This window comes from Dipteris shenzhenensis, chromosome 24 (assembly GCF_047967505.1).
Source record: "Dipteris shenzhenensis isolate YYH24624 ecotype China chromosome 24, Dip_SZ_1.0, whole genome shotgun sequence".
NCBI classification, from domain to species: domain Eukaryota; kingdom Viridiplantae; phylum Streptophyta; class Polypodiopsida; order Gleicheniales; family Dipteridaceae; genus Dipteris; species Dipteris shenzhenensis.
The window spans coordinates 22277715-22421893 of NC_141619.1; the positions used below are offsets into that span (position 1 = coordinate 22277715).

The window sequence follows — 144179 nt, forward strand, 5'->3', positions numbered from 1 at the left end:
TATCTTGTTGGTGGTGGACTCCGCTTGTCCATTTCCTTGGACAATGCATATTATCTTGTCGGTGGACTCCGCTTTTCCATTGCCTTGGGGATATCAAGGTGTGCTTTTTCTGTGGATTGCCATAAATCTAGGCAAAAAATATTGGATCACCTCATTGATGAAATGTGTTCCTCTATCTGCTTGACACAATTTCAATGGGGCATCCAAATCATGTAATGACATTTTCATACAAGAAATTTATTGTGCTTCTAGCATCTACTTTTCTTATAGCTTTAGCTTCAGCCCACTTTGTGAAGTAGTTTGTGGCCACAGTGACATAGCATGCTTGTGTTCTCTTTGCAGCTGGTTGTATGGGTCCCATGAAGTCAATCCCCCATTTTTCAAATGGTTTTTGAGTAGTAACTATTGTTAGGGAGTTGAAATACTTGTGTTGGGGTTTGATTATTCTTTGACACACATCACATCTTTTGACATAGTCCTAAGCATCTGCCCAAAAGGTTGGCCACCAATATCTTGCTAAGAGGAAATTTCTTGATGTTGCTTCCCATGCAAAGTGTCCTCCTGCAATGCCTTAATGTGCTTCATGGACGATGAGTGGGATTTCATGTGGCATGACGCATCTATCCACAGGATGTGATCTTTTTCCATTTCATAGAGTTGGCTGGCTATGAGTTGATATGGTGCATGATTGATTATGAATTTTTTGGCTTCAACTAGTTGCAATTCTAGTGGAGGTCTGCATGTCATTAAGTATCCAATGATATCTACACAAAAATCTAGAATATCATCTATTTAAAATAGTATGACATCTAGCAAGTCATCTTCTACTCCAGTGGATTCTTCTCCCGACTTGACATGAGACACCTTTGCGGACCACTATTTTGAAATTGAATTCTTGAAGCAAGAGGAGCCATCTCATTATTCTTCCTATTGTACATGGATGGTTCACAAGATAAAGGAATGCTTGATGGGGTCAATGTAGAAGACAAAATCAGTTTTCAATAAATAGTGTCAAAATTTCTTAACACTATACATTATTGCTAAGGCTTCTCTTTCTATGGTGGTATAGCTGATTTTTCATCATTGAGTTGTCAACTGGCAAAGTAGAATGGGTAGTCTTTATTATGTTCATCAAGTTGGCAAAGCACACTCCCAATTTTGCATACTTGGAACCATCAGTATGAACACAAAAATAAATATCCCAATTGGGAGATATAAGGATGGGTGTTGTGATTAGGCGCCAATTTAAAAGCTCAAAGGCTTGTTCACACTCTTCAGTCCATAAGAATTCCACCAACAATTTGTAAAGTGGTCTCGCTATCATGGCATACCGCAAGATAAATTCTTCTATAGTAGTCGGCATGTCCCATAAAGACTTGTACACATTTGGAATTTGTAGGAGGAGCAATTCCATGACGATTTTGATTTTGTCCATGTCAATTGCAATCCCATGTTGAGAAACTATGTGTCCCAAAACAACTCTAGGGGTGACCATGAATTGCCATTTTGTTAGATTTAGGGAGATGCCATACTGCCTGTATTTAATAGAACTACTTTAAGACAATTTAACTGGTCCTTCTTGTTCGAGTGGATACAAAAGTCATCCAAGAACACCTGTAGGAACTTATTCAAAAGTGACTTGAAGGCGGTGAACATGACTCTCTGGAATGTGGCCGAAGCATTACATAGGAAAAAGGGCATGATTCTATAGGCAAAGATGCCCCATTCTATAGCAAATATTATTTTGGATTGGTCGTCTAAAGAAATTTGCACTTGGTTATAGCCACTAAAGCCATCCAAAAAGCTGTAGATCTCTAATCATACCACCTTTTCCAACACTATTTCTGTTAGCGGTAGGGGATAGTGATCCCTGATTGTGGCAGCTTTCATATTCTTTAAGTTAACACATATCCTTATCTTCTTGTTGCATTTAGGCACAATGAAAATGGGTGAAACCCAATCAGTGTGCTCTATCTCATAGATGAATCTTGTATCTAAGAGTTTTTCCAGTTCTTCATAGACCCTGGTGCCATATTTTAGATTTGTTCTATACGATCCACATACTTAGGGTGGGCACCTTCCCTAATAGATATCTCATGTACTGCCACTTCTGGTGAAATTTGCTTCATTTCCTTGTATGACCATGCTAAGCAATCTCGGTATTCCATCAAGAGTGCTTTTAGCTTTTTCTCATCTTCTTGTGTGAGTTTCTTCCCAATGAATACCAATTTCTCTTCCTCGCCTTCGAGGGTGAGGTTTATTATTCTAGTTTTGGTTGGTCCCTCATAGATTGGAGTCTCGCCAATGTTATCAGTTTCTCGCACTTTAGATTCTCATATTGGTCTTGGCATTGCTCTGGGGTCACTACCACTAGTATAGTTCTTGAAGTACTCTTGTACTTCACAAATATCAACCTCTGATGGTGTTGAAATAGTCGTACATGGGCTATGGTCACTGAGTGGCGTAGTATCATTAATTAATTTTTGAGGATCTTGTGGAATTTAGTTTCCTCGAGTCTCATCATCAAGGTTCATCTACACATCTGGCTTAATCTTTCGAAACTTTTTACGTTGGGAACTGTGGGGTAACTTTTCCATTGGCAAACTATTCCCAAGTAATTGTTCATCCATTGTGCATACTCCTTCAAGTGCATCTGGGTACCATTCAAGAGGAGGTGGCTTAGATTTCGGGCTTGGTAAGATACAACACTCCGATTCTAGTTTGGACTCGTTCAAACTCATTGAAGTGTTCGGCCTTGGCTGTGGCGATGCCTACCTTTGGTCTTCTTTCAATATCTTCTACTATTGTTCAGCTTTGGAGTTTTGACTTTGGGAAGTTTGATAGCCATTAAGGCATGGAGATTGGCTAATTCATTGTCAAAGACATGGTATTGTAATTGAGCATGGTCTTCTAATTGAAAGACATGGTCTTCTAATTAAGCATTTTCAGCCTCTGTTTCAAGGTCCCAAGGAAAATTTGAGTCCTTATTGTCATTGATAGCTTCTTTAGGATCACTATTCCATTCAAGCTCAACCATAAAGAATGGCACTTCTAGATCTATTGGCTCTTCATGTATGAGTGGAGGTTTTACTTGCATGACCTTAGCATCAATTTGTGAGAAGATTGGATTTAGTGTATGGTAGCTGTCAATGGTCGCCAATGCTTGGATCTAATTGTTGATATTTCTTTGTGTATCTCCAGCTAAGGCATGTTTTTGTGGGAGGGTTTCTTTGCTTGAGGTTGTCGTTGAAGAGGTTTCATCCAAAAGTCTAGGCACACAATGGGTTTTATTGCTCCTGTCCTGGTGTTGACTCTTACTGATGTGTCGTGATTTTGTATTATCAATCTATCAGTTCCCTAATCATGGAGGATGGATGCTTCACACAATCAAGGACGTCCGAGAAAGATTTAATAAGATTTCTTGGGGAGATCCAAGATTGTGAATTGAAGAGTAAAGCAAACTCTTGGTACTATTGTGGATACTCCATCCACTACACCCAAGGGCTTTGCACATGAATCATCTGCAAGGCATATGTTTAAATGAGACTTTTACATTGGTGAGAGACCCCATTCATCAAAGAGATCCTTGGATAGGACATTCACACCTGCTCCACCATCCACAATGGCTTGGATCTCATCATATGCTTTATGGATCAAAGGCATAGTGATGTTGTGTATGTCATCCACATGCTCTCCCAGATATTGGGACAATTTCGTAAGAGCATTCCAATGGAAATGGACACATAGCAACTTAGAATGCTAGAGAGTGCAGCACCTTCAAGTTGGCATGGCGGAATATTATGTTGTGGATCTTGTTGCTAGAACAAAGGCTTGATTATTACAGTGTCCATACTTGGTGGGTCCAAGTCAGGGATTGGATCTGGTGCTTTTTTCTCAGCCTATGGATCGTCTTTTATTTTAGGATTTAGACTTGATGTTGATGTACTTGGATTATCATTGCTTGGCATATAAATAGGCACTTGTTCTTTCTTTTAGAGAGGTCTTCTTGATCGAATTGGAATCGTAGGCTACTTGGTTGCCTCTTTTTTGTTGATGTGTAATGACATTCATAGGTTGCGATAAAATGCTTGCGAGCCCTAGACTTTGATGGTACACCTAACTCCACCCCAGTAATGTTGATTGGGACATCAGGCTTAGCCTCATTTTGTTGTGGGACCTTGGTTTTCATGGGACAATCCATACAAGCGTGGCCAATGCCACAATCTCTATGGACTGGTTGGAAAGTAGCGGGGCTACCACAATGAGGGCATTCTACGATTTGATGATTTTCTCCACATCTGTAGCACCTAATTAGTGCTCGGTATGTGTTTGGCCAAATTTGATTCACATAGACAAGGATCAAACCTTCTCCTCCTTCCACATAGTACAGTAGGTACTTAGCTTTACAATCAAATTATAGATCCACTTCCTCGGCTTGAAGTTGTTGTATCAAAGCTGTCGGATGAGTTGGGATTTGGTGCTCTTGGATATTGTTGTAGATTTGGATTTTTGAATAATTGCGAGGCTTGGGTCCGGATTGGTGGAACAAGATTCAGCCTCAGAGCTGGTGGTGCTTGTGCAATTGTTGGTTGCATGTACATTGGGATGGTGGCATCGTTGAAATCGGGGCAAATTGTTGCGCATGTTGAAGATGCAACTATTTTCATAATGCCCACTGACAGAGCAGATGTGGCACCACAACCTTGGTAGTAGATTGGCTTGTGCATTGATCGTGGCTCTTAGGACGGGACATTCATTTGCCGTATGACTATCCATGCAATGTAGACACTATACATTTTCTTGCCTTGGATAAGTCAGAGATGGTGGCTGAGACATGTGAAGCTTTTCTTCCATGGCATGCATCATTTCTTCTCTTAGCTTCATGGTCATGGACTCTATGAGATCTTCATTATATGTTTCTATAGTGGACTCAGCTTTGCACTTTCTAGAGTGCTTATCTTATGCATTGGCTCTTCTATCATCACTGCTGGTGTCATAATCTATCATTCCATCCTCTATGTCCATTGCTGTTGCATGAGTAGCATTAAATGTTTCATAGCTGCTTATCTTTTTCATGTCCTTCCAGATCTTCTTCCTTAGTCCTAGAATGAACCAGGCTATTAGGTACTTATCATCGGGCCTTGGATCACAATTTGTAATTAGGCTCTTTATTTTTCCGAGGTACATGCTTACATCCTCCCTTCAACCTTGTTCGAGCTTGCTTAGTTGGAGAGCGGGATCATTTTGAAGTCTTTTTGTTTGGAACCACCTCTTGAATTCGGTTTGTCAGTAGGTCCCATGTGGCTCGTTCTTCCACTAAGAGATCAAGGTACCATTTAGAGTCTTCGTTAGCTAAGTCCATGGGGAAACCATGTGACCTTGGCTTCATTTGATTGACATGCAACCTTGGTTTCATTTGATTGATCTCCTCCAGCTCGACATGCAGCATCAAAATGTTGGAGGAATATTTTTGGATTGCTCGGGCCATTATATGTTGGAAGTTCTAGTTTACCTAGGGGTCACTTACCTTGATTATTATTGTGTCGGCCATAATTGTTGTGATGGTTAAAGAAATTATCCCCATCTGCTCCTAGGTCAATGTCACCATCATTGCTAGCGGCGATCATCTGCCATGTTGTGACTTGGAGGAGTCAAATGGATTGGATTAATTTCAAGGGAAGAATTCACGATGGAGGGTGGTCAGAGACGTTGACCAGATCATAGTTGCATGCTAAATTGTCAAGAGGTCAATTGGGTAAGCCCTACTCAAGTCTAGTTACTGATGTATGTGTGTTATAGGTTAGAGATGTGTTAGTGTATAACAAACCATTGTGTTATAATTTTTCCTAGGATTGTCCCCCTTGAGTGCGGGAATGTGCTAGTGCAAATGAATTGTCAATCAAAGGTCACGGGTGAAAGTTATGCTCCAGGGGGTCACTCACAAATATGTAAGCATAGCACGTGGGTTCAACAGAAAGGGCTTTTATTCTCTCTTTTTTGCACATTTTTCAAAGACATAAGGTACCATTTAAAGGGCTATTCACAGATTAAATAGAAAAAGGGTGTGTTTTATTCATGAAAATTCAAAGAGATAAGGGACTTTTAAATTAGGCCTTGAATGCACGTGATACAATCAAGTGATGTGGTGGCAAAATCGGGTGACACGATGGAAAAATTGGTGGAATGGGGTGGGAGTGGGCTGAGCTACCACAAATGGTGGCAAGGCACTACCATAACACTATCATGGGTGGCTCTATGTAGCCACCACTGCGAGTGGCCATGGTCCTTAGTGCTTGTGGGGGGGGGGGAGAGAGAGAGAGAGAGAGAGGGGGGGGGGTGGAGAGCAAGAGGGGGAGGGGGGGCAGGTGGGGGGTTTTGGTGGAGGAGGGGGGGGATTGGTGGCAGTGGGTGGGGGGGGGGGGGACGAAGGTTGGTGCGATGGAAAACTTGACAAAAATTCAAAGGGAGGAGGAGATGATCACCTACAATGCTCTCCCAATTCTTTGTCTATGTAACAAGATTGTTGAGGGCGAATGGACAGTGGGTGGATGGCTAGGTTATTGCTACAAGAAGGGCTCAAAGCAAATAAACAATGAGGATGGGAGTAGAGTGGTGCTCGACGGAGAGGGAGGAGGGGTCTTGCATGTAGAATATGAATATTGGATTCCTCAGAGAGATTATTCCTAGCCTTATGCAAGTACAAGTGAAGCTTTGCCACTACTCTACACACACATTCTGTGCTACTTCAGTCCATGTTAACACAGAATCAACAATAGGACAATGGAGGAGTGGGAGAAAAGCATGCATATATGAAAGCAAGTCGCACCTCCTTAAAAATAACTTTGGATCCATAACTCAAATTTAGGAGATCCTTTTTTGGCTAGAAATTAGAGATTTTTCTCTACAACCTTTTAGAAAAAATTGGGGGCCAAATCTATGTGATAACAAGTTGAAAATATAGACTATGAAGCACGACCTAGTTTTGTGTTGAAAGTAGGTCAAACTTCCCTAAAAATAACTTTGGATCCATAAGTCAGATTTAGGAGATCCTTTCTTGGTTAGAAATTAGAGATTTTTCTCTACAACCTTTTAGAAAAAATTAGGGGCCAAATCTATGCGATAATAAGTTGAAAACATAGACTATGAAGCATGACCTAGTTTTGTGTTGAAATGATGCTCTTAGTTTGCAGCTAAGATTTCAGTGGGTCACAATACTAATTATTGGATATGTGGGGAGAAGCATTAGGGAAAAAGGGAGCTCATTTTGGGGCCTTAAGAGAAATTCAAAATTTCTAAATTTTTTGCGTCTGAAATATGGGAAAATAATAAAATACTCAATAAAATATTCACAAAAACTATGAACATGTCATAGGATGAAAGAATAAATATATTTTTCTATATTCAATACCATATCTCACAAGCGTTTGCATTTACCACTCCTACAAGCCACGCTTTTCTCTCAATCATTTTCTAGCCACCTCCATGATCCATTTAGCTTCTCTGTTAGGAGACCATAACTAATCTTTCCATAGCCTTGTTTTCCAAAGTTTACCGCTATCAAACTCTTTGCTTTATGAAATCATAATAAAATTGTGAAGCGATGGAAAACCATTGCTTTGAAAATGGCAGCACCAAACTACAACTCTATAGAACAAGCCAACAAGAGACGACAACACTATCTTCATATTGATTTAGCAAAAGAATATGCGCCTCTTCCAAAACGATAATACATAGGTGCCATGCAAAGAGAAAATGTGAGGAGAGAAGGTTTAAAACATATCGACTTATGGTGTGATGGATTGAGCCAAGCTTGTGTGCCAAATAAGTCTATCTCAAGATTTACATACTATCCAAAATGTTTACTCTGAAACTCTACTCTACCATTCCCAAATTTGACAACATTGCTAAAGTTTATGGGTGACAGAACAAAAGGTATGCATGGATACATCATAGCTCAGTCTCAAGTTGCAGACATGTATAAGTCTTTATATGAGCAAGAGATAAACAAAAAATTGTAGTAGATAACCGAAAGCTCTAGATTGAAAGAGAAACTACAGAATGAAATTGAAGAACATACAAAGATGACGGAGAAGTTACATATAGCAAGATTGAAAGCAACCCCATTGGGAGATAGGCTTATAAAAAGAAAACTTTGCAACCTTGTAGAATTGAAAGTGGGAAGTGGAGGGTGCAAGGGATGAGTTCAAGAAGCACGGTAAGGATTTTTAAAGCATTTGCTATTTGGAATGTGGGTATGATAAATCTTCCTATGCGAACTCTTATTTACGCATCCTGTTTGTAGAAAAATTTGGATCCCTAAAGGGAAAATGTTGATCCGAATGCTCTTCCCATAAAACAAATGAAAGGTCTATTTTCAACTACTATTGTGAAAGGGATGATTGAGGAAAAGACATTTAAAACCATCAAATGCAATGTTGTGTAAGGGTTCATGGAATATAATAAAGTTAATGTAAACTTAATTCAAGAGGGTCTTGATGAGAGTGGACTTAGTAGGAAAGATTATTCTTCTATTTTCAAAGCAGTATTATCAACTTTTAAAGATCAAAGGATCAAACGTATGCTTCTTCCAAATCATACAGAAGTCTAGAATTTAAGAGCTTTACTCAATCAACAAGTATATGATTTTATTGGGCAGTGATTGCATATTGAGTATGTATTTAAAGGTAGTAAGCGGAGCACTCTGGATAATCCTTGGAATAATATTTTTTATGATCTTGGAACAATTACAAAAAAGAATGGCTAAATTCTATGAAATCACGTTTGGACAATGTCAGGGATGACTTATATTTGTCATAAAGTTGGATGAAGGTGAAATTGTTAAGGAGAAAAAGATTCAGAGAGTGACCATCACACTTATGAATAGGAAAATTGATACATCAATAATAAAAGAAAACTCAAAGCATTTTAGTGTATAATCAAAGAAGCACATTTGGTGGTTGGGTGCATTTGACGTAAGCACGAACTTTCACTTAAATTCATTTTTGATTTTAAAATGTATTACTGTTTGATTTCATTTATTATATGTTGATGCTTGAATAGAGTTTCATTTCCCACTGGGCAACAAGATAGAGGATCACCAAACTCTATTTTGGGTGTTTCACCATACAAAAATACCAGCAGTTATCAACGCCAAGTTCAAGGAGGGCAACTTCATGTTGAAGGCAAGGGCGATTTCCAAGTTTATTGCCATATGGCAAGGGACCTCAACCCCCAAGGAGGAAAAAATTTAGGGGCACTTTTTATCCCAAGGGCTAATTTAAAGGCTTCCCCAAGTTGGTTGGGCTAATATTTAGAGTTTTGAATTTGATAAATTAGCCCAAAATAAAGTTGGGCTAATTTTTAGAGCTCAAATTTGATAAATTCACTCGAAAAGTGGTAGCAGGGCTAATATATTTAACTCTATATGGGGAAAGATTCGCCCATTGACCTACAGTGTCATAATCTTGTTCCCTCCTTATCTTTTACCCTGCCCCCAAGTGCATGTTCAACATAAGCAAAGTAGGCAATTCAAAGTCTCAATGCCTTTACTACAAGGAGCTAGCCCATGTCATGGATCCTAATTGGTGCAATGTACATATATGCACATTGCATGCTTTATGTAGAATCATTGAAAGGTTGGTTTTTTTATATATTGGATTTTCTTGGAAGCTTTGACAAGAAAAGCATTAGAAAAAGTATTATTGGACATGGGTCTCCATGGGGGAGATGTTAATATCATAACAAACATCAAGAAGTCCACAAATGGAAAGGATGTTCCTATTAAGTCGTCAATTGGTGGAGTCAAAGCAAGAAGGTATTTATTAGAACCACAAAGAGAAGGAAAGCTTAGTAGACAATCAAGATATGTTACAAGGGTGAGCCTTATGGCCTTTGGAAGCATGTGCATAATGTAATTAAATATTATATGGCAAATGGTGTTACTAGAAATGTTAAAGTAGATGTATGTAAATACTTAGACAAGCTTTTCACGCTTTGTGACAAAAAGACATGGACTAGGAGTGATCACCGTGTGTTAAAAGAGGAGCTTAAAACTTTTGGAAAATCAATGAAACAAGCTTGGACAAGCTACAACCTAACACAGTACATGGTAAGTCCAAGTAATTGGTTTTGTATGCATAATTTATACTTTCAAGCATAGTCTACAAAATAGTGCATTAAAGGAGGAGCTTAAAACTTTTGGAAAATCAATGAAACAAGCTCGAAAAAGCTACAACATAACATACTACACGGTACGTTTAAGTAATTGGTTTTATATGCATAGTTTATACTTTCAATCATAGTCTACAAAATAGTGGCTTAATCTTTTTTGTGATTGCAACATATCCTATATAACCGCCTTCTATATTTTGTTAAAAAGTATGGATGCCCAGCAATATGGTCCACACAAGGAATGGAAAAGTCCCATTAAACTACAAGAAATGTTTTTTAAAATACAGAGCATTTTGGAGGAGCCTAGAAGGCAAATAGTCTCAAAGAAGTATTTCATTGGTTCTTTAGAAGTATACTTCAAAGGTTGCAAATCAAGAAAAACGTTTCATTTTCACAAGTTAAACTTTCCTACAATATGGAACAAAGAAAAGAAGAAGGCAAATCCTAGACAATTCAACAAGTGCACAGAAACATGCAAAGTGGAGGCAGTCAAAGGTCTTTGTGAATTACAAGTGGATTGATAGAGTTTGAATCCAAGGAATTTAGTACAAAGTTTGAGTTGACTATCTTTTGTTGTAGGACTTTGTGTCCTTTGCAACATTTGATAATACAATATAATTGGGTTTACTCTTTTACTTCTTTTACATTGAGCTGCTCTCCTTCAATTTGTTTAGCCTTAAAGTCTAGTAGAAGTAGCTCTCTAAACCTAATCAAATGCTGCTTTCCATAACCATCTAAAGGGGATGACCATTTTTCGAGCAAAATCTTTTGAGCGTCCGAGTGAAGGAAAAAAAAAGCTTCCAACTATGTAAAAATTTGGCAAAAATAGATTGGAACAAGACATAGTTTCACTTAGAAATATGCAAAGTATTATAGCAATGCCTATTTTATACACAAATCTTTACAAGAATCTTTGGGAATGGTGAATAACATAATGGGATGGCTTTTGAAGAAACCCACATGTAGAGTAGAGTTCTCTATGAAAATTCCCTTATGATCCTTCTAATAACTTTTACTTAATAGGGGGTGACATTGAAAACCCTCTCTCAACCTAGTCTAATGAAAGGGTTTATCCAAAGAAACCTCATTGAATTAAGCCATTAAGGTAGTTTTGCCAGTGAAACCCCTTTGAAGTAGGTCTTCCAAGGTAGTTTCGCTGGCGAAACTACCATGGACAACACTTTTAAAAGTGGCATAACTTTCACATCCAATGTTCAAATACAGTCATTCAGCCACTCAAATTAATTGGAAAACCTCATTTGAGCACATCTATGGGGTTGAATTTTGGAAAATATTGCATATCTAGTATTAAATATAACATGTATTTTATGAGAGTGATATATAAGCCCAAGTTAATACTTATTTATAGTAATTTAAACTTCTTTAGAAACATATCCATAAATATCTTGTTATTTATGTTATTAAAACACTAGAAAGCTCATCATATTCATATAAAATGTGTTTAATAAGTAATTATATATGTATAATATTATTATATTGAGAGTGGTTATGAGGGATGTTTCTTAAAGGGATTGTTTTTCAACACTTTTTCAAGGTAATAACAGGGGTACAAAGGATGTCTGTGAAGAAGAAAATTTATGTTATGTAAAATTAAATGAGTGAAAATTCTGTATATTTTTATGATAAAGGGATCTAGATCTAGTGAAAATAAAAGTGTTAAAACCATGTTTACTAAATAAATACAATTTTTAAATCTCTTGAATAACACACTCGAATAAACCTACTCATAGGTTTTTGCTCGTAAAATTGATGCATCCCCATCTAAACATCTAGGATTTTCAATTCCAAGTGCTAAAGCATAAGCAATGTATGTCAAAGAGTACCTTGCCCTTGAGCGTTGTTCACCTGGGCAATACCCAAAAATGTCCAAAGAAAATAACTCCTCAATTAATATAACCTTGTCCTTCCGCCAATTTACCTGGTATCCACCAAGAAACTTTGACAAACATTTGAAAACCTAGATAGTCGCCTCTCTATCATTACTTTTAACTATATATGGTAAATCAAAATCTTGGCAGAGGACATCTTGCTCATATATTGTGCAAGGAAAGACAACTGTCCAAGTCCCCTTTCTCTGCTCCCAATGGACCTTCTTAGAAAACTGACATCTTCAATATAGAGCTACAATATTAAAAAAGCAGTAATGAGAAATATGTACACAGGTCATGATAAAAAGATCTAGCAAAGAAAATAGTGATAGTATACCTTCGTATTCTCATTGTCCTCCAACATTTTATCTATTCAAAGATCAGTGCTTCTTTCTAGGCTATTTTGTGTTTTCCTCTACTCCTCCACCTTTGGCATTTTGACCTTATTGAAGGTCTCATCATCCATGCCCTTCTCATTTCTAGCTTTTTGAAAGCACATTAAGAGTGCCTCCTTGGGGTCAAATGTATCTTCTAGGATCTTTAATCCATCATTTTCAATTCCAACATCCTTGTCTGCACTTATAGAATTGAGCAATTAAGGCCAAGGCATAATCTTCTTTGAGGTCAAAGATGACGAGTAGATCTGATAGTAGATAATACTCTTGACCTTGAATAGTGAAGGAGGGAAGAATAGGTATAGATGGAGTACAGGTCTCAAAATTCAATCTTTTAGTAGAGATAGCTTTGTTTATTGTTTCTGACTTCAAGGCTACAAGATCCAAGGATGCAACCTCCTTTCTCTCTTCCTCAAGATTAATATCCTCCTCTTCTAGTTCCTGAGCCTCTTCTATATAAATCTATATTTGTCTTCAATACCAGTTTCTTCCCTAGGATCTTTCATATCCTCCTCTAGCATGTCTTCATGACCTTCATAACAAAGATTTAAAAACACAACAAAACAAAGGCTCTCCTCCAAGAGCCTACATGCCCTAGGATGAATATTGCAAGCCACTTTGTATATTTATGGAAAGGTGACAAACCTCCTATTGATGGGAATCCTGAGCTTTTGGTCCATAATAATCAGATCCTTGGCAGGAACATATGACTTGAGTTGCTCACTCAGGCTTGCAACACAGTGTTCTGTGGGGAGCAATCCCTCAAGAGTTGCGAGTTTGGAATCCAAAGTCATTCAGTTGTCTACGGAGTCAGCAAGCATGGATGCAACAATTGGAAGACTGGGTTGTGGTCTTGGAAGCACACTTGGAGGCCACTCAGCAGTTACATTCATAGTATGTTTCCAGAATTCAAGAGGAATTGTTACGCCAACGTACTACCAATGGACTGGCTGAGTATTTGCGGCCTTTTCTTGGTATAGTCAGTGTCAATATGGAGTAGATGGGTTCATTTCTTGATGCTCTCCAAGGGGATGTCTATGCAGAATGGGACATGCAATTTGCATGTTGCCCCATGCACTTTTACTTTCAAGGTAATGCCATTTGGTCCCACTAATGTTCATGTAGATAGAGTTTGCTCCTTATTTGGGAATCTTTTTTGAGGTATTACTAGATGATTTTTTCATATTCTCCACGCAAAATGAGCATGCCATGAAGGTCTATATGGCCTTTCAAGGGATTGATGAAGCAAATGGTAGCCTCAACCCTAAGAAATGCACTATTGGAGCCACTCAAGGTAGGTTGCTTGGGCATATTGTCCTAGCAGATGGGTTCGGCCCGATCAAAAAAAGGTAGATGCAATTCTTAGGCTTCCCCCACCAACTACAAAGCATCAGGTGCATTCCTTTGTGAATATGGTAGGATATTATGCATTTCATTGATCAGTGTGCCACTTTGACATGACCCATGACTATGTTGTTGAAAGATGTTGTTGATTTCTCTTAGAATGAGGACTGTGATCAACAATTTATGCAAATCAAGGGTGCTCTTGCTTTTTAACCCATCCTATGCAATCTTGATTGGTCCAACATCAGCCCAGGGTTTGGGGAGCACACTTTGGTAGGAACTCTTCTCCAATAAGGGGAGGACCACTTTATGTATCCCATTTGGTTTGCCGCACGATAGATGCTTGAAACAGAGTAGTTCTATTCAAAGGCCGACAAGCATGCTCTTTCTTTAGTGTTTTGCATTGAAAAGTTTCAGCACTATGTGACAAGTAGACCCTTTATCATCATTTTAAGCAATGGCCTTGCAAAGCAGGTTTTGCAGTCACCAAATCCCTTACACTAGTTAGCTAAGAGGTTGGCAATGCTTCAAGAATATGATTTTTCTTTCAAGATCGTAAAAGGGTGTTGTTCAAGTTTGAATAATTCCTTGATTGATTTGGAAGAATGTCTTGATATGTGAACCTTATAGCAGCCATAGAAGTAAATGATCCATGATCCATGGTATGGAGGCATTTATAGGTCTTTGGCTACTTTTTCTTTTCCACCTGATAGCACCAATTAGGAGCGGAATAAGATCCACAAAGATAGTAAGCGCTATACCCTCTTTGATGGGGTGTTATACTACCAAGGCATGGATGCAGTATTGAGGAGGGATATTGATTTAGATGAAATGCCTAATGCATTGAAGCAGTACTATGATGGGTTTTGTGGTGGATATTATGCACCAGACTATACTACCAAAAAGATCTTACATGCAGGATATTACTTGGGCCAACTATGTTTAAAGATGTTGCCATGTATTGTGAGCCCTACCAATTATTTGGTAGGAAGAATTTGCAACCTAGGCAACACTACCCTGCGATGTCCATCTATCCATTTCAAAAGTGGGGGATAGATTTTGTGGGGCATCTACCAATGACAGCCTGCAAGAAGAAGTATCTTTTGGTGGCCATGCAATATGTCACCAAGTGGGCCAAAGCCATAGCTCTCTCAATAGCAGCAAATGCTAAGATAGTCTCTAATTTCATCTTTGAGCGCATATGCATTCAGTTTTGAACACCTATGGAGATATGTCAGATCATGGGAGCCCGTTGAAGCTGTGCAATTGTTTATGGATCATATGGGTATCAATAACCACACTTCTAACATCTATCATCCAACATCCATGGGTCAAGTGGAGTGAACCAATGGCCTCTTGTGCAACTTCATATGGGTAAGATGGCAGCTGGACATCGGAGACAGTGCGACACTGAAGTAGTTTGAGCATACAACATCACTCACAAGATGTCCACTAAACATACTCCTTTTGAATTATGTATGGTACCGAAGCAGTTCTACCACTGGAGATAGAGATCCCTACCTTTAGGTTAGCACGGAAGCAAAAAATGACCAAAGATGAATAGGTAGAAGCAATGTTGATACAACTTGAAAAATTAGAATTTAGATGAAACTCGACAGCCTTGAGCCCCATCAAGGGAATGAATGCAACACACACAGAGGATGATATAGCATACTCAATGGATAGAGAACAGCCATCAAACATGCTTGAGATGGGTGACCATTTTGTAGTGCTCATTTCCCCTACAAATGATGAGGAGGAGGATGATTACATGGTGCTATGCAGGCAACCCAAAATACTAATGTCAGAGTAACGAAAGGATGGTGGAGGTAATCTGTTCAACATTGGAGATGAAGTGGGGTTATGGAGTCTTCTATGCAAAATTTCATAGTGGAAGAAACAATCCTTTCCTATGTAATGAGGCACCACCTGCTATAGTGCATGTTGATGCAGTGTTGACAAAATTAAGTTCTAAATGTTGCCAGTAAAGCACAAGGTTAAATGCCATAGAACATTGTAGAAATCTTGGTAAATATTTTATTGTGAGGTCTACATGATGTAGTGTTGATATTGTTTTAGTATGGATTTATTACTGCTAAAGTATCTATTTATTGTGTTGATATTGTTTTAGTATGGATTTAGTACTACTTTATTGTGCTGATATTGTTTTAGGATGGATTTAGTACTGATTTATTTATGTTGACATAGTATTTTTTTAGTATGAATTTAGTACTAATGTAGTACTTATATAGTACTGGATTTTGTTTTGATTTAGTATAAATATATTAGTGCTCATATGGTATTAGTTTAGTATGGATTTAGTACTAATTTTCTAACAATGTTGATCTCTAGTACTTCTTTTGTGTTCTTATAATACAAATTTAGTACTGCTTTAATAGTGTTTTGCATAGCTAGTCATCGGTTAAGTATGAATACAAGCATTAAGTAGTACCACAACACTTTCATTTCAAAAAGAGGGCTATTTATTACTAAATCAAAATAACATCATCATATGAAAGGAGCAAAACGAAACTTGATGAGCCAGTATAGCCATATGAGTAGTAACCAGAGCAATGTTCGAGGTGTTGGTAACATGAGAGAATCTCAAGAACATAACACTTTAGAGGCAAGTGTAACCAAGGTAAGTATATCAAATCCCAAAGAAATTTTATTCTTTCTTTGCTCCATCTTGAGAGGGGTGCACAATAGCATGAGAGGGGACACAATAGCATGCACGTCTAGCAATAGATTCCAATTTTCTTTTTATAAAGTCCAAATGTTCAAATGCAAGGGCAATGTCCATCTTGAGGTTATCTCTGATCTTATGAATAAGTGCATCTACTACTTTGATATAATACTTTTGGGCTTGTATGCATCAACCAATGAAGAGTTAGCTTAGTTACATTAAAAAATATACCTTTAAAGAGGAATGGTATTCTTTGAAACCAAATAAATAACAATAATTGGACCCTGAGGACCATAAGCATGCAAGGCCACAAAATTATCCTATTCTAAGCCAAGAAATTAGTAGAGAGGTGAACATAGTGCTTTAACTATGGAAAGAGAACAAGTAGAAACTCTACCTAGACATGCATTGATAGCAACATAGAGAATACTACCTGCTGGTAGATGAGCCCCATATCTTCCATTAGCTTGAGTAGCTGTTCCTTTGTAGGAATGCACCTCTATGGCTTTGGACATAAATCACATTGCTAAGCCTGCACGTATGGCCCCCGCTTTGCTCTTCTATGCATGCAGGCAGTGATAGAGGGATCTGTTGATGATGACAAGTTTGCTTGTATAAATTTCACTTCTTTGATATAGAGGCAGGTCTTACCTGGAGTCCATCTGTTTGGAGTCCACCTGTGATGTGTGTAGCTTCCCAATATTTGCCTAGGTGCCATCTGAGTTTTGGAGGGCTAGGAAAGAGTTTCCACCCAAAGCTTCATTAAAATCCTGAGAAGTCCTACTCTTTTACAACGTCTTCTGAGAAGTCCTGCTCTCCAACAAGAAGGCAAAGCTCACATGGGAGGTCTGTTCACAATCCACTCTGAGAACTGAAGATTTCATGCTAGTATGGCACCCTTTATTTTGTGTCACATGTCAATGGTACTAGCAAAAATTCCAAGCCTGTGAAGTTAGAACCTATCACTCCACCACTCACATCACCTTTCTCCATCAAGTCGTTACACATCGAGTGCCTTTGCCAACGAGAATGAGGAGCCATCCTTTTCATGATCTGGTATAGTTCTCATTTATTACTCACATGTTTCATGTCTTACATCATTGCATCTTGCAGTGAATCCATCCTAAGAAGCTATCACCTCACCAGTCACATCACCATTCTCCATCAAGAATCCACCTCAACTTCCTTTCCTTCTTTTGTAATGAGGAGCCATCCTTTTTATGATCCAATATATAATTTTGTACTATAATTTTCCACTAATATAGTATTGATTTAGTATGGAATTATTATTGAGATAGTACTAATATATTAGTGTTGATATAGTATTGATTTATATGAATTTAGTAGTGATATAGTACTAGTTTAGTACTAATACGTTGGTGCTGACATAGTATTGTTTTAGTATGAATTTACTATTGATTTAGTACTAATTTAGGTTTGATTTAGAAATAATATATTAATTCTAATATAGCATTATTTTAGTATGGAATTAGTATTGATTGAGTAATTACTCCTAATAAGTAGTTAGTGTTTCTTAGACTTTTAGTACTTCTTTAGTGTTCATTTGTACTAGTCTAGGAATCATGTAGTAGTAGTTTCTTTGTAGACTTTTTTTGTGTTCATTTAGTATAGATTTATTACTACCTTAATAGTGTTTTGCATAGCTACTCACCAATTAAATATGTGAATTGTGCTCTTTTCTAGAGATAAATATTTATTAATGTGTCTTTCAAAATAACCCTTGAGGGGTCCCTTTTAGGGACATATTGACAAATACATTGATAATCAATTGTCTGTATAAAAGAGCATAGTTTATTCTATGTTTTTTGTGCAAATGATTTTGTGGCAGTAAAAAAATGGTTTTTGCCTCAACATAAAGCCCATCGCATGCACATAACAAACACAACACACAATCTTCACAACCCTTTTCCAAATCTCTCAACAAAATCCAAACATAATACTTGAATTGCATTTCATAAAAGGTATTGAATTGCAAGAAGATATCCCATTTCAAAAAACACATATAATTGAAAAGGTAACAAAGTTTGATTTAAGTTGCATGATAGAAAAACACTCTCTATAAAAAGATTGCATAAAGAGAGAGAGAGAGAGAGAGAGAGAGAGAGAGAGAGAGAGGACAATAAACAACATTACTTAAGGAAATTGATTCTTTACATATAATTGGCAACTTAGGGTCATTACAAATGCCAGCAACTTAACTTGCTTCCCACCCCTGTTAATTCTTTTTCTCTTACATCTTTACTAGTTATGCCAATACTTTAATTGATTCATCATCATCATAGTTAATGTGCTTATGTTCCCAAACATACTACCACGGGTGTGGGCTACAATCCCACTCATGTAGCCATGGCTGCAACACCTTCATGAGGGAATGCATGTAACTACCATCATTGGGGTAAAATGGTGGAGGAGTGAAGGTACAACATCTATCATTCCTAGCCAGTCCCTGTACATTACATGATCAACAATGAGCATGTTTGTGTCATTAAATAAGGGGTGTGATTGCCAAGCCACTTGAACGTTCTGAAACTACACTGATTGATCAAGGTGCAATGAGCTATTGAACTCCGCAATCTCAGAATCGCTCTATGAATAGACAGCCACATAATCTATCCATCACCACCTTCCTTGGAAATCAGTAATGGATGGTCCTCTGTATCTTTTGCAATTGAGTTCCACTCCACTGGCAATACAACCATAAACTTTTGTAGGCACCATTCTAGGATAGTTAATGCATCTGACCTAACCACATGCATGACATCTTTAGACTCATTGACAACTTTTACCCTATGGCATTTTTTGACGATAGAACTAATGTTAAAATCGCTATAGGTACACAGAAGAAGCTCTATCATGTCAAGTACGAGGCATTTGGTGGGATGATTTGGGTTTCACCTTGTGTTTGGATCCACCAGCAATGGTTCAGGGGATGACAATGAAGACTCTTTGTGGAGTGATGAGGGGATGTTGTAGCCTGATGATGAGGGCTCTTGGTAGGGTTATGATGGCAAGGGGATGTTGAAGTCTAATGATGAGGGGATGCTATGCCACAAAACAATATGCATACATCTTCCCTACATCCACATGCTCTACATCCAATTGCCTTGCATCCACATGCTATATATCTCTGCATACACCTTCCCTACTTCCAGATGCTCTACATACAATTGCCCTACATTCACCTTGTTTGCATCCTCCTGCCCTTCATCCACCTACCTTAAACCCTTCCCTACATCCACCTGCTCTGCTTCCACTTGCCTTACATCCCTTTGCTCTGAATCCACCTTTCTTACATAAGAAAGCCATGCATCCACATCCCCTAAGTCCACGTGCCTTGCATCCACCTGAGCTCAGTCCACTGCCTCTGCATTTAACCAAAAAAGTAACCATTTTAATACAATTACAAGGACAATGGCACTTGCATAACATATCCATGTACAACCTATCTTCAAGTCCCAAGGAATGGAGGATAGTGATTAGCAAATGGGCTTTGTGCAAGCATTTCTTTCTAAGACATTAAGTGGTAGAGATGTAATTCTTTGTTGCACATCATGCCCATTTGTAGGTGTTGGATCTGACACCAAATGTCCAATAATGTTTTTTGCATCAGCCAATTTTCGTTTGAAGTTTCTTTACCATATTCAATCGAATTTTTAGCATTATAACCATTAGCAAATCTATTTTCTAACACTTCCTAGGCATTGACAAGTGTTTATTTATCTTGCAATGATAGGCATCATCACATCCTTGGCATTGAAGTTAGTTAGATTGAGCACAAGTCCCACTCTTATAAAAAACTTAAGCTTCCTTGACATCAAAGTTAGTCAAATTTAGTGCAAATCCTACTCTTTTTGATAACTTTACCTTCTTTACCTAGTCATTGACGAGTATAGTTTTTTTTGTGTTTTTGGATAAATTTTTAAATTGATACATGTATTCAATAGTGAATTTTCGTTTATCATAAATGTTGTGATTGAATATGCTATATGTATCTATAACAATGATATCATTACAATCTTTTGCCATTTTGTTGAGCATAGATTGAACAGTGAACTCTCAATTTTGAAGTTTTGAAAATATATATTTAGCATGATAATGATGTTTGTGAAGATGGCTCTAAGAATGAATCAATATGGACCAAGATATTTTAAAATTTTTTGAAACAATGCCTTAAAACTCGATGCAATTGTTAAGTTTGTCATTATTTCAAGAAGGTACAAATCCACCTTGAATGAAATGATGCTATTGTGGCATGAAGGACTAAACACTCTAAGATCAAAAAGTTGGTGCAAGTTGGAGGGATCTTAATCTCTTGCTATAGTGAAACTTTCAAACTAGGTACTTATGTGAATAGAATAAGCTCATTAGGATTATTGTGATTGAATTAGTCTCTAGGTAATCTCTAACTTCTTTTTTTATTTTTTATTTAGAAAAGTCTTATCATTGGGTACTCATGGTTAATCTCTAACTTATAATTGGGTACTCATGGTTTATATCGAACTTATCATTGGATACTCATAATTTAGTTCAAGTGGATTGATTAGGCTTAGTTGGAGTAACTTGGCTTGGATCAATTATGTTAAATTGAATAAACGGGTAATCTCTAACTTATCATTGGGTACTCATAATTTAGTTCAAGTGGATTGATTAGGCTTAGTTGGAGTAACTTGGCTTGGATCAATTATGTTAAATTGAATAAACTTAGGATAGGTTTATCCTGACCAAGCATTAAAGCATTAATTGCCTTAACTTGAGTAAAATTGGTCGATGGCTAACTATGACAAAGGTTTAGATTGGTTGGCCTAGATTAGTTTAAACAAGGTTAAATAAACTAGACCTAGTTTGATGACATGACAAGGGACTACTACTATAACAAGCATTAGTTAAATAAACTTGACCTAGTTTGACATAACAAGCATTAGTTTGATGACATGACAAGGGACTACTACCATAACAATCAATGTGTTAGCGAACATGGCTTGTTGCATCACTAATTATTGCTATGTGGGATTGTGGTGAGGAGAAATGACCCTCAAGTGAGGGAGTATTGAAAGCAAAGGGGGAAGTGCAAGGGTTGATGGTAGATTGCAAGAGTTGTAGCAGTAGAGCATGCTATCACATGTTGGTAGTGTTAGGAAGTGTGGGCTTCATTACATTATTAAGTATTTATACATGAGCTTGACTCTCTCTCTCTCTCTCTCTCTCTCTCTCTCTCTCTCTCTCTCTCTCTCTCTCTCTCTCTCTCTCTCTCTCTCTCTCTCTCTCTCTCTCTCTCTACCTACCAAGGATATCTCTCTCATGGTTCTTATAAGGATGGCACCTAGTAATACATACTTTGTGTCTGGCTTTTGATTTCACCTAGTCTCTTTGGAAAAGATCAGAGCTCCCGAGACCCCATTCCCCCTTTTCTTTACACCCTTACAATTGAGGTGCCAATTTAAGGGTCTAATGACATGGGAGAAAAACATAGGAATTGTAAAGCACTCTTTTCAATGCCTATTTCCCATGCTTGATGTTGTTGTGTTTCAAAGAGCAAGCATATGAATTTGATGTGTTGGTTAAATATGCCTTTTTTGTTTTTTAGGTTTCTTCATGCATCTCATTACCATAGTTTTACCTTGCAATCCAAAAAGCATCTTAAACCCATTCCCCATATGTAAGGTCCATGGTTGGTTCATATTGAATTCCAGGTTGATTGCAATTAGCCTTTTTTAGAAGGTGAATCTATTGTCAAGTTCCCCCCCCTTTTTGATGCTGCCATTGTTTCACCCTGGGCCCTAAGTAAAAATTGTTTAGAGTGAGCACCCCTCCATGGGATGGAATGAACAATGGTCAAATAAATTAGTTATCTCTTGGTCCATTCCCATATACATAAAGTGCCTGGGCTGATGGAGAGTTAATCTCTGCCATCCAATCATGACATTTGCAGAAAGAGAATATGTCATCCCAATTTTGTCCAACTAGATTCTGCCAACCGGTTGTTTCGCTAACCCCAAACCAGAATTACATCTAACTCAACCAAAAGCTAGCTAAAAGAAACCCTAACTCACTAATTTCACGTAACCTAAATGACTAACCAGTGACCACAACCAAAAAAATGTAAATGAAATTAATTTAAAAACTCTAAATGAAATTAATTTAAAAACTCTAAATGAAATAAACTTAAAAATTAACTACAAATTCAAACTAAAACCTACAAAAAATAAACTAACATAAACACCAAAAATGAAAATAAAAACAAATAGTTATCTAAAATTTATAATTACCAAAAAAAATAAAGAACATCCAAAAAATTAAAAAAAATCAAAACGACACTTGAACACAACACTTGAACAAAAAAAAACTTTTATTAAAATTTGGAATAACAAGTAGTTCTAAAAATATATACAACATCCATTACGACTCCCAAATTCTTTATAAAATATTTACATCATCCATGATTATTAAAGTCACATGGATATACCAAAAAACCAAAATACTTCCAGTTTTCCAACACGGTAATCTCCAATAGACATCACATCTTCTTTCCAGCCCCATAGACAAAATTTATAACGCAATTTTTAAAATATTGGTTGCTCCAACAAACAAGATCCCATCACCACGTTGCAAGTCTCCATCAACAAAGCTCTTGCACCTTCAGGCCAACTCTCCTCTATGAACCTGAGATCAAAAGATTCTGAACTATGAAACAGCTCAAACACTTTTGCCAGGTCTTCATCGCTACAAATAGAAACATCAAGGTACCAAACCCCAACTCCTACACCAGGTTCCACACCGATTGAACCATCCACAATACTAACACCTGCAAATTTCTCTTGGAACACTAGAATTATTCCCAACACAAGCAACAATTGTATTTTCTGTAATAGTAGAATCCTCATGAGCAAAAGATCCCCCGCAATCCTCCACACCAACAAGTTTACCAGCACTAGAACCATCTGAGAGATGTCAACAACAAAAGCAGAATGGAAGAAGGTGAGAGAGAGAGGGAGAGCCAGAAGAGAGAGTCACACAAGTTTGGGTGGGTGCAGAACCCTAATCTTCTATGTCATCCATATATATATGTGTTTGAGTATTATACCGGGGTAAACCTTCCGGCTGTACCATATAAATTTCCTCATGCAATTCCCATGCGATTCCCCATGCAATTTCCTCATGCAATTCCCCATGCAAGAAGGTTGTGTTGACATCCATCTGCATAAGCTCCATATCGTCTATTGCCATAAGTCCAAGAACACATCTAAGTGTGGTCATCTTCACAATTGGAGAGAATATCTCCTCAAAGTCCACACCCTTCTCTTGCTTGAACCCTTGAGCAACCAAACGGGCCTTGTACTTAGGCACATCATCACCTATGACCTTCACGAATGTTGTTGGATTGAACTAGCTTATTGGATATTTTAGCTTGTCCAGATTGAATGGACTCTCTAATTTGATTATACGAATTAAAAACCTAAAATGGATTCAATTTGTTACTTATCCTACTAAATCCTTAGGTACTATGTATGTTTGAATTTGTGCTAGCCCCTCCTTACACCTCTATTTGATCTAGCACTTCCCGGAGCATGATGGTTTTAGCCACCCCTTGAGTTGTTGCTAGATTCAAATACTATGGGCTATTGTGGGTACTATTGAACTATTGATCCTCGTTGGATTGTTTTGCTATGAGTTCTAATCCTTCTGCTACTACTGGCATATGATTTTCCTGATCCTCGAGTTCTTTTGTCCAGTCCCTCTGAGTTGAAGTGGGTCATACTGTGGTTCATGGTTGGTTTGCCACCACTTAGCCAATGCTGTAGTTATAGTTACAAAGAATAGATCATGATGCAACCATTCCTCTATCAGAGCCATACCAACATCATCCTGAGATGCCGTTGGAATGTTTTCGTCCACCCCTGAGGGTTCTTTAGCATTTACTGCTACTAGTTCGACATTACAAAAAATTTGGACTAAAAAACGGCCCTGTAAGGGAGCCCTTAGGTTGGTGACATGGAAGAATAAGGTAAATAAACCAATAGAATATTGGCTGGTGGAGGGCAATACAATATTGGAAGTGACCTAACTTCTACCACTGATCTTGAATATAGCATTTCTAACATCTTCTTGTAAGCACCCTTTTATTGTAATTGGGAGGATGAACTATCAAAGCAACAAAGAAGTCATGTCAATAATATAACATAATTATAATTACACTAACGCATCACGATTATCGGTACACTAATCTTATAGCTTAGAATATCTATAACACCTTGTGCCAATCATGGGATTTGAGCCCATTAAGCTTATTGTCCTTTGAAAATACTCCTTTCAAGCAACGCATGTACCCTGTGGGTGTTTGAAAAGAGGCAATGTCTGCCTTGACCGCTGCCTCCTCTCTCGTGGAGAAGATCCATGTTGCTTTTGGGAGGATAACTTTCCCCGAAGCATGCACTTGGGGCCACAAACGAGACATCCTAATCATAGCACACAAGTCTTCTCGCACTCCTCTCAAGTCTTTGGAACCAACAAAGTGTGCCAAAATAGTAGCCCCCACATTTTTGAAGATATGCATGGGATCCAAGAGATGATTGATTTGTAACTGACCCCAATAAGGAAGCTCGTAAAAGATCGATAGCCTCTTCATATCACAAGGAGGTTCCTCTCCATTCACCCTTCAAGCCTAAATCTAGTCACTTGCCTTCAAATATGGTGGTGGTGGATCAAGCTGACCTCCATGCACGAGATGCTCTAGCGGAAGGTATTTGTTAGATATCAATGCTCCACTCTCATGTAACTACGTGGGAACCAGCTAACTCTACTTGTAAGCCAACCATATGAGGAGAAGGCATTTGAGTAGCTTGGTTATTCGATAGGTCCTGATTTGGACACCAGATGGGGGCCATGTGTGGCCTGACGGCTGGATAGCTTCAGATAGAGTTGGCACACTGTCAACTAGGCTACATGCAAGTGCAAGAAGGCATCCCTTGACTGACCGCACTGAGGGTAGACAGAGCATTTCTCAGGGCAGCCCACTCTCGGGTTGCAGGGCCTGTTTGGAGCCTCAGATGATCCCAGATGGCTGTGGGCCGAACGGACACCGTAGGTTAGTTGCTCTATTTTGTGCACCGGTTCTATCATATGGTCAGTCGCCTATTTTAAGATCGACTCCCAATCGACCATTTTGGGCGAACTAGGTCGGCCACCCAATTGAGCCTGACTGGTGGCTATATAAGAGCAAGCCCATGAAGCCCATTTCATCACTGGCTACAGCAACCTTGATTACTTTGCATTCAGCCTCCATCTTCTACTGTTTCCAGCATGCCATCGAAGCTTCTTTCACAGGAGCGCACGGCTGGGAGGCAGCGCCATCTATTGTATCAGTTCTACAGTAATCAAATTTTTGATTCTCCATACTATCTTGTTTTCTCCCTTGCGTACGAGATCCTGTTATCTGTTGAGCACAGAAGTTGTATTATATTTTCTTACATGGTATCAGAGCCTGGACTCTAGTAAGAAGATTTGGTAGTGTGTTTCTGTTTGCGAGCAGATTGTGAGAGATGGCCTAGCCCGCAAGACTGTGAATCCCACCGTTCAGCAAAAGAGAAAAGTTGGATGGCTCTAACTATCCTCTCTGGAAGTTCAAGATGAAAACCATCCTAAGTGCATATGAGCTTTGGGACATTGCTACTGGGGTGGACGTGAGGCCGGTTCCGAGACCGGATCCAGCCAATGCAGGACAACAGATAGTACCAACTACGGATGAGATTCTTGCGTGGACAAGAAGAAATGCAGATGCATTGTGTTCTATTGTCTACAGTGTTAGTGATTCCGTCATGGTGTTAAGTCAACATGTCACCATAGCGAAGGAGGCATGGACGGTCTTGAAAAATCAGTACGAGACCACGAATCATACGCGGATTCAGAATCTGGAGACTCAACTCGTGAATGAGAAATTGTCTGAGTCTGAAGTGGCAGAGAAGTTCATCACTAGGGTGAAGAATCTGTGCAATCAGATGACTGCAATTGGCATCAACATCACCAGCGAGAATCTAGCACGAAGGTGCATACCGATTCTCCCACTAAAGTACGATGGTCTTGTTACGGCACTGAATACGCAGAACAAAAATCTGCCCCTCAACTTTGAGGATTTCAGCGTGATGCTTCTGGAGGAGGAGATGCGTCAAAAGACGAGGACTGGAGAAGATTCAGCTTTCTGGACTGGATCAAAGAAAGGTAAGGGTAAGGACTCTAGAACCCATCTTCTTCTGATGATAAAAAGAGAGAGAAGAAGATCAAGTGCTTCTATTGCAACAAGGCAGGGCACAAGCAGAATGAGTGCCGCAAGAAGATTGCAGATGAGAAGAACGGAGTGAAGAAAGAGTCCAGCAATAGCACGCAGATAGTACCAATAGAGCTGTTCATCACAATTGAGGAGATTTGCATGGAGGCAGTTCATGTACCTACGGATGAACCTTGGATCATTGACAGTGGTGCATCGTGCCACATGACTAGCCAGAAGGATTGGTACACCTCTCTACAGTCGGTAGGAAATGACATCATGGTAGCAGTTGGCAATGATGCAAAATGTCCAGCAAAAGGAAAAGGTATGATTGCTCTCAAGTTAGATGGAGTTATAAAACAATTGTCTGATGTTCTTTATGTGCCAGATATCAAAAGGAACTTGTCCGTTTCTACGATCATGGATCAGGACCTCAAAGTTCAATTCGATAAGAATGGTGCATAGATCCTGGATCTTCAAGGGAAGGTCGTTGGTAAAGGTACATGGCGCAACAACATTTATGAACTCTCAGCTTTTAGTGCTCGAGCAGATGTGAAGAACACTAAGCTGTGGCATGAGAGGTTTGGTCATCTAAACCTTAGTTCTTTGAAGGAGATGCATAAAAGTGGAATGATTGTAGACCTACCAGAAATTTCAGATCTGCCCAATGTATGTGAAGCTTGCATGATGGGCAAGCAGCATCGGCAGCCCTTTCCTAAAGAGGCCAGCAGGGCAAAGGCTCCTCTAGAGCTCGTTCACACGGACCTCTACGAAAAGATGGAGATGGAAGCTTTGGGTGGTTCCTTCTACCTAATGACGCTGATCGATGACTATAGTAGAAGGATATGGATATACTTCCTGAAGACGAAAGACGAGGCTTTCAGTAGGTTCAAGGAATGGCATGTAATGGTCGAGAAAGAATCGGGGAGGAAGGTGAAGAAGCTGAGATCAGACAGAGGTGGAGAGTTCACATTGACTGAATTCAAAAGTTACTGCAAAAGTCATGGAATCAAGAGGCAGAAACCCCCGCCACATACATCATAGCAAAATGGAGTAGCAGAACGCAAGATGCGCATCATCTATGAAATGGGCCAGAGTATGATGAAATGGAAAGATTTGCCAAAGACTTTCTGGGCTGAAGCATGTAACACTGCAGTTTACATCCTCAATCGTAGCTACACGAAGGCTATGAAAGGGATGACTCCACTACAAGCTTTCTCTGGTAAGAAACCTTCAACTGCACATTTCAGAGTTTTTGGATGTGATTGTTTTGTGCATGTCCCTGATGCTACCAAGACCAAATGGGAACCGAAGAGCCGGAAGTGTATTTTCTTAGGCTACAGTGAAGAGGCGAAGGGTTATCGTCTCTATAACCCTGTTACCAAGAAGATAATTGTAAGTCACGATGTGGTCTTCTCAGAACAACCGCTTCAATTGGAGGAGGATGCTTCCTTCCCACACAACCAAGACTAGGATATCCATCTAGTACTACCACCAACAGCAGACCGAACTCCGCCAACGGTGCTTGGGAGGATTCAAGACAAAGAAGATGAAGAAGAGCCTGCAGAACCACAACGGCAACGGCCATTCTCGAAGTGGGTAAAGTAGGGCGGTCTAGACACTCTAGATGTTCTTTTCAAGGGCATTTCAGCTTGCTATCCCACTTGCATATCAGCCACATTTGGCTCATCATTGCCACCAATAGATGATCTATCATCTGCCCTTGATTGTGTACCTGTGGGAGTACCTGGTGGCACAATTTCTTGCACATTCGGTGCATGGACAGCTTGCTGTCTATCAACATATGCAAGTGGATTCACATCCTAGAAAGTGATTCTCCTCATTTTCACATCCCTCATGGGTGTCTTATGCATCTTCTTCTCATTGAAGACCACATCATGGCTTCGTCTGATTTTCTTTGCTTCTGGATCCCAGAGATGATAGCCCATCTCTCCACTTTCACCATAACCCAGAAAGATGTATTTCCTAGACTTAGGATCTAGCTTCTTCTGAAGCTCTTTTGGCACATGTGCATATGCCTCACACCCAAATATACGTAAATGAGAGTAAGAGGCGTTCTTGCCACTCCATGCCTCTTCAGGAATACCACCATCCAAACTCTTGCTAGGTGATCAATTGATCACATGCACTGCAGTCTTCATTGCCTCAGTCCAAAAACCACCATAAAGACTTGCATTGGAAAGCATACATTGCAACCTTTCCTGAATGGCGCGGTTCATCTGTTCTCTGCAACTGGATTCTGCTCTAGAGTACGAGGGGACGTGTATCACAGAGATGCTGAAGGTTATGAGAGATATACTCTCCACCATTATCAGTCTATAGGCATTTCAGCGTTCTACCTAACTGATTTTCAACCAAAGCCAACCATTTTTGAAATACCTGGAACAGGTCACTTTTTCGAGCTATAGCATAAGCCCAAACTTGCCTAGTTGCATCATCAATGAATGTCACATAGTATTCAGCCCCACCTAATGACCCTATAGGCATGGGACCACATACGTCTGAATGCACTAGATCAAGCTTTTCAAGCTCTTTCTTTCCCCTTCTTTTATGGGCTGATTTAGTCTGCTTTCCATAGAGACAGTGCTCACAAAATTTAAAATTAGAAAAACTCAAATGCGATACATAACCCAAATGGCATAAGAGTTTCATTTCATTCTGGCTCATGTGCCCCAACCGGCAATGCCATAAAGAAGTACTTGGCTGCTCAGTTATTGCAACAACATGATCAGATGAGGATATAAGACACCCCTGATACATGTAAGGGGTACAATGTCCCACACTTGGCAATCCTGGCCAAACCATAGAGCCCTTCTAAATTTTCCAACTCTGAAAGCCAAACATGGTATGTAAACCAGCATCATCTAGTTGACTCGCTGAAATAAGACTCTTGGTCAGCTTAGGCACATGTATCACATTTTTCAAAACAAATGCAGATCCATTTGCAAAAGAAAATTTTATGTCACCTGCTCCCACTATGTCACATGCATAGTTATTTCCAAGATGCACACAACTTGTCTTTCTACTATCATAAGTGGAGAACCATTCCCTATGGGGAGTAACGTGGAATGAAGCACCAAAATCCAAAATCCAATCCTGGATATATGCATCATCTGAAGTGATAAGCAAGTCTGCAGGTAGACTAGACATGAAGAGAATGTCATTGTCACTATCATCAGTGTGACTGCATTAATTTCCTCGATCTTCATCTTTCCTTTGTCCTCCCTTGGACTCTCTTCCTTCTTATTGCACCCCAATTTGCATTCTTTTTCTTATCCTTTTGCTCTCGTTTCAGCTTGTAGCAATCCTTTTTCATGTGGCCCTTCTTGCCACAGTGGTAACACTCAATGTTCCGTGCCCTGGATTTGCTACAAGACTTCCCTCTTTCTTGGGACTTCCCCTTGAACTGTGATCTACCCCTTTGCACATTTAAGGCTGCATCCTACTTGTTGCCATCCATAGACTTCCGTCTAATCTCCTCGGCCAACAAGCTACCCACTCCATCATAAAACTTCAGTACTCCACCAGGTGTAGAGTTATTGACAGCTATACGGAAGGTATCCCATGAGGATGGCAATGAACATAAAAGGAATATTGCCTTAGTCTCTGCATCAAAATTCATTTTCTGAGCCTAAAGCTGGCTGAAAATAATATTTAATTCATTCATGTGAGAACCAATGGAGACCCCTTCCTTCATCTGCAGCTCAAACAACCTCTTCATGAGATAAACTTTATTAGAGGCAGTTTCCTTCTCATAAGTGGCACATGATTTCTTCTGCAAATCTTCCGTAGTCTGCTCATTTACTACTGTGAAATAAACTGACTAAATAAACTGACTCTGCAAGATGAAGTTTAATAGTAGACTTTGCTAATGCATCCAACTCATTCTAATCATCCTTAGACATATCTACAGGCTTAGCTTCAATCATTGCCAAGGGTTTAATCTGCTTCTTTTGAATAAGCACATCCCTTATCTACTCTTTCCACAAAGAAAAGTTTGTCCCATCAGAACTTTTAATGCTGAAAAACTCCTTTTCAAATATGGAAGAGGATGCCATGATGTAAATGAAACAAAATCCCAAATGCTAGTACCTGCAAGAGAGAAATCACACCAAATACTAGGTGCACCCGATATGTCTGCCTTAATGAAGGATAGTGTCACCAAATCTCAAGGCTCAAAGAATCAAAAAATGCATCTGACTCATGTGCATATACTATGCATCCATATGAGAAAATTTGGCCCAAAAGAAAATGTCAACCCATAATGACAAATCAATGGCAAATATAATGCCAATAAGAGCCAAATGCCTCAAGCATAAACACCGTCCATGGGCATAAGCATCAATAATGTCTCAACCAAGAGATCATAGAACAATCTATGCATCCACTGCAATATGTCAAAGCTGTCCCTCAATATAAAATAGCATCTGTGTGCTAAACGTCCATCAATAAAGCATCCCACAAGGCAATCTGGGCCTATCAGTGCATCCAACAAGGATCGCAATGCATCCAAATGGCCTGTAAAGCATCCACTGCAACCCAATGGAAACCACAAATGAGCGCACACGGCTGAGACTGCAACTAGAGTGATCTGCATAAGGTAAATCCAAAAAATCACAGCCCCACAGCAATGACCGCTAGTGAAAATAGAACCTAGGATGTCTCAAAACTACATAATCAAACTCAATAAGACAATCTGCAAATATCTCTCTTCTGCCACAACTCCAAAATCTCATCCAAGAATGGAGTAAGAGCAAGTCAACCCTTGCATTTACTTGCAAAAATGAACCTTAGAAAACTTAACCTTAGCCAAAATGCCACATGGCAATCAATGAGAAGGTCTTGGAAACTTTGAGAAATTTCCTTTAAAGAGACGACGGAAAAACACAGAGAATTACAACTCCCTCGATTCTTCACGGAATAGCAACAAGTAGCTTTGTAGGCATATGTTTCAGGCAGTCCCGGATCCAACAGGACAGACAACTCTACAAATGGAGGCCTAGATGTTGAGTTTCCACTCACACAGGAAATGATGGAATGAAGATGTTGGAGTAGACAGAACTTCACTATAGCTTTAGAACTTCACGGAATTGGAAGTAGCTTCGTAGGTAGAAGTTTTGGATTGCTCTGAATCCACTGGGAGTGTCTAAACTGCAAATGGTGGCCTGGATATGGAGATCCAACACGAAATCTGTGCAAGAAATTGAATTTCGTCACTTTTTGTAGGAGCTGTAACTTTTCACTGAAAACTCGGATGATAAAGATGTTAAAGCAAAAAATGAAGTACTCAAAGTCTTCTACAACTTTGCTTTAGATCTCAGGGTGAGATTCAGCTTCTAGAGAAAGATATCTTCATCACAAGACTCTCAGGTCCTTTTTTTTTTTTTTTAAAGACTCTCAGGTCTAAAATAGACTATCTTTTTGCCTCCAAAACCACCTTCTGACTTGCAAAAAAACCACTCAGAGAACTTTCCAAAGGCTTCTACAAGGTATCTGCACATTAGGATGCAGGTAAAGACACCCAATGAAGCTTCTCCTTTCTCCCACAGAGCTGTAGTAGCAAACTTCGGGCTCTAGGCTCACACCCGGGCTCAGCTAGAACACATGCGCTCTGATACCAGTTGAGAGATCTCAACAATGGAAGCAGAATAGAGGAAGGTGAGAGAGAGGGGGATAGCCAGAAGAGAGAGCCGCAGAAGTTTTGGTGGGTGCACAACACCCTAATCTTCTATGTCATCCATATATATCTGTGTTTGAGCATTGTACATAACTGGGGTTAAGGTACAGTGGCCTTTAACCCCCACACCATCCCCAACACAAACACCCCTAGAATCCTCTGGACACAGTAACCCCTTTGGCAGCACCACAAGCACTTGCGATAGCAAATTGAGACCTCTTTTCCACAACAACACCCTTTCCATCACCAAAATTACTACCAGATTCAAACTTCTAAACAGAAGGAGTATTATTAGGATGAACACTCAAAGCACCAAGATTAAGACTGCCAAATGCAGACAAAACAGGAACATGCAAAGCTCCATCAATCCCTGCTACAACGCCACATGCATCTCCTTTATGCTCCACCAAAGCACACTGAAGCAATCCGTGAAGCAAAAAAAACAATTAATCAAACAAAAAGCATCACAAAAAGAAAATGAAATCTACTCATAGTTTCTCCAAAATCCCCTCCCTCGCTAGAAATAGGACGAGCACCATCCACTCTGCTAGCGTATTTCCCAATCTTCTTCTCACTATATTCTCTTAACTTTCCAAAACTATTATAAGGATTCAACAATACATCAAAGACAGCTTGAACTTGGCAATCAACACTTCGATCATAACCTAAATGCACCAACCGTCTTATGCCCAGTTAACAACATTGCTACATCGATAGGCACATTACAAATTAGCATCATCCTACTCACTGCCGTGCTCCCCAAGGGGTCCCAAGCTACAATTCGACACATTGGAAACCTCCAAACCACAAGTCCTCAACATATCACACACAATCAACCCCAAGGTCTTCCTCCCCACACATTGAACGACCCCTACTACAACCTTGCCTCACTAATCGATTCATTGCAGCTATCAAAGACCTCTGGTTTGACCAAAAATAGAGTTCACACAAATATTGAAAGGCACCTCAACCACACCAGACAGAGACCAATATGGACCACCTGCTCCTTACTAAGGATTCTTGCAAAGCATCGATACATCTTCATCAGACTCTCTTCCAGATAAAGCTTACCATTCAACTTCACCACCTGAAGGAAAACAAATCCAACTTTTCAATTGGTGTCGAGCAATCCATACCTCAACTCTTCCTCCACTCATCAAACCTCGTGCGAGCCTATTCATACTCCGATTCTCACCACCCCTAGTGCGGGTCTTTCGTTTCGAGCATATGTACAAACATCCAAACCTGAAGCCATGATTGAAATACGACAAGACAAGAAGGACTGTACGGAGAAGTATAGAGACAACAAGCAAGATGCAGGACTGTACGGAGAAGTATAGAAGCAAAACACAGGACTGCACGGAAAAGATGCAGGACTGTACGGAGAAGTACACAGAAGGACTGTACGGAGCTGCATACGGTCTTCCTGAAATCTGTACGGAGATGCAGATGGTCTTCCTGAAATCTGTACGGAGAAGTACACAACAGACGGGACTGTATGGAGATGCAGACGGGGCTGTACGGACGTACGGAACGTGTTCCTGAAAAACTGTACGGCGATGCACACGGGTACGGAACTGCGTTCAGAGCTGCGCGGAGGTACGTCAGACCTAGCCTATCTGTTTGTATAGGCGTACGAACACTCTACGGCAGCCGTACAGGTGTACGGACAGAAAGGGAGGCTGTACGGAGACCTTGACACACACACACACACACACACACACACACACACACACACACACACACACACATTCTTTGAAAACACAATACTTGAGCATCAATGTATACAAAGGCCTCCGTACCGAGCTTTTAGCAGCACTTTGGAGGTGAAGGGCAGACTGAGCCGTGACGAAGGCTAGCACTAAAGGAGAAGACTCATCAAAAAGTAGCCCTACATTCTCTTCATTCAAGCTATGACTGCTTGTGAAGGTTATAGTATTTCATTTTTGGTCTCTCCTAATCAAGCATTCCTAAGCAAAAGATGCTTAGAAGAAAGCAAGAGATAGAGCCAATGTCCTTTTCCTTTTTTGCATGGGATGAGCGAGTTTTCAATGAGCCCAAAATGGATGGCCAGCTTCTCATCAGGAGCCCCCCTTTCTTGTGATGTATTGCAAGCAACAAACTCATGCACTGCATTATTAACCTTCATACGAGTGCGAGCTTGCACCTTTTCCACAATGTTGCACAATCATAGGTTAAAATGGGTAGATTAAAGGTTGTGCCAGCATGACTGTTAGTGCAAACATAAAGGTTGTAGGTGATACGGTTTAGTGTCCTTTTTCTTTTTTGCATGGGGCAAAATGAGCCCAAAGTGGATGGCCAGCTTCTCATTCTGGAGCCACATTTTCTACTCAATCTCTGCAACTCGGTAGGTATGTATGTGATGTGTTGCTAGCAACGAATTCCTGCACGGCATTATTGACCTCCATATAACTGCAAGCTGGTAGCTTTTTCACTAAATTGCCGTGCTCAGTTTCACTACATCGTCCACCTTACCTATGTTAGCATGGATGTTTGCTAGCAATATATATGGAGAAGCATTCCTTGGATCTGACTCAAAAAGAAAATTGGCTGCACGCAGAGCCCGGTCCACATCACTGTGAATTCTGCATGATGAAAGTAAACTCAACCATGCTGAGCTGACATGCTCAAATGGCATGGTGATGATCAAGTCCTCTGCCTCTTCCAAAAGTCCCCAGCGCCCAAGAAGATCAATCATGCACACGTAATGCTCCACCGAGGGTGTTATGCCATGGTCTCTATCCATAGAGGCAAAGTATCTCCTCCCATCTTCAACCAAACCTGTATGGCTGCATGCACTGAGAATGCAAATGAAGGTGATCTTGTTTGGCTTCATGTCTTCAGCCTGCATCTGATCAAACAGTTGTTGGGCTTCCTTGCCAAGCCCATTATGGCCACATGCTGCGATCATGGCATTCCAGGAGACCACATCCCGCAGTGCCATCTCTGCAAACACAGCCCTCGAATCATCAAGGCTCCCACAGTTTCCATACATGTTGACAAGGGCATTTCCCATAATAACATCATATTCCCATTTGTTGCCAATTATACCAGCATGAATCTCACGACCCTGTTCTAGGTCTACTACACTTGCACATGCATCCAAAATGCAGACGAAGGTGATCTGGTCTGGCTTCATAGCTTCAGCCTGCATTTGACCAGACAGTTGTAGGGCTTCCTTGCCATGCCCATTCTGAGCATATGCTGAAATCATGGCATTCCAGGAGACCGCATTTTGGAGTGGCATCTCTGCAAACACAGCCCTCGAATCATCTAAGCTTCTGCACTTGCCATAGAAATTGAGGAGGGCTGTCCCCACAAGGATATCTGATTCCCATCTGTTGCCAACAATACTAGCATGGATCTCTCGACTCTCTTCTAGGGCTGCCAAACTGGCACATGCATCCAAAACAGAGATGAAGGTGATTTTATTTGGCCTCATGGCTGTGGCCTGCATTTGACCAAACAGTTCTAGGGCCTCCATGGTAGGCCCATTTTGGGCACACACTGTGATCATGGAATTCCAGGAGACCACATCTCGAAGTGGCATCTCCGTAAACACAACCCTTGAATCATCAAGGCTTCCACACTTGCCATACATATTGACAAGAGCATTCCCCACAACAACATCTGACTCCCATCCACTGCCAACAATAGTTGCATGGATGTCCAGACCCTCTTCAAGGGCTAATACACTGGCGCACACGTCCAAAACACAAGTTAAGGTAATCTTGTCTGGCTTGATGCCTTCAGCCTGCATTTGACCGAACAGTTGAAAAGCATCCTTACCAGGCATGTTCTCGGCACATGCTGCTATCATGGCACTCCAGGAGACCACATTCTGCAGAGGCATGTCTGCAAACACAGCCCTGGAATCATCTAGGCTCCTGCACTTGCCATACATATTGACGAGGGCTGTCCCCACAACCACATCTGACTCCCATCCCTTCTCAATAACAATAGAATGGATCTCTCGACCCTCTTCCAGAGCTACCCCACTGGCACACGCATCCAAAAGGGTGAAGAACGTGATCTTGTCTGGCTTGAGGCCTTCGGCCTGCATTTGACCGAACACTTGTAGGGCATCCTTGCATTGCCCGTTCTGTGCACAAGCAGCGATCATGGCACTCACGGAGACCACATCGTGCAGTGGTAACTCTCCGAACACAGACCGTGAATCATCAAGTCTCCCACAGTTGCCATACATACTAAGTAGGGCTGTCCCCGCTACAATATCCGACTCCCATCCATTTTCAACAATGGAAAAATGTATCTCTCGACCCTCTTCTAGGACTGCCACGCTGGCACATGCACCCAAAACGCTGATGAAGGTGACCTTAGTTGGTTGGATGCCTTCCGCCAGCAATTGACCAAAGAGGTGTAGAGCGTCCGTGTTATGCCCGTTATACACACACGCAGCGATCATAATATTCCAAGAGTATATATTACGATCGACGATGCAGTCAAAAACAAGACGTGCATGCTCCAGGCTTCCGCAATTCCCATACATTTGGACGAGAAGGTTACTGAGAAATCTATTGCCAGCATATCCACCCCTTGTCATGTATTTATGCACAAGTTCACCCTCAGCGAGGGCCTTGGCTCTGATGCAGCGTCTCAAGAGCGAGGCATAGGTAGAAGCATCTGTCTCTGGACCGAGCTGAAGGAGGATCTCCCGATTCAAGCTTTGAGGACAGCAGTCTTCATTTCTGGCAAGGTTAATATGTGAATGACGAGCCTTATTGGGTTCTAGATCTGTTAGTGTCTCTTCTGCGAGCTTGGCCAGTTGGGCACCGTGTAGCTTCGTGGCGAACCACCTGAGATAGGGGATGGGCGACGATCCCAGGATGTTGCCCTTGTGCTTACCAAAATCTAATGCTGTAACTGTAGCCAGCGAACTATGACGAAAATTCGAACATACTAGCCTGTGTGCTTGCCTTCCGTCCACGGATTTCGACACAATTGCGAGATGAGGCATGCTCCATTCTGATGATGCAGGAGGAGGAGAAACCCAACACAAGAATTGCGCCATAGAATGGCAGTGATGAGAGCCAACTTCAAGTAGTGCGGGGAGGGGATTCCGGGCTGGAAAGTGCGGCCGCGAGCTGGATTCCGGGCTGGAAAGGGCGGCCGTCAAGGCTCGCCGGAAGGTGCCACTTAGATTTCGCGGCGCCAGGATTGTGTTTTGTGGTCGCCGGAATATGATGGTCATTTTTTGACTTTTAAAGTAACTAGATATGACGGTGGAGATTGCTCTCCACCGGTCCACGACCTTGACGAGAGCCAAGTGGGCTGGAAAGGGCGACCTCGAGCTGGATTCCGGGCCCAGAATCCCCCACCTCGGTTCATTCCGTCGCTTGGAGGGTCGACGCGAGGGGCTCCTTTACGCGACATGTGGTGGCGGCTAACCTAGAGTTATTGTTTGATTTATCTGGGTGTGTGTGGGTCCACGTGTCTGGGTATTTTGCATGATTGCATGCGGGTATTTGCACAGTTTGGAGGTCGTGGGGGTGGTGTTGTTTGAGAGGCTCTGAGAAGGTATAGCATTGCGATGGCTCTACATCATGTTCTTTCGAAGGTAGCTGGTCCGATGGCTCTGCTGCTCACGTCTCTGCTTACTATTGCGATGTTCTTGCGTCGTGTTGGCGTGCCGTGTCATAATCGTTGAGATGACTTGCTTTGATCTTGGCGTCCATGGAGGTGTTGTTGATGAAACAATTTCTGTCACGGAAGATTTTGGAGGTTCTGGTGCTTGCATGGATGTTGATAGCGTTGGTGTTCGTGGTTCTCATGTCTGTGTTGATCTGGGTGAAGCTACTACTAAATCTATTCCTTTTCTGGAGCTTGATCCCGATGTTGTGGATGTGGTTGATAAGGGAGGTGAAAATAGGAGTCTATTGAAGGTTGAGTGGGCGAGGCGTAAATTTGAGAGTGGAGGAGGTCGAGGGGGATGGATTGCACGGTTCCTAATGAGAAGATTGATCTTCAAGAGCTGAACGACTTGCTTTAGGTGTTCTTTTTACAAGTGATCAAGTTGAACGGGAAGATGTATCCTTCAGAGTCGTTGATGAATATGTATAGGTACTTTGGTCGGATCATCCGCAAGGAGCAAGAGGTGCGTGTAGCAGCTTTGGGTGTGACTGAGGTTCCCTTCAACATTTCTGTCAATCCTATATTTCGTGGAAGCCAAAAAGTGCTTGTAGCTGCGATGGCCCAGTCTGTGAAGCTTGCTAGATGTTCACGTTCGAAATCCAATGTTATTGAATTGGAGCAGGAACGATGTATCATGCAGGATGTGGACTTCAGTGTTATATCTCCTCGGGGACTTCAGAGGCGCTTTGCGTCGTTTTTGCATCTGTGGAAGTTCGGAACTATACAGGCTTCAACGGCGTGATTTTTTGCTTTGGTCGTGATTCTGTGGGAGAGTATGTTGTAGTAAGTTTCCTGCTTTGCATGTATTGGATTTTGTGGATTTTTGGTTTTTCTATGTGTTTCTGCTTGATGTCTTTGTTTGCAGGTATAATGAGCGTCTTTCGAAGAATTACTAGGTCGATTTGTTGCATTACAAGGATGAAGATTTCCTGAAGGTTCGTGAAGGTGATGTTGTGATGACATATTGCCAGCTGGAGAAGCAGATGCCTTCGATTTCTAAAGAGTCTCAGCGTTGTGGATTCTAATGTTTTAGATGGAAGTGTTGGCCAAGCTCCTGCTGGAGAGCATATTTCGTCGGTGAATGCTGTTATGAATGAAGGTGTTCTGAAACGTGCTGTTGTGGAGGATTCTTGTGCACAGGTTGATTCTAATGCTGGTACAGGTGTTGGTGTGCGCTCCCTGCTGCGACATCAGAGGGACTGGCAAAGGTTATGGAGGTTTTTGAGAGTTCGGAGGGAAGTGATTTGAAATTCATTGCAAATAATTGGCCTCAGGGTGCTCAGGCTCTATTGTTGGAGAATTGTGGACTTTATAAGGCTAGCTGTTTGGTTCAGAATACTATTTTCCACAACTGTGTGGTGAATTTTGTTGGCTATGGAGGATTTTCACAGAAGAAGGAATGACTTGGGATTTTAGATAGAGTTGATGTTTTTGTTTTGATATTGTTGGAAACATTATATGCTATGGACTTGACAAGCATTACATGCTATGGATATGGTTTGGATTTCAGAAGCATTAGATGTTGGATCGATGTTTATGTTCATTGTTGCATATATTTTTTAGGGAAATGAAATGTGGATTTTGAATGCAATATGGATTCTGGAATTTTATGTATAATGTTTTAAGATTTTTTATGTTTAACGTGTATTTGAATGTATTTATTAATTTGAATTTTACAATTTTTGTTGTTTGGGTTAGTTTTTTTACGTTGGGTTAGTATGGTGTAGTTAGTGATTACAAAGGGTAGTTTCCCTCTAAAAATTCGTCTGCATTGGATCTCCACCGATTGTGGACCTTTATGTATAGAGGAATGGACATAGGTAGCAAGAGTCTTCTCGCAAGATTCGGCCCTTCTTGTTCAAAAAATGCTGGCCAATGGCTCACGACCATTTTCCTCACCGAAAAGGCCTCCCTCGGCTCATTTGCCCACATGGAGAGCCTTAGGGAGGAGGACTGGAAGTAACTGCAAACAATTAAGTGTGAGTAGGAGGCAAAGTGGGATGCATGGCGGGAGGGGATTGCAGTGGATTTTTATGCATGCATGTGATTTCATTTCTCCATTTGGTGTGTGGTGTTCATTCTTTCATTGCTTGTTGCTCGACTACTGTCTGTAAGGATGCTATCTGGCTTGCACTATGTTGCTTCTGTTGCGGTTTTCTTGCACGGTCGATGGTGGTAGGGGATGCTAGATAACAGTGGTGCCATCTTTTGGTGGTTCTAGCTCTTCTGGGGTTCTTGTTTGAGCGTTTTCATTGCTATTGCGATGCTTGAGATGCCTTCTTTTGCCTGCTTGGTGTCCTCAGGATGAGTCTTTTTTGGTGTTGGTTCTGTTAGGGAAGTTAGGGAAATGGAGGTTGATGGGATTGGAGGTTTTGATGCCACGTCTTTCGCTTGTCAAAGGTACGTTTGATCTTGGGGGAGTGCCTTTTTTGGATGTGGATCTTGAGATGATGTCGGAAGATACTAAGCACCGCCCTTCAGAGCCTGCATCACAAGATGATGAACTTACTATGGAAGCTCAGTACGTGTTTGACACCCTTAAGGATGACTTTCAGTAGTCACGACAAGAATGGGGCAAACCAGTTCCAGAGGTCACGTACAAATTGAAATTGCGGTCCCTCGTGAATCCTCTCAGAAAGTTATATCAAACCGCGGTTATAATTTTCTTTCCAGGAAGAATCCCAGCGGCCAGTGATGTCGCACAATGGATTAAGTCCATCCTTGGAGGATGCTTTGTAGAGGGAGTGTATTTTGCATCCAGAGGCTTTTATGAGGTGCATTTGTCAGATGCTTCATACAAGCAGAGGCTACTTGAGTTCTCTCCCCTGTTTTATGAGAAGCAGATGGTACATGCTATGCCCTGGTCCCCAAACAAGGATTATCAAAGTCTTATACGCCATCATTGTCCTGTATGGGTTGAGGTTGTTAACTTCCCCGACTATATGCGTGAAGAGTTGCCTGGCCTGGCTGCTTCTTTGGGACAGGTCATTTGTCGTCCATGCCCTATGGGAAACCGTAACAGGTTCTACATTCTTTGGGACACTGATACACCTACCCCTCCTTCTATTGCAGTGGAAGTTGAGGGAGTGCAATTAGAAAAAAAGTATTTTGAATTGAAATGGGACATGTTTGCAGCAGCTTGTTTTACCTGCCACAAGTTTGGGCATCTAGCCTCTGAATGCCCAATGGTTCTGCATCAGCCCCCTCCCAATGCCTTGCCGCCCCAGACACGGGAAAAGAATGAGAATTTGCAAGCTAAGACAGCAAATAGAAATGGAGCAAAGAATGCCAAACCAATCAATCAGGTGCTGTCACTTGCTGGAAAAGGAAAAGATAAAGAAAAAGAGAAGATGAAGGAATCTGCGGGAACTGATCAGGATGGTTTTCAACAACCTAAGAAGGTGGTTATATTGAAGCAACGCCCCTTTCAATCTTGTCAATGGGATGCTTCTTCTCCCTCACTAGGACAGGCTTCTACTTCAGCTCCTGTCCTTCAAAATTGGGTGGGGGTTTTGAAGAAAGGCATCCCCATATGTGATTCTGAAGAAGGGGCGAATGCTATGTCTTTCATGGATCATGAAGGAATGCAGCCCATGCAAGCAGAGGCTTTGCCTCTCTGATGTCTTGTTTAATCAAAAGCCTTTTTCCAGGGCCTGCATGCTACTCGAAAGAAAAACTCATGTCTAAGGGTAAGGAAGCTAGATGGCTCTTGGACGCACTCTTTCTTTGATCTCCAAGATGAATGCCAAAATTATTTCCAGAAATTGTTCTCCGCTCCTGGTTCCCCATCAAATCAAATGACTGATGCGAGGACTGAATTTCTCTAATATGTTTCTAAAATAGTGGAAATGGATGATGCTCTTACCTTGGAGAGACCTTTTACTGGCACAGAACTTGATAATGCATTGTTCCACCTCAGCAAATACAAGTCCCTTGGCTAGGATGGCCTTACGGTGGAATTTTATATTTCTTTTTGGGATGATTTGAAAGATGTCCTCTTGCAAATGATCAATGTTGCCTGGCAAGAAAATCAGTTGCCGCACTCTTGGAAGCATGGCATAGTCAAACTTGTGCCCAAAAAAATCTGTGTGACCATATGTCAGATTGGAGGCCTATTACTTTGATGCCTGTAGTTTACAAACTCCTTACCAAAATGATTGTGCATAGGCTTCACAGGATACTGGATGCGGGACTTCATCCTCATCAGTATGGATTTGTACCACGAAGACAAATCCATGACAATATTTCCAATGCCTTGACTGCAATTGAATATGCTAAGTATTCGCATCAAGATGTCCTTGTATTGCAGGTGGATATTGCTAAGGCATTTGATACTGTTCAATGGGATTTTATCTCTCAAATCATGACAAAGTTGGGCTTTGGTCCCAAGATAGCAAATGCAGTTTACTGGCTTTATTCTGTCTCTACTTCTCAGTGCATTCTTGGGAGTCATCTGTCTTGGTCATGGACATTAGGTCGATCAGTTAGACAGGGCTGCCCTCTTAGTGCTCTCTTCTATGCCAATGCAACCCATCCCCTTTTGATGTATCTTGATCATCTTACAAACACAAGACAGATGACTGGTCTCTGGGGCTGCATCTTTTTTGGCACAAGCATATGTTGATGATTCCTTCTTTATGCCACAGAATTCTCCGCGGGAAGTTCACATGCTTATGACCACTCTTTCATTGTATGCTTTCATTGTATGGTTTGGCAGCGGGATTGAATGTCAATTTTGACAAATCTAAATTACTTCCCCTAAAAGAATGTGATTGGCATTCTATTCTTTGGCTAGGTCAGGTGGTGCATTCCAAAGATGTAGTCAGGCATTTGGGATATCCCATAGGATGGCATATCACCAGGAAGCAGCAGCTTAAATGGATCTTCCAAAGACTTCAACATAAACTGGAATACTGAAAGATTTCTACTTGGCCTCTTCATGTCAGGCTCAGAATAGTGAGTCCATTGTAATGTCCTATGTCCAGTTCTATTTGCCTTTGCTGCATTGGTCCTCTAGGGATATTTCAGCCTTTATGTCTCAAGCTATGGAGATGTTATGGAGCACAAAAACTGCTGTGAAAGCATTGAGACTGATGAAGATGGAAATGGTGTGCTCTCCTAGGATGCATGGTGGACTTAATGTCCTCAATATAAGATATCATGTGCTTGCAAGGAAGGCGACTATGCTGCATACTTTTTTCCGCCAACAATAGCCATGGACTTGTATGCTAGCATCCATGTGTGTCAACATGAGGACTTGTGCTTATGGTCATTGGACTACTGATCATTGGGAGGTTCTCATTGGCAGATTTGTAGGGAATCCCTATACCTAGCTGTCCTTTCTCTACTGCTCTGATACTTGACTGGAAACAAGTACTTTCTAAGGTCAAATGGGCTCCTGATAATTACTCGGAAACAAACTCAATGAGGAAAGAAAGTATTCATTGGAGTGCCATCTTTGACATTCTGCTCGCTCTACAGAAACCTGTTCGGGCATACAACCTCATGAAATTGGGAATTAGATACATACATGATGTGGTAGATGATCAGGGATATGTCTTATCTTTTCCTCAGGCCACTGCTTCCTATGCATTGGGAATGCATCATAGGTCTATATGGAAGAAAATTGCTGATTTATTACATCCTTTTCTACCTGTTCCTCCTATGGCTGACACAAACAGGCTTACGGATTGGCAATTGCAACCCTTTGCTACGTGCACTCATCCTGTTCTTCTTCCTACCTTAACCTCCATCAAAGCCTATAGGCTTCTTCAGCCTGCTCCATGGATTCAGCAATATGCTAATTCTCTGTGGCATATAAGGAAGTCCCTCTCATGGTGGCGGAAGAATCTCAGGATGTTATGGAAGTGTAAAATGCCATTGAAACAAAGACTTTTTCTTTGGAGATGTATGACAGGTACATTGTCAGTGGGGGTCACACTTGCTAAACGTCGCATTGCACCATCCACATGTTTAAGATGTCAGGCTCCCTCAAAGACTGTTATTCATTTGCTTTGGCACTGCCCGTGTACTAAGATCCTCCTCAGGAGAATTTCATATTATCTTCAGATCCGTTTCCCGAGTCACAGATTTGGAAAACATTTCTAGCTCTTTGGCAGATTTATGAAGTCTTTGTCTCAATACTCACTATTTCTCTCTTGGGTGCGATATTGGGCTCTTTGGACAATCTGGAGTGAGCATAATTTGGCATACTTGGGTCAGCAGATTCACAAGTCATATGAATCTTTCCGAGCCTCATTACGGCAATCCTTATATGATGCCTGCCATGAGGGTGATATGGATGCTTCTTGCATAGAGCTTTTCTTTTTATGTTTCTGATCTTTGGGATACTCTCCATTTCGGAGACCTCCCATCATGTAAATTTATGATCATATAAATATATGCACTGGATATTACTAAAAAAAAGTGTGTGTCTGTTTGTCCATATGAACACACAGACTTTTTTGATATCATCAACAACTTTTGCATTTGCACTTAGAATCATTCTGGTACCAAAATTTACTTTCAGCCATATGTTTTGGCCCAAGGAGGCCAATTAACCTATGATTGTGTAACATTGTGAAAAAGGTGTCAGCTTGCACTCGTATCAAGGTTAATAATGTGGTGCATGTAATAATGTGGTGCATGAATTTGTTGCTAGTGACATATCACATCCTAAATAGGACATACCTATTGAGTTGCATAGGTTGAGTAGAAAATGTGGCTCCATAGTGACAAGTCGGCCATCTATTTTGGTCTCATTTTAAGGTTGTTATGCCCCATGGAAAAAAGAAACAAGACACTTATTTGTATCACCCACGACCTTTATATTTACATTAATAGTCGTTGTAGCACCAAATTAAATCTACCCAATTGTTTTGGCTTTGAGTGGCCACTTGACCTCTGCTTGTGCATAGGTTAATATGCTCTATATGTGTTTGGAAGTGGGGATTGTGAGTTAAAAACTTTCATTAAGCAGTACGACCAAGGCGGTCAATCCAGCAACAATCGATGGAATTTCCACGGAAGAGGAAATCATCGTGGTGGACATTCTAGTCACGGTCATTATGCAAATGAACATGGGAATATGTTTCTTGCAAATGAGGAAATGCAAAAGACTGATACAGTGTATCTAAACACTGATTGCAATTCAAAAGAGGATTTAAGCTATCAAGTCGACCAAGCAAATCAAGATTCTTGGTGCATCATCTCATATAACAAAGCATCAAGAATGGTTCACAGGGATTAAACCATTAGAAGGTCAAAAGAATGTCATCTACACAGCAGATAATACACCAAATCCAGTTCAAGGGACAAGCATTATCCTTATGAACAATTTCACTGGTACGAAAGAATTAGTGAAAGATGTACTCTATGTTCCGAAGCTCAACAAGAACCTCTTGTCAATAGGTCAAATGACGAAACACAACGACCGAGCCACCTTCGACGGAGATGAATGCACTATCAAAGACAAATCCAGAGGATTTTAGCTAGTAGGAAAAAGATTCAAGGAAGGACGCTTGTTCAGAATGCTAGCTACATTACTAGATTTGCATGCCATGTCAGCTCAACCGCAACAAATGCTACTATCCGCAAAATGGCACAAAAGATATGGACATGTCAATTTCAAGAGCTTGATAGATCTCATGAATCAGAATATGGAAATTGGGATTCCTAAGCTATAATTTCTTGGAAAAGTTTGCAAAGCATGCTGCTTTGGCAAACAAAAGCAAACCAACATCGGCAAAAGTACCTCTCGAGCACGAGGTATTCTTGATTTAATACATATAGATGTATGGGGTTATGCCCAGACCCGCAGCATCAATGGTTCACTTTACTACTTGACTTTCATTGACGACTACAGTAGATGTTGTTGGGTTTACTTTCTGAAAGAGAAATCTGCAGTCTTTTTCAGATTTCAAGAATTCAAAGCCATGGTAGAAAATCAGACAGGCAGAAAGATCAAAGTCATGAGATCAGATAGAGGCGGTGAATACATGTCTTCAACATTCATGAACTTTTGCATAAGTCATGGCATTCGAAGACAATTCAGTTGTGCAGATACTCCTCAGCAGAATGCAAGAGCTAAAAGAAAGAATGGTACTGTAGCAGACAGTGCTAGAGCAATGCTTAGTGAGAAGCATCTTCCAAATCAATTTTGGGCAGAAGCAATAGCCATTGCAAACTACTTGCTTAATCAACTTCCTACTAAACCGAGACAGGGTATGGCACCTTATGAAACATTCACTGGACACAAGCCATGCATTGGGCATCTTCGCATATTTGGTTACATAGCATATGCCCACATGACGATCATTGCGGGAAATTGGATGTGAAGTCACACAAATACATCATGGTTGGCTACAATGAAGAAATCAAAGCATACAGGTTGTATGATCCCATCAACCACAAGGTCATTATCTCTAAAGATGTAATCTTTGATGGAAAACCTCAAATACACAGGAGATAGACGCACCGATTACTCAATCATCTACAAAAAAGGTTGATGAAGAAGAGAAAGAATTGCTAGAAACACCCCGAGAAGAACCACAGCAACTTAAACAATTTACTGGGGAAAGCAGACCACCTGGTAGATTGACATATGCTTAGAAAGGTAAAGCAATTCAGGTTAAAACCACCAACTATTCTCGTATGATTACCATCATGGCTATAGAAGAGCCAGTGTACTTTGAAGATGCAGTTGACAAGCCAGAATGGCAAATTGCTATGAATGAAGAAATGGTTGTTTTGTAAAAGAATAATGCTTGGGAATTATACGACCTTCCACTAGCCATAGCAAACAAATTAGTATACAAAGTCAAGTACAATCCAGATGGAAGCATTCAAAGATACAAATCCAGACTAGATGCAAAAGGATTTGCACATCAATATGGTCAGGACTATGATGAGACTTATGCTCTAGTAGCAAAGATGGATTCCATACGGTTCTTGATATCACTAGCGACACTCAGCAGATATAATGTGTATCAGCTCGATGTCAAGAATGCATTTCTCAATGGTTACCTAGACGAGGAAGTCTACATGCTTAAAGCAAGCACCCAGAAGTTGGTACAGCAAAATCGACATGTATTTTGATGATCTAGGATACATGAAGTCCAATGTAGATCATACTCTCTACTACAAAGTTCAAGGGGAAGACATCACTGTTGCAGTTTTGTACGTAGATGATATGATTATGACCGGAAGCAAGGATAGCTTCATCAAGAAATTGAAACAAGACTTATCTGCATAGTTTGACATGAAAGATCTTGGACTTATGCACTATTGTCTTAGAATTGAGTTCTAGAGCGATTGACATAGCACCTTCATGAGACAGCTCAAATATGTTGATAGTCTCCTGAAGAAGTTTCATATGCAAGATTGCAACCACTCCCATGGAACAAAGTTTGAAACTTATTAAAGATTCAGAAAAGCCTATAGTCAATGACAAATACTACAGGTAGCTCATCGGATCTCTTATATATCAGCCAAGGAGCGTCGAGTACAGGGGGTCCCACTCCCTCACCTCCTACCCACACCCTGGGGCGCCAACTCAATATGTAATATGCTACTACCCTTGTCCAAAATCCAGGGTATGGGGGGACAAGGTCCATAAATAATATGCATGGATTTCCTTTAAAAAATTCAAACATGCAAGGGAAAAATATGAAAATTTCATGTCCCCCCTCCCACAAAATATAAGGTATATACCTTGAAAAATAGGCAAGATTTTAAAATTTGTACATATTTTTCATAATATGTGAGGCCCAAGGGGGGGGGTCTTTTGGATGGGGGGGGTAAAATAAAAAATACACTAAAATATGAAAACCTATCTCCTTTCAAATGAATGTAACTTTCAAAGCAAAGAGAATGTTGCAGACATCTTTACCAAACCACTCGGTAAAACCAACCAATAAATTGGTTGATAGATCAAATGCCAATCAGTTTGTTTCAAATTGGATCAACTAGTTTGTGGGCCATTTCATAGTCCAACCCATTGTAAAATAATCCATGAAATGTGCATGCCAGGACACTAGAGAGAACAATGAAGAGTAATAATAAGGGAAGAGAATCCCAGAAGTTAAAATGCATCTCTATACTAGGAAAGGTAGAGATAGGTTTCAACAAGTGCTAAGGCATTTACACACAAGCGGATGATTAAAGGCAATAGTAGGATGTAAGATGTAGCAGAAGAAGTAACCACCATGGTAGTTAGTATAGCCCATAAGGATGTAAGGAGTAGTAGAGAAGTAACCACCATGGTAGTTAGTATAGTCCATCATAGGCTATAAAATAGTCCCTCAAAAGTGCATGCTCAGACACTATATAGGGTAGTGAAAAGTAGCAACAAAGGCAAAGAATCTAAGAATCTAGTCTATTCTAGTCTCAAAAGTTCATTCGTGCACTAGAGAAGGTCTAGATATAGGTTCTAGTGAGCTCAAGATTAGAGCTCAAGATTAGCTAGAAAATCTAGCATCTAGTTGTGCATCCAATCACAAGAAAAGGAGGATCAAAGGCAACAAGAAGGTGCAAGTAAGGAACTAGTAGAAGAAGAAACCCTTAGCCATGAGCAAATCATATAAGGTAGAAAGGGTATTCACAAAGAGGATTTTGAAGACCTCCAATTGAGAAGCCAATAGAAAAAGGATCAAGTAGTAGATTGGACTGTGGCCTCAGTTCCAACACTAGTAAAGAACACCTTGTTGTCCACATAGTGTAATCCATATTTTGTATCTATTTTGGGTCTATCTTTGGACATTCTTAGTTAGATATTGGTTGTACCATATCTTGTTGTTTATCCCTATCTAAGGGTGGTTTACATTCACATGCATGTGTACACATTTGAAGTAGGATTATGAGTTCTCATGGATGGTTCATTTTCCATTTTGTATTCCAACATGGTACTAGAAGCTAGGACTTGAGCTAGATGTGCATGATTAGATTTTCCAAGAGGGGTAGAACCAAAGTCTGCCAATTGCTAGGATGAATATGTATCTAGCTAACAAGCTACATAATAATGATATTCAAAGATCAAAGGGGATCTTCGTTCCTTCAAGAGCTCAGATTCCCTTGGTTACAAGAGATTAAAAGAAGTATGATATCATAACTCTAGAGTGCACTTTAGTTGCCCAAGCCCTAGGGTTGGTTAAGGATTGGTAGCTAATGAACATGAAACTCTTGACTACACAAGACTCTTGACTGGTAGCTAATGAACATGAAACTCTAGGGTTGGTTAAGGATTGGTAGCTAATGAACATGAAACTCTAGGGTTGGTTAAGGATTGGTTAAGGATTGGTAGCTAATGAACATGAAACTCTTGACTACACAAGACTTGGAAAACTATAAATGGAATGAATAGATAGGACCGTATCTCATTTAATGTATGGTCTAATAACCAACAAGCAAGGGATATTAATCAACTTGAATGACAAGTAAAAAATGTGCAACTTGGTGGGCTTCTAGATAAAACATGTGTCTTGATATTGAGAGGGCACTAGCATCCCCAAGTGCAACATAATTCTTTGGATGCTCACATGCCCAAGTTCATGGTAGAAACCTAGCTTGTTTGTGTTACACCCCCTTGATTTTGCAAAGTGGTCAAAGCCCTTTAGATGTTCACATCCTCAAGTTCATGGCAAAAACCTAGCTTGTTTGTACTACACTCCTCTACTTTTGCGAAGTGGTCAAAACTCCTCAACTATTGTGAATCTCTTAGTTCTAGCTAGTCATTTTAGAGGGCAAGAGTTGTGTTTAGGTTGTGGAGCTCGTAGCACAACATTTAGGGCTCAACTGATCACCCTCACCCCAAAATGTGTGGGTTTGGGGCACCTTGTAGTACAAATAATCCCACCTTACGTGATTGCATCTCCTCATCTTACCAAAAATGCCATAAACAATTGCAGCCAATTTGGGCTATGTGATGAGACCAAATGCCAGGCAAGGTATTGGCCAAAAGGGGGCGATGTGATGATAGTCTTGGCCAAGAAAGGCTACTATTATGTGAAATGCTTGATCCTAAAGCTAAGCAATTGAATGATTGCCATATGTTTCATGAATGCAATAGGCCATGTCATCTTGAACTTATACATCTTCCAAGGTAACACCAAAGCTTGTAACTACCTCAAGGGATGTAAATCCGTAAGTTTTAGAGTTTTAAATATATCTAATGGACTATCTAAGGAAATATCAATTGTGCACAACAATGTTACAGAGGTAGTAAATGCAATATTGATGCTTACCAAACCAATGCATGGAGGCACTAAAAATGTGCTTATAAGTGGTGATAGATGGTAGATTGGGAATGCAATAAAAGATAATATCATGGATGTACCTTCAATGGTACCCGTTTTATTATAGAGCTCAGTTATAAGGATGTAAGAGAAACAATTGACTACTTTTATAGGGGAGGGGCCCCATTACATCCTACACATGGTTAGGGATGACATAGAGAAAATGTTGGATGAGAATCAACAAACAAAAGATATTAGACCCCTACAAGATATACACATGATAAGGTGGTACACTTTTAACCAGTTGTGTGCAACCTTTAGGAAGTGGTTGTGTGAAGCTTTTAGGAAATGGTTTTGAATGTGCATGTGTTAATATTTTAAAACTCCACTACATTTTAATATATTGGGTGAGTGAAACAGATGGTTAACAACAATTGTTAAACAAAATTGGAGTGCACTTACAATTGTTATAGTTCTTAGAGTGATGCAAACAGTTAGGTTTCTGTTGCAAACTCTTTAGAGCTTGCAAACCCACCACTCTTAGCTTGCCTAAAATCTCTCTAGCATGACTTTATTAACTTTGTGGAAATCCACTTACTTGATCGACTAAAGAAACTAGCAGGCAAGCAACTCTCTCTCTCTCTCTCTCTCTCTCTCTCTCTCTCTCTCTCCTACATTGACAATCCACGGTGGCATAGTACTCTTACAAGAGAGAGTATAGAAATTATATGGGATGAAATATGTGAATAGAAAGACAAGAGATATTGATCCACGGGCTCTTTGGAGGTGCTCTTGCTATGTCGTTGATAGACAAGCAGGCAAAGAATTCCTTTGTTCGATTCCTCTGGCACTTGAGTTGTGTTTCCCAACAAAACTCGCCAAACTTATGACAATGAGTTTATTGAGCTCATAGAGGTTATTCTAAAAAGTATAAATTATCGACATAAAATACTTGGATGTAAAATCAAAGAAACACAGGCCCCAAGTATTGGCCCCACTAGGGGTGGGCGAGTGTGGAAAAAAAAACTTTAAAACTCTATTAAGGTAGTAAATTTTACAAATTATTAATACAATATTTTGAATAATATAACATAAAAACTTTAAATAAGAATGAATAAAAACCAATGTGTAAAAATATATAAACTATAACTTGAATTAATTTAAAAATATCAATGTAAAGATTATTTTTATTTAAAAATAAAGTTAAACAAATTTTTTTTGAAACTAATTGAAGAATATTAGTGAATCATAAACTAATGAGTATGTAATTCAAGAAGTAGTGAATGATGTAACTAATAAATACTCTCATCTTTTAGTATTAAAAAATAAAGTTAAACAATAAACTTAAAATAATAAATTAAGAATCAAACAATATGAAAATCATAAAGTAATTGGAGAATATAGTTACTGATTCATAAACTAAGGAGTATGTACAAAAGCATAAAGTAATTCATGAAGTAACTAATAATTAGTGTTGGACTTCTCTCACTTTAGTTAGCTCTTTTATTAATCCTGTAAATAATCATTGCATGTTAAAGGAAAAATGAGGTTCATATTAGTATCAAGTAGGTTTATGGATGAATAGATAAACTAATAACTTCAACTCACAAATGGATATTTTTGCAAGTTTACATACATTTATTCCTTAATGTACAACATCATGCTCATAGCGTTCTATAATAGATTTTCCCCATAGTATACTATCTAATAATAAGTACTCTAAGTATGGTTTCCTTTAATGGAACCATGATCTACTAACTAGTTAAAATTATGCTTGTGGTTTGCTTCAATGTTCCATAAGTCAATTCACTCTATGAATTCATCATACCTATTCAACGAGACAATCTCTTAAATTAATTCCTTAGGCATCATGACTCTATCACTCTATTCAAAATTATATTCTTATTTATGTAATAATAATGTGCACGGCCAAATTATGCATATTTCAAATGTGTGAGACTTTTGCTCATATGTTTATAAAGTGTATCTATGAAATCTCAAAGCTTAAATCCTAAGTCCTAGACCCTAGACTCTAAACCCTAGATCTTAAACCCTAAACTTATACCTTAGACTCTAAACCCTAAGCTCTAGACCTTAGACTCGAAACCCTAAACCCTTAACTTTAGACCCTAGATCCTAAACCCTGAACCATAGACCCTAGACCCTAGACCCTAGATTCTAGTTTCTACACCCTTCACCCGAGATAGTAAACTTAGGCCCTAAACCCTAAACTATAAACCCAAAATCCTATACCCTAAAACCTTAACCATTGACCCTTGACCCTAGAGCCTAGACCCTAGAATCTAGACCTTAAACCCTAGACCCTAAACTATGAACCCTAGACCCTATATACTAAACCCTAGCTAAACCCTAAATTACAAGCAATAATTTGTAAAATATCTTGATTTGAGCAATAGGTTGTGTTGCATCCCTAACCTATTGTAGCAAAAGGTTGAGAAAAGTCCAAACCTATTTCTTAAGAAGTACAATTTATTTTTATCAAGCTATCATACCTTTGTATTCATTATCTCTCACCAAAAAATCATTGTGCAAATGGCCTATCAAATGTGACTACAAAACAAGAAGCAACTACACTATCAAATGTGACTACAAAACAAGAAGCAATATTCTCATCAAACTAAAACGGCTTTAATTTTCCCTAATCATTACAGGTATGGGTTCTTTCTCCCTCCATGTGTACTTTAAATTATAAATATAAGATGCTATCTACACATGGATGCAAAATACCAATTCCCTATGCCAACTTCATCTAACTTACAGTGTTAGGATAAATTTAGAATACATTTCTTTATATTTTGTGTTGTGGCTTCTAAAATAACTAAAGTCTTTTTAATTCCATTGAAAAATGAAGATCGTCATGTTCTTGAGCACACTAAATTAACACTTGCAAATAGATAAACATTTATCAATCCAGAAGTTGCATTTTCTAAACATCCAATATCTCCCCATCATCCCTATGTGATCAGCGAAGTACATGATTAGTGAATTATAACAAAATAGAGAGAGAGAAAGAAGAAAGAAAGATCTATTAATGTCTACAGAAGACCTCATGGGTCTATGAGACAAAGTACAAACACTTACTACATCTGAATACAAAGAGAGTTGGGGGAATGCAAAGAGCTAGCTCCTCCCAAGTTATTTAGGGCATAGCTACAATGGTTTTCTATCATAAGGTGGCTGTTAAAACATGAGTTTAATACAAAGAGTCTTTGGGCTTGGATTTGAATTCCTTAATCAAGGCTTGCCCATCATGATAAACTGGCCATTTGTCTACTTTGTGTGCTTTCTTTTCTTTGATTAGTTCATAGTTTCTTTGTTTGAGCTAGATCAGAGTGAGCTCCTCGGATATCCAAATCTTTGTACCCTTCAAATTTATGTGTCTGTTTGAGGATCTTAACTCTTGCTGACTTCCATTTGAAGTGTGCTTGTGTGTCATTTTGATTGATATTGCATGTCATTTTTGTCCCATTCAACTTGTGGTATTTCCTTCTTAAGGCATACGATTATGTCATCTGTCTTTTTCTTCATCATCATGAAGGCAGCCATTTTTCAATCCCCCAATGCATAATATCATCTTATTGGGTGCTCTAGTTTCCTTCTCTTTTACTTCCACATAAAGGTCTGCTCCATTCACTTTGTTGCTAGAATCAACAACCATTACTTGCTTGATTGAACTCACTTGATTGGTGACTATATCTTGAACCGTGGAGACAAGTACCGGTGTTGGTGGGGATGCATCACATTTGTGTCTGACCTTTACAATAATTTCTTTCTTTCCATTACTCTCCATATCCTTTACTTTTCTACCAAGGGCTGCAAGCTATCTTTGATTTCTTTGTTGCAACTAATAAATTTGCTCGTATGGGTGTAAGATGATCCTTTGTCTCAAAGAACTCACATAGGAGGTGGATGTCATTGATGTCGATGACATTGCAATGGCTAAATATGAGGGCTTGCTTGAGGGAGCAAGCGACTTCAACTTGGGAGGCTCCATGTTGGCATAGATTCACTACCCAAATGATGCACTTAACCTCTGGTTGGGCCAGGGAGTGAACACAACCTAGGGGGTGATGTAATTGTGCCTGCTAACTAGCTTGGACTTAATTGAACTCAATTGAGAGTTGCCAACTGAACTAAACTTTGCAAACTAAACCTACAAACCTACAAATTGAGAGAGAGAGAGAGAGAGAGAGAGAGAGAGAGAGAGAGAGATTGACTCCAAAAAATCCATTAAGGCAACATGCTCTAGAAGAATAGAGGAAATCTATCATAAAATGATGTGGGACAATGGGTGGCCCATTTGACAATTTGGGGCCCGGTGACCCTGGGCGAGATGGGGTCCCCCCCCCTAATTTGTGTCCTCATCTTTACATCAACACACTAACAGGCCTATTGTCTCTCTCACTCTGAACCCTGGTTACACCATCTTTTGAAAGATTGTTGGTCTATGCTATCCAATTGGAAAAACTCAATGATTACACTGTAGGTGGAGTTTGACTGAGCCTCCTAATCTCACCTATGTTTCTCGAGTAGTTTGTTTCTATGTCCTAGAGCCTTAGAATGAAGACTGCTACATATCTTGAATCCAATGAACTAAGAGGCTGGAGAGGGGTTCAAATCCATCTCTAAAAAGACATTGGTGATGGAGTTGGATCTCATAATACACAAGGCATTTGAAAAAGAGTGCTCCTTTGAATGAATCTCTTGTAGATCACATAGGGTGCAGATTGGCTCTCTCTAGGTATGCCCTCAACCCGTTTAGTCTCAATGTGTAATCGAGGCAAGGAGCTAGGAACTCATCAATGGAAGTCCTCAAAGAGTAGGGGAGATGGATACTTGTGTATTTTTGTGGGTCAATGAAGCCCTCTCACATCCACAGGTAGTGTTCTCTGGAGAAGTTGAGCCTCACAACAAGCTCACTAGGGGCTAACGAGGTCATGTATGTGAGTAGTTGTATGAGATCCTCCCGAATGACCTAGTTAGCCTTGTGATAGGTGAGTGGAATAGAGGGCGCCCCAAGGCTATACTGAAAGGGTGGTAATCTGCCCATGTAGACTCCTAGGCTTACAAACCATTTGCATGTATGTGATACCAATATTTTTTATTACCCTTAGTTGCCAATGTCATGGATGGGATAAGGCCAACCATGGTAACCTCCATCGATCTGAGGTTGAGGAACCAAAATCCCTATCTCAGTGGAGGTATGTGATCACATGAAATGTTGCATCAAGATAGGTCAAGGTGCCCCAAAAAGATATCGTGTGGAACTGACAACTTATTGAGGATCATTCATGCCAATAAAGAGAGCCTAAGCCTCTCCACTCAAGCTCATATCTGAACATGCGATGCGATACATGATGTTGTATCGAATATTGAGGCATAGATCTCGAACATGATATGCCCAATCATAATGGTCCTATAGTTTTCCGGGCTCATGGGACCTCTTGTTTTGTGATGGCATTAAGGGTCAAAGTATCTAGAAAACAAGTGCAAACAACTTCATTCAAAGGTTTTGCCAAGATCAGGGCCATAGTACTTAGTCCATCTGCAATATATTTAATATGTATTTCCTCATGGTCTTTGGCTCAACCGTTATGTAGCTTTAGAGCTGCATGTCTGACGCCACCTATACCCTTGGTGAAACAATGTACATGATGTGGGATGAGGTAGATGTAAGAGGTTAGGTAGAAACGGGTGGGGAATGCCATAGTGTGTGTGCATAAGAGTGCCAAATTTTGGCATTGGTGAGAGGAGGGGGCTCATCATTCAAGGAACATTTGCTACTGTCCTTGGAGTTGTTCCTAAACTTGATATTCAATAACTTCTTGTTATGGGAAACAAATGAATGATTCTTTCAAGGGATCAAATGACAATACTCGCATAATGTTTCCATCTCACTTGGAAGATGATGCTTAGTCTTACACTCATCATCGTACCACCTATTGCAAGGGGATCAATTGAGAGAAAGTGGTCGAGTAGAGCAAGTGGTATGTGCAAAAGCATGCAGGATATCCTCATGGAGGGAGTAGGTAATCAAAGAAACTCGATCCTCTAGAACAAAAGTGTCCTCGAGATCTATGTGTAGGGAGGAAAGTCGTGCTGGAGGTTTGATATGTGGTATGTGTAAAAAGTGTCATGGTGTGTGTCATGTGGTACGGGATGGATACACTAAAGAAAAGATAAGTGAGATCACCTCCATATGGTGGTGGAGAGATGGAGAAGTCAATTGTTGTGGGGGGAAGGTAGGGGATCCCATGAGGTGGTCAACTACGCTAGAGAGAAGTAGCTTCGGCCCTTATGCTCTTGTACTAAGGATCCTTCTTTTCTTTGTAGTCATCCTCTGTGTACAGCAGGTGAACTGCTGACCCGAGGAGGCCATCAGTCCAAACCATTGTAAATGATAAGGTCATCCTATCGATGTTCACGAAAGAGAGCTCATATGAGGTGACCAAGACTCGTCTGTATGCGGAGACTCAATATATGCCTACTTCTTGTAGATCAATACCAACTAGTAAAATAGAATGATCTCGAAAATCAACCAGTACTTGTCGCACTACCGCCCTAGCGTTGAAGTCCCCAACAAATAAGACTTCCCTATGGCTAGGTAAATGCATGATGTTTGGATGTAGGAATGCATAGGGTGAGGTCTCAACCTTGTCATGGAGGTCCCTCTCAAAGTGTGATCTCGAAAAGAAAATTGCAAAATGGTGATGGAGACGTAGAGAAGCAGATGGTGGAGGCACTAAGACAAGGTGAGAGATCAAAGTCAAAGGGTTGTAAGAGTTGATGTAGGGGGTGGGGAACCAAAGCAAGGGTGCAAGGAGATGAGGCTAGGTAGTAGGAAGCTGAGGCGGGGTATGCAAAAGCTCAAGTAGTGGTTAGGGAGCTGAGGCAAGTGACTAGAGAGCAAAGGCAAGGGACGCGAGAGAAAAGGCGAGGGACAATAGACAAGCAAGCGAGGGACTTGAGAGAGAGGGTAAGAGCGAGTGCATAGTAGAGAGAGAGAGAGAGAGAGAGAGAGAGTGTGTGTGTGTGTGTGTGTGTGTTCTTCATAGTTATATGCCAACGAATTCCACAAAGTTGTCTCACATTGACCTTATGAAGAGGGAAAAATGAAGAGCAAATCACAAGTACACCATCTGAAGTTGGGTGGGGAGAGCAAAGAACAACTGAAGGAAACAAAAAGTACTTGCAAATGGATAATGAAGAAAGTACAAGTGTGGCCACTATAGGACCACAAAGTCAACTAGTCGACCAAGACTAGAACCAAATGTCCTAACTAGCCTACAAGACCATGCCATTGCTAAGTGCTAACAAAACCCCTCCATGGTATCAATGAATGATCCTGGATACATCTCAGGTATAGCTGGAATCTATATCATAGTTGAACATACTCATCCAAGATGGATATAGCAACCTATGATAATACATGGAGATCAACATCACGTAATGAATAGTGCCAAGTGTAAGGCATGTTGAAAAGCCTCAAACTTAGATCATGGTAGAGCCTTTGTGAAGAGGTCTGCTAAGTATAGTTGTATCTTCAACTGACAAGCGCTCTTGAACATAATAATAGTGCACTTCAAAGTGCTTGGTACAAGCATGAATGACAACTAAAGCACTCTGGCAATCGGTTAGATATCATAGAGAAGATCTAGTTGACATCAAGATCTACAAGTAACTTATGAAGCCACACACATTCTACAATGGTGAGAAGGTTATCCTATACTCAACTGCACAACTCAAGTGAAAATTGTATGCTACTCTTGTTGAACCAAGAAATGCATGAAGAGCCAAGCATGAAACAGTTGTCATTGTGAGACACCCTCGTATTATAACAACATGCCTAATCACTGTCCGTGAATGCATGAGATTCCAATGAAGAATGACCACTATAGAATAGTCCCAAATGCTATGTGACCTTCAAGTAACGAAAGACTCACTCATAGTTGATTTTAACAGATGTGTGCCTTCACTGCCTACGAGTGCTATGTGCTAGGCTTGTGCATGCACACGCTTAATTTATTGTAAATCAAACCGGGTCTGACATAAGTAAATAAGAAAGCCCACAACCTACTAATAAATAGTGGCATCAAATGGGACATCCTTACTCTCTAAGATGTAGCCAATGAAAATGCATTTGATTGCCTTATCATCCAACTTTTACCTCAGTTGAGAGAATAGATGTACATATGCAAGAGATCCAAACGCACTCATGTGAAAAATTACAAGCTTGCAACCTACCCATGCTTCATAAGGGACCATGGTCTTCATGCTCGAGTGAATACTGGGTTGTGCACATGATTGACATACATAACAACATCCAACCAAAATTTATTGGGCGAAGACTTCCCCTTAAGCATGCACCTGCCCATTTTTGTAGATGTTCTATTTAAATGTCCATTTTGTTGTGGAGTGTGGCAATGTGCACTAATATATGATACCCTGATCTGCTAAAAAATCAAGAAACTCCCGTTATAAGTATCCACCCCTTGTCAGCACGGAGAATTAGGAGTTTCTCCCCACTGTCATTCTCTTGTAAGACAAGAAAGTGCTTGAAGCAAGAGAAGAAATCCAACTTACATTTCATGAGATAAATCCAAGTACACCTGGTAAAGTCATATACAAAAGTAGAATAGCATAACTGGCTCCTAAGTGATACTGTCCACATCGGTTCGCACACATCACCATGTACCAAGTGTATTAGCTTGGACGTACCAATGGTCCCATCTTTTGAAAATGGGAACCAATGCTTTTTTCCCAATAAGCAACTTGGGTAGGAGATCAACCACCATGTCCCTTGAATGGATCTTCACCAAACTATTGAAGTTCAGATACACCAATCTCTCATGCCGTAAGTTCAAATTCACAGATTCAACAATGGCATTAGATTTTATTGCAGCCTATAGGAGTAGGAAAACAAGCTTATCAAAAGAATAGTAGTTGGGATTACCTGTGGCCACGAGCTTCAATGTCGTAGCAAATGCCAAGTATGAGTCAAGGAGCGCATTAAGTATCATGGGCATTACTTGTGAATTCGGGACAATCTCATCAACATTGATGAGTTACTTTCTAAAATCCTTGTCTTGTGTGAGAATAGCATTCAGGTGGGTTCGTTCGTTCATCTTAATACCAATCCAATTGCCTATGCAAACAAGTAACTCAAGCCTCGTTACGAACCCGATATATAGACCAGCCAAAGTATCCCATGCAACCTTGATTGCCTTACAAGACCAAATGCGAGGTATGACAACCCTATTGCTATTCATAACAATCACTACATGGGCCTATGGATCTCTCTGATCCCAACGTATCTGTTTGGGTGTGAGAGGCTGGCAGTGACAGCAATAACCACTTGTAGTGGATGTGGTGGTAGCACGTGCTTATTCTCGAGAGAGACAAGTCTACTCTCTACTCCAGTTACAATACCCCAAAAATAATTGGATAGCAATAGGTAGGGCACTAGGTAGTTGGTACCATCAAGTTTGTCCTTAGCAGCATGACCAGTGGTTTGCCATTGCAAATGAAAATTTCAAAAAGAAAAAAAAAGCCCTACAAATATGACTCATATGTCAACCCAAAAAACAACAAAAGCTCTATAAATGTGAATGCCCAATAAAGTGCTAGGCTATCCTGCAATAATCTACAAATGTCTGCATCAAAAGCATAGAGTTGCTCTGTAAATGCTTCTCCAGCCTTCAAATCTGCTCAAAAGTGACCTGAAATCGAACTCCAATGGCAAAGGGGATAACTGCAAGTATTAATCCTACAAAAGACCAAATTTCCAAAAAAGGAAAGTATGCCAAAGAAGAGGACAAATTGAAATTTCTGCTCAATGTCACAGTACTAGCATGCAATATCTACAATAAATTGTCACGTGCCTCAAATAAGACTGCTAAACATAGCACGTCTGAAATTCTTACTCAGACAGTGGAAAATTACCGGAAAAGCTACCAAATGCCTTTTCTACTGTAAAACTCCAGCCCAATGCCAAAAGCCCTAATTTCTTGGGGAAATTGGAAAAGCCTCAAACTTATCAAACCTGTCCAAAATGAAAGCTGAACTGAAAAATGTACAAATTATATGGAAAAAATCTAACAGATTGTACAAATGAGTGATTGCACGAACGAGTACAGAGCTTGTCAGATGTACGGCTGTCCCTGCAGTTATACGGACAAAGGCACAGTTTTACAAGGGATCTGTACAACCTGCATTGTCGCGAGCTAGACGACAAAAGGCTTTGATTTCCATGAGAGAAGTTCTACTAGCCGAAACTCCTGCAAATGGTACTGAAGAGGAACTATTGAAAGCACAAATGCAAATTAGAAATGCCTGACCGTTGGTTTGGAACTGCAAGTGCAACAGCTGCTTCGCGCAACAGTAGACAAGAGTTACGCTACTAGACACAAGAGTGCGGGTAGCAAAGGATATATCAGAAGCAGTATGGCCACATTTTGAGAGGTATGACCAAACCCTCCACCAATGCCTGAAGCATACAAACAGAAGCGACTCCCACCCTTTACTTCATCATGCATCGAGTCAGCTCCTGTCTTCACCCGTCCTGTTTGATTCCTTGAAAGGAAGGTGGGAGGAGCAATGAGCACGGGCGCAGGCAGGTAGGAGTAACAGAACTTTCTCTGATACCACTGTTGGGTATGGGAAGCAATGGAATGCAAGTGGAATGCAAGAGAGAAAACAACAGTTGAAGGAAACAAAGGGTCTTGCAAATAGATAATGAAGAAAGTACAAGTGTGGCCACTATATGGCCCCAAAGTCAAGCTGGTTAACCAAGACTAGGACCAACTGTCCTAGCTGGTGACTGGTCTACAAGCCATACAACGGCTAAGTGGTAACATAGATTAATTGAAGGAAATAGACATTTTGAATCAATTGGCCTTATGACAGCAAGTGGTAAAAATCACAGCAGCATACCATGCTAATACTGGCTCCTAACTTCCATGGTCTGGTATGGCAGAAGCTATCCAAATACTTTCAAACTGAAGCAAGACCAAAACACCTACAAATTTTGCAGTTCAAAATCATCCAAATCAGAATCAGGAACTTGAAAAATTGCATAGCACTGCATAGAAAAACCCGAGTTAGAAAAACCCCAATCTCCCCCCCCCCCCCCCTTCACAAGCCCCATCTCACATCAACAGATAACGAATGCAGACATATTTTATCCCAAAAAATGCCAATATTAGAGCCTGCAGAAACATGAGAGGAAGCCTTCCTTGTGCTGCTATCATTCCTTAGGCCAAGAACAGAATTCAATGCGAGAAACCCATAGAGCAAATAAATCAAATACGCTGATAGCTAAAGAGAGATCTGGATGGTTTGGAGCTTTTAGTTTGATATGAAAATGACGACTTCATCTGAGGAGGAGACGGTTCCTTCTTTGGACTATCAACTGCGGTTGGAGGCCCAACACCTTCGATATCATTCTTTTGGTTGCTAATATCATTCATGTTCTCCTCCTCCTTCCTATTTTTTGATATGGATTCATCCACTTTCAATCCATCTGTTTCTTCTCTTCCCACTGCCAACAATGGCACCTCCAACAATGCAGCGGTATTGTGTTCTAAGCCCTGGTCAAGTCATCCAAACATTACCATAAGTCTCTCTCTCTCTCTCTCTCTCTCTCAACAAAATGGAGTTTTATCACCAATTCAAAAGCACACTCGCATCATTTGTTAATCCAAAAAACATCAAAAGGCATGCAAGAGATGAAATAATGCAACAACATGCCTTTCCTTTAGGACGTAACATCCCATTCCCCTTCAAAGATTAGCTTTTGGTTTTTGCAAGATCAAGAAATTGTTATTAATCTGAAAACCAAAATCCCTATCTTGTCAGAGAAAATAAAGTCTGCTTGCTGTAGCAACTCCTGTCATGGAAGACACTGTACTAGATGATGTGCCACAAACAGAAAATTCCAGAATCAACCCACAAGAACGAATTGTTGCTGCATCATAGATCATGAGCAGCAATAAGGGTAATGAGTGATGTATGGACCCTTGAAAGAGGTGAGCACTGAGTTGTACGTGCCTTGTTAGTATCTCAATGATACGTATGTATTGCTGGTGCACTTCAGCAAAAACAAATCTGTGATTCAGTTTTTCTTGCAGTATGGCTAGTAAGAGCATTTTACACACATCATTGAGACAACGGGCATCATAGGTAGCCTCTTTTAACAACTATCCAACTATTGTATTAGTCCTTTTATGCAAAAAAGATTTCAAAATGCAAAGGCATATATCTAGATGAATCCAGGAACCTCCCCAAACTCATCCTCTAAAAACACACACACATTCAGTATAGTCAATCATAAGGTTGAAGACTAGCTACTATGACATTCCCACTGACGTCACTAGCGCTCACAATGGGTGTAGACCACAATATAAACATACAAAACCACACACCCACACATACTTGAGCATCCATTTATACAAACATCTTCGTACTTTGAGTTTCTGTCAACACTCCGGAAGTGAAGGGCAGACTCAGCCGTGACAAAGGCTAGCACTAAAGATAAAGGTTAAACAAAAGTCAAAGGCATAGTTAAAACACACCGGATGCAATTCGTTATGTCTGAGCTTGTCTATATTAAAAGCTGTCATGGCTTTTACTGTGCTTCACTATTTTCCCATGATTTCTTACCCAAACTTCAAAAGATTGTAAAGCGGCAGTGGCTTCCATCTTACAAGGTTAAATCTAGACCTAGAACATTTGGTGAAATTCAAGGTGGAGAAATTCAGACGTGTGAAATTTTGGAGGACAATATGTGACCTGGCAAGGGGTTACATAATAGTCCCACGGAAAGCACCCTCTACATCAAGAAGGATGGGGGGCATATTTTGGTCATCATTCTTTATGTAGATGACATGCTGCTTGCTCACAGGGTCAAATGAGAAAATAATTGCAGATTTCAAAGCTGAGTTGAAAGTTGAATTTGACATGACAGATTTGGGCATGTTAAATTTCTATTTGGGGATCCATTTCATACAAAACAAGCGTGGCATCATTATGTCTCAATCCAAGTATGTGCAAAAGCTCTTGGATAGATTCAACATGCATGATTGTAAACCTATAGCCACTCCCATGGAGCCGGGGCTGAAGCTTACTACGTATGATGCAGGTGAATCCGTGGATGTCACACTTTACAGCCAGGGCCCAAACTGTTGGATGCCTCATTTATTTGTGCAATACAAGGCCCGATATTCAATATGCAGTATCTAAGGAGAGCAGGTATATACACAGCCCAAAGACTACACATTGGCGGGCTGTAAAACGCATATTCCGTTATTTGCAAGGCACAAAGTCTTATGGCTTGATGTTTCCCAAGGGGGGTGACTTGCACATGCATGCTTACAGTGATTCAGATTGGGCTGGAGACTATGATACCAGGCAATCCACTAGTGGTAATTGTTTCTTTTTGGGCAAAGCTTACATTTCTTAGCTTAGCAAGAAGCAATCTACAACGGCTACTTCCTCGTGTGAAGCTGAGTTCAAGGCAGCTTTCACAGCGACAGTTGAATGTGTTTGGCTGCGTCATTTGGTTGCTGATCTTCGTCTCTTATTGAAGGGTCCATCTCCAATTCTCACTGATAGTCCCTAACTACGGTTACTGGATAGGATAAGGGTTTTGTCACTTAGAGAAAACCCCTCACTCTCACTTATACTTCAGTTCTTCTATTCAATTATTCAGCTCTCACTCTTGCTCACACTCTTGATCTCTACTCTCCCTTGTTCTCACATGAGTTCGGTGGACTTGGGTGCCATCAATAGCCTAAGTGCATCTAGCTCTTCAAATGTGCCCAGTAGTGATGCTCGCTACAATCTCACAGCTAGTTTTCTCCCATTTCTTCCAACTATCTACTTCCGTTTCACTCCAACATTCACCACAAGCTTTCCAAATGCAGATATATTTCCTCTCAACATTGAAAAGCAAAATCCTCCAGATGAGCTCCCTGCCACTAATCTTTCAACCTTCTCAATCACTAAGGGAAATTGTCTCCAAGCTGTAGATTTCTCAAGATCTTTTCGTGTACAAACCAATACACGATCAGAAGAGCCTAGCCAAGCGGCTAGACATTGGCTAAAAGCAAAAAACAATATAATCCCCACAGCATGCCATAGGATAAGACTCAATGTAAAACAGATGATGGTTATACTCAACAATTAGCAATGACATAAAATCCATAATGAGAGCAAACACCTTAGTAAACTCAGAATATAGAGCTTGTAAAAGGAAAACCTGAGAAAGCCTAAGTGTTAAAAAAGTTTGCAGCATTTGCCATAAATGGAAACTTAGTATATACAATATATCATACCTCTCTAATTGATGATGTTTCTGCTGGGTCTGAACCATGCTGATGCTCCGCAATATCACATGCTTCATCTGGAAGAAGATTCAGTCGATTTATGACCTCCATAAACTGTGCATTTTCTGCCAAGGTTACAGGGGTAGTCAAAAGGACAAGTCACCCTCTTTAGGAAGCACATTTTACAAGGCCATGATTCAAATTACAAAGCTGCCAAATCCTTGTTTTCCAAACATGCTCTCTATCAGAAAGCCAATGAAGGGAAGAAGAAATCAGAACGCCCATCCAAGGAGAGCTTTCATTGTTTTCCATTAACAATGAAGGGAAGAAGAAATCAGAACGCCAATCCAAGGAGAGTTTTCACAAAGGCCCCACGTAAATGTCGAATTCCTTTAATGGTCAGCAGCTTTCACAAGCACATAGATTATGAAACAATATTCTGTTCATTTCACACAAACTTTAGAAACTTCATAATGTTTTCCCTAAGAAGAACAATACTCAAATGTGAATTTACAGTCCTTAAGTAAGAGAAGGGTCCAGCAGCATTGTCATATTGCCATTGCTCCAGTTGATGCTATATGATGGGTGGATCAAGGGCATGGAAATGGGAGAGCCAGCAACCGTGTTCTGATCCTGCACTCTATGTATCCAAGCCAATGCATAGAACATATTATGTCAAAAGCATGCTTGATGAAGCACGACTCTTTGTAAATGGTTTGATTAAGTACTTGAATTATTAAATAGCCACAAGACAAAATGAAGTTTAGAATGATAAAAACAGCAGACTTCTAACATAGCATGCTTGGGGCAGGAAAATTGACAGGCTGAGGGCATACCCAAAGAGGGTCGCATCTGTACTGTATGTAGAAGCATTTCATTTCAGATGCCTTGTATACTATAAGATCCAAGGTCCCTATCAATGTCTCTTCAGGGATGGCTTCGGACTCTAGTTTCTTGTCCTACCCAAATCAGAGATGCCTAACGACTTTCATTCATCAAGCCATCCGACACAAGAGCATTCACTTAGGATACATAAGTGATATCAGGGTGTGGGGTCTACAGCTAGACCCTACCAAGAGCTGTGAGATCGGTGTTGGGGTTAAGGCCCTGTGCCACCTCATGTACACTTTATGTTACAGTTACAGTGTGAACACGGTTCACTCCGAACCGGTTCCACCCAAGTGTCTATCCTAATATATTCTTGAGGGTTGTGGTGTGCCCTCACTTCTTGATTCACACCCACCACTCTCGTGGTCTTGTTCTTGCTCTCTTCCACTCGCTTCTTGATCCTTCAACTGGTATCAAAGCTTTGGCTCATCATCTCCATCCCGCGTCCTCACCCTCAGCCCAGAAGTTTCCCGTTTGCTGCCCCGACTTCGTCCCAGCCCGTTTCTCGCGCGTTTCAGCCCATTTCTCGCTCGTTTCAGTTCCAAACTTGACGGGCAAACTTCCTCGATCTTCGTGCACGCTGTACGGACCATCTCTAAAAATCCGGGCCATCCCTAAAAATCCGTCGAGATTTCCGGGCCGCGTTTTTCAGACTGCCCTACGCGTCCTTTTTTCGTGGGGTCGTGTGCCGCTGTTCTATGCCCTTCGTGGGTCGTGTTTCGGCTCAAAAAGACTTGAGAAAGCTGCCCGTTCCTTCTTCTTCGACTTCTTTCGTGACCTTGCTAAAAACAACCCTGTTTTGCTCATTTCTTGAGCTCTCGAGTGTGGGAAACACATTCAGCGTGTGGGCAACCTATTTCCACTCGTGGGAACATCATCTCGCGTGTGGGAACATCCTTCTTCGAGGTATTTCAGTCGTGGTTCGCAGGTACACTTGACATTTGGTCAAGTGGGCAGTTGGATTGTGTGACATTTGGTCACATTGCCTCTGGTGATAGTTCTTTTCTTGTAGCCAATGATGGCTCGTATGCACAGGATTGGCTATTAGACTCAAGTGCATCCTATCGTGTTACTCCTCATGAGCAGTGGTTTGCTTCGTATGATGCAGGGAAGACAGGATGCGTGAAACTTGGGAATGATTATGCCTATGACATTGTTGGCATTGGGGATGTGCATCTAAAATTCCCAAATGGTTCTGAATTTGTATTGCACAATGTGAGACATGTGCCACAGCTCAGGAAGAGCTTGATATCCACTGGGCAGCTTGATGATGCAGGGTATCTCACCCAATTTGGTCATTCTATGTGGAAGGTGCTTAAGGGAAATATGGTTGTGGCCAAGGGCTGCAAATCAGGCACCTTGTATCCATTGTATGTTGAGGGTGTTGATGCTAATGTAATCCATGTGACCGAGCAGCCACACACTTCATTGTGGCATAGCCGGTTGGGCCATATGAGCCAGAAAGGAATGAAAGTAGTGTCTTCTTTGGGTTACTTGCCGAGACTTAATTTTTCTGATTTTTCAGCATGTGATCATTGTATTTATGGCAAACATAAGCAATCAGCCCATAAAAAGGCTGGAAATGTTAGGCAGGAAGTCCTAACTTTGGTACATACAGATGTATGTGAAATGCCCAACCTTTCTTTAGGCGGTGCCAAGTATTTTGTCACTTTTATTGATGATGCATCCAGGAAGATATGGGTCTAAGAGCCACAAATGCAGCCTGAAATTCAGCAAGATGTGCTTCCAGAGCAGGCTTTACAGCCCCAAAATATGCAGGAATAGCAAGCAAATCAGCCACCTAATCAAGATGGTTGGGTTAGGCGGAGCACCAGAGTGTCCCGAATGCCTGACAGGTTTGTTCCAGGGGTGAATGCACTTGATGATTACATCATGGTGACAGATTGTGGTGAACCCTCGAGCTTTAAAGAAGCCATGAAGAGGGAGGACGCAAAGAATTGGCAGAAAGCCATGGTTTCAGAGATGAAATCTCTTCAGAAGAATCAGACATGGAATCTAGTGCAGTTGCCTGCAGGCCAGAAAGTCCTACCATGCAAGTGGGTTTATAGGTTGAAGATCACTCCAGGGGATGCTAAGCCCAAGTACAAAGCAAGATTAGTTGCTAAGGGGTTCAAGCAGGAAAAGGGAGTTGATTTTGATGAAATCTTTTCTCCTGTAGTCAAGATGACTACATTGAGGACTGTTTTAGCTTTGGTTGCTTGTTAGCACATGGATCTTGTCCAAATGGACGTGAAGACGGCTTTCCTTCATGGAGACCTTCACGAGGATATTTATATGCAGCAACCAGAGAAATATCAAGTCAAGGGGAAAGAAGGGCTTGTATGCAAATTGCAGAAGAGTCTTTATGGGCTCAAGCAGGCACCCAGAGAGTGGTATCACAAGTTTGATGCTTTCATGAAAGCACAAGGATTCAGACGGTCTGATCATGATCATTGTCTCTACACTAAGAAGGCAAGAGATGGTAGTCTTCTTATACTCATTCTTTATGTGGATGATATGCTTATTGCTGGGAGGTCATCTATTGATATGAATGCTTTGAAGGCAGGACTGCACAAAACCTTCGACATGAAGGATCTTGGTGATGCAAATCACATTCTTGGTATGCGGATTGTGAGGAACAGGTCAAAGGGTTTACTCTATCTTTCACAAAAAGAGTACATTGGCAAAGTCCTGGAGAGGTTCAATATGGAGAAGGGGAAGGCTTTGAGCACACCCTTGCCACCATATTTGAAACTCAGCCAAGAGGACAGCCCTCAGTCAGATGATGAAAGGGCTCAAATGGCCAAGGTTCCTTATGCTTCTGCATGTGGCAGTCTGATGTATGCCATGGCTGCTACTAGACCAGATATTGCTTTTGCAGTGGGAGTGGTGAGTAGGTATATGGCTAACCCCGGTAAGAGGCATTGGGAGGCAATTAAGGGTATATTGAGATACCTTAAGGGGTCTCAAGATGTGTGCATATGCTTTGGCAAGCAAGATGCAGAAGTGCATGGATACACAAATTCAGATTATGCAGACAACCGTAAGTCCACCACGGGCTACGTGTTTACTTTCACAGGTGGTGATATTTCATGGATATCCAGGTTACAGAGATGCACAGCATTGTCTACCACTAAGGCAGAGTATATTGCAGCCACTGAGGCTTGCAAGGAGGCCATATGGCTTTCACGTCTGGTGGGAGACTTGGGTTTTTCAGGGGATATTCCTTCTTTGCATTGTGATAGCCAGAGTGCTATTATGTTGGCAAAGAATCCGGTCTTTCATCAGAAGACCAAGCACATTGATGTTAAGTACCACTTTATTAGTGAGGTATTGGATGACAAGTTGTTAGAACTTGTCAAGATCCATACTGATGATAACCCTGTGGATCTTTTTACCAAGAACTTGCCAGCAGAGCGGTTTGCACATTGCAGGGCACTGATGGGTGTTGGATAGGCCATGTCTCATGTTTTGGCCTTGTACATTTTATATGTACTTGATGTAATTTTTGAGGCACATTGCCTTCAGGTGGGAGGTTGTTGGGGTTAAGGCCCTGTGCCACCTCATGTACACTTTATGTTACAGTTACAGTGTAAACACGGTTCACTCCCAACCGGTTCCACCCAAGTGTCTATCCTAATATATTCTTGAGGGTTGTGGTGTGCCCTCACTTCTTGATTCACACCCACCACTCTTGTGGTCTTGTTCTTGCTCTCTTCCACTCGCTTCTTGATCCTTCAATCGGGAGAGAGAGAGCAAAGGTGAGAACTGAAAACAGGAGAGAGAGAGAGCTGAAAGCTTAGTTGCAAATAGATGATTGTAAGAGTGATACAACTGAAGGAGTGAGATAAGGTTTTGTCAAAACCTTAGTAGTCACTAACCATAGTTAGTGGACTAACTACGGTTAGGAAAAAAAACCTCTTAAAGAGGGAAAAGTGCCCCTAACTAGCTTATTAAATTACATTAGCCACTGCTGAATTATATCTATAATTCTAACACCCCCCTACATTGCCAATGTCATGTACAAGGATGATTAATCACCAAACGGATATAAGTTCAAGGCACTGCGAAATGCCTCAAACTTTTCACGTGGAAGTGCTTTGGTGAAAATATCTGCAACATTGTCATGTGTGGACACAAAGATCATACTCCTACATGCAACTTCTCTCTGACGTAGTGATAGTGAACCTCAATGTGCTTCGTGCGAGCATGAAACATTGGATTCTTTGCCACTGCAATGGCACTCTGACTATCAGTGAGAATTGGAGAAGGACCCTCCAATGACAGATGAAGATCAGCAAATAGACGACGCAGCCAGACACATTCAACTGTTGCTGTGAAAGCTGCCCTGTACTCAGCTTCACATGATGAGGTAGCCACTGTAGATTGTTTCTTGCTCAGCCAGGAAATGCAAGCTTTATCCAAAAAGAAACAATTGCCACTAGTGGACTACCTAGTGTCATAATCACCAGCCCAATCTGAATCACTGTAGGCATGCATCTGCAAGTCACCCCCCCTAGGAAATAACAAGCCAAAAGACTTCGTGCCCTGCAAATAACGAAAAATGCGCTTAACTGCCTGCCAATGCATAGTTTTTGGGCTGTGCATATACTTGCTCACCGGAGATACTGCAAACTGAATATCAGGTCTAGTGTTGCAGACATAAATGAGGCATCCAACAGCCTGACTGTAAAATGTGGCATCAACTGATTCTCCTGCATCATGCATTGTGAGTTTCAGCCCCGACTCCATGGGAGTGGCTATGGGCTTACAATCATGCATGTTAAATCTGTCCAAGAGTTTCTGCACATACTTGGACTAAGACATAACAGTGCCACGTCTCTCTTGAGAGAACTGGATCCCCAAATAAAAGTGAAGCAGCCCCAAATCTGACATGTCAAAGTTGGTCTGCAAATCAGCTTTGAAATTGCAATATTATCTTCATTGGACCCTCTGAGCAGTAAGTCATCGACATAAAGAATGATGACTAAAATTCCCCCCCCATCCTTCTTGATGTAGAGGGTGCTCTCAGTAGGACAATTGTGCAGCCCCTTGCTAGTCAAAAAGACATGAATCTTGGCATACCATGCACGAGGGGCCTGTTTCAGCCCATACAAAGCTTTATTCAGCTTGCATACCTGAAGTGCATTTCCTGAAATTTCAAAGCCTAGAGGTTGTTTGACATAAACCTCTTCCAACAAGTCTCCATTTAGGAAGGCTTTTTTAATGTCCAACTAATGAACATTCACTCAAAATGTGCAGCCATTGCAATAACAGATCGGATGGTGGTCATCCGGGATGTAGGAGCAAAAGTCTCCTCATAATCTATGCCCTTTTTCTGAGCATAGCCTTTGGCAACCAGCCTTGCCTTGTATCTGTCAATGGAGCCATCTGGCTTCCGTTTCACCTTGAAAACCCATCGTGTACCGATGGCATGTTTACCTGGTGGCAAGTCTACGACATCCCAAGTCTGATTTTTCTGAATGGACTGCAATTCATCGTGTATGGCATTCATCCAATGCACATTGTTATCTGGCATGCCATAACTCTGCATTCTGCATGGCAGCAGTAGGAGTAGAAACTGCAAGAGCATGGGCTGCTCTTTTCTCAGCCCACGCAGCAGAGTACCAGATAATCTCAAGGCATAATCATTTTCTCTGTCTCGGACAGCACGTTTGTCATCCTCAAAGATGACCTGAAATCCAGCCTTGTTAAGAGTGGACACTGAAAGGAGATTCTTGGTGATACCAGGCACATACAGGACATCTGAAAGTCTGAAAACTGAGCCATCAATGGCGGTAAGCTCAACTTCTCCTGTACCACGTACTGAATATGACGAGTTGTTGGCACAAGTGACTTTCTTACCAACGGGAGATGGATGCAAGGAAGTGAAGAGACACTTCCTAGAAGTGATATGCTTGGAGGCACCGCTGTCAAAATACCAAGTATTCAGTGTTTCATTGACACTGAAAGCTGATGCATCCATGAAGGATCATAACTGCAAGTCAAAAAGGCATATGTATCATCATTACAAGTGGCTGTACTATCCCGAGCATCCAACCTAGAATCTGAAATGCAAGATAAAAAGGCATAATCCTGTCCAACAAAGTTGGCTGCAGCATCCCCACTGTCAGATGCATGAGGAGCTGAATCTGAAACAGCCATACCGAAGCTGTTTTTCTTCTCTTTTGCAAGCCTTTTCCTGCATTCTGCAATGTGATGACCTGGCTTTTTGCAGTAATGACAAAAACCCTTTTTCTTGGGCTTACTTGCATCATTCTTAGCCTTTTGTGAAGGCTGTCTTGACCCACTGGAAGGCTGATTTACTGATGTCTGCATGTCCCTTTCCTTTTGACTTGAACTTTGAGAGCATAGCTTGTTCACCTGCAGCAGCCATTATGGAGATAGGTGTTGAGTATGTGGTGCAGGTGGTGACAGATAATGGCAGCAATTGTGTGTCAATGGGTGCCATGTTAGAAGATGAGTTCCCTAAGATTGTGTGGACACCCTGTGCCTCACATTGCCTTGATCTTTTGATCGAGGACCTAGGGAAGATACCTTGGATTGATGCCATCTTCTCCACAGCCCGCAGTATCGTGAAGTTTGTCACGAAGAGACCCAAAGTCCTCAGCATCTATCGGGCTTACAGTGACCTTGAGCTATTGAAACCTCCAACCACAAGGTTTGCTTGCATGTTCATAGTGGTGGAGAGGCTTGTGCGAGTGCGCCAGGGCTTGTTGCGCACGGTTGTGTCTCGGGAGTGGGGAGATTGGGATGATAGAGGCCAAGCAAAGTCTATCAAATTTTTTCGCATGATCATGGATGAGTCTTGGTGGAATCAGGCGGAGGCATTAATCAAATCGATTAATCCTATCTACACGGTGCTTCGCATCACAGACATGGAGGGAAGCACATTAGGGCTCTTGTACGAGTTTATGGACAAGATTGGAGAGGCCCTCAACAGAAACACTTCCCTATCGCCTGATAAGTAAGACTTTTTACTTTTGTAATATGTATAATTATTGCAGTTACTAAATGGCAATTTGTTATCATGAAGCCTGGAATTTTCAGATATATATTATGTATGTACTATTATCTATAGTCTATGAATTTTGCATGCATAATGCATTCTAATTTCTTGTGGCATGATTTAGGGTTGAGTCCATCCGTGCTATATGGAATAAGTGGTGGAATTGGTTCCACCGCCCAATCCATGCGGTGGCACATGTATTGCATCCGCTCTGGCGCAGTCAAGAGCAATATGAGAATGACGAGTTGGAGGAGGGGATGCAACAGTATCTACAAAATTGGACGGGTGGTGACTTGGAGATGCAACGAAGACTGGAGGATGAACTTCTATTGTTCCGCAATCACAGCCTCTCCTTTGGTCGACCTACAGCTAGGCTTCGAGAGACACAGTTGCAACCTGTCTCCTGGTGGGAGAAATATGGCAACTGTACTCCTACTTTGGTAAGAGTCTAAGAGACAAGTTCCAACGCCACTAGTTGCAGCTTAGTCGTTAAGTAATTTGAAGTTTTATCTACTACAAATATGTTTAAAGTTATCAAGTTCCTGATACTTATCTCGGCTTAATTGGCTTATGGCAGAAACGCCTTGCTATACGTGTTCTCTCGCAGGACTGCAGTTCCGGTCCTTGTGAGAGGAACTGGAGCACTTGGGCCCTCTTTCACACAAAGAAGAGGAACAGATTGAGCACGGCTCAATTGGAGCGGTTGGTGTTTTGTCATTGCAACCTCCGTCTCCTTGAGTTCACCGCCGGCTGCCCCGAACCTCGCCAAGTGAATGTAGACAAGGTGGATGTGGAGAAGATGGAGGTCATACCAGATATCCCACGGGAGGAGCTGGACATATATACCATGTTGTATGAGGAGCTGTCAGCACCAGCACACCACACACGATCATACACTCAACCATCTGGAGATGGTGCTAGTACTTCAGTTGCACCCGATGGTCCTGATCCTGATGTTGATGATTCTTCTTCAGACAGTGACACAGATGCCTCGAACTTATCTGAGGACGCAGAGGATGACGATGACGAGGAGTCCATGGATGATGCAGATGATCAGTAGTCCTGCTGCTTTTTTGTATATCATCCATGAGTGCTTTTATTTTGAGTCTTGCATGACTCATGAGTCATGAGTCATGAATCATGATCATGAAATTTGTGGACCATGAATCATGATCATCTATGGAGTCTGGACATTGAATACTTTCAAGTTTCAAGTTTCAAGTTTCAACTTGTGTGCTAAGTTTAAACTTTTAAGTACTTCAAACTTCTAAATTTCAGATTCTTGTAATGCCAAACTTGTTAGTCATGACTCATGATACATGTTGATTTCAGATTATTGAAGCATCATTCAAGAATTTAGAATCATAGAGGCATGAATCATGAATGATGCATTGATGCTTGAAGACTGAAGCCTGAAGCTTCAGCCTTCAAGTATAGATAATTGTAATTTGTATTATGTATGATTTGCACTCTATTGATAATTATATTATGTATAAAAAATAAATTTTTATACATAAATTGTATCATATTGCCTTTTCTTCCGTTTCCGTTTCGACAGGGGCCGGAAACTTCGTTTCTTCCGTTTACGTTTCTTCCGTTTCCGTTTCGGCTGGTAACTATGAGGTGTACAAAGGCGAGTGGGAGGGAGGCCACACAGCACGTGGGCGAGACTCTAGCAAGGGTAGGTGGGTGGGGAGAGCACTTAGCAAAGAGACTACGGGAGAGAGTGAACTCAGCAAGAGAGGTTACAGAAGTTGAGGGAGAGGTCAAGGAAGCTAAATGGAGCAGAGAGGGTACAAAAGTTGAGCAGAAAGTTTATTAAAAGTATTTGGAAGAATGAAGGGTCTATAAACCTGAGACAATGAGCTAAAGGGTGGAGCCTCTAAGCAGGCATCTTTTGATCCCATGGGCAGAAGTTGCCAAAGGGTCAAGCCTAAGAGGGAGCCAACTATGTATGGGACTGTGGCGGCAAAAAGCCTGTGATAAGAGCGATGGCAACGGTCGATATATCTGGTTCGCTATAGTCTCCTAGCTATGGCTCTTGTTCGGACAAGTGCCAATGTCACCCCTTGTCATTTGTGCCTCCAACCTGTTCTCTTGCTTGCCTCACCCAACTGCACACAGTGCCCTCTCTCTCCAGCCTACTCCCCTCATGCAAGCTATCCTGCTCCATTCAATCCTACATGTTACCTCACACCCCAGGCCGTGCTTTCCTTCTTCCCTACCCCTACCTACCACTGCTTACTTTTGCAAAAATGCAGGGCATGAAGTGCACTATACTCTTCTCCCCCCCCCCCGCTAATCTAAAAAGAATAGCAACAACCCGGAAGAGTACGAGAACAAGAGGTAGAGAGACACGGCAAAACATGGTGCGAGAGACAAAGGAGATGGAACGAACAAAAAATCAGCAGATCAAACAACAAAAAAGGCAGTAGGACACAATTGACAACATTAATAGTCAATGAACGCATCGCGGACTACAAACTGATAGTACTGCTGTGCAGAAACCTGTACCTCAGCATCAGCTACAACGTCAGCCTCAACATCAGCCTTCGTGTGCCCCTCCAGTCCGATCCCTGCTACCACAATGCCCCCTTTTATCCCACAGCACTCTATCTGCCCACTTCTCTCCCTCAGCTAGTCCCCTTCTTGCCCATTGTCGGGCTCATCTCAAACCCCCTCCCCCGGATGTCTCCCCCTCCCTTCCAGCCGTCTGCCATTTCCAACCACTGGTCCTATCTCCTACAATCCTAACCTAGCCCCCTTGAATGACCTCCATAGCCATTACAGGGCTCCCATCCTCCCACACCCAACCCTCTGCTCCCTTACTCTACACATACTAGCTACAATAGTTCTCACCCCCATGGATGTCTTGGAGTAGATCCTCATGGAGGTTCACCCTCTCCATGTGCGAGGGGCCGAGCAGCACGGGTACATTTATAGCCTTAGCCAAAAGCTCTATAAACCTTACCAATGCACACCATCAGTTGGTGACAACCCCAAGCAGTGGACCAACATTAGAGAAGAGGATGGCCACCATGCAGTCTAATATTGAGGCGACTACTAGATGGGTGGACGCTGCGAAACGGAAACCTGCAAAGGCCACCATTCTTAAGTAATAGTAGAGAGCTAGCAAGGCACTTAACATTAGAGTTCGGGGGATCCCACGTACCTCTACCCCTGCCATCGAGGATGCCACCAGTTTCGTGACCTTCACCTTGGAAGTCCAGGAGCAAGGCATTGAGGAGGCATGGCACGTAGGTCATGATTCCACTCGGGAACATTTTTTACCTCTCAGCATGCTTAGACCCATCTCCACAATTATCAATTCTACTGCTTTGCCACCCAAGTTTAGCTGGGATGTATATGATGTCGTCAACTGCACCATTTGATGCTGTTTTTCTTATAATAAGCATGAAACTCATCTGATGTGAATTCGCCCCCTCGGTCTGTTTTGAAAGTCTTGACTTTCTTTCATGTCTGTCTTTCCACCTTAGCCCCTTGTACCATCATAGCCATCGAGCAATCACTTTATCCGTTGTTTTAGATTTGATAACGACTTCGTTGTCGTTGAAGATGACTCTCATCCTGTTCTTAGCCAATTGGCTAAACAAATGCATATTTTTTACATAGATCAGGTACGTACAAGACACTTGTTTATACCTTCTCTTCGCCCGTAGTAGTTGTGAATGGAACGCTCCCAATGCCTCTGATTGGGCAACCTTGACTGTCCCCTACAATCACAGATGATCCAGAGTCGTCCAGAGTCCCACCAGATCCTGGACCTTTGTCCTTACCAAAAGGTGTTGTCCTACTACCTCCGTGGCACTGAATTTCAGCCTAGGTGTGCAGCCCCTGCCTGAGCAATGTCTGCAGCTCTTCAGCCTCCTCTAGACCTCCTGGATGTAGGCCAAATTGGTGCTGATCTGCTGCTTCAGTCTGTTAGTGAAGTGCTGCCTTAGATGTGAGATATGAGCCCAAGTGGCTCCCCTTTTATAGGCCCTGAAGGCCCCAAAATAGGCCGACCAGCAGGCCTCAAATCAGCCAACTAGACATCCCCTACTGGTTCGTCCAACCGACCTGCTTGGCTGGCTTTGACCAGCCCAACCAGTCCTCCAAGTCAGCGCCTGGCCATGTGGCAAACAGCCAGTGGCCCAAGCCATTCTCTGCCCCAAGTTGCAGGCACTTGGAGGCCCAAGTCCTGCCCAACATATAGGCGCCTTTCAGGCCTGCCAATCTCGCCTCTGATTAGAGCCGTTCCAGCCTTGCATCCCACGCCACAGATCCGTACAAACTCTACAACAGGTATGAACTGTTAAACATTTAGGAAGAGAGCTAAGGAGAAATGTGGAATGAGAGAGGGAGGCAAAATGTCACAAAGCAACACAAAGTATTGATTGATCAGAAAGAAGATACAAGTCACAAGATGTCTCACACACTCATGTACAAGACCTTAAATAGGCAAATGGAAGAGTCCACTTGTCCTTCACTAAGCACTCTACCTCCAAGTGTCTCACATGCAAGGAGGTTATTACAATTTGCTGCCACATAGCACCCAAATGTGTCACAAGCCTAGGACAAGACTAGAACCTTATACACCCACTCCACTTAGGTACCCAATGTGGTATCGGATGCTATGATCACAACTACTAAGTACTCACTAAGAACTTGTTTGCTCACAAAGAAATGTAAAATCACATAGTTTACAATATGTTTTCAGTAGAGAGGTTGGCTTCATGGTTGGAGGAGGCATCCTTATGATTAACCTTCTCATGTCGCTTCTTCTTATGACACTCTTTAATGATAGGCCTAGGCTGCTTGAGTAGCAAATACGTGGCTTTTTTCACAAAGAGAGCTTGTTCACCCGGCCGTTTACTTTCTTCCCTTTGAAGATATTACATCTTTCTCTTTTTCCTTGCATTTCTCCTTTCTTGAAGCAATTCGTGTCTCCTCCAAGATGAGAGCAGCAGCAGCATCACTAAGGGTTAAGGTAGATTGATTTGCAAGAGCGGAGACACGTGCCTCATAAGAATCAGGCATGCTAGCAACAAAGCACAAACACAGCTTCTTCATCACCTATAGACACCCCAACACCAGCAAGATTGCCAATATGTTCAGCCACTTTCACACCTTCATTCATTTCAAGGCGATATAGGCTCTTTCAAAGAAACAATCAAGAGGCCACACTTACTTGACCAAATACACGCCGGAGATGTTCCCAAGCTTCATGTGAAGAACTTGCCAAAGCCACTTGATCTATTTGAGAATCTGCTAATCCAGAGACAAAAAAGGTGAGTCCCTTCATGCCCATGATCACCTAGGTTGCCAAGTCTTCAGGTCGACGGGCAGATGGCTTCTTGTCAGCTCCTGATACTATCCCCCACGTCTCTCTCGATTAAGACCATCTTCATCTTGACGGACCAAGTGTGATACTTAGTCCCATCAAACCGATCCTTTTTGTCAAAATGTTCGCCCTCAGAGCCATGAATATGAATATTGCCCCCACTTGATCGCCAAGATGATGATTGTAATTGAAATAACTTAGGAGAGTGATGTTTGTTATCCTTTAGGACAAGCAAGAAATTCTTCCACCGAGAAATGCTAAAAAAGAAATGTGGCGAAAATTGAGGAAACAGCCCAGTCACCTTCCTAGTTCAGTTGACCATTAGAAACTTAGATAAAGAGCACGAGGGGAATTTATAAACAACCTTAGTGACCTTGCTTTGGAATTTCGTCTGCAGCTGTTCTACACAGAGATGTTTGAACTTCAATCCATTGCTTCCGTGTGGCTGCTCCTTCTTGCTATGGTTGTTGCAGGTCGTTGAGCTTGTTCGTGCTCTCTAAGCTTCTTTTGACAATCTCTCACAACTTCCTTTGCTCAGCACAGGAGCTAGCAACCACGGTGGTGGTCTATATACCCAAAAACCCCTCACGGAAAGGGTGTAGAAAACTCCTGCCGGCCATATCCGACGGACGTGCTCTCTCTCTCAACAATCGCTCTCGAGCATAGAGTACCACGCTCAAAATGGTGCACAAGATGAAAATGATGTCCTGTCAAATGGCCACTTGGGTGGTTGCCAGAGAAATCGTTTGGCCTTCCATCACCCGGCTGCAACGAGCCACCCAGACATTCCAGGCATTGATGTTGGAAACAGCCTCCCAGACACCGTCATCCACGACAGGTGGAGGGCGTGAGTGGGAGGGCGGAGCTTCGTCATGGCATCTCAATCCGGGAGACCTGCTGTCCATGAATCCTATAGGCCTGCATGACAGAGTCGATCGCAAAGGCATGGCCTCCCTCCGTGAGCCAGGCCGCCATCCCCCACGTCAAGTCCTTGCTCATCCTTTGTGTACCAGCCACAATCTTGCAAGACACCAACCATATCCATTGTGCGACAGAGCAGCCCCATAAACAATGCAGAATCGTCTCCAAGACTCCATCCTCACAACCCATGCATCTTCCATCTATCTACATCTGCTCTAGCCAAGGGCCAATGGGCAAGCCTCCATGCGCCAACAGCTAGAAGAAATAAGAAATCTTCCGCGGGTGCAAGCTCGTCCAAAGGCGGACCTACTAGCTGCGTTGTTGCTCTTCATGAGCTATTTTGGAGCTTCTCTTGGCTGTTGTTCACAAGTCGATCTTGGTAGATATCTTCGTTCATGTAGTTGTGCCTGCAATTGTTATGGCCGTGGCTGTTTGATACATTGCTACAAAACTCGTCTTTGTATAATTTCTCCTATGCGCAGCTCTTTTCTGAAAAAGCTCTATAGAATACTGCAAACTTCTTTTTCCACCCAATTAGTCTTATGCAAGGGCTATTCAAGCAGCTGGCTGATCTTCACACATAGAGCTTTATCTCATTTACTTAATGCTTCTCTCTCCCTCTCTCTCTCCCTTACTCAGAGATCTCTCTTCTATGGAAAACAAGATCCTTAAAACCACTCTCTCAAGTCCTTATCTCTCAGTCTAAGTAGCATAATACAAGATCTAGCTTACAAAAGGAAAAAACACTCTCTCTCTCATGAAACCTCTTTATCACTAAGAAGATTGATCCATGATATCTCTCAAGAAACACTCAAGAGAGATGGAGTCTAAAGATCACTCGACGATTTCTCATCTCTCAACTCGGTCACTCTCAAGAGAATGAGCTACCCAAGCTCTAATACCATGTTAAACATTTAGGAAGAGAGCTAAGGAGAAATGTGGAATGAGAGAGGGAGGCAAAATGTCACAAAGCAACACCAAGTATTAATTGATCACAAAGAAGATACAAGTCACAAAGATGTCTCACACACTCATGTACAAGACCTTAAATAGGTAAATGAAGGAGTCCACTTGTCCTTCACTAAGCACTCTGCCTCCAAGTGTCTCACATGCAAGGAGGTGATTACAATATGTTGCCACATAGCACCCAAATGTGTCACAAGCCTAGCACATGACTAGAACCTTAGACACCCACTCCACTTAGGTACTCATAGCTCCAATGTGGTATTGGATGCTATGAAGAACACCTAATTCTCGAACACATATTGGTGCCAATGCCATCTCCTTTTTCCCATGCTTGATTCCCTACGCAATCCTGCTCCATCCAATCATTGCCAGCCACGTGGCACCTCAGTAACTTTGCTGTCCACCATGGAGGCTCCAAACTACCAGCTATGTTCTCCTTTGTGCTGCCCACATGGCAACCCCATGCACTCACATTTCGCTATGAGCTTGCTGCCCACATGGCAGCCAAAGTCCTGCCCATGTGGCAGCCACATCATTTCTAGGTTCAACCCCCATGCTCTCCTTATATGGGGGGTTACAAATGGGGAGGTGACATGCACATTCCAACAAACATCACTACGATCGTGCAGGTTGGGGAGCTACTAGACGGATGGTACAATGAAGGAGGTTATAAAAAGGAAAACTCATAAAGAAAATATCCAATGTTGAATGGGATTTTGATCACATAAGTGGCGTCAATCAAAAGGGCTTACGTACTCAAGTTGTTTGTAAAAACACACAAATTAAAAGGCACTCAGATTTGGATTTCAATGAGCTCACTCCTTATCAACTTAAACAAAGAGCCTTGGAACTCACAAAAGTAAAGGACACCAGAGGGCGGCTGCAGAGAAGGGAAAGCACTTATCAAAGAATTCCGATCTAAACCTAAAGACTCTTTTCCTTAAACTAATGTAGTGAAAGCTATATTATGGTAGCATTAGAATATAGTATGATTCTATAATAATAATAATGGAAATGCTTTATAAACTCCCATGGAGATAATTCATAAACTCTCATTTTGGAGATTTGATATACAAGCTACTCATTGGTCCCACAGATCTTTTTGATCTTCTACGGACGTTAATAAAGGTTTCTTTCTTTTTTTATCTTTCAGCCAAAGATTACAAGGGATATCTCTTGTTACATGAATGGTAGTATTACCCCTAGGGTAGATGCCTTAGGTTAGGAAGATAGGAGTAAGGCAATCATCATTGGTTAGTGGGGTTAAAGTGTTGCTTCGCTACTCACAAGAGTACCGATGAAGCAATTGTTTTTCCAATTCACCAATAGATGCCTATCCATCGGTTGCAAATGAGCACGTGCATACAAACACGGTGGCATATTCATCCACATGATTAGCAATTGTCAACACTTGGATATCGCAAGTAAATTAGCTATTGTGTAAACGAAGCATCATATTAAGTAGGGTCAATCGTGAAGTGATATGTGTAAGGTTGCAGCCTGCATTATTTTGGCAAAAGATTGTATTATTCATGAATCCTTTGATAGCTAGTATCATAATCACATGAAAACCCACTTCAACTTGTTCGAAACCTCGAAACACGAAACAGACGAAACATTTTGAAATAGGATGAAACACTCTCAATGAAACCTTTGTTTTGCCCAAATCAAAAAACACATTTTTTGCCCCCGTTTTTTTTAGAATCCAATGTGTTCGTGTTTTGAATTTCCTTTTTAGTGTCTTGACTTGTATTCCTCTTTGTTCACTCTAACTTAAATATAACACATCTTTTCTCTCTATAAGGGTATATATTAAGTATCAATTCGAAACCTATCTCTTTCGTCCGAAAAGGCGAAACAAAATTTGTCGAAACAATGAAACGTCTCTTGTGACTATGAATAGTATATAAATTTGCCTGAACCAAGACAAACAATCATATCAACAATCAAAAGCCACTCCCACCCTTCATCAAACATCAGCACAGCTCCCACGGACCGGCTCACGTCTTCACTTGACAACGATTTTTTTTTTTTAATTGGTGGAGGACCTTCCCTTGAGGCAGACCTAGCTTGAGCTAGTAGAGGAGTAGAGCTCAGGTTCCAAATGTTGAGAATGGAAATAAGAGAACACTAAAATGTGGAGATGTATCGAGAATGTAAGAGTTGTGTTACAAAGAATGACCAATGAGAATACAAAGGAAGCTAGCCCTATACTAATCCTAGGATGAAAACCCTACTAGCTGAAGAGAAAAGTGCCTCCAGGGTGTGTTCACACCAAACTAATCATAATCTAACGTTTTTGCTGACTTTTCACTTGCCCCCTTTGTCTTCATTTCACATGTAATAGAAGTATAAGCACTACGCTAATGTTCATCCTACACTTTCAATGCCAGCTATGCAAGGCCAACAAAAGCAAGCACTACATAGCATCCTTACTTTATCCTAACGTTACTAGTCAGATTTAAAAGAAAGGAATAGCTTTCTCTTGTTTTGATTTAACACCTTACTTCCTCATAACTCTAATGCTTGCAATTTCATGGTCCTATTGAAACTGGGACAAATGCCAAGGCATCAATAAAATACTTTTGGTTGAAATATATTGCTAAAATATGATTCCAAACTTTTGTTTTATGGCTTAAACATTGTCTTTTTTACACGAGAACACATTGCTCTACAAAAACACAATAGCCATCAATGTTTTATGCTCGCCGCATTATTTAAAACAACAATGCCAACCACACTGACAATTTTAAATGAAAAAACACCCTCTTCAGCCCTAGTCTGTCACTACATAAATATTCCCAGTTGGAAAAAGACTCATGAAGTCCATGCATGGCTTTTATATTGCTTTCAACTTGTTCCTAAGCAAACTCCCAATTTTCAATTAGTATATCTACCCGTTTGTGTTATACTTTTGAATTTAGTACAATTTCAATATGATGAATAATATGCTCCTTTTAAACCGATGATAAGAGTTGTCAATATTCAAACTATAGGCCCAATGACGAAAGGATTGAACAATAAAAGATAATGACTCATAAGAACACCAACCACTAGACTTTTTTGTCATTGCCTCAGCCACACGCAATGGACAAGCTCGTTCTTCTTTCTTGAATTTCAAGAAAATCTGTCTTCGCGTCCTCCCTGGAAAGAGATGTTGCATTAATGAAAAGTTTGTCCCAAACTCTTGCAGTGCCTGAAAGTTGAAACTTTTCTTTAGCATCAATAGAAACAATGCGATTGAGTCAAAAATCACAAGACTTTCTGGGAGATGGTGCGCCTAAAAGTATTACAAGAGCTATGCATTAGAATAAATCAATTTCTAGACTATACATCTTCAATATGAAGGCCACATGAGGGGTCTCAAAAGACCACAATAAAGGGATATATACCTTATAGAAGAGTTCCGTCTCTTCATACTTCCACACTTGCTTTGGTGTTCTCTTCACGTAGCTGTGGTAGTTAAGCTTGGAATGTGTTTCTTCTACCCTTTTGTATTGTCGCATATCATTCACTGGATGTGCGGAAATAGAAAGACTCTCTTGATTTATAACAATGCGCCCATCAATAATTTGAACTTGAGGAGCGAAGGCCATCCTGAAATATAACCCTATAAATCGCATCATGCCGTGTATTAAATGATCCCAATAGCCTTGTGGTACCCTAATCTGAACTTTTTAACCTTAAAAACGACTATAAAAATTACTTCCAACAGCAATTAACAAATGCAGCTTTTTTATTAGACAAAGATCATATATGTTATGATGTTCAAGTTAAGCTATTGAAAATGATTTTTATTCACCCCCTCTGAAGTTCTTTTTGAAAAGTAGTACTTTGTTAATTTGGGTTTAAAGTGGTTGCCTCCCTTTAAAAGAAACAAACAAATTCACAAATTAAATTAATGAAAATAAAATACTTCCAAACTATTTGGCATGTTTCTACACCCTGGCCCCAAAACACACACATTGTTACCAGCATTTCCTTTGCTGAGGAAAACCTAAGCATGTTCCCTCATCATGAAGCTTAGTTACGAGAAAGCATGAACATGTCATCGAGACATACCACTCTCCCTATTGGATGGAGAAGTTGAAGGACTATTCATCATCATTGTGGAGTCACTATGAAATAAGGTTGACCTTTCCAACTTTGTGGCTCATTAAGACAGGTTTCATTTTGCTAGATGTTTGTCCACAGTAGACATGTGGAAGTCAATTCTTAAAAAGGAATAAGACATATAACAAAAACCATTGTCTACTGGATGACGCCCACATCACAAGGGCTTTTGGTTCAGTCCTTTTGTCTAAAATTTGAGGAGTTTAAAAACGATACATATCAGCAATCCATGGGACACTTGAGTCGACCACTACACAATCTGCTTCTTAAGATGCCAACTTCGGTTCCAACAGCAACAATGGAAACTCCTTTAGATATGGCTTGTTTTTGGAGAGGTTCAAGGCAGATGTGAACACGGGGTGTTACAGAACATATAAGTAGATAGAGGTGCTTAATTGGAAGATTGCCACTTGTGAAAATATTATTGGCCGTTCTTATTGAGTGGTACAAGGCTTCCCTCTTGCTTCAAGCACGTATTGTTATAGGAGAATGAGTTCTTAGCACTCCTGGAAGAATGCTCCATGGATGTGGAGGTGTCAATTTCCTGTAAAACGTTGGGATTTTCTAAGGATTTGCTGTAAATGGATTTATTTTAAAGATTGTGGCCCTCATCCAAACTACATAGTACACGACTTTATCTCTTGCTCAGGCAAAGGGTTTGAACATGGCTAAGGATGCTCCATGGATTCCCCTCAAACACTGAGTGGGTTCCCCTCAAACACTGACATCTGAGGAACAAGCAAAAAATATCCTGAACATAAAGAGAATCCTCACGCCTTTCGTCTGTCCCTATTGATGTGCCCTAGTTAGCATTGCTCCTTTTTACATGAGGCGATGGAAATAACTGAAAAGACCTTTATGTTCTTTCCAATCAGAAATGTATGGCACATGTTGGGTTGTGCAAACAATTTCACAGAAATGATTTGGTGTTTAGTGTAAAACTCAACATTGAACAAGATGACGAACTATCAAGACAAATCTTTGGTATCAGGATGCCTCATGCAATGCTCAAAAACTGCATCACTTACAGCCATTGTAGTTTGAACTTTAAATCTGATCTCACCCAAGACTATCCATGTCAGTACAATGGTCTTTTCGGCCTACAAGATATATGGATTGAATGACACCCGCTAGGGGACGTAGGACTCAGTTCCATCTTGTTGGCAAAGAGCCTGAGTTCTCGCTTTTGGGAGGCTATCGTTAGCATTAGTGATGGGGAGAAGGCAATAGATTGGCTTGCAGCTACCCTTGTTACCATTTGGCACGATATCGTCTATACTTTGTAAGCGAGATGGAAGCAGGATATGGAGGATACCAAAAGGAGAGAGTGTTTCTGCAAAACATGTCCTATAGGAATATCTTACACTCACGGATTAAAAAATCCGGTGGTTGTATAACCCTCAACCTTGTCCTTGTAGAACCTCTTAGAATGTTTCCAACAATAGAAATACTATTCAAATTACAGTAGCCAAAGAACCAAAGGATGACAAATTTCTAAGCCTCACTATTGTATGAAAGTTCCAACACCATTGAGTGCCCGACCATTGCACAAACATCAACAATAGAGCAAAATCATACACAGTATGATCCTAGGTAATATGCAATTGTTACAAGAAAAGTTCAAAGAGACCACACGCTCAGAAGATGATTCAAAGTACATCTACTGAAAGTGCCAGACTTTCAAAGCTGCTACAAGGCTCTCATGATATTTCCACTCTCCAAATTGGTTGCAACAACCTCATTTCTTTTCTACATGATTTTGTATGAGGTTTCCAGAGGGGTTTATCCAGGACTTTTATATTTGAGTCATACATAATAGAAGTTCTCTTTTTTGAAAAAAAAGTGGTAAACTCTCTTGGTGAAACTAAAGCCTCCTCACATCATATATCGAATGTTATAAGACTTTTAGTCACATCTCAGTGCATACATTCATAGCAAATAATAAGAAGGATTACCTTTCATTTTGCTGATGTTCTTGTTCAGCTTGACCATCAGCTTGTGTTATTTGTGATGAATCATTTGCCTTCCTGGCAGTACCCTCCTTGGACTGTCAGAAGGTTTTTTTAAAATCAGCAACTCAACTCTTTTTACAAGTTGAGATAACTATCCACAACAAAAAATTCATATTGAATAAAAATCAATGACATCATTTTGCATCCTTTCTCCTTTGTTTGAAATAAACTTTTCATTTGTCCCAAGGCTCCAAGTCAAAGTATCACATGACCAACATCTACTACAAAACATAACAGAACCACTCTAACTCCTTACAACCAAGAAAAAAGAGAGAACAAACAAAAGTTCCATTGGTAAATAAACAGAGGCATAGGCAATAAGCTCCCTACAAGCCAAGGAGAAATAGTAAACACAACCAAGGTTCACCAAAGATGGCAACGCAGCCCAAGAAACCCCTTGCAAGTCAAGAGGACAGAACATAGAAGAGTCGCATAAAATATATTTGGGTGACGTTGTCTAGCAAAACTAATCAATACCAAGTTTCACCCTCCCTCACATTAGATGAGAATCGTCCTCAATAATTATTGTGCAAGGATTATGCTGGGTTCAATCATGCTTTGTGAGCACCATCGCAAGGCTTGCTATTCTCCCATCGCTTCAGAGTTTTTTCTCACCTCCATCACAAACTTCTTCCCAACCTCCGTTCCTGCTTCGCTATAGCCAGCCCAATGCAAAGGTTGTAGATCTGGCCAAGCTCTAGCACAGTCCAAGCTCATGCACAAGTCCATTTTCACCGCTCAGCATCATCTACCTCCAGCCTTTGGCTGACAAAGTTCCCAGTTGCACCTTTCATGTTATAGCATCATCAAGCTTCAGCAGCAGTGTTTGAAGCTCTTCAATGCAAAGAACAAGGTTTTCTACATTTATCACCTCCACACATAGGTTCCGAAGACGTCCAGAAGGTTTATCACAGTTCCATTGCAGCACACATTACAAGTTAGTATCCCTGTTGATGTAGTGACTTGTGCATAACTCACACCCACAGCTCCATCGAGGTTTCCCTCTTCACATTGGGTCAATTTCCTCCTAGTTTTCAATCTGCCCTATTCTAGAAACTGTTAGTGGTGTACATGACACCTTACCCTTGGCAGGCATTGCTGATGCACAAGCCATCACCCTCATTAAAAAATGCAACTCATCCAATTCTTGAAAATAACCATCTCAGAGCAGAACATCCAACAAATTTTTTTCCCCTATACAACTGATGAGTTTCCCCAACACGCGGCTAGGTCAATGTATGTTGTGCTAACCATACGATCTACTTCTTGTTGCTTGGAAAACACACCATCCCAACCCCTCATAATGAAATAGAATAACAAAGATATAAGCTGCACATGTCCACCAAGCTGTTGCCAATCCTCTCAACTTCAATACGGGCACAAGAAGAATCTCCACCTTAAAGCTACATTGCTTCATTTCTCTACCATTTCGGTGGTCTATACATTCTTCTTGAGCTTCAAATGTGGTGCAATTCAAAGTACTTGGAAACAAGGGGCCTCTTCATTAGCAGCACAAAAACTCTAATATTTTGTTACTATATAGCAATGAGAGCATTGGGTTCTCTTGTAAAGTAGGAATAAGGCCTTCCTTTATGCTGAAGTCACTTTGGTAGGCACATCAATTTTAGCTAGTGCATCTTAGAAGCTAGCGAGAATGTATTGTGTGCCTTGCATACCTCATTAAACCAATTGCTCAGTAGAAGCTGCCTCTTAGGGACTTGACCTGGGTGATGATCAGTGATAGAAAATGAAAGAAGTTTCATACTAAGAGACTCTAAGGACTATATCTTGGCCAACTTTAACATCGGCCAAAGTGGTACACCTCTTTAGAGCACTAGCTCCGACAATAAGTAAGGATAAGAAGCACACCAGATTATGGTTAAGGTTCGAATGTCCAAGAACACAGCGAGATGATCACCTAGGAGCAGTGCAGTGCCTAGATATCAAATTGGGAGATAGATGGACGTTTTAAGAGATTATCCACCACATCCCACCTCCTTTCCCCCATGACTAAACCATGAGTATGGCAGGCCCTGGAAAAGCATGCATGCAGTTATAGCTGAGAAGGCTGCCAACTGATCCAGCGTAGGAACATGTTTTTGCATGAGGTAACGATATGCAATGCACCAGAATTTGATGTTTGCATACGATAACTATTGCAATGCAACAAAACTGCTAACACTTGCATAAAAACCCTAGTGCTTTGAAAGAAGCCCACAAGATCTGGCCACAAGGCCAAATCTCCCCAAACCCTGGTGCTTTGAAAAGATTTGGCTGCAGGGCCAAATCTCCATAGACCCAGGTGATTTAAAAGAAGCTAGAAATATTTGACCGATTTAAAAGAAGCTAGCAAGATTTGGCTGCTCGGCCAAATCTCTCCAGACCCTAGTGCTTTGAAAGAAGCCCACAAGATCTGGCCACAAGGCCAAATGTCCCCAAACCCTAGTGCTTTGAAAAGATTTGGCCGCACGGCCAAATCTCCATAGACCCTCGTGATTAGAAAGAAGCTAGCAAGATTTGGCCACACGGCATGCCAGATCTCTAATGAATTATAATGATGAAGTCAGCTAACAAGGAGATATAAGGAGGTGCCACTACATAATATACCAACATTGTTCAGGTAATACAGCTGTAAAATACAGGAAGTTCATACTTGAAACATATAGGTTGAATGCAAGTATATATCTAGATGAATCCAGGAGCATGCCCAAACTCATCCTCTAAAGACACAACATGGTGCAGTTTCAATCTCATGATAGTCAATCATATAGGTTGAACGCAAGTAACAAAATTTGTCATAAATTTATTAGAGTTATGCGATCAATCCAACAATGATAAATACATTTTGCAGATTCCAACAGGGATACTGGGTTTTGGAGACACTATGAATAGAAATGCAAATACAACATGAAACCAAAGAAACAATTGCACAAAGAAAAGCCCGTCATGCTTCATAATAACAGCAACAATGTTCAATACTAACACCCACAGGAGAATAAAGGGTGACGAACACGATACAAGCCCATCAATATGACTAGCAACATTTTAACAATACAACTAGACCATAAACCAAGTCAACAAACCCTCATAAATAAGAATTCCAATACACCTTTCGCTCTTTAGCTTGTGCAAGACGAATGATCTGCTTCATGGTCAGCTTTTTTGGATCCAAATCAGGTTCAGCAAGATCTACAGCACGCCTCTCAACTGTAAAAAGACAAAGACGAATAAATCTCTCTTTGCTTTTGGATCCAAATCAGGTTCAGCAAGATCTACAGCACGCCTCTCAACTGTAAAAAGACAAAATGTTATAGACGAATAAATCTCTCTTTGCACTCTTGCCCCCCGAAAAAAGGGAGTGCATATTAAAGATTCAACGTGTGTATGCTGCAAGCAATAGGAATCATCCAATAATAATCATGATTCATGCTTTTTATGTCTTTTATTTAAAATCCCAACAATTTTTTCAAATTTGTTTACTTTGCATAGTGTTTGATTCTAGAATTTTTACTACAATAATCCTAATTTGTTGCAACTTGCATAAGGCTTTGTGCCTTGATTGAAATTTTCCTTCTCCCGAGAATGAAAAACATATTGCTAGGCCACTAAGCGGGCATCAACACCCACAACAAATACAAAAGAAAACCATAATCATGATCATAACGGCATTGATACATAGGGAGAAAACTCTCCAAGCTCATGGAGAGGATGGGAGCTGGCAAGGGCATCAACCCTCAGAGGGTGCCGTCGATGCACGAGGCTGCTGTAGTGGCATAAAACCTACGATGGAGCATTGGCGGCCGTCGACATGTGTGGTCTGTTGTGGTCTCCTGGCTATAGCCTTGCGGCGAACAATTGCCACTGTCACTCTTGTAGGTCGTGTCTCTGGTCTGATGAGCATGGAGGGAAGGTCCCCTAATGTGCTCTGTGCCCCAACATGCTAGTGAGTGACACATCTCTGGCTCAGGTCCTCGCAGCCGATGTCTCAGTGAGTCCTATTGATCAATGATGTTTGGCTGGAAAAACTCAGTGATCATGCTCTGAGTGGGGTGTGACTATGTACCCTGGTCTCACCTACATGCCCTGAGCAACTGCTGCCAGTGTCGGACAGCCTCATGAATGAAGGCCACCAAGCATCTCTCGTTTGGGTAAGACAGGAGACTGGATAGGGGCCCAAAACCATCCTTGAAGAGGCGATGATAGCAACCTCTGACCTTATAGTAGAGAGGGCAACTAAAAGCGAAGTGCTCCTCTAACTCGATCTCCTGGTGATCGCACAAGGTGTGACCCTCTCTGGGTATGCCCTCCACTCGACCACTCTCAATACGGAGTCGATGTCATGAGACACAAAACTACTCAATCAATATCCTCAAGGAGTGGGGGATAGATCCGTGTATATCCTGACCAATCGATGGAGTCCTCCGTTGAATCTGTAGGTAGTGGTCTCTGTAGAAGCTGAGTTTCACATGGAGCTCACGAGATATGTAGTTAACTGTAGAAGATCCTCTCAGATTAACCGGTTCACCTCGTGATATGTGAGCAAGATGGAAAGCGCCTCAACGCTGTACTGGAATGGAGAGGATGACTATAATGAAAGGGGGGAAAGGGAATAATGTAGGAGTACTCGAGAGAGAATTCGAGGGGATTGTGGAGGGGACTATACACCATACATGGGCAGCAAGTTTCCCAGATTGAGGTTCACGACGCAGTTCAGCCCTCCCGTCCACGTCCACCACCTCTCCCAGAGGATGCTGTTTGGGAGACTCCAACATCACTGCTTTTGGAACGTCTAGGTGGCTCGATGCAGCCGGGTGCTGGGAGGCCAAACAACTTCTCCGACAGCTACCCTAGTAGGCATTTGGCAAGATATCATCTTCACCTTGCGCACCATTTGGGAGCGCAATACTCTAGGCTTGAGAGCGACTGTTGAGAGGCGGGAGCATTTCCGCCAGACATGGCCAGCAGGCATATTCTACACCCTTTCCGTGACGGGTATTCACTGGGCATATAGACCACCATCATGGTGTTAGAAATCGACCAACACAGGGTACGCATAGCGGAAGACTGATAGAATAGCCCAAGAGCTCACACAGTGGAAATTTGCATCACATAGATGTGCAAATCAGGAAATAGACAGTAGACATAGCCACATATAGAATCCACCATACCAAAGGTCCTTCTCTATCTGCTAGTCTCTTCTAGAACCCTAAGCCCACGTGCTCCACCTCGAGCGTAGTAGACTCTCTGTCCAAAATGTTCCTCTCCCCCTTACTACCTGGGTACAGCCTAGGTGGGCAGCCTCCTGTGAGCTAGGTCTGCAGCTTCAAGGTCTCTTTCTCCTCCTGAACAAAGGCCCAAAGATAAACCTGCTGCTGCTCCTTCAGCTGGTGGATTGGCTGCTCTAGAAGATGAGATATGAGGGCCTAGAGGCCCTCCTTTTACAGGCCCCCAAGGGCTGTCAAAAAACCGACCAGCCAGCCTCATCCTGGCCGACCAGTCTGCTGCTGGTCCCGACTTGGTTGGCTGGTCCAAACAGCCCTATATAAGGACCTATGCCAGGCCCTTTTGGGCTGCTGCCTTTGTCACTGTCTGCACCTATTGCAGGCCCATGTGCTGCTGCTCCAGGTCTCCCATGCAAGCGCCTATTGGCCCTGCTCATGCTGCCACCTGTGCGCCTCTGCCAGCCCCTTGTGCTGCCCTGTCGCAGCTCTTTTGCAGGCCCATGACCTGCCCTTTGCAGGCACCTTTTGGCCCGCCATGCTGCTCCTCTGTCAGGCCACTGGCCTTGCCTTGACAGCTGCCCACATGGCAGGCAGCCTGTGTGCTGCCCATGTGGCAGCCTCTGCCCATTTCTGTGTGCTGCCCACATGACAGCCTGTTTGCTGCCCATATGGCAGCCCTTCTTCTACCATCCTTTTCTTTGCTGTGATTGAGGAGTTGTCCATGTGGCAACCCCCCCTCCAGGCTTTTCCCTATGGGCAAATGCCCTTGGTCTCCCTCCCCCAGGCTCTCCTCATATGGCTTACAAATGGGGAGTGACCTTTCCAACACCCCCTCTCACCGACACATCTCGGCCCAATGCCAACACGCCGATGACGATACTCCAGCAACTCCCTGGTCGAAGTCCTATGGAATATTTTGATATCAAAATCTTTTCCTAGCTTTTCATCCAGTGGCTCTTGCTCCACCAGGTCTGGTTCCGCTTCCACACACCATCCTGGTACACAAGTCCATCTCTGGTAGCACCTCCTGGCACCACCACCTTCAGTCACGTTCTTGCCTTTGAACTTGAGCAATCCAATCGCCACGATCTTCCAGTTGTCCCCCTCATAATGAGTGAACAACCTGAAGTCTTCCAGGCACCATGCTCTGAGGGTCTGTCCCAACTCGTCCTTCCTCTAGCAAGGTCTGCACAAAAGAATATCTCCAGATAACCTGGACCATGAACTCTCATTGAGCTCTCAAGCAGGTACTCTTCTCGCTTCTATACACTTGGTCCATCACCTTCCAGCAATTTGTGTCTAATATTTGAAGAAGCACCCTCACTGCTGCCCACATGGCAGCTTGTGAGCTGCCCATGTGGCAGCCTCTGTCCTTTTCTGTGTGCTGCCCACATGGCAGCCTGTTTGCTGCCCATGTGGCAGCCCTTCTACCACTCTTTTCTTTGCTCTAAGGTGTTGCCCATGTGGCAACCCCCTCTCCAAGCTTTTCCCTCTGGGCAAATGCCCTAGGTCTCCCTCCCCCATGCTCTCCTCATATGGGGGCTTACAGATAGGGCGTTAACCTTTCCAACACATGGTTGCCCGCTCCTATTTTGGAATCTCTATAGGCAATGAGCCATGAGATCCGTAAACAGATGCTTATTCTTGTAGCTGGCAACCTATTTCTTTTTGTTGTTTTCATCAATAGCACCTTTTGAAAGCTGGTTGCATGATTTTAAAGCATTAATAGACTTGTCGGATACAGAGTGGGCCAAGGTGGAGCGGCTACAGGTTCTCATGTTATCACGGATGATCCGTGGTAAGCCATCCATTCCTCACCAGATCATTCGGGCGGAGTTTGGGTCACCCCCATTACAACTAGATGCTGCATTTCAGGTCATCACGTATCTGTACCGAGTCAGGGAGTATGGAGATTACACCTCTGGGCGTAGCAGGCTACCTTGGCTAACACTGTCCTCTTCTATGGCACTTGCAACAGGAGGAGACCAGAGGTGCTGGTATGCATGCACAGAGAGATGGTTCGAGGGACTAGGGCTCCACATGGACGGGCTACCCCCATTCCAGTAAAGCATGGATGCTCCGTTTTCTCCCCTCCTATCACAGGAGGTCAACCAGGTTATCCGTGAGGAACTATTACAGCTACACACATTTCCGACCTAGCTGGGCTCGAGTGATCTTCCAGTGAAGCTGGGCTTCTACAGAGATCACTTCTTACATATCACAGTGGAGGGTTTCATTGACCCACCAGGGTACACTCAGATTTATTTACCCCCCTCGCTGAGGATCTCTCTTGGGCAGTTCGGGGTCTCTTCACATAGACTTTGTATCGAGAGCGACTACCCAGGGAGAGGCGCATATGCACTTTGTGTGACATGCAAGAGGTTGAGACAGAGGAGCACTTCATCTTCAGGTGTCATGTTTACCATGAGATCCGCGGGCGTTTCTACTGCCTCTACAGAGACAGCTATGGGGTTTTTGCTCGATTCATCTCCTACCCAGACCAGCGATGTTTGGCAAGTTTCGTTCATGAGGCACTCAAACTCCACGAGAGGATACTTCGAGCACAGAGACAGGAGCAGACTTCTTCCTTGGCTGATCCCTCTCAGAGTTCTATCACGGAGTTTTTCCAGCCACATCACATGGACACCCACGGGATGAGGCCTCGACGTGACCGTGACCCGGAGCTTGTGACCCGACAGCTCAGACAAAGGGTTGACACACAGATCACACTTGGGGACATCCCCTCCATGTTTAGAGTCGGGTCTCATCCGACAGGGGTCACAGTGGCCCTGGTTAGACACAGAGCTATGACCAGGAGACATGTCAGGGCTGCACCTTTGAGTGGCCGACAACACTCTATCGCCGATTTCATGCCACATCTCTCCTGATGTCTTGATGGTGATGATGATGATGATGATGAGATAGTCGACTACCGACATGACATGACTATGTTGTATTTAGGATTTAGTACTGACATTCTGCATACTTTGCATTTGCATTGGTGTGGATGCTCGTTTAGTAGGTTTTTCACAATCTCATAGACCCATTGGTCTTCCAAAGACTTTAGTAAACTTTCTTTCTTTCTTTCTCAGCAAGGAAGAGTGGATGAGAGTGCCCAGCAAGGAAGGTGCTCAGATTGCAGAGTATGCTTTGTTAATGCTTTGTTTACGGATTGCAGAGATCCGTAAACGGGTGCTTATTCTTGTAGCTGGCAACCTGTTTCTTTTTGTTGTTTTCATCAACAGCTCCTTTCAGAAGCTGGTTGTATGGTTTTAAAGCACTAATAGAATCTACCTTTTTTTGGAATTTGTCCCCCCTTGCTCTCCACATTCAGCTCTCTCTCTCTCTCTTTCTCTCTCTCTCTCTCTCAGCAAGGAAGAGCGGATGAGAGTGCCCAGCAAGGAAGGTGTTCGGATTGCAGAGTATGCTTTGTTCATGCTTATCTATGCAAATGAAGTGGAATTCTTCGCAAAGGACAAGGAGAGCCTGCAAGCACATTTGGATGCACTGAGACAATTCTGCAAACACTCTAGAATGCAAGTCAATATAGACAAGACAAAGGCAATGGTGATTAGGATACGTAACAAACGAGTAAATGTCCATTTGAGGGGGACCCCTGGAAACAGTCAAGACATAAATATTTAGGATTGTATTTTACACATAGCTACAAGTGGAATGCATGTGTGGAAAGGAGGATTTTGGGAGGTTTAAAAGCTCTATATAGCTTCCAAAATAAATGCAAAAGCATCTATGGAATTGGAAAATAAGAAAGTTTCTATATACCATGCTTTTGGATGCCCCGCTTGGGTGCCTAGGCTCTCCAAAATATACTGGGAAAGAATAGAACTTTACATATACGTTTTCTGATAGGGAGTTTGGGATTAAGGCACAGACACCCTACGCCACCTACGCCATCCTATTGGCTGAAACAGGAATGATACCTCTAGAAGGAGAAGCATTATGTCAATTCATGGCTTACCTCAGCTAAGTTGAGAGGATGGACGCCAGTAGGATACCACATAAGGCAATGGAAGCTACGCAAACTGTAAGTTGGCACGAAGAGGGAATGAACTGGATGGAAACATGGGGTTATAACTGTGAGAAGTGCAGCAGTGCTGAGCAACAATGGAGAGAAAACAGCAAACAATACACGGAGCAGAACTGGAAAACAGAGAAAACCAAGAGAGACTTGCACAAGGCCCCTCTACTGCTGGGGGAAAACTCAACTGCATTGCACAACTGATAAATTCTGAGATGCCTCATGTGCGAGGGAGGGGGGCCCTATTGATAGGCCCCTGTCCCAAACTAACCGACTAGCGGGGCGCAGGTAGTTGACTAGGGGGCCGAACCTGGTCTAGAGAAAGCCGATCAGGTGGGTTGGGTGTTGCAGGGCAGAGGCTCAAGTGGCCCGCCAAACTGGTGGGTGTTATTGTTAGATGTGTCATCTCCTGCATCACTAAGTAAGGGCCTTTGTTGTGGGTCTGCCCGTCCATGTGAGGAGTGCTAGGGCCTTTGTTGTGGGTTTGCCTGCCCGGGTTCACCATGGTGGCCAGCATGCACATGGACCTGCTCAGAGCTGTTCGCCCCCGTAGAGATTCTTTAAGCCAGGAAGGAATTATTCTCTGAAGATATGGCATTACCTTGCTTTCTCATCTCACTTCGCAGTACTCTGCCTTCTATTCTTCGCTAATCACTAGTCGCAGGATGAACACTTTGACTTGGGAAGAATTGGAGCCTATGGTGCTAAATCAAGAGGGGAGGTTTCAGAGTTTCTCCCATGGCAATGGCTCCGATATGCTGTGGCAGCTCCACAGTCGGGAAAGAATTAAGGTTGTCAAACCCTTGATATGAGGACCGAAGTAGAGAAGGAGGTACTTAAGGTGGAGCGATCATGTAATCACTATGGCGAGAAAGGCCGACAGTGCTCTCATCGCGCTAACAACAAGCATACTGATTCCTCCTGTGTCGCTATAACTCCTGCTTTTGTGCACATTGAAGTTATTGATTCTCTCGCTTCCTCTGGTGGAGAGGGAGTTCTGGCTCTTCAAGCCAAAGATTGCCGGATCTGGATCGTCAACAGTGGGGCATCCGGTAATATGAGTCCTTCTCTAGCTGGGCTCAAAGATTTTGTGATCTTTGGGGGGGATGCCTTTATGGGCGATAGCTCTATCATCAAAGTTCATGGTGAATGCAATGCCGACATCATTCCAAATGGCAAAGGTGGACCATGGGATGCACTCTTCCCAAGCACTGTTTATTCCCTTTCTTGGATTCAATCTGTTGTTTGTTTATGAGACTTGCCATCTCAGTACCACATTATTGTTAGAAAACACTTTGTGGAGGTCCGGGATAAAGCTACCGATCAAGTACCGGTCAAAGTGGTTCAGACAGGTGCAATAAGTCATGGCATTTACACTCTGTCCGCGCTTTCCTCGATCACGTCTTCTATTCAAGGTGACCTATGGCACTTTCGTTTTGGTCACTTAATGTTGATGCACTCTGACGTGTTGCTTGTGAAGAAATGGTCCTCAGTTTACGTGATGTGGGTAGTAAGCATGGGCAGTGCCAATCTTGTGTTCAAGGAAAGCAACATCGGGACGCGTTTCTGAAGCAAGCCTCATGACAGACTTCATTACCTCTGGAGTCGGTCCATGTTGATCTTTATGGACCTATCACTATTGCCAGCCTTGGCGGGGCTCTCTACTTCATGTTGTCGGTTGATAACTTCAGCAGGTTCATGTGGGTCTACTTTCTGGCCCACAAGTCTCTGGAGTATTCTCGTTTCCAAGAATGGTGTGCCCTAGTTGAAAATGAATCTAACTTTCATGTGAAAACCCTTCTGTTTGACAAAGGTGGTGACTTTTGTTCCTATCCCTTTGAGGATTTTTTTGTGACGAAGGACATTCGGCTGGAGTTTGCCAATACTGGCATTGTCTCTGAAGCAGGGGTTGTTGAGCGGAAGAATCACATCGTGGTAGAAATGTATCGGGCCATGCTTGCTCATCGAGAGGTTCCTCGATTTCTTTGGGCTGAGGCCACTTCCACAACAGTAGATATCCTGAACCGTTCTCGACATTTGCTATTCCTAAAGCAGCTCCTTTTGAGGCCTACTTTGGAAAGAAGCCAGATGTATCCTATTTCCATGTGGTCGGGTGCGATGTCTGTGTTCACATTCCGAAGTAGCAAAGGGGGAAGTTGGATGTGAAGTCAACTCAGACGATCTTTGTCGGGTACAATTCCCAATCTATAGGGTACCCGCTGTATGAGCCTTCCAAGAGGGAGATTATCCTCAGCAGGGATGTTATCTTTGATGAATACATTCCTTCTTCGATGGCTGATGTCGACCCTTCTCTTATCCTAGAGACTGTTGATGATGATAGTAGTGATGATTTTGTTCCTGCGTTGCCCCCAGTCCCGGCAGCTGTTCCTGATCCGCTAAGCGAGAGTGACCTGGACAGTGATTCAGAGGATTCCCCATCTCGGGGAAAGTTCTGGGTCAGGGTCTCAGAAAGTATCCCGTTGGTTGATTGAAACCCTTTGTGACTTTGGTGTCAACCGACATCCCTTCTTCATGGCTTCGAGAAGAGGACGAACCCCGTAGATCCCACCGGAATAAGGAAAAAGTTTTGGAGGTGGTTCCGCTACAGGTCAATTATCCTTGATGACCTGCATCCTCAAAGACAAGGAGCCTTCGAATGTTCGAGAAGCACTCTCTCAGACACTGTGGAAGCAGGCAATGGAACTAGAGTTGGATTCTATTATGAGAAATGGGATCTGGGAGTTAGTACCATGCCCCACTATTGTTCAATCATTGGTGTCAAATGGGTCTACAAAACCAAGTACGCCTCAAATCGTACTATGGATAAGCACAAAGCCCGACTTGTGGCTAAGGGATACTCACAGCCACCGGGATTGACTATGATGACACGTTTGCTCCTACTGCCAGGATGGCCACTCTTTCGGCAGTATGAGTAGTTGCAGCTCATGAGCAGTGGCCCATTTACCAGATGGATGTTAAATTTGCCTTAATCAATGGTGATTTAAAGGAAGAGATTTATGTGGAGCAACCGCTTGGGTTTACCCAGTCAAAAGGAATGGTTTAGAGGTTAAGGAAAGCATTAAGCAAGCTCCTTAAGCTTGGAATCAAAAAATTGATGAGTTTTTTGTACGAAAGCGTTTCTGAAGGTCACGGGTTGATTCCATTTTGTACATCTTCTGTCAAGGGGGTTTTCTTTCCCTTATTATCTTGTATGTTGTTGATTTGTTCAATACATGGAGTCATGCTACTCATATTTCTGAGACCAAGGCGGCTCTTTCCCAGGCCTTTGAGATGACTGATCTCGGCCTCCTGCACTTTTTTTGGGTTTGGAGATCTCACAGGGGCCGTAAGGTTATTTTGTGTCCCAGAAACGTTATACTCAGAGGCTTTTCAGATGACAGAGTGTTGTGCCATCGCATCACCCATGGACCCGAGTACCAAATTGTCCAAGTATGAGTCTAGTGATCCTGTGGAGGCAAGTAGATATCGCTAGTTGATCGGCTCCTTGATTTGGTTACTCAATACCAGATTGGACCTATGTTACTCTGTTGGTCTACTGAGTTCCTTCATGCCGATACCTAAGAACCCATTGGGATGTTGGTATGCGGATCCTTCGCTATCTTCAAGGTTTTCACAATCGAGGGTTGTTTTATAAGTCAGGGTAGCATTCCAAGATGTAGCTTTTAGGATGGAGTGATTCTGATTGGGGAGGAGAGTCAGACACTCGTCGTCCACTACTAGGTACTGTTTTACGCTCGGCTTAGCAGCCATCACTTGGAGCAATAAAAGGCAAACCATTGTAGCCTTGTCTTCGACCGATGTTGAGTATCGTGTTGCATGTTTTGCTACTTGTGAGACAGTTTGGCTCCACTGGTTATTGAGGGAGATCGGGTTCCCATAGACATCGCCGACAGTCGTCCACAGTGACAATCAAAGTTGTATTGCACTTGCTCGAAACCTAGTGTTCCATGCTCGTACCAAGCATACTGAGATCTAGTACCACTATGTCCTAGGGAAGGTGCTTGATGACGTTATCCAGCTTACGTACTACAAGACGGAGGGGACCTCTTCACCAAGCCCCTGGCACAACAGCTGCTTGGCAATCATTCGAGCTCACTCAGGATGATCCATTATCCAGGAGCTGAGGGGGGGTGTTAGAGGTGTCATCTCTCGCATCACTGAGTGAGGGCCTTGGTTGTGGGTTTGCTCGCCCATGTGAGGGACTGCTAGGGCCTTTGTTGTGGGTTTGCCTGCCCAGGAGAGGCAAAGGGGGTTCACCATGGTGGCGAGCATGCACACAGATCTGCTCGGCGCTTTTCGCCCTTGTTCCAGGCTCTTGTGGGGTCCGCCATATGACGCGTAGCCAAGAGGGTGTGGGGGTAGCACCTGTCTTGGGCCCATTTTGAGGCTGCCACCAAGCCACACGTGTGTGCCTAGGTGGCGCCTACTAATATACCGAAAGATGCATGTGAAATAAGGGAGATTGTGACACAGAAAATGCTACACAAGCTATGGCAAAAAACCTGGGGACAAAAATGAGTTCTATAAACAGGAAATTAACTCAATGGACAGCTATGTGTGCCCCACAGGGGAGGTAGAAAATGAGCAGCATGTACTCCAAAGATGTAGAGCCTACACACACATCAGAGTAGGTTATGGGAGCAGCAGAGATAATCTGAAAAATATGCTGGAGCCGCCAGCCAAAAAGCTAGGAAGCTGCCTAAAAGAGATTTACACCAAGGTACTCACCCTAGTTAAGCAAAAAGAACAGAGTAAAAATGGAAGAAAGCATTCGATCATTTACCCTTCTTCTTGCGAAGTGTGGATTTCTTTAATCTCTTTTGTTTCTGGCCTTCAACAACAATTGCAGGTTCAGTCACAGAGCTTCTATTGGCTGCAATTTCTACACCTGGCTGAGATGCAGGAGATGCAGGAGATATAGCAGATGCAACTGCTGCAAACACTGACAATCTTCCTTGCCTTCGCTTGCTTGTTTCCCTTGACGCCTGGTTTGAGCTTTTATTTAAAAGAACAGTCTCTGTATCGTCCCCACATGTTTCCAGCACAGTTTCCTTGGGTAAAGCTCTTTTCACTCGAGCCTTCTTTCGTTTCCGAGTCAGAACCGTATCAAGCTGCCCATCAATGTCCTGGCATGCTGCATACATATCACGAACATCCTTTACCTTCTGAAGCTTTCGAACAAATCAGATGCGGTTTCCTACAATAATTCTCTCTTTTGAAATCCCAAAAACAGGCACTTGCATGTACCTCCCGGTAGGAATTTGAAAACAACATATTGTTGCACTTCTCAGTTAAAAGTGATATCACAGCTCAGCAGAAGCATATAGAGGTCTGGACAAACCCAACATCTTCTTGCTGCCTATTCTCAATATTCACAAATTCTCAGTTTCTGAAAATTTATACGTAATTGAATGGACTTCTCACCTGTTTCAAGCACATTTTCCTCAGGTGAAATTGTATCGCCAGCATTCTTTAGCTTAGGAGGGACAACATCATCAGCATTCTCCTCGACTTCCTGGTACACTGCAAACATAACACTTGCATCCTTTAATCACTTAAAGTTTTGGTCAAAGGGTTCGAATGTATTTTTGGCCTGCCCCCTGGGGGTAGCCTTAGCAACGATGCAATTTGGGCAAAGCAGAAAAAAGGCATTTTTAGAATTTTTGAAAGTGCATTTTTCCTATTGAACAATATGTTGATATGTGGCTTCTCTTCTTCATTTGACTTGAATGCAGACTTTAAAGTGGTTGACTCTCTCTCTCTCTCTCTCTCTCTCTCTCTCTTTATCTCCTCAAGTCTTCCTACACACCATCTCCACCTTTTCTCCCTCCCCTCCTCTCTCTCTCTCTCTCTCTCTCTCTCTCTCTCTCTCTCCCCTTTATCTCCTGCAGTCTTCCTTCACACCATTTCCAGTGGATTCCTTTTTGTTTATATATATACCTTAAGACTAGAATAAGTCCAATCATACAAATTTAGAATTTTTGTTGTTCTAAAGATCAAAAATCTACAAAGAAAATAAAAGAGAAAATGAAAGAGAAGAAAAAAGAGGTAAACAAAAACTTTTATGAAAAGCAAAAGGAAGACATACTTAGCAAGCAAAGCAACACTTATGTCGTCATCAGTGCCCAAGCATAAGCAGCTATACTGGGTTTCTAAAGACCCGCGGAGTCTCTTGGGCAAACCCAGTGCTTACTAAAATACATCAAATAAACAAAAGAGAATGAAAACAAGAAATAAAGAAGAAACGAAGCAGGTGACTTAAGCAAAAATAAACAAGCAAGTCAAGAAACAAAAACTTCTAAAAAACTAGAAATTCTCTCTCTCTCTCTCTCTCTCTCTCTCTCTTATTTAAAACATAAAAAGTTAAATGGCACTTTACACTTATGTCTCGTTTTTGCAAAGAGGCAAAAATACATTTCTAACTTAGAAAGCACAAGTATACTCAAACAAACTCTCTTTTGAAACTAAAAGAAATACGGGCTATTCAGCTCCCCGCTTTTTGTTTTCAGCTTATGTTCAATCATTCTAAACAAACCTAAGGCCGAAACACCATAGATAAAAGACTTCATATCTAAGAATGTGCGAACTTTTTTCATTATTTTCCTTGAATTATACCTCTTGTGTAATAGTAAAGTGATCAAATTACTACAATGAGTGGCGAGAAAATCTATGGAATTGGGAAGAAATGACTCCATATTTTGCCAAATCAGAAATGTTTGAGTCAGGCCTTTTTGTTTGCGTTTTTTAATCTTGGGCAGGCCTTATGAATGATTAAATATCATTCATCTTGTTTTCATTGCCAGCATCTTAGAAAGTCCAACTGAGCCCTCCGGATGCAAACTTAAGGAGTTATATTTCTTCTTGAAGTCTAGAAACTCAGCATGATATCCAAAGAAGAAGTCTAGAAACTCAGCATGATATCCAGTGACGCAGCAAATCAGTTGAAGCAACCTTTAGAACAGGGCCTCCAAAATCCCCCGACCTCAAGCAATCCCCGCTTTCACAGGAGGCTCGTGGTAAAAGAAATTTTCCATAACAGGGCTGAGTTTCTCAGTGAAACAACTAAGAGCAGGTGTTCTGATAAATTTGTAAAGATATGTCTGCTGCAAATGAATTGACCTTCAGTACCTTCATCATGCGAAGATGTCACCAGAGCTCCCGGATCAGCTTCGTTGAGATTCGGACGTACTGTCTCTAAGTCACTCTGAATTTGATTGTGGATGACATTTGCTGGCAAAGCAGGGGGTGCAGGAACAGTCTCTCGGCCCAGTGGGGGAAAAACAGTGCTTTCGAACGGTCTGTGTGCCCCTTCGTCGCTTCCAACAGCTGTCTCTTGAGGCGCTGGTTCCTCATCAGCTGCAGACGCAACGTCAATGCAAACGGCTGCTTGCTGGGTAGAATGCTGATCAACCCCAAATGTATTTCAAAATCAAAATATGACAAAATCCAAATAGATAACTAAATACCCTCATTCCGAAAAAGTACTGAGGACCACTGTATCAGGCTACGATCAAATCGATATCTGAAGAAACAGAAGATGGGAGATAGGACCCAAAAAAAAATACCGCGCTGTCGGCGACACGGTTCCTGTGATCAACATCGGCGCGAAGAGCCGAACGGCCGTCCACAGAACGATCAAGCTGCCGTGCAGGGGCGTGTGAGACTGCGCCATCGGCCTTGCGGGGTGAGGGAGCGTCGTTGGGTTTCTGCAAGGATGCAGGTGCCGAAGCACCTACCTTTCGAGCACGGGGCTTGGCCTTGGGCTGAAAAGCTCCTTGTCGAGCGACTGTGGAAAGGAAACAAGGTGATTGGAAGAAGGGGAGGATGAAGAAGTTTGGAAATGAAGTGGAGCGAAATTAGATTACCAGGAAGAGCTCCGAGGGCATCGTCTTGAGCATCGAGCGCTTCCAGTGATGAAAACATGCCGAAAAACTCACCAACAATACGAACCTGCTACAACAGAGAACCCCAAAGCCGTCAAATATTTGTTATAAGTAGCTACTTGATATCCCTTTCCAACAATTTTAGATAAGCCTTGGCTCCTTGTGTAGCACTACGTCTATATGTACACAACGTTTTGAGTTCAAGTCCCAGATTCGTTGCTTTGATACCTCTCGACTTATAGATATATGTGTATAGTCAACATAAGTATTATACGAACCCAAGATCTTGAGGATGTGGTACTCTAGTACTCTCAACAAGGGATTCGAGGATATCTCAGTATCCTATGATGGTATTGTGAAGAAGGGATTCGAGGATTCTCGGTATCCAAGGGTAGAGTGTCTGAAGGTGGTATTGTGAAGAAGGGATTCGAGGATTCTCAGAATGTATGAAGAATCCTCCCTATCAAGGGTAAGGGTAAAGTGTTGAATAAATCGAGGAGCACACAAGATATGAAGGCCAACTTAACCGTGGGCATACAAGACGTTTGTAATTTCGGATCATTCATCAATGGCATACATTAGGCATTGTAATACAAGTCATTGATCCTTGAGAATCGACACACCTTGGAATGACATACATGACGTTTGGAATTTCAAATCGTTCATCAATGGCATACATTAGGCATTGTATTACAAGTCATCGAATGGCAAGGCATACATGACGTTTGTAATTTCGAATCGTTCATCAATGGCATACATTAGGCATTGTAATACAAGGAGCACACAAGATATGAAGGCCAACTTAACCGTGGGCATACAAGACGTTTGTAATTTCGGATCGTTCATCAATGGCATACATTAGGCATTGTAATACAAGTCATTGATCCTTGAGAATCGACACACCTTGGAATGACATACATGACGTTTGGAATTTCAAATCGTTCATCAATGGCATACATTAGGCATTGTATTACAAGTCATCAAATGGCAAGGCATACATGACGTTTGTAATTTCGAATCGTTCATCAATGGCATACATTAGGCATTGTAATACAAGTCATCGAATGGCTGTCTAAGAATTTTTTGCTTTTAATGGGTGCCACAATCTCTTTGGGTATATTTCTTTAGTATATTTGATTCTAAATGAATGGCTAGGATCAACATTTATGGACCATCAATTGTTTGAGATTCATAGTCGAGATTCCTTGTTGTGGCTATGACATTATGTTGCTTCTATTTCTTTAGTATATTTGATTCTGAATGAATGGCTAGGATGAACATTTGTGGACCATCAATTGTTTGAGATTCATAGTTGAGATTCCTTGCTGTGGCTCTAACATTATGTTGCTTCTATTTTGGGTGATTGACTCAAGTTTTGTGGATAGCTTAAAGGGGTTTATGTTCTTTGTGGTCAATGTCTCGTAAGCACGATGTTGTAATGGGTTTTTTCTTTTATAAAACATAATGGATTTATTAAACGGAAAACATCATACGAAAAGTGGCCATCTATAAAGGGCAAGCTGTTCATAGCCTGCATTGCTATAGCAGCAATTTAACCTCTTAGCACAAGAACGCACTAGACTATCCCTCTTTCTTACAAACACCCCCATATCATTCAAGAGGACCTTAAGATGGCCCATGACTATATCCACAAGGTACCCTGCTCCAATTCGATGATTAAAGACAACCCTAATCCTTATCATCCACACCACTAAACACACAACCATGCACAAATATAGCCAACAAGCCACAAGGGTCAAAGGCAAACCGTCGAATCACCCATGAGGGCCAGCCTCCAGTTAGTACGATGCCATTAGACCCACTTTCCGGACAACACTAGCTAGTCTGCTTCTCGCGCGATGAGCAAACCCATAGTAAATGAGTGATGTCCTCAACACCCCTCCCACAAAGGGCATAGCAAGGTCTGGTATTCTTCCACTTAGCCATTTTGCCCCTAAGAGGCAACCACATATGAAGAATCTTTTAAAGTAAAAACATTGCTTTGCATGTTCTGCATCCTTTCCTGTGTGCCTTCCACAAATTCGGAGAGCACCTAAGTGTCCATTTAGCATACTGGAATCAAAAAAAGAACTTGATTCTCCATCAACTTCCTATACACCACCCTTCTAGTGATCTTACGAAGGCAAGATTTCCCTATCCTTCATCGGTTCTCCCTCCAATTCTTGGAGGCTATGTAATTCGAAGGCTAATGTTCAGGAATCATACCCAAAACCTGGAAAATCAGTGCAATCTTTGGCTTTCCTGGAGTCACAAAGCTGTAAGCAAGAACCAATTCCATTCTTGTATGCACTCCTAGCTCAAGGTAAATCCAAAAGCACCAAGGGCTCACCGTTATGAAAAACGGCCCAGCTCCACCAAATATTTTCAAACAAACTTTGCATCCCCAAGCAACCTAAGCTCCCTGGGGAAACCTTAACTCCCCTTCAATTGAAATAGATGCTTACAAGCCTTCTGGCCTCAACCAACCCACCAATCAGGTCAGAACCCACTTTTTTCGGTGGAAAATCAGAGAGCAGCTTGTCATATCATGACAAGCTATTCCAGACACCTACCCATTTGCCCTTTCCCTACTCAATAAACCACTTGGTGCATTCCAACCAAGGGGCATGACACTCAAAAAGATGAGGCAACCAATTACATAACAAAGAAATGTTTCTTTTGGCAACATCATGGACCCCTAACGCTCCACAAGTCTTGGAAACCTTCATATTCTCCCAGGGTGCATAGTGCCATCTATGCTTGCCACAATCTCTTGCCCCCATAGAAAATCTCCCAATAACCTCTCTATTTCTTGGCATCAGCTCTTCCTCTTAATAAACATTCATAAAGAGGCAAGTAAGTAGTGGTAGCAGGTAAAATATGTTTTATCAAAATGATTATAGCATTCCATCCTAGCTTCAACCCATGCCACGGTCTCACTTTCTATCTAATCTTGTCTTTGAACCACCAATCTCTGTATGAGAAAGATACAAACTCCCATAGGGGCCCCAAGAAATGTTACCATAGTACCTTTATCGATCCACTTTCAAGCCAATTTTGATTTTTGATTTGCTGCATGGAGTGATCTGCTTCTTAGGTGCCTTATAATATAAAAAAATTAAAATTTTAAAAATAACTATGGTTTCTTGCAAGCTTAGCTAGCTATTGTTGCCCTACCTCTAACAAAATGCTACCACCCTCCTATTGTGCCATCAAGCTTGCCCCATGCTTGACTCCAACCTTGCATTCAGGCGGCTCCTTAACTCGTCGTAGACGAGTCAAACTACTTGTTAAAGACAATTTAAAATCCCACTTTGAGATCCACTGAAGTAGGTTTCTGACCCATCATAGAAGGGTCATGCTACTCGTGCTCATTTATGATTGTGGTGTTCATCCTTCCCTTTGCTTTGAAGCCCACCTCTTCCATATTTAATACATTTTTAGGCAGGTAGCATTGTGACATAAAAAGGAAATCTGGCCTCTCATGAAGCCACGTGTCATTTCTTGAAACAATGTGTTGTTTATTTTATACATTGGTAAGAAATTCTTTCAACATAACTCCAATCTAACTTCCTCATTCTCGTCTTCTTGCCTTTCCTCATCGTAGATCAGTCCTTTCAATCTAAGTGCCCTTTCTTTTGACATTTTCATCATCGATTGCTTTCTCTAGGTCCCTTCGTCGATTCCTTGAGATCGATAATCTACGTGCCCTTTTCTTGAGAGTTTCCTCATCGATTCCTTTCTATTCGTCCCCTCATCGACTCCTTGAGATCAACAAATCTGAGTGCCTTTTTGTTTTAGATTTCCCTCATCGATCCTAGTTTCTTCGTGCCCTCATCGATTCCTTCTTCGAGAAGGGTGTTCCACACATTTGAAATTATTTCATATGTTGCTCATAAAAATCTTTGCAAATCACACCTTCCTCAGGAGGAGACTGGATGAGCAGTGTTAGATGGATCTTCACCACAGCACACCTCAGGTCACCTTCGTCCCCTCTCATGGTTGCCATTTTGAAAGCTTGGGCCAGTTTCAGAAGCTCTCTTCGGAGGATTCCTCCTTCCTCCCGGGAAGAGATTGATAGGCAGCCCATCATGTGGAACGACAGTATTTTAGATTATCTTGGCGGGCCACTGGGTGCCTCACTCTACATGCAGTGGGCCAGGTGGGAGAGGGGACCTGCTTCTTCTTTGGGATCTTGGAAAGCTTTCCGTAGGCTTCCAGAGGAAACCAAATCAAGGTTGACAGGACATCTCAGAGGGAGTGCAGGGAGGATCTTGTAGATTGAGGCAGCCCTTCCAGAGGCTTGGATAGACACAGATGATATGCCACTCACTTCCTCCACTTGGGTAGGTACTTTCTCGAGAGGCGGGGTTCCGCTTCAGGTCTTAGCTTTCCGAGATGCACAGGAGGATGCTTTGGTTTTTAGTGTCCAGGATGGTGGCAGATTGCTCAGGTCCACAGAGGACATCTTGCTTGAGTCTACTTTTCAGCCTATCAGGATTGTAGGTCTTTTGATGCATGGATCAGATTCAGAGTGGTTCTTAGACCCTGACCCCCATCTACTCTCCACCGGGTCTTGGAGGCTCTGGCTCTATGGAGGAGTTCCCATCAGGTATTTACAGTGGGACCCCGGAGAGTGGGAGTAGATTGACGCGAGGCATCGAGAGAAGAGCATCCCCTTCTTTCGTTACACGGTCAGTAATGCCAGGAGATTTCAGCTCAGTAGTAGAGGTTGGAGACCCTCCAGAGTTCCTCATTGGGAGACTTTTGGTATTACTGCGGATCAGCAGAGGTACTTCTGGAGGAGGCTCTAGAAATCCCACAGGAATAGAAAGATCACTATCTTCTTTTGGCTTTCTATCCATGGAGGGATTGCAGTGAACCTTTGGAGGTCCAGATTCGGAGCCGACCCTACTTGCCCTCGTTGCCTTTCTTCTTTGGAGTCTATTCAGCATTGCTTATGGGATTGCAAACAGGCGAGATTGATTTGGATGGGGATAGCCAGAATCTTCAGTCACTTTGCCCATTCCCCACTTTTTATGACTTGGGGCTCGGTGGCTTGGCTTTCTCTTACAGGACCTCACGTTTTCTATGAGGGAGTTGACTCCTCTCGAGCCATTTCGGTTCGACGTCATCGGGTTGAGTTCTGTTCTTTGGATGTGATACCACACCATCCTTTTACAGCTGTACATGCCTCTGTGGATACTTCTTGGGAGATTCTAGTGAGCATAGCAGCCTGGCATATATGGAGAGCCAGATGCACAGAGGCTATGGAGGGTACTCAGGTTCATCCCTCGCACACATTGGCTAGTATCTGGATAGACAAATCTGGACAGACATCGTACACACTCTGATGGCCGTATGGACGGGTATGCAGGGGGACTCCCGTGCAGCCTCAGCTAGGAGGGCTTCTTTCTTCAGGGAATGGAAGGATTCTCCTTTCTTCTCTGAATCTACTACAGGGTTGAGATGGCACTTTCAGCCTCAGCCTTGGCTTCTTTCCACCTCACATTGAGGGATTTTTTATTTATCCTCATGATTTCATGATGTATTCCGCCTTGAGCTTGCTCTCGCGGGTTTTTGTTCTTACTTAATAGAAGTCTTTTTCATGGGAAAAAAAAAAAAAAATCTTTGCAAACCACCGCGCAATCATTTTTTGCTTGTGAAAACCTTTGCAGACCACCGTGCAATCATTTTGTAAGAAGGACGGGATTTGGCAATTTGTGAATGACAAATTTTGGTGCAAATCTTTATAGGTACTGGATTGTTGTAAGCTCATCTCCTCCCATTCCCCATTGTTCTGGGTACAACTACAGACTTCTTCTTGTTCTAGTGAAACTTCTTGTGTTGTCTTTTAGCTGATGTAGCAAGTTTGCAAGCCAACGGCTTGAGGCCATAGGCTTCAAACATGGATAGTTTGCACTGCTAGCTCTATCATAAGGCTTAATTGCAAACATGTTGCTTGCATCTCCCACTGTTGTAAAAGCATTAGATGCACTCTTAGTAAGCATCCCGAGAGATCCTCTGACCTTTGTCAACCTGCGTGTTCAAGCTCTAGAGAGTGTTCTCCTAAAGTATCCCTAGCCTCCCTGTTGCTCTCGATGCAGCCCAAACCTGAGGCAAGATGGATGTTGATCATTGGCCTCCCTGCTGTGCACAAGATGATACATTGGCCCCCATCAATGGGGCCTTGTTATAGGGCAAATGCCCACCTGATCTGGCCAACCACAGTCTGTGTACATACCCGATAAACCAGCCCTATGCTGACGGCCTGCCACATGACAGAAACCTGCTGGCCCAATGAAACTCCTTACTCCTTGCAAACTACTCATGTCCATTATCTGCAATCTACTAACCTATCCTCCTTCTGCAAAGTACCAAGCATCTTCGGTTTGTTTCAACCGAATCATTCTCCAACATCTGCAAACTCAAGCCTTAGAACTTATAAAGTGAGAACCTTGGGACTGCTCCACGTAGCTCTTCCCAACTGATCCCTTTCTAGTAAATCTGGAACTCCTCACAGCTGTCTTTAGAACCAACCTCTTGTTGAGCTCCATTTAGGTCCCAATCCCGAGCCTTCCAAGGTAACATGTAATCCCTCATGTTCCCTGTTCAAAATCATGCCATTGATCCACCTTGAAGAAACCTCCTTGTCACCTGCATTTGTCAATATCTCAATGTCTCTAGAGTATGTAGTTACAGTCCATTTACAGTAGTGGGTAAGCATAGCTCCTACCATCTTGAAAGTTCTTTTGACTATTGTGACCCCCACAAGAAAGCTGAGGGTAATGAATCTGTGAATGATGAAGTAATTACATTGGACCCCCAGCCAGAATTGCATAAAATCTTGCAAATGTAACACTCTTAGGATCAAGGGGAAGGTAACGCGCAGAGAAACCTATTTTCTTGTTGGATAGGGGTAGCACCCATAGCTTTGTATATCCCAAGTGTGTGCATTCATTGAACCTGCTTGTGGTTGATATGAAGGTTGAAATAGCTAATGGGACCAGCCAAAGGATCTGCACTAATGTTGTGATCAACCTTTCCTCGTATTACTATTGAGTATTGATTTGTTTGCCTTGGCACTTGGTCCCATTGAGATCATACTTGGTTGTGATTGGGTCCACAATTTGTGGTAATTTCAACATGAATTTTTATAGAATATGACCTGACCTTCCATCACAAAAGGTAAGGAGGTTTGTTTACATGGTATTCATCATCAAAAATTGCAGCTAGCAAAGCCAAACAGTTCAAAAACTCCTCAAGAAAGATGATAGTTTGTTTGCTTTAAAAGCTTAAGGCTGGAGATAACCAGAAACCAAGAAAAGGTTTCAAGGTGGAGGATGTTGACATGCTAGGGTTGCTATAGCAGTATCAGGATATTTTCCACGAAGCCCCACCTGGTCTTCCCCCTAAAAGTGGAAGTTTAGCATGCCATTTATTTGGACGTCTCTCAAATTTTCCTAAACTTGTTACTGTTAGTAGCCTTTAGTAGAACTCTTATTTCACCAAATGCATCTACCCTGAGACTTCCCTCTCTGTATGTCTGAAAGGCTTTCACCCTCCACCCGCCGGCAACCAAAGCATGCAGTGGAAATCCACATTAATGCACAAAGAGAAAACATACCCCGGTCCTTTGTCTTTCTTGCGTTTGGCTCAAGTTAGGTATCTCCCCAAAGCCAATCAAAATAGCCTCCTTATGAATCTCTAGCATTCACTAACATGTTCCACTGCTCCACCTTCGGTCTCCCCTTGGTCGATTATAGCTTTGTTCTCAGCATGATATGAGCAACTTGTCATATCCATCACCTTCGCAAAAGGCTATTGATCCTCTGACCATTGCTCTATGTCAGACATGCATACAGTCATGTCTGGATCAATGGCACCAATCTCGAGGCTATGGGGTGTAACCATGAAGAACTAACCTCTTCCCAAATAGGCTTTTTGTGACTCAGATTTTTCCTTCTTGGGCTGATCCGCCTTCTTCTTCTTGCAGTCTCACACAAGATTGCAGCAACAATAGAAGCTACAGGGGCTGCACGGAAGTAATCTCCATGGTATGGGAAAAGACCCTGCTCCTAGCCTTTTAAAACTTGTAAGTAGCAGAGGCCTGCCCCTACACATAGCCATCCTCCTCATTCATTTCCTACAGTTTTCCTCCTCACTTCGGTGCCTCTCCAGATTATCTCCTGCCCAGCCTAGTCTACCTAAGCCTCCCTTTGATGTACATCCAATTGGAGCTTTGACAGAGTAGAGATTCCTCATCACAGTGGGAAACCTACGGCAACATTTTAAACATTATTCAATATTTTTTCTACTGTAATAAATTGTAGTTTTGTTTACTATGTGTTCTTGCAGAAGTTGAATGTGTAAAGTGCTTGCGATGTGAACTCTCTATCCTGGGGCACATATTTTTCCATTTTTCTGCAATAAATACCTCCCTCTACCAGGTCTTCCAGCCCTATGGTTGGGCTGACTCTCCCCATATAGTAGTCCATCATACGGCTCATATAGTAGCCATATTGGAGCCCAATGATGGGCATGCATGTGACAGCCCAATGTGGAATCCAAAATCCTTTACGTGGGTTGCATGCAAAAGCCTGTCCCTAGCTACATCGTAACAAGGACACCTCTAGTTCATGCTCCTTTACATTCCTCATTTGGAGGCTCACAAGTAGGGCATTGCCACATATATGCTGGCCTAAGTGATGCTTTAGCTGATACACAAGCATATTCACCTTGACCTAGCATAGCTCCTTGATGAGTTGCACCGAACCTTCCATTAGAACATGAGACACCAGGTCCAACAGAATCACCATCGTGTCATCCACAATGCATCTGTGCTAGACACAATTACAAGCTAAAGATATGCATTCTCAACTCTGTCAGAAGGTAAAGCCACCAACTGATGTCACTCATTGAATGGATTGCCCTGGACCCCATTGCCCAACAATAAACGCAATCCCACTAACTGAAATCCCACTCTCCAGCCCAGCCACCAATCAAAATCACTCTAGCCACCGCATATGGTACCGCTCTATTGAGTAAGGGAAAACTTGCATGAGTCTGTGAGATGCCTGAGTATATCATGATTTCCATTGAATGTGTCACCCAAGTGTGATCTCCAAGTGCTTGAACAAGGGAAAATGGAGCCTGGGTTGGTAGGCAATGGAAAAGGACAAGGATTGGGCCCTCAAATTGGACCTAGAAGATGTCAAAGTTATGGCTCAAGAAAGCAACATCACCTCAAACGTAAGCGTAGCTAGTCCAGTCCAAAGGGGAGCTGAGCTCCTTTCATGCTTGCAATATCCCTGTTGACATGAACGAGCCTCAAAACTTGAGGGGAAAGTGTGGAAAAACTTTATGATGCAAGGAAGGCCACCCCACTTTCCCAAGCCATGTCTTGGGTGTGCTTCAATAATCCACTCGAGCATCTCATACCAATCCATTTGCATAGCAAAGACTGAGCTGTCTTTCAACTCCATGCTGTGACATATGCCTATTGAGTACCGAAGCTTGCACTTGATCTTCTTGAGTATCCATCCAAATGTCTTAGCCCTCTATACATACTCGCATATGGAGTGAGTTCGCATTTGAAATTTTCTTTGTAAGATCTCGTGACGTTTATTATGTTGTGTAGGAGTTGGCTGTAGCAAGCAACTCATTTCCCATAACATGGTATCAAAGCTAAGCTATTGACAAGCTATGGTGCCTTGGAGATCAACAACAAAGGGCCTTCTTTAACTGAATGGTGGTGACCTAGCCAAGTAGGAAGGATATTCCACATTAAGTGTTAATTGGCAAGCAGTGCTGAAATAGGTTGAAGACTTTAGTTTACGTACAACCATTTGTGCTGATCCATACCATAGGCACGTCCTATCCCGGCTGTGGTCCAACAACTCCACGCTATTGTTTTGTCCAGACCTGCCATGTCAACAAACGGAATCCATATGGTTCTTCTCAGGCTCCTCTCCTAGGCCTAACAATGCTGAGCCATCTCTAGAAACTAGCACGTGTTGGTTTAGTGATTACACATCGTCATGAGGTGCCTATGGTATGGATGGCTGTATCAAAATAGAGCAGCAGATTCAAGGTTGCATAAGTGTAGGTAAGAATCAATGAGCCAGACAATATCACATCTAACTCGTATGCCAATATGGAAACTCTAGAACAGGGTTGAGAGATTCATGCAACTATAACTAGCAACAAATAGGAGCCACATGGATGTGTCCTACAGATGGCTTTCATAACTGCACTTGTCAAGATGGGACCTATGATTATAGCTTTTGCTCATAATTCACATGACAAAGGTGCTTTGAATGTTTTCCATTAGACGAATCTTGAGGGCTTCAAGTTGAATGAAATCACCTTTGTCTATGCTCTTGAAGTGTGTGCCAATCCATCAGAGGAAGCTTGAGGGCTTCAAGTTGAATGAAATCACCTTTGTCTATACTCTTGAAGCGTGTGCTAGTTGGGCTACTTAACAGACATGTAGGCAAACCATGCTGCTATATTAGATCATGGATGTCTGCAACACATGGCTTTGGAAACTACACTTGTCAAGATGGATGCGATGTGTGTTAGCATGTGCAAAGCAAGGAGATTGTTTACCATAATCCCTTATGACAATGGTCTCCTGGACTGCCATAATTATGGCTTTTGATCACAATGGGCATTGCTTGGAGGCATTGGATAGCTTCCATCAAAGGGCAAGTTGATCAAGGTTACAGCAAGCACAGCCTTACAATTGGCTGTCCACAGGGAGCAATCTAGAGGTGAGATTACAAGAGGTTACAGCAAGCACTGCCTTACAATTAGCTGTCCACAGGAAGCAATTTAGAGGTGAGATTGCAGGCAGCATCAGGCCTACCATCTTGTGCCTTGGACTTGGGATATTACAATAGGAGAAGCACACAAGGTGGAGCTTGGTGGACCTGAGCAGATTTTGTAGCAAGGGAAGCTTTGTCTATGCTCTTGAAGCATGTGCTAGTTTGGCTGCTTAACAAAGGTGTAGGCAAATCATGCTGCTATATTAGATCATGGATGTCTCCAACACATGGCTTTGGAAACTGCACTTGTAAAGATGGATGGAATGTGCTTGCTGCCTTCTATCCTGGAATAGACAGACCTGCTTTGCTGCCTTTGTAGCTCCCAACATACCTTGGGTGTTACAATCTACTTGCAGACCTCTGACATGAGCCTGACAACTTTGCATTGATATCTTTCACCACTCCAAAGTACTCCTATAAAGTTGCAGTTATCTGCCAATGATCTTTTGTGCAGTTCCTGGTTCCCACATGGCAGCTAGCATGCTGCCCATGTTGCATCCCTACCAATGCTATCAATTTTTCCCCCATGCATGGCCACATTGCATTCTAACCCTCTAATGGACACCTCACCCATACTCTCCCATATGTTGCCAGCAATAAAAGCATGGATCTCTTGACCTTTCTGTAAGGTTGCTATGCTAGCACTGAGAACACAAACAAAGCTTACCTTGTATGGCTTCACACCTTTAGCCTGCTTTTGACCAAACAGTTGTACGGCTTCCTTGCTAAACCCGTTTTGAGCAACTGTTGAAATTATGGTATTCCATGAGACCACATTTCACACAGGCATCACTGCAAACACAGATCTAGAATCATCTAGACTTCCACATTTGCCATACATATTGACAAGGGCTATCCCCACAACAACATCAGATTCCAATTTACAGCCAACAAAACTAGCATGTAAGTGCCCCAATCTTCCAAGGCTTTTTCTTTGGTGCATACATCCAAAATGCAAATGAAAATGACCTTGTTATGGTCAATGATTTCACCCTGCATTTGACCAAATAGTTGTAAAGCCTCCTCGCTGTGCACTTCCTAGAGACAAGCTGTGATCATGGTGGCATTCCACGAGATCGCATCCTATAGTGCAACCTTTGCAAAACAAACCATTGAATCGTGTGTAGACACACTGTAATCATGGCATTCCAAGAGGTTGCATTCCGAAGTGGCATCTATGCAAACAGAGCCCTTGAATCATCCATGCTGCTACACTTAACATACATATTGACAAGAGTTGTCACCACCACCACATCAAAATACTCCAGGAGTATTTTGTTGAAAATAGCTTGTGCATACTCCAACCTTTCACATTTTCCATACATTTCAACAAGAAGGTTACTCAGAAATCTGTTATCTAGATATCCATGCTACTGATGCACACGCTCACTTTAAGAACTAAACAAGGATTTCCTCATTCAAGCTTTCAGGATAGCAATCATAATTCCTTGCAAAGCCAATCTGATGGTGCCCATCCAATATATGTATATGACAAGGGTTTCTAGTTTGTAGCTCCTTAAGCACCTTCTTTGCAACCTTGGACCACTCACAATTCCTCCATACTTGCCCAAATCTGATTTTGTATCCCTCACCCAATGGATCTCATCATACAAGCTTTCAAGAAGATAGAAGCCATCATTTCTCACAAGCTCGCTCTTATGGTGCACATCTAACCTAGGTGTGGGAAAGGCCCCCCTCATTCCTAGCCCCTCTTTTGCAAGCTTGAAACCATACAAAGTCAACACACCATATAGCTCGTTGCACATATACCTAGAACAAGAACCACCCAAGATGTTGATATGGCATGTAAGCAATTTTAAAACTAATACCTAAATGAAAATTACTATATACTAAATGCAAAGTTCTATATCCCAAACTCAAATTGCTACATGCCATATACAAAATACTGTGTGCAAAATACAAAATCATACATTCCTAAAAGTAAAGTACCATGTGCAAAATGCAAAGTGCTATGTTCTATATCCCAAACTCAAATTGTTCATGCTATATGCAAAATATTAAGTGCAAGATACAAAATGATATGAACCCAAGGAAAGGCACATTCCTTGGTCTTATAATTTTTGGAGAGGAAATGTGCCAACTCTCCCCCCACACGAATGTGTGGTTAAGTTTATTTGTTTATGTGTTGGATACAAAGTGCTATGTGCTAAATGCAAAAATACTAGTTAGTCCATTCTATGTGCTATATGCAAAATACTATGTACAAAATACAAAATCATACGTTTCTAAAAACAAAGTACCATGTGAAAAATGCAAAATGCTATGTTCTATATCCCAAACTCAAATTGCAACATGCTATATGCAAAATAGTATGTGCAAAATACTTTCCCCAGGTACCATCAATAAATTAGGCCAATGCTTTGAAAATGATGAAACCAACGCAGTACTTCCCATTTCCTACCAAGGTAAGAGTGTGGCTGCAATCTTGGATGGTGAAGTTGGCATAAGAATAGCACACTGGGCCAAGTGGGGATGACCTTAGATGGATAGCACCAACCTCGTAGTCAAATCAGAAAAATGATATGAATCCAAGGAAGGGCACATTCCTTGGTCTTATAATTTTTGGAGAGGAAATGTGCCGATTCTCCCTCCACATGAATGTGTGGCTAAGTTTATTTGTTTATGTGTTGGATACAAAACGCTATATGCTAAATGCAAAAATACTAGTTGCTCAATGATAAGTGCTAATTCTTAATGCAAAATGCTATGCACGAAACTCAGAGTGCTATATCTTAAATTCAAATTGCCACCATATATATAAAAAGTGATAAATGAAAATGCTATGTCCCAAATTCAAATAACTACCAAAAAAATGCAAAAAAATATAGTGTTAACAGTGTTAACAACCTTGATATTTTGTTTGTAGATTATTTGAATTGGTGAATTTCAAGTCATTTTTAACGCTTCGATCTACAACGGGAAAATAAAGTAGGTGCTTCTACTTTAACATATAATTTACTTTTAAAAAATGAAAAGGTCACTTATTGAAAGAAGAGAACGTGCTTCCTACATTAGCATAGAAAACAAGAAAAGACGATTACAATCGAGTTTCTCTTCATGGCTATTCATCGATAAATTTCTAAAAGAATGGAACCAAATTACTTCTCAATATATTTCGAAGATGCAATATTGTGTATTTTGTGGTAGAATAGAATTTAACACAAGTTCTTTTACAAAGTTAAAATCAGTAATATCACTCCTAGAATCAAGTATAACACCATATGACTTATCCAATACGTTCATAAGTTTGCATGTAGAGAATGTCCTAGGACATAGATAAAAAATGGCTTGTAAAGCATGCATAGATAGTCCATTCAGAAAGTTGTACTTGGTTCCCTATGATCTAGACCATTTACAGAATGTATTAGGTGTAGATATATTTCAAATGCAAATGCTTTCTATAATCGATATATTCCTAAACGTTTCCAAAGGTATTACATCTTTAGCAACAGGTATACTACAAAGAATATCGATGTTGGATAATCCACTAATATGTTGAAATCGCCAACAAAGATTTTATAGTAACTCAACAAACTTACTATCAACAACAAAACATGTTCTAGCGTTTAACTCTAGAACAAATCCCATATTTAAAAAATACTTGACAATGTATGAACGACCACATCCAAAACTAGGAGTAAGTGTTCTTTCTTCAAAAGTTATTTCTGATATTCTTGAAAGACACTCTGCTGACTCACCATTTGATCTTATGAAAATTGCACATTAGGACAACTACTTGTCATTACTAGAACAAATTAACATGCTACCTACAACTCATCAATTCAAAAAAAATACATCGTAGGAAGTCGACACAATTATACTTCGTGATTCAACAAGAATTATTGAGCGTCAGCTCATAATATCTATGGAAGGTCTATCACAATGTGACAAATTAACACTTGAGTATGCATTATTCCCATTCCTCTATCCTTTCAGATATGGTGCTCATGATGGCAAGATGTTCTTCAACGTATATTTAAAAATGAGAATATCAACATTGTTCTCCGTGTTCACTCTTTACAAATCATACTTGTTGTTGATGTACCAAATACATCAATCTATTATAATAGTAAATTCTACTCAAACTACATTATTACAAAGAGATATTGACCAATAAAGACGACAAGATCCAAGAATATATGAACAAGAGATAATTAGACGTTTTCTTAAGTTTCAAATACTAAGTTCTATTCCTGGATCTCCTTCATGGCATTGTAGAAATTTAAAAGATCTTATCATAATGGTTGACACATGGGGCCTTCCCAATATATTCCTTACACTTACTGCAAATGAGGTATCAACCATGAGATGGTGTGAAATCGATCAAATAGAAACCATTGCTAAACAATTCAATAAGAACTTCACATGGAGAGATTGTCTAGTTGAATGCACAGTGCTCTTCCATGTTAGACTACAACAATTCTTAGCAAGATATATTCTGTGTGATAAAGGACTACTAGGTAGAGTCAACCATCACATCATAAGATATGAGGTACAAAATCGAGGATGTATGCATGCACACATAATGCTATGGGTAGATGAATAAGACATAGAGATCGTATCAAACCAGATAGATGCATATATCTCTTACATGAATGATTTTAATAACTGGCCAGAGAATTCAATTCAAAGAAAGCTTAACTATATGGTAAAGAGAAAACAAATCCACACATGTAGACCAACATGCAATATATTTGACTCAAGCACAAACCACAAATGCAAATATGGATTTCCATATCCTATACATTTAGAAACTAAACCTACTTTAGATCCTCTTACACAAAGATGGATCTACTTCCGTCCATCCCTAGAACATCATAATGTCGTTCCATACCATGCAGGAATATTACTCTTGTGGCAAGCACATATGAATATTCAAAAAATAACCAACACAGGCCTATCATATTACCTTCTAAAATATGCTATGAAAACCGAACACATGGAACACATGAACTTGAATCCTGGTGATGCGAAACTTCTTGGACTAGATAATCTAGATCCAATTAAGTTGAAAATGATATCTGTATACATTCTTTCAAAGCCAACATCTCCAACAGAGGCAGCATTGTCATGCTTACAAATATCTACCATTCAAAGAAGTGAAGTTGTGCATTTCATTGACTCCTCTCCCCCATCTATGCGCCAAAAATACCTTCGTGAATATTGTGTTTCTGTAATGCATCCTATAGATATATATTGCGGTCGTCCGAGCGTCATGGAGAACTTGACCTTCTATGAATTTTGGAAACAATACAATGTCCAAAAGTCAAAGAAAAAAAACAAAGATAACATAACTATCGTAGATTCTTTCAAAAATTATGTATATCCATCAACACGGATTGTACGTTTCACAGATTACCACCCTGCTCATCATTTTGAAGGATTTTTTTACAACCTTATACTAAAGAACGTAAATTTTAGAAATGAGAATGAGCTCATTTCTAAAAACAATCATACAAAATCTTACTTCTTAGAATGCCATATTCGAGATCTCATAAAAATAGAAGAAGACATCGAATCTCTGATCGATCAATGTTGCAAAATGCACTTGCTAATTGATCAAAATCGCCACCAACTAACAAACATGATACTCCAAAAAAGCCCATTACGTGTTATTCAAAACTCCTTCATGGCTTCAACTGACCTTCATGAAGATACCAATATACATAACACAGCACGCACAAAATTACTTCAAATGATGAACGAGTTCAAGGACTTTGAAAATGCAACTCTTTCTTCTGAACAACAAGAAATTTATGAGAAGATTAATGGATCACCCACAGGACTTCATGTCATTTGTGGTACTCCTGGTTTAGGAAAGACATTTATGATCAAGTACATTACTTATAATTATGTAAAACAAGGAAAATCCATTGTTCTAGCAGCAACAATAGGAGCAGCTGCAATGAGACTAAGTTGATTAGCAACTACTGTCCATCATCAATTTGCTCTACCAAAGAGACACAATATGTTTCGTGCCTTCTTACCAGTGTCAGACGAACGATACATAGAATTGCAAAATGCAAAAATCATAATAATTGATGAGATCTCAATGATGGTATGCCAAACATTAAACACAGTAATCAGACAGTTATGCGAAACTTGGAAGCAAACAATCTTGCAGCCTTTTGAAAATAAAAAAATACTCTTATTTGGAGATATGTCCCAATTGCCTCCAGTATGTAAATGCAAGGTGCAACAAAATGAATTTTGTAGAAAATGCTATATTGGAAACTCAGGTTTCTTGATAATTGCAACCCTTTCATTCCTTCACACGTCAATACATCACCTAGAAGATCCAACATACATATAATTCTTAAACATAATCAGAATAAGACAACCAACGGTAGAAGAGACTCAATATTACCTAGGTAATTTAATCATAAGTGATATTGAAGCAAACGATTTCATTGACAAGGACATAACTATACTATGCACCCATCAAAATGACACATGATACTATAATGAGCTCATACTACATAAGAAATTCAATGAGCATCAAATTAAAAGCGTCATTGTGACATCCAATGCAAATTAAATCTTAGAATTAAAAGAATCGATAATGGATCCAGATTTCCACTCCATACAAGGAATAATAATAGGAGCGAAAGTGATAATCACAGAAAATATAGATCTCACAATCGGAGCTATAAATGGCGCTATTACAAGTGTCATATCACTAGAAATAGATAATAACACAAACAACATTTTAAAAATTAATGCCAAGATCTTATCAACAAATGAAAAAATCACACTAAAACAATCAAAACATAAACGAAAGGTATTAAACTCCATATGGTATCACAAAACAACCTTTCCAATCACACTAGCATATGCAATTACAGGACACAAGTCATAAGGATGCACACTCAAAGGAAAGGCTCTTGTAGTAATACAAAAATCATTTGCACCAAGCCTAACATATGTCATGCTTTCACGAGTCACCACTCATAACAACTTAAGAATCTTAAATAAAATCAATCCATCTGACTTCATTCCAATGCTTACATGAACTTTAAAAAATTAGTAATCAATAGAAAATCCTTTTATTAAATATTTATCAATATAACAGAAAAGAAACTTTTGATATACAAACTAATATACAGGATCTATCAAAAACTTATTTGAAGAATAGCCAACAATAAAATATGACAACATCAGACAAGATATTACGCATTGTAGTATTTCTTAACATTAGTTTATATTCTAATTTATAATAGATTACTATTTCGCAGATCTTTAATCAATTCAAAAGTAAAGCACAATTAGCTCAACAAGATCAAGAGAAATCAACAAAAAGAACAAAGGGACAAAATTATTTTTTGTATATAGCTCAAATGTGTCTCGCAAACATGGCTGGAAAGGAACCAAATGAATACATTTATGGATGGAGCACACTACAAGACATTAGGAATTTCATGGATAACAATTAACATGAAGTACAACAATGGAAGGCAGAACATGGGGACAAAGAAATGAGAGCAAACAGTTAGTAACCCAAATTTATTTATAAAAAATGATTAAACTTTTCATTTTAAAAATTATAATAAATAACATATACATAATATCAATTCAAACATAATGCAGGTCTAACTAAGTACATAATTCAAAAAATCACAAAAGAGGACGATATCATTACTCCAATGATGTTAAGAACAAAAGCACAAGCTATAATAGATAAGCACTTAGAAGGAATTTTAGCTTATTGCCTTGAACTTCTACACTTTGGCTACAATGTAAGCTTAGTCGAACTTCTTAAAATAGACCGTAAGACTTGAAATGTCATACTAGTGGAGTTCAACATGTTCCAAACAGATGATTTAAAAAAAGCAAAAGAATTGCCATTTACCATAGAAAGTATAACTTCTATTATTGATTTGAGTTTTGCAAAAGAAGCATATGGTGAACATTTTGAGTTTTTCTCGACTTCACCAAAGAACAATATATTTTAGCCACCTAAAGGTACATTATTGACTCCATATCTTAAAATACATACAAATTTCATTTTTTAACACACATGAAAAAACTCATCGTACTTCATTTTGCTATTTCATATAGAAAATCGCCAATCCTCCAGCAAAATTGAAACATGATGTTAACAGGTACAAACTGTTCCACTCGAACTTCAAAACAGAAATCCTAGCCACTACAAACTTAAAAAGCAAAGCGGATACACTCGAAGAGAAATTCATAAAAGAACTCAACACAACCGACTCAAAATATGACTACAATAACCTCAGTGAAAATTCAGCATCTACAAAAAAATTTTACTTTCTCAAAAATAGAGACATAATCTAGTATATTTAAATAGAAGCCCATTTTCAATACATGTAAAAAACTTCCTATTTCAAACTATAGTAAAGTCATAGTATTAAAGGACTCTTAATTCATAGTATATATTACTATATTTTTATCATTTTCAAAGCATTAATAATTTTTTGCAATACACAAAAAATATTTCATGTATGAGCTATAATTAAAAAATGCTTTTAAATACATCATGTTTTTAGTGATATATAACTCCATTTAAAACAAATTCAATAATAACCACTTTTAAGTATACTACATAAATTTTCATGTATTGTCACTCTTATAAAATATTATAGTTTATTTCAAATATTTTTAATATTATAGTGCTCTTCTTGATATCATAATTAATTATTCTCAAATCACAAGTTTACATAAATCTATGTTCTAAACTTTAAAAATTAAGTCAAAATGAAAAATATTATTCAACAATTTTTAAGAAGCACTAAATTCATTTATATATATTCTAGTTCAAAAGAGCTACCTGGAGGGATCTAGTTGAATCCTTATTTGAAACGGAGAGAAGTAAGGCATAAGACAAATGAGAATACAAATGGAATGAAGAAAAGTAAAGCATAAGACAAATGTATATTCGAACGGGACTGCATGTATGGCATACTCTTTCTGGTTGCTATAAAGAACTCGCTAGCTAACACAGCATCTACATCTCCGATCAGAAAAGACACTTTCAGCACGCTTTTCCCATCGGAAAATTCCTGCTGCCTGACGACCCTTTCGCTCCCGTTATCTATTTGGATCACAGCGATTAACTGTGATTGAGATTACAACGGATATGCAGAAGATCGACCCACCAGAGTAAGCCTGCTGCAGAATCTGTTTACATCATACGACTTACTTTGATTGAGATTACAATGGCAATGCAGAAGATCGATCCATCAGAGTAGCCTGGCGACCCTTTCAAGCACAGAATCCGTTTGGATCCCAACAACGGAAATGCAGAAGATCGACCCATCAAAGTAAGCCTGAAGACCCTCTGAAGCACAGAATCTGTTTGGATCACAGCGACTAGCTTTGTTGAGATTACAACGGAAATGCAGAAGATCGATCCATCAGAGCACGCAAAGTTTCCTTCAGTTTGCTCTCCCGATGGAATCAGTGCAAAAATCCTTGCTGGGAGACGACGACCCGTCCCCAAGAATTTGAAAATGCCACAGCTTGCCTACTGCGTCGATCAGATTCTTGGAACACAGAAATTCGTTGCCGAATGATTTCTCAACGGGTCGATCTACGTCGTGGATCATAATGTCTGTGCTCTGCTCCCTTCTCTTTGCCCTTGCCATCACTGCCGAGCTAAAGATCACGGTCATCCTGCCCGGGGCCGCGGGATGGTACCCGGTGGGCGCGTCTATCATGATCACGTCCCATATCGTGTTGTATATCTGCTCCGGAAGCGTTTTCAGAGCAAGCTTGCACTTAGATTGCGTCAAATTCTGAACTGGGCAACAGATTTCCCTCTTCTTCCTCGCGTACTGGAGAAGTGTGTCTCCCTCTGAGACCATCGTCGAATATTTGACGTGATAAGACTTCAAATATGGATGAGCACGCATCATTTGGGTGATCCAGCTACTGTCCTCTTCGAGGAAGACCGTGAGGCCGCCGAGGTTCAGAGCGTGCCAGAGGGGGCTGTCGAGGCCCAGGCCGAAGACGAGGAAATTGCAAGGACCTCTCCGGCTCAGAATGTTGGCAGTCACCATGACTTCCTCCTTGGTCTGTTGGGGCGTGATATTACTGGTGGCGTAGTGCACCAGAGCAAGAGTCAACGCATAGGGGACTGGCCGGCCGGCATTGTATTTCTCCTGCGCCTCAAAGCTGCGCTCCACCTTCCTGGCGTCGCTGGGGGACAGAAACTGCGACACGGAGAGGTCGAGGCGGGCGAAGTAGATGAGGGCGAAGAAGAAGAGGGCAAGGAAGAGCGGGCAGAATCTGGCGAGGTGCTCCATGGAGGAGAAAGCCATGAAGGTCAGGCAACGGAAGAAGGCAGGCCGGCAGCGACGCTTGTGTGTGTGTGAGTGTGAGAGAGAGACTGAGGGATTGTCTGTAAGAGAGATCCAGAGAGAGAGGTGAGGTGAATCCTACGCATCAAGCGAGGTGGGCAGTCGCCATAGCCAACCAGCGATGCGAGAGAGGGAAAGAGACATTAGAGAGAGAGGTGAGTTGAGAGCCTTATGCGAGGTAGGTAGTCGCCATAGCCAACGAGAGATGCGAGAGAGGGAGAGAGACAATAGAGAGAGAGGTGTGTTGAGCCTTTAGCGAGGCAGGCAGTCGCCATAGCTAGCAAGAGAGACAGGTTGAGAGAGAGAGAGAGAGAGTGCGCCAAGCATCAAGCGGCTATGGCAATGGCAATGGCAATCGACTGCAACGGCAGCAGCTATGACACAGTTAAGAGCTTGACGCATGAAGCGGCTATGGCGATGGCAATGGCGGCAGCTATGGCGGTAGAAACGGGGAGATACACAAAGGTAAGTACAGGGAAGTCGCCATAGCCATCCAGCGAGAGAGAGAGAGAGAGAGAGAGAGTTTGGCTATGGCTGTGCGAGAAAGAGCAAGCAATATAACGCAGTCGCGGCCATAGCCAAGCCAAAGAGTGAGGAAATCTAGGCAGTCGCCATAGCCAGCTTCTCATCATTGCATCTGGATCGTCCGTCCCATCACCGTCTCCATATCCCAACCGTCTACCACCCCCCCTTACGTAAGCCTCGTGTCTCCTCGCCCCTTTATCAGCTTTCTTTGTACCCTTGCACGGGAATGTCGTTAGAGTACGTTTTTGGCCTGCCACGGGGAGGCTTTCATAGGTTGGGCACATGCCTGCCCGAGATTGTATTCCGGCAGTCATGCTGCCTATCGGATGCAAACAGAGTTATGGGCACATGAGTGCCGGAAGTTAGTCAGAATTATGGGCACATGATCCACCTAAAGAAACCTCCAGCAAGCCTCTCTTTATGGAGATGGAGGGAGCTTGGTACTCTGGGTTGGAGTCCATTTGATTGGTTGCCGGTTGAGTGCTTGGCCTTGCTTGCCCGTGCACTCAGATTGCAACCGTCAGGCACCCGACTTGCTTCAGATAGATATGCATCCGATAGCCGCCTCAGCAGTTTGCAGCCGGAAGTGTGCCCTATCGGAGAAATTTCTTGGCATGTGCCCAGGGTGAGAGACTAGAGTGTTTACAGACTAGAGGCGCCCATGCCCACCCGTCGTGCATTGAATGCATCTGGGCCGTGGGCTCAAGGTGGGCAGTACTTGTCAATGATCTGTGGGCGGTGTCCATGGTACCCAAGTCTGTAAACACCCTAAGTTAAGTGAAGACTGAAGACAATCTTGGGAGAAGTGAAATTGATTTTCGGGTGATTGGCTTGTGCCTTAGCAACGATGCAATTTTGGCTAATGGCTCTACTAAATTCTTAAATTCTATATCTCCTAATCTCAACATCGGATTTGTACGAGATTTGTTGTACCAGGTTTATAATTTTGTGTTTCATTCATCTTGAGATTCAGAATTTGGATTCAGTTAATAAAAGTTAGGAAATTTAGATCTTTCACCGAAAAAAATTGATTGATGATTTAATGAAAATGTTAACCTAAGCTAAACCTTCTAATGTACATTAATCTAAATTAATCCAAACCCCTACCTTAGACAGACCCAAAGGTTCGCCCTCCCCTTCTTCCTCACTGGCTACTCCTCCCCGTCAGCCACGCCTCCCTCCACCGTGCACCTTCCCCTCCACGTCGCCCCTCCCTCCCCTCTCACTCCCTTCGCTCGGCCTACCCTGTCCCCTGTCTCCTTTGTTGTGGCCATACATCGACGGCTTTGAGTGTGCGCCTTCGTCCACGATAGAAGCAACATGGCTACGACAAGTATTTTGACCTGTGTGTTCGCCCCCCCATTAAGCACAACGGCGGCTCATATGCCCTCCCCACCTCACGGCTTTTCCCTGCTCTTCCTTTAATCGCAACATCACTCCCAAGCTCCTCATCCCGTCCAAAACTCACCGTAAAACAATTCCATCTATCCCACAATTACAAGCACGATCGCCATTCCCGGAATCTGGCTCTCCACTTAGGAGCAGTTGCGAGCAAGGCACCTACTACCTACAAGCAAGGCTCTCGAATGGGCTCACACAGCCATCTCAGGATATTCACAACAACGCCCCTCGGATTTAGACTTTGATCTATTCTGTCAACAGCACAGAACCCAACTGTCTTTCCCGCTTGACAATCCTCGGTAACATGTCTACTTGCCCCATTGCGTATAGAGTGCTATGTGCATCCGAGCAGGTCACAACACCTTCCCCACTACTCTACACTTCGCCCACTAATGGAAAAACCTCCGAGGACCTGTCCCAAGCCTCTAAGCCAGTAGTCGATCATCAAGAAAGCTCCACCAAGGCTACATGAAATGTTTCTGCCATGTGACTAGCCGCGCGGTGATGGCCTTCTTTTGTACTGGACATTGTATTCACTGGCATGCAAAAGGATGGAGGCAAATTTCAACAATCTCACTCTGTTAGAACGTAGGGGCCGCGAGTCTTTATGCCCTTCACCAAGGCGGTTAAGAAAAGTCTAGAAAACACACGTGGCAAATTATCCCTCCTCCCATTTATCCCCCATCTCTCATGCTCTAATAGAATTTTTTCTCTCATAACCCCCCTATTGACTCCACCTAATAATCACAATTGTGGAGCTCGATGAAAATGCGCTCTTTCGAGGAGACAGATCCTTTCTTGAGACTAGGCTTGAAGTGATTGTCCATCGTAGGTGACAACTCTTGCAGTAGGCAAGAGATGCTAGAGAATTTTGCACAACGTTCCAATTGCCTTCACCATGCTTGCTCACATAGGTGACAAGGATGGCATCCTTAGCAATTAGTCAAATTCATCATGCTGCTATTGTTGATCAACAAGAAGATGGTGATCGTGGTGCTACAGCTCCATGGTGGTGGTGAATTCTTGAGGTTGCTGAGCGAGATTATGGTAATCAAGGGACCTTCATTAGTCCAGTGAATTCTTGCTACTGATGATGTTGCTGCTGAGCGAGACGATGGTAATCCGGTACTCTAGCTCCATGGCGATGGCAAAGAAGGATCAGCAAAAGGGAGGGGATGAAAGAGGAGGCAAGATTGGGTGATGTGGGAGAGGTTCTTGGAGAGCCGTAGTGGTTCTCACATTGTCTTTGTTCGCTATCACTTTCTGGTGGTGGTGAAGCTCTTTCCTTGGCAAGTTTTTGTTTTCTCTTGCAATGTTCTCGACTATGGCAGCATGAGAAAGGCAATGGCTACCTATCACAGTCTCAATTTGCTTCCGCGTCCTACTGACTCTCTCTCTCTCTCACTCTCTCGTTTTCGCAATCCTGTTCTGCATACAATGTTTGCCTCAATAATTCCATATGTTGTGCTTGGCTATGGCAACGACACTCTTCTCCTTACATCTTCGACGCACCCAGACGAGCCCTCTTTCTCTCTCTCTCTGAACCTTGCTCTCTTGCTTTTGCTCTCTTCTTTCGCTCTACTCTTGCTCTTTCCCAACTTTACTCCATTGTATCTCCAAGCTAGGCACTTAAAGGAATTTTCTTTGTGCACAATCTATGGGTAGGGTGAGAGGGAGTAGGCGGTAGAGCTGAGCAGAGCTTCAACCTTCAACCGCTTGCATTGCAAGCCAAGTATCTATGTGCTTCATGGATTTAGACCAGGGCAAGGCAATATCTCCTGGGAAACTACCAAACTATGGAGACATCATTGAAAGCATTATCATGAAAGATGGTGCCACCAGCCAAGCCCATAGCCTTGGATTTCTTGCCTTCGCTGACTCTACCATTACTGATCGGGTCCTCCTTGCAAAGAACACCATCTACAGGTGAATGGTGAGTCCTCTCCTCTTGGCTTGCATGAATGTTGGCAATTTTTGGGATTTTATAGGCATTCCTTGCTGGGACTCATCCATTGTTTGCAGCCATTTGCTATGTTGGACCTCTTCTAGTTTCAGGAGAAGCTCATATAATGGACGACTATTCCTCATCCAAATTTGAGTTCTCAAGTTCCTTCACCATAGATGTGGTGACTGGGGAGGGGATGTTATCTCTTGACCAGCTTTTCCTCCAATGCAAGCTACATCCTCTAGCACGATCTGCTCAAATTGATTGAGACGAGTCAAAATCAACTTGTGGACGAGGAACCAAAAGTGTCATGGGTGAGGAGGACGAATTTGAGGTGGCTAATGTTCCAATTTCGTGGCATGCTCTATGATCATCGATTGTCATCCTTGTCGTAGCTACACGAGCATCGACATCTCGTCTTGCTCTTTGCCATCCAAGTTATTTTCACCATCGACAATTCCAATCTCTTCTTCATCCGTGAAATTCAGAGATTTCTTTAGCTATTGCTTCACCCTTGAAGGGCATTATAGGCTCAGGTTTAGTGTAGGTTGGCTAGATTTTCTTCAATGCACTTTGCAATGCCAAGCGTGCCAAAAGGAGTCCAAACACTGAAGATCAAGCAACCATTACAATTGTCGACATTTTCCTAGTCTCTACACTCACACAAGAATCATAATCATGATATTTGTATGGCTAGACTTTGCACTAGCAACCAATCCCTCAAGGGTGAAGGCTGACCTGCATGTGTGATCCATTGTGAAGAGGACAAAGAAGATGATGCTGGAAGCAAGCGAAGTGTTGAGGCAGCAGGTAACTACAAGCTTCAACGAAAACGTAGACCGATATCCTTGCTAGTTGGAAGCCTAATTCCAAGATACAGTCGACTAAAAGTAGCGAAAGTAGGTTGATTCAGCACCCCCACTTCGAGGATATCTTAGAGCACGATGTGGGTAAGTCGGATAAGTGTATTTCTTATGTCCTTGGTTGTTTCAGTCTCCAAGGCTGGAATATATAGAGTGGCACATTGTACTAGCACATCTTATAAAAACTTCACAATCCGGCTTGCAACCAAAGTTATAGCAATCATTTTCCTTTGTTCATAGCTGGTTCAAATACTTTTTTCTTTCTTTAGGGCAAGCCATTTGAATGAATATCATATGTTCATTCACCCTGCACTACACTAGGCATGCGATTAGGTATGTTAACATGTGGCATCTTCGGATTGGTGTTCCGCACAAGCGTTATCGTCTTGGCAGGCTACGCTACATGTGGTGCCCAATTTCGGCCATGAAGTCTTGCCATGCATAGTTCAATCTCATGCTCGTCGTTGTCTCTGTATTTGATCATTCTTCTGCTCGCTTCCATTTCTCCATTTGATATTGCGGCCATTCTATTGGAATGCTCTGTGGTGTCAAGGGCAATTGTTGGAGGCACTTCAGATGCTCAAGTTGAAATGGTGAGCAGCTATTACTGCTTCATAGGTCTTTTGTTTCACATTGTGGATGGCATTCTTGATGTTAGAAAATCATCTAAGGAATTGGGAAAGATGGTAGGCAAGAATCTGCTATAAATTCTTCCGATTGTAGAACCCCCAAGTGATCAAATCTTATCGTATTGACCCAGATTTTCAATGACCAATCTTTGGTTCTTTCTCCCTCAATTCAGCCGATTATCCATGGGAACTGGGTTACTATGGGGGATATCAAATCCACAGCTCAGGAGAACTCCTTATGGGAGTATGCTCTTGGAAAGCCTCATACATCGAGTGATTTCGAATCAAGAGATCCTAAAGTATGGGTAATCGCATGTAATTATGGATCACAATCATATTATTAAGAGCCTATGGTGGAAAAGGAACGTGTTCCAAGCTAATGGGTCTCAAAAAGGCAAGACTATTTGCAGCGATCTGAACCAGAAGGCGAGGGAAAGACTGGCTGGATTCAACCAAGACTACCTTTCTCTTGCCAACTACATAGCAAGCAGGCAAAACTGAATACGCGCAAACCTAGATAAAGCATTCCTAAGGATGATTGTGTACGATAAGACGAAGCATGAAACAATCGTCATTAAGATATGAAACGTTTGCTGAGCGATTTTATTGTTTTTCCCTTATTTTGTGGTTATAAAGGTAAAAGGTTTGCGGGATATCATGTACCATTTTGGGAGAAGGTCGTAAGTGGATCGTCGTAGTTCATGGAAAGTGGGATGAGTTGGCTGCATGTGCTGACCAAGTCTCTAGTCTGGATTCACCGTTTTTGGTATTTTTCCTTACCTCTATGCATGGAAGGTTGTCTTAGGTACTTGCATGAGATTTTCGTGGAGGACAGAGTCGTATGTCCTCAATAAGGTAGGGAGTTGATCACGTTGGTAGAAGCATGACATAAAATTGAAGTGTCTAATAATTATAGAGGTCAGGACACCAATTCCCGAGGAGCAAAGTGCCTCGGAAGTGCTAGATGCCTAGAGTTCTTCCAGTTCTTTCTTAGTTTACATATGCCTTTGAAAAACTATTTTGGATGACTTCTTCTATATTTGCAATCCTTTTTATATGTTGTTTATTTAATATAAAAGAATTTTTTGACATAGAGCCAATGGTTACTCTTTTGTAGTTTTTTTTGAAGTAGGTATTTACTTGGAAAATGACAATCAATTCAATAATCCACTTTGCTTCGTAACACAGTGCCCTTTTCTCATAGGAAAAAAAGTATTCTTTGATGTACACAAACAATCAAGCATGATAGCATTCTTATTTTAAATACAAAAAATACTTAACCAATATTAATTAAGCCAACCTAGTTGTTTTTAAACATACCACATTGGATTACACTTGTAATCCATTGGCATATTGAAGACCAGCATCTTTTGCAAACAAAGTACAAAGTTGTTATTTGTTTCCATGCCCTGCAAAAGCAACTATTTCATATACATTTCTTATATGCATTTTACTTACTTGGAAAAATCTACCAAAAAAGACATAGTCCATTTATGTACATTGAAGCTCAAACACAATAACCTTGTTCTATTCTTTTTGGAAGGGCACATGTTATGGTCAAATGCTATTTGAGTTAATTTACATCTTTGATAGCATAGTGCATTGGATTTCTCTTGTAAGTCCTTCGTAAATATTATGACGCACAAAGCAAGGAATACAAGTACTCCTTTACTTCAGATTTAATGTCACTCATAATGTCCACACTCTTCGTTTTTTAGCCAGTTTAAATATTGGAGCACATATTGCGAAAACTATTCCTGACGATGAGTTTTTGAGCTATCCACACGAAGCATAGATTGGAATTGGAGTAAATGATGGGAGCGGGCCCAGTAGAGTAAATGTGGGTGCAAACATAGGTACACCAAATACTCTCCCCATACTACCAATAAGCACACTGCCAGAGCTTTGTCTCTTATCGCTTGCTTTCGAGGGGAGAGCACTTGCAAAGTACAGAACTTTCAAAGTAAAGGATGTACCCTACCCTATCTACATGCGGATTGCATTTGCAGATCATGCATGTTCTGAGACAATCACCTTGCATGTCCCCCATGCCTATGTTTTAGACTTTAAAGATATCTTCCAGGTTGATGAGTTTTTCCGGGTGGAGGGACCAACAATAACCAAACGAGCTTCTAGTGAAAGAGGAACCTCTTCTTTCTCTTTGTGTGTTAACACAACCACGACAATTTTGAAAGGCGAACCTTTTGAAGGTTGCATTTCTTTTGTCTTAAATAATATCATACGCCACTATGCACCATGGGTGGCCAACCAAATGGAGAAAATGAGGGAATCATTCACATCGGCGGTTATTGATACAGTGGCCTTTGTGATTGTCAAAGTGGATCTCAATGGCCTTCCAACCGATCAAATTACTATTGCAGATGGCCCCAACATGGAAGACCATGCAACAATGAGGACAAACTAACCAAACATTTTTTTTAGTGCATCCTGCACTTTTTCCCCTTAACATGTCCTTTGACCCTTTGCTCTTCTTTGGTAGCAGCTACCTTTTATTGTGAGGAAAGGAGGCATACACTTGCGTGCCTAGTGGAAGAATTTGTAGATGAGGGGATTGTCATGTACATCGTAAAGAACATTTATTACATGCGCGTGAGGCATGCGCTTGGAATTTTTAACTTCACTATTCTCGGTGCAGTGCTAGAAGGAAATCTTCAAACAACATTGCATGCCACATTCATACGGTAAGTGTCGTAGTTGGGCTATGGAAAGAAGGTATACAATCCTTACCATCTCTTTTGCCTTGCACGTTGTTGGTGTCTTGCATTTCATCTCCCTCAATAGCCCCCTTATTGAATACCATTGCAATGCATGCGACGGTACCTGAGTCAGCCGAGACCCTTTGCGCCCACATTACTACTCTTGCGATGGTGTGCAGAGCATTTCACAAATCCCTTGCCTAAAAGGCTGTGTTGTCCTACGTGATGCTACTCAGGTTGCTGTACAACTCCACGGGCCCCATGTTGATGAGGTCCTTGGCCTTTAATGCCCTTTTTAGGAATTCCACAATTGAAGCAGTCGCAACTCGTTCCATGTTACTCCAAAAAAGGCCCACGGGAAAATTCATTATTCAACAGTTTAGGCTTCGTGACAAACTTCACTGAGAGTGTGTAGAAAGGATGCTTTGTCCCTTGCTTTCCACATGTATATCCTTGCCCTTATTAGGACACTGTTCAGACAAGCATAGTCTAATAAACATATATCCACTATAAGAAATTTCATCTTTGGGAGCTGTCTTTGCAAATTTGGTACATTGCTTATTACTTGGTTTTTAATTCTAGTACTTTTCTGTGAAATATAGAAACATTGCCTTTATGTAGTTGGTTTGAACAACAAGCTCGCCTTTCAAAGCACACACATGTCCACTGCCCTTTTTAAATGCCTTCATTCGTCCTTTTGTGCAAGAACACACTTTCCTATTTGTAGTTACGTTAACCATACATCTCACTTCAAATAAGATCGTCACTCATTGCTTTGCCTCTCCAGCATTGGGCTCCATGAAAGCTTTTCACAGTTCCATAAAACTGCTTCAGTGCTTCTCCCATTAGGACATATTGCATTTGGATTCAGTGGGTTTCCACTACAAAAAAGAGAACAGCCTTCCAACAAGGAATTCCCAAAAGTTGCTATCCAAAATAAATTTTCCCTTTGCTTGAAAATGGACCCAAAAAATTGATTTGGGTTCCTACAACATCACATGGAACGAAACGTTTAACAAAAGACTGACATGATCCTTTGGTTGGTTGCCCTCTATCTTGCATAGAATTACGGCGTGATCTTTGATGTGCTCCAAAGCAATATTGGTACCTTTGAATTCACTCACAAGACAAAGTCGTCCCCAGGCTCAAGAAAAGGAGAAAGCATTCAGGATGACATCACACCAAGTATTCGCTTGCTGCAAGCAATCCAAGATTGTGTTGTGTGCTAGCCATTGGTTTATCACTACCTCGAAATCCTCCACAAGATCTTGCACAATCCCTTTTACATTCTCATGTATAACGGTCAATGACTTGTACAAAAAATTGAATGAAGCTGCCCCAAAACAATTTGGCCACTCCTCCCCAAAAAGAAGAAAAGGACATACAATATTTGGGCAAGAGAGGACGAGCTACAATTGATGGAGCTCCTACAACAACAGTCGGAATTGCCAATGAGTACTGTGGCCAAGCTTTATGAGGACATACACCGAGCCGAAAAGCACATTACAGCAGCAATTTGCACCAAGGTTTACAAATTAAGATCGACAACTTATCGACCAACCATTCCAGCTATAGTTGAGGATGAGTTCACCTTGGCAACAGAACAACACCTTCAAAATAGTGAAGCCACGGGGAAAACACATACCCATAAAAGCTATTCTGTTGACAACCACCTGAAGCAAAAGCGAGGCATCTCAAAGACACAAAAAACATGCCAATCAAAAGTCAGCGACACTCTAAATTACACTTGCTCTTCCTGCGGTTGCCTCATTTTCAAAGCAAAACTGAAACAAACCAACATGGACCCTCAACTTCCCATATTTGATACTATCATGAGTGCACACAGAGCTAAAAAAAAGAGCTATGTTTGCTCATTGTGCCATGGCCAAATACGAGCCAACAAAAAATCGAGGTTCTCTGAGACAAACATGCATATGTCCAGAACCCGAGAAAACACATCTCCCTTAATAAAATCAAAGAACGTCTTATTTTAATAAGAATTCCGTTCACACAAATCAAGTAATTAACATATGAAGGATAGCTCAAGCTACATGGTAGTGTGATCAGTATCTTCATAGACCTTGACAAAGCACAACAATTGCTCCCAAGATTTATCAACAATAGTGCTACTGTCATGGTTGCAATTAAAAGATGAATGCAATACAATCACAATTACATTAGCGGTGTGGTAAGATCCACTTTGACAATGCATGCCCTATAAGAGATGCTGGGAACACCTCTTTACCTCAAGAACAACATCAAGGTAAACCACGAATGGCTTCAACACATATCTGGACTTCTTTGAGATGAACAAGAGCCACAACAAACAACAGGAGCATCAAAACAATATGAGACATGGAATGATGTCAACACAAAAAAATTAATTCATGGCTTATACACAAGCCAACGCCTTCAAAAGGCTTTTCACTCCTTGGTCTTTTCAAAGATGAACAATGCAAAGAATTGGCATTCCCGACCTTATTTTATGGCCATAATCATATGCATGAACTTGCAAACCAAACCACCTACCAAGACATTATGAAATGGGAACGACAGAATGAAGACCAAAGGTTTGCATGGTCTATAGGAATTTTTTTCTTCAAAATAATGAAATTTTTGGTTTGCCAGGTATTGTCATCGACTTGGCTGCGTATGAGAAAAGGCCAATTACAAGGAACAACTCTTGCACAGCAAAGACAATAACTTTGGACACCAACATTGAAAAAATTCTACAATCAAAAATAAGATTTAGTGACTTTGTCTGTTTACAAACATCAGTAGATTACAAGAAACGGTTGAAGCAAAACATATTCGCAATGGTGAGACAACTTGGCCCGCCAACATTCTTCATCACATTATTTGCAGGAACAAAGAAAAGGTGGGAGCCATTGGTTGCATGCCTTCGTGCAGTTAGAGAAGGTGACACTAACCAAACTCAAAACTTGGAACAATGCACTCTCCAAGAGCTCATCAAATCAGATCCTGTAACAACAGCTCAATACTATGTGCACAAGTTCAAAGCCTTGAAAACATTGTTGCGAGAAGATGACACTATTCTGGGCATGGTGAAGGACTTCTTTGCCACTAATTTCAGAATAGAGGTAGCTAGCACGACCATGGCCTGATTTGGATAAATGCATCCCCCATCTTCAGCGCCTCTGATAGTAGTACCATTGAAAACTTTATTGACAAGTACATCAGACTTCGAGATAACAACCAAGATTTACAAACCCATAGGCATAGACAAACATGCAAAAAAAGGAAAAACCAATGCTGCTTTGAATTTCCTAGACCACATATGCAAAACATAAGCATTTTGACCCCACTACTAGATGGAACATATATATCAACCCATTGAGAAAACTACAAGAAACTAACAAAAACAATACGAGAAGAAGATATTTCAACATTCACATTCCAAACATTTCTTGACATCGTGTCTTAAAATAAGTACAGGCTCACTTTGAGAAGCAGCGTATCGCAGCCAAAGATCTTCATGAAAAGAGAGCCAAAAGGCATCTACACAAACAACTTTAATGCAACTCTGATGGACCTCTGGGAAGCAAACACTAACATCCAATTCATTCTAAACCCTCATGGAGCAGCCTCTTACTACATGTCATACATAACAAAAATAGACAAAGAGACCAACAATGCCATAAAGGATGCGATTGTGCAAAGTTTCCAACAAAACGTGTCAGCAGATGAGTGTGTTTGAAAGGAGGGAAATGCAATACTTAACACTCAACACATCAATGCTCAACAAGCTGTGTACTTATGCTTATCGCTACCCCTCACAAGCACAACAAGAGAATTTGTTTACATAAACACAAGCCCACTTGAGCAGAGAACATTACTTCTAGAATGCCGAGCACAGCTTGAGATACTCCATCTAAAAAGCACCGACATCTTCTTCGATGACATAATCACAAAGTACGGCGGTAGTAGAGAGTAACATTTACAAAACAACTGCCTTGCATCTTTAGCATCCAATTACACAGTCAAATAAGGGAAAACAAAGAAAAGAAAATGAGGAAGAGTAATACGATTTAACAACTACAACAAAGACAAAGAACCAGAAATCCATTATAGGGAGATGTGTTTGTTATACTTGCCTTTCCGTTTCAAAGAGCACACTCTCGACAAACAATTCAAAATTTGGAAAGACATGTACAACCACTACCAAGAAAGTATTAATGAGCAAAAGACGTTGTTCAACAAGGTCGTTACATGTCCCTCGAGATCAACCACCACCAACAACAGCTTCTGCACAAGCACGAACGATGATCGACCAATGATGTCTGCAGAAAAATATGACCTTGCATATGAGATGGCTCTCAAAAAAAGGCCAAACAACCAAAGCAACCTTCAACAATGTAAACAAATATATTTATCCGATGAAAAATACTACTCTACTCTAAGGGGAATGAATCCACAATAGCGTCTCATTTTTTATGACATAATGCTCACAAAAAGAATGGAACCAACCAATAACTTTGCTTATTCTTATCCGGGAACACAGGAGTTGAGGAAACATTTGTGGCAACATTAGTAGTGGAGGCCCTTCGGCGTTACTACATGCACAAAAGCATGACAAACATCGACCTTCCAAAGGCATTGCTTCTAGCATACACTCGGAAGGTAGCAAAAATGATTGGTGGGAGCCGGAGCACAATAGATGCAGCTCTACACTTGCCTTTGCTAACAAGCTCATACACTAGGCTTTTAGCAGAGAAATGACAAATCCTTGCAACATAGTACCAAGACGTGCAACTAATTTTGATTGACGAGATTTCATTGGTAGAGCGATCAACACTTTCCTTGCAACAGACATGCAAATGCGAGAAATAAAGAATAACCACCAACAATCATTTGGCAGGCTTGATGTTATACTGTGTGGTGACCTTTGCCAAGTAAGCCCCGTTAAAGATTCTTGGATTTTCAATGCACAATCAACAACAACATCGATGGTCGGATCTTTTTGGAGATCACATGTGCAATACTACGAATTGTTGGAAGCAATGCACCAATCAAATACAAGCTTCTTAGAGATCTGCATACTGATATAGACATCAATAATCTAAATATAAGACACCTTAAGGACATACCAAAAAAAAAAACCAACACACCACACTTGTTTTTTACAAATGCAGCATAAAATAACCACAATGACACCATCTTTAACAACATGCTCGGGGAGCCACATATTCTTACAGCAAAGGACATCAAACAAAAAACATGCAGCAAATCATTGGAAGCCCCACGTGACCCGAGGAAAATATGTGGCCTACACGAGCAACTGCAACTGAAAAGAGATATGATTATCAAAGTATGCTCAAGAAACCTCGACATCAACGACGGCATTGTGAATGGCACAAATGGGATATTCAAAGGGTTCGAAATGACAAAGAAACCATTTATTGCGTGGATAGAATTCAATGACAAAGGCATAGGAGAGAAAACACGATACAAAAGCAAAAGATTATATGGCGACAACACACCAAAAACATGGACACCAATTCTTCGAATAACACGTGAATTCCAAGTGAGTAACAACCATTTGAACACAATCACAAGAAAACAATTCCCAATCCAAGCTGCAATTGGGAGAACAATCCATCGTTCGTAAGGCATCACCATGGATTCACTTGCATTTGACCCTTTAGGAATAAAAATGCATGGCCTCATACACACTGCTCTATCAAGGATCCGTAGCCCAGACAACCTTTTCTTCCTCTCAAAACTAGAAAAAAAACACATTAAAGTAGACCAAAAAGTGCTACAAGAACTATCAAGGCTAAGAATAGAATGCAAATGGTCTTGTAAACAAACCAACTTCAGACCTGAAGAAAATAGTAACAAAACATCGTAAAGCCTAAGCACAAGATCAATAAAGAGTCACAAATTGGATTTACTATCCATAAGGAGCACTCTCGAGGCATCCATCTTATGCTTGCAAGAAACACACAAAACCCTTAATCCCCTCTCTTTTCCCAAACACCCCGAGGCCTAAATCCCCCCTAAATCCCTTCAAACACCCACTCATCCTTCAAAATCTCCCAAGCCCCCCCCCAAAACCCTAAACCTTAAACACCCAGAATCCCCTGTTTTGTCGGTATGGGCGTCACTATATATAGACTCCCATACTAATGCCCATACTGACACTCTGCTTTTATATACTCACTTTTATATTGATGCCCATACCAACAGAATCTAGGAACCAAAAAAGTGTGTTGTTTGTCCCGTAATGCCATTCGATTTTTTGTGTGTTCTTCTCCCTTGCTTTCGCTTTTAGCTCACAATCGCTTGCAACCCTTGCCTCCTTACTCCTCCCTCCCCCTCCCACCTCTCCATCCTCTCCTACATTCTCCCTCTGCACCTACAAGACTTGCTGCATCTCCCTCTCCACCTCAAGGTAAGAATTCCTCTCTTCCACTTCTATTTCAAGTGTGTTTGGTTTCTTTGTCTTTCTTTCTACCTCTCTTCTTGTTTCCCTTCCTCTACTTTTGCTTCCTTTCTCTAAAGTTTGTCTCCTCCTTTCCTTTTTTTTCTCTCAAGGAAGAAACAATACATGAAAAACAATCATGAAAGAGAAAAGTATGAGAACTCTACCTATTGTTTTCGTGCTTTCTCCTTGTTTGTAGGCTTCTCTTTGTCTCGCCGATTTGTACCTTTTGGAATGTTGCTTCTCCAAACTCCTCCTTTCACTAATTAGTTTTCTTAAAATGTTATGTTTCCTCTATTTTATCAGGCAATAAACACAAAACACCTCCTCTTCCGAGTGGGATCATCCAGTGCCAGGACACGTACTTTCCAAGTAAGAATGTGCTTCCTCTCTTTCCTTTTTTCTTTTCGTGAATACATTGGCCTGCAGTAACTACTAGTGCCTTCAATGCTACTCTCATATACTAGAAACTGTAATTACATTCTTGAAATCAGAGTACTCTATAATACTTTGGTCTTCTCATTGTTTGGTCTTTGATGAAGTTCTACCCTATCCTTTGTCATCTTTCTCGCTCTTCTTCTTGTCCTTCACTTCTTTTTTCTTTTTCTCCTTACTCTAAGGAGCTTCCTTGGGTGTGTGGCCTTCATCTTGGATGTAGCTCAACATACACTCAATAGAATACTCCAGGATTTCACGATCTCTCTTGTCCTGGTCAGAATAATCCATGTCTGTGCCATGCGTGGAGGGACACAGATGCACCCCAGGGAGCGATGCTACATCTCTCTCTCCCTCTCTCTCTCTCTCTCTCACACACACACACACAAAATAAATTTTGATTAGTAAATGTATCTCACACATACAAACACTTATTTCTTTACACACGAACACACACACACACACACACACATGTTTATCACATGAGGATGGTAATGCCATGTAAGATATACCAAATATACTATTTGAGGCTAAGGAGGAAGAGGGCGAGTGGGGTTTTGAGCACGGACTAGGATGGGAACTGATAAAGGGAGGACAAGGGAGTTGTGAGAACTTAAGCATGCAATATATGGTCCCAACCCTAATAAAGAAAGTTGTCTTTCTTTTATTGAATGCTCGCACTTCCCAGGGTTTGAAAGATCCTAATGGAAACCTAAGGAGTATTTGTTGCTGGCATGAATTGCCTGGATTTCATAACATCACAACAATGACAAGACAACAAGGCCTAGCCACATACTACAACAACACACTCACACTACTGCATCAAGAAAGCTTTTATGATGACAGGTGTGAAGCACTACTCACACAATTCAAAACAAGAGAAAAGCAAGAAATAATAATTATAGACATATACAGATCACCAAAAGCCAAAATACAAACTTTGACAAGAACAATCCATAAAATATTAAATACGATACCATCTAAAACACAAACATACATTGCAGGGAACTTCAACATTGACTACAACTCCAAATTTTAAAAAAACAAAAAGGTAAAGGAAATAATGGCAACCTAAGACATGGAACAACTAATCACAACATCGACAACAATATACGGATCCAAATATGGACCAACTACATCACACAAGATCCAAAGCATAGAACAAACTATGTTTACTAGTCAGATCTTGCTCGCAGCTCTACACAACAGTACCATCATAGTAAGAAAAAACACAAGGCCCAAATTATGAGGCTAACACCCGGCTAACATACCCTATCTAGGCAGGCCCAATGAAGATACTTCATCTTATTATTACTCCAAAAACAAGAGTAAATAGGGCCCCCAGTGAAAAAACAATGGAATTAATTAATTTTTGCAGGGGGAGTGAAAATTTTGATGTAATCAAAGGTAAGGCCTTGTAGGAATTTGCCAAAGATTCAAAAGAAGTTTACAAATCTCCTAGTGTCCAAAAGGTTTTGCTAGCTCCTATAAAGAGCAGGGCAGCCTGAATGGAGAAGAAGCCTCCTGCAAGAAGGAGGAAGAGGAGGGGAGGGCTGAGTGGAGGGAGAGGGAGGGGAGAGGGAGGGAGGAGTGAGCACAGGGGAGAGGCAAGGGAGGGAGGGGAGGGAGAGGAGAGGGAGGGGAAGGAGAGGAAGGGAGGAGAGGATTGAGCGTAGGGCAAAGGGAGGAGAGTGCTGAGCCCAAGGAGGCGAGTCGGATTAGAATAAAGTGAGCTTACTTACTCAATCTGTCAACTACTATCTAGATCATATCATGACATTGTGATGCCTTAGGAAAACTTGTAACAAAGTCCATGCAATACGTTTCCATGGTGCTTTGGGAACTAGCAAGGGCTAACCTAATCCATGTGGCTTTTGATGATCATACTTGGCCTTTTGACAAGATGGGAACATACCAAAATACATCTTTTCTGATTTGGGACCAATAAAATACCTAAAGTTATCCTAAAGTTGGTGACATACCTCTATGTTTGGCAAATTCAAGACTGTGACATTCTTCTATCACCTTCTACCTCGTATCCCTTGTGACAAATATACCCCTTGTGACAAATATCCTAGAAAAATTTATCACCTTCTGCCTCATATCCCTTGTGACAAATATATCCCTTGTGACAAATATACCCCTTGTGATAGATATCCTAGAAAAATCAAGATCATATTTGTATTTATTCTTCATAATTGATAGCTCCTCATGATGGGCTTGTGAAATGGCATGAACATGTGACCTTTGAGATAGGTCATTGATAATCACATGCTCCTTTTGGGGTGTATGCTTAATCTAAAAATTCAACACAGCTAGAAATTTAACCTAGCTAGTGTGCTTCTCTCTCACAAGTGGTTGTGCGAGAATGTAACACACACTTTGGTGAAAAATAAATGCAGCTAGAAAATTATCCTAGCTCATGTGCTTCTCTCTCACAAGTGGCCGTGTGAGAAATAACACACACTTTGGTGGACAATTTGATCAAGAAATTGACCCCATAATGCTTCCAAACTCTTAAGGCATGAATCATTGCCAATAGCGCTTCTCATAGACATCATAGTTCAATTCATCCTCCTTTAATCTTCTGCTCTCATAGGAAACTGTATGGATAGATTAGCTCCAACACATCCTGCACTGGGATCATCTTAAACACCAAATGGCTTCTTCAAGTTAGGCATCATTACAGTTGATGATGTTAGAGCCTCCTTTAATTATTCAAAAGCTAATTTTTCTTTTTCCCCCCATGTAAAAGCTTTTTCCTTCCTTGTTAAATCATGTAAGTGTGATGCTTTGTGAGCAAAGTGGTATATAAACCTTATGTAATATCAACATAACCCAAGAAATGATCTTACTTCATGTTCCTCCTTCAAATCAAGCCATTCATGAGTGACCTTCAATTTATAAAGATCCATTTTGATCCCACCATCCGAAACAATATGCCCTAAAAATCCTATCTCTGAAAGAAAAAACTCACGATTCTTAGCATTTATATAAAGCTCATGTTCCTCCAAATATGATCCTCAAATGTTCTCTATGTTCCTTCTCATCCTTAGTGAATACAATAATATGATCCTACAAAGGCTCTTTATTTCTTAAAAATCTAGCTCATCATGCATTTGAATATTGCTAGAGCATTACTGAAACCAAAAGGTAATACCAACGATTCATGCTTTGTCTTAAAAGCCATTTTGTGGATGTCTTGAGGGGCAATCAGTACCTGATAGTATCCACTCGTAAGATCTATCCTTCTAAAAATCTTGGCTTCTTTTAAACTATCTATGATCTCATAAATCAAAGGGATTGGAACACGATTCTTGATAATCGTTTCGTTTATTGCCTTTAGTCCCCTTTAGTCCACACACATCCACCATGATCCATCTGCCTTGAGTGATAAGTATGTCCCCCCATACATTGAAAAATGGGAAATTCCCATTAATTAGTTGTTGGGAAGACTCCACCAGGGTTCCATTCAAAAATGCAAACTTGACATCCATCTGAAAAATAGGCCAACTGTGATGAGCAGCCAATGAAATGACTGTCCGAATGGTCACCATCTTAGCTGTGGGGCAAAGGTCTCATTGAAGTCAAGTCCTTCTGACTGTGCATAGCCTTTCACCACCAATCTTGCTTTGTACTTGTTCAAGCTCCCATCTAACTTGAACTTAAGCTTGTACACCCATTTAGTCCCAATGGCCTTCCGCTTGGTTGTGGTTTGGGCACTAAATCCCAAGTGTCATTTTTCAAAATGGCATCCATCTCTGCCTGCATGGCTTCCTACCATTCTAGAATATCCTTTGCTTCCTGGAAGAAACAGGGCTCCTCATGCTGAGCCACCATAGTGTAGTTCACGAAGGGAGTCTTCATGTTGCGTTAAGACCGCTGCAATTTGAAATTGCTCTCGGGAATGTTCGTGACCTATGAATCTGCTAAAGTCTTCAAATACCATTGAGGTAGCTTCTTCTCTGATGGAGGTGCCTTTGCTGGAGTTGCCTTGGGAGCTGGTTCTGGAATGGCATGCTCCTCCTCCTCGGGATCTTCAGTCGGCTCCACCTCTTTGATGGTGACCTTGGGTGGGGGTGTAATGACGAAAGTTCAAGAACCTCTTCTACAAGCTGCAGCTCTGATTCCTCAAAGATCACATCCCTGTTGATAAGGATCTTTTTTTTTTCGAGGTCAAAAAGGCGATAGGCCTTGGATTCTTCACTGTATGCCACAAAGATACATCTTCGGCTATGGAAATCAAGCTTCGTCCGCTCATCTTTATGCACATGAACAAATGCATTAGAACCGAAAACCCATTAATGAGATATCATGGGCTTCTTACCATAGTAAGCTTCATATAGAGTCTTGTCATCAACAGCCTTGGTCTTGGTTCTATTGAGGATGTGAACGGTAGTGTTCACGGCTTCACCCCAGTAAGCTTTCGAGAGATTCCTCCCTCGCAACATGGTCAAACCTATCTCTATGTGATGACGGTTCCTCTCACAGCAACTCCATTCTACTGAGATGTGCGAGCTGTAGTGAGCTATCTCTTGATACCTGCTTCATGCAAAATCCATTGAACTCGATAGAAGTGAACTCTCCCCCTCTGTCAATGCAGAAGGCTTTGATTACCTCCCCGCTCTTCTCCCCACTCTTCTTCTCTACTTGGGCGTTCCAGTCTTTGAATTTCTCATAAGCCTGAGACTTCTTGGCCAAGCAGAATACCCACATCATGCGATTGAAATCATCCACAAATAAAAGAGAATACCGCAAGCCTGCGAATGAATTTGTCGACATTGGGCCGTAGATGTCGGCATGAACCAACTCGAGCTACTTCTTGTCCTTATGTTGCTTTCCCTCCAAGCAAGCCCTGCAAACATGATCATTGTCTATAATCGGTGGAAGTCCATCCAC

At 41.5% G+C, this 144179-nt stretch overlaps 3 protein-coding genes across 4 annotated transcripts; all 3 read right to left on the reverse strand.

The window, feature by feature from the left end:
• Positions 1 to 32733: 32733 nt before the first annotated feature.
• On the reverse strand, positions 32734 to 37694 carry LOC147886369 (pentatricopeptide repeat-containing protein At1g03540-like). Its single transcript, XM_087395234.1, has 7 exons — positions 36411 to 37694; positions 36177 to 36323; positions 35712 to 36071; positions 35534 to 35630; positions 34958 to 35383; positions 33881 to 34080; positions 32734 to 32877 (listed from the first exon to the last, which is right to left on the reverse strand). The coding sequence occupies exons 1-7, from the start codon at positions 37692 to 37694 to the stop codon at positions 32734 to 32736; spliced, it is 2658 nt and encodes an 885-aa protein (XP_087251360.1).
• Positions 37695 to 61541: 23847 nt separating this feature from the next.
• On the reverse strand, positions 61542 to 103273 carry LOC147886370 (Homeodomain-like superfamily protein). Of its 2 annotated transcripts, XM_087395691.1 has the most exons (11): positions 103131 to 103273; positions 102831 to 103051; positions 102394 to 102667; positions 100690 to 100788; positions 100049 to 100399; positions 89093 to 89190; positions 85927 to 86018; positions 83251 to 83455; positions 82910 to 83054; positions 64719 to 64834; positions 61542 to 61973 (listed from the first exon to the last, which is right to left on the reverse strand). In XM_087395691.1, exons 1-11 carry the CDS (start codon positions 103186 to 103188, stop codon positions 61686 to 61688), a joined length of 1947 nt encoding a protein of 648 aa, XP_087251817.1. In that variant the 5' UTR covers positions 103189 to 103273; the 3' UTR covers positions 61542 to 61685. The 2 variants fall into 2 exon arrangements, 1 of the variants encoding a protein (XP_087251817.1); XR_015543330.1 differs by lacking the exon at positions 61542 to 61973 and having other exon boundaries at positions 82910 to 83002.
• Positions 103274 to 122895: 19622 nt separating this feature from the next.
• On the reverse strand, positions 122896 to 124870 carry LOC147886371 (glucuronoxylan 4-O-methyltransferase 1-like). The gene has a single exon (XM_087395611.1). The coding sequence runs from the start codon at positions 124279 to 124281 to the stop codon at positions 123397 to 123399; it is 885 nt and encodes a 294-aa protein (XP_087251737.1). The 5' UTR covers positions 124282 to 124870; the 3' UTR covers positions 122896 to 123396.
• Positions 124871 to 144179: the final 19309 nt, after the last annotated feature.

Coding starts and splice junctions, on each gene's coding strand:
- LOC147886369 (XM_087395234.1), bottom strand. CDS start 37,694: ATGACCATCATATTCCGGCGACCACAAAACACAATCCTGGCGCCGCGA. Junction 35,631..35,711: donor AGATGCCACTCCAAAATGCG/GTCTCCTGGAAT, acceptor GGTCAAATGCAG/GCTGAAGCTATGAAGCCAGA. Junction 32,878..33,880: donor GTACAGATTTCAGGAAGACC/GTATGCAGCTCC, acceptor GGATTGCTTCAG/TGTGCTTTGGTGGAGCATAA.
- LOC147886370 (XM_087395691.1), bottom strand. CDS start 103,188: ATGTTTTCATCACTGGAAGCGCTCGATGCTCAAGACGATGCCCTCGGA. Junction 86,019..89,092: donor CACAAGCTAAAGAGCGAAAG/GTGTATTGGAAT, acceptor ACCTTCTGACAG/TCCAAGGAGGGTACTGCCAG. Junction 64,835..82,909: donor AATGACAAAAAAGTCTAGTG/GTTGGTGTTCTT, acceptor TAACCTTGGCAG/AAAATGCACAGTTTATGGAG.
- LOC147886371 (XM_087395611.1), bottom strand. CDS start 124,281: ATGGCTTTCTCCTCCATGGAGCACCTCGCCAGATTCTGCCCGCTCTTC.